The sequence below is a fragment of the Trachurus trachurus genome (assembly GCF_905171665.1).
Source record: "Trachurus trachurus genome assembly, chromosome: 17".
NCBI classification, from domain to species: domain Eukaryota; kingdom Metazoa; phylum Chordata; class Actinopteri; order Carangiformes; family Carangidae; genus Trachurus; species Trachurus trachurus.
In genome coordinates, this window is record NC_139900.1 from 27,767,799 (window position 1) to 27,911,977 (window position 144,179).

Consider the following 144,179-nt stretch of genomic DNA (forward strand, 5'->3'; position numbering starts at 1 on the left):
CTCTGCTGCTTTCTGCTTCTGCTTCACCACATTTATCTGCCAGCTGCAGCTACTGCTTACTTTACAGAGTGAGATAGAGTTATATTAAATCAGTGTGGACTTAGTCTCGTGTTCATGTCTCAAGTGCTTATTCCACCAAAGAGATTTTCTCTTCTCTGTACACTCGTCATGTGGTTTCAGAGGTGAGGCAAACGAAAAAACAAATGTTAAGGGAGAGCCGATAGGATCACTGATAGTGGCACATTTTGCATTGACAACAATGAAGACCTCTCATGATGACAGTAGGCTGTATGGTGGCCTGCTGTTGCCCCAAATGTGCCTGAATGGGAGTATAATGTATGATAGTCCAAATGGGTTCATTATGTCTGTGTTCTAAATGTTCAGCATACCTTCACTGCTCTAGCTATATGTCTTGTATATAAGAACCTACTTTAACTATTTAATGTATGATGTATCTAGCATGTGCACATGTGGTGCTCTGGGAACATCTGTAAACTGTAGCAGATACCTGGTAGTCTGCATCTGGGGGATTGGTTCTTCTTCAATGGGCTTCTCTGCCACGGGACTTTCAGGGTCGAGTATCCCAACAGTGTGGTTTGATGAACTCCTTCAATTGTTTTTATTATTACATCACAAAATAGAAAAATGAATAGCTTTTCTTTGGTTTCTGTTTTTTTGTCATGTTCGTTTCTGCTGTCTATAAACCAAACTAATCTGATTCTGAAAGACAATGAAAAAAATGATCAAAAAATAAATAGAGAAATTCAGAGAAATGTTTACAAAAAAGAAAATAAATTTGTGTAACATAACTTTTCTCTTCTTTCATCTCCCTTTAATCATCATACAACAGCTCAGGTCTAACCCTTTGTTTGGGAACCGCTGGACTAAACTGCCTTTCATGTTGTTGCATTAGTACTGACTCACTAATAGTATATCATTTTCTATCAGTCACTGATGTTTCTGCAGTGCAATCAGGATTTTGAATACAGTGTTTGTATTCCATGTCTTTTACACTGCTGGGTAGTTTTCTTCAGTGAAGGATGTGAGTACTTATCTTCTACCATACCACACACCACTGCGTTAACTAAGCACCACTAAAGCGTCCACCACTTTCCTGGTTTAAATGCGTTCATGACCTTCAGCTTTAGTGGAGCTGTGTCTGTGCCTAAACTTTTAATGCCCAGTGGGACATTTTTTTGCAGTCACATAAATTATACTTAGAGAAATAATGATTACATAAAGAGTAATTTAATGTGAGAAAACAAAGATCTATTTTATGCTCAGTACATTTATTTGCATTTTAGCTTCACATTTGCATTTTTGGAGATTCATATCCATGCGAGCTCACTGTGAGCAAATATCCATGGGTCGGAAAGTGCACAGAGAGGGGAATTATAGGGAAGGCAAATGAGGAAACTGAGGGAAAGGGATTATTAGTATGCATCATATGGGTAATAGCAAAACGCTAAGACATTGTTTGAGCGCAAAATAGATTCTAGTTTATTCAAATTTGAGTGATTACTGAGTGACAATAAAAACATAACTTTAATGTGCTGACAAAAAGAAGATGTGTCAGATTTTAAGTCCAACTTAGATTCATAGAGTTCAGGTAACTACAACACCTGATAGAGAAACTAATCCACAGAGCAGCTTACTGCAGGGATGAGATCTTATTCTTCTTTGATATTCTAGTGTTTCTTGGAATATCCTCCTGATATACTGGGGATTACATTCAGCACGGAGAGATTTCCTTTGAGTCTACTGCTGCACTGTAGCTTCCATACACAACAGATCATCAATCATCTTTACTTCATTTGGTATTGGCGATCTGGAACACACAGTCATACGCAGCCGCATTTGCTACCATTACCTTAAACTCATTCAAACTGCGTTAGTGGTTATTTTAATTTGGCTACGCACTCCTGCAGGCCTCTTTATGTGCAATCTCTCAAGTCTGATGGAAAACATTTAATTCTCCTGCTGTGTTAGAAATGCAATACACCATCAACATCTCCGTTCTTTCATTCTTTCTTAATTAGGCACCTCAGAAGTGAAAGTCAGTTGAGTACACTGGGATAATTAAGCATAATGGGAGGATGCTAATCTCACCCAGCGTCTGTTCCCAAATCTGAGTTGAATATCTGCTCTTTCTTTTGTCTCTACATTTGTTATTCAGGCAAAGCTAAACAATTTGGCCCTGGAAATCAAGTCAAAATCACATTGCTCTCTTCTCCTCAGTTTATTGTATCTTTGTAATAACGCGACCTTGTCTCACCTTTTGTTTTTCGTGCATATGAATCCAAGATTTGTGCGAATACTGAAATGCATAAATCTGAATTTGATTTGCATAGTTGCACAGTATCATAGATATTAAAAAAAGAATTGAAACAGTAACTTATATAACTTATATTTAAATCTTTTACTTCTGCTTAACTTTTAACTTGTCGAGTTCTTTTCAGTAGCATCTAACATTCAGCTGCTACGGTATGAGTTGGTAAAATGATTTAAACTTGAAACTTTGTTTGTTTTTAATACAACAATGACATGACACTATGGCTATTACATGGGTAGACTATATAAATCTCAGTTAATATATTTTGGTAGAAAAAAGTAATTTATATTCAACAAAGGTCAACTGGAAAGAGGGTATGACATTATAAATCCATGTCATATAAATATTTTCCTGCAGTAAAATGTTGTTCACCCCCAGCCAACCTTAAATAGCCCTATAGTCACCATTAGTCTGTTAATCCAGTAGATCTAATGTTAGAGATCTACATTTACAACTACCACTGTCTCTTTCACTCTATGACGGCAGTCTTAACCTTGCTCTCCATCTGTCTTAGTTCCTGTCCAAAGGGACTCAGGCCAGGGACGACATTGCTACGGAGGCCTACGAGGAGGAGCTGGACATGGGAAGATCTGGCTCTTACCTCAACAACAGCATCACCTCAGCCTGGAGCGAACACAGCTTGGACCCTGAGGACATTCGGGTGAAGTAGCATCTACAATCATTGCAAATGATTAAATGAGGTTTAGTCCTGCTGTTCCCTGCTATTTGTACAAAGACAGCGTCACAGGGCGCCACAGCATTTTGAGCAGCAGCATGTAATTATGTTTCATGAGGATGTGGTAAATGAAAATGAAAATGTCTCACTTTTGTATTAAAGCTGAAAAGAAAATGATTTGACTCCAAAAAAAAAGCAGCTAAATGTCCCCTACCTCTGTGAAGGATTGTCATGAGTTGAGTCTTGATGCCATTGTGAACTGCTGTAAATTGCCGGGGCTGCCAGTTGCCATACCTGATTCAGAAATGAAGGTTTGAGTAACTATTTATACCGCTGTATGAACATGTGAGATATTCATACCAGAACATTGACAGCTCCGTGTGAATCAAACAGTTAAATAGCAGCATCATAATTACTGAAAAGCTGCTCAGCATTTATAGTCCCATTGCTTTTCCAGGACGAGCTGAAGAAGCTGTATGCGCAGCTGGAAGTCTACAAACGTAAGAAGATGCTCGCAAATAACCCTCACCTCCAAAAGAAGCGCAACTCCAAGAAAGGCCTGGGCCGCTCCCTGATGAAACGGATCACAGAGATCCCAGAGACCATGCACATCCACCGCCAGTGCAGCCGCGAGGACGGCAGCGAGCACGGCAGCAACCGCAGCACCCTGAAGAGGAACCCGTTTGAACCCAGCCATCACGGTAAGCTCCCGGTTCCACACGTTTAATTCAGGCAGGGTGATAACGGCAGCGTGGAAATTAAAAGAACCTATCACTGAGTTTCACCTTTGAAATGAAGAACATGACTGAGCTGTGAGATGACTCTGAGCCCCAAGGGTTTGAACCGTCTGCATCTTTGAAAAACGGCCTCAATATTTTTAAACTGTTGATATTGCTCATCTGCAAACATACTTTGTGCTCCAGATGTAATGTTTGTGACTGTTGTGTCAGGATTTACTGCATCAAACGTTAAAATGGAGAAGTAAGATGTGGGAACTTTTGCAACACGCATAAAATCTCAGAGCCTGGACCAGATCATGTGGTAACTGTGGGTGTGGATGAAATGTTTGTGCTAATCCATTATAGCAGAGACACAACTGGTTTAAATTATAGGTTATAGGTAACCTTTCCACTGTAAAATGTATGAGAATTTTTTACGTGTTATGGAGTTGTGTTCTTACACTATCCCAAATATTTCCAGGAATATTCCTTCCAAACCACGAGATATGATTTTCCTCACAGTATCAGTCTTTTTTATTTTGTTGACAGTAGCATCATGTCCTCAATGTGTGTTGATATTATGGTAGCCACATACACTTTTTTTAAACTTTATTTTTCCCAATCAATAAAAACAGATACATAAATACAAAAACACAAGGGGGATAAACACTACTTTGTCACATAACGGCGCCATTTTGTCCATCTCACAGCGTACAGCTCTGTTTTGATTCGAAGACTGTAGGTCATTTGTTCCATTGATCAAATTTCTTCTACAATGTCCAGCCAGTGGTTCAGTCCAACACCTTGTAATGGCTTTCTTAGCTGCAAGTGATAGGATCTTGAACAGGTATATGTCTTCTTTACCTATTACATCGTCTGGTATCAGTCCTAGATATACTGTACATACCGAGGATCATTAGGAATATTATATTCAAAAATTTCAACCATGGCTCTTAAAGCCCCCTCCCAAAATGATTGTATTTTCATACATGACCAAAATATATGAGAATGATTGGCATTCAGTTGCCCACAATTTATCCAACAATATTGTTGTTGGCCTAATTGTTTATTTTTGATTTTTGGTGTAATGAAAAAACGTGTTAAATTGTTCCAACCAAACTCCCTCCATTTTATAGGGCTTGTTGCTGTATGTTGGGTCTTAAATATGGACTGCCAATCACTCCCAGACAAGTCAATATTAGATTATTTTTCCCATTTCACTTTTATATACACTGTATTTCCTCCCTGTTGCTTCAATAAACCTTTGTCCAGTTTAGAGACAATTCTTGAAGTTGTTTGCTTGAACGCACCTGTCAACACCTCAATCACATCATTCCCTTCCAATGAGATTTCCTTCTTAATTTCTGTCTCATAAAAGTGTCTTAATTGAAGGTATCTGTATAAATCTCCATTTTCCAGTCCAAACTCATTTTTAATTTGTCTAAATGATTTAAAATGTTGCTTATCTACCAGTGTAGATGTTATTCCTTTGTCTCTCCACTTTTCAAAGGTCTTATCTAACGTTGGTCTGAACCTGGAGGAGTGAGAAGGCCAGATCAACAGCTTACAGTCTCTTGTTAACTTGTACTTTTTAACCACATCATACCATATTTCAAATGTTTCTCTCATGATCGAGTTTTCACCCTTAAGATCCATATGCTCTTTTCCACTTAACCTTGACAGTGGAGGGGCCTGACCCAGGCTCATCTCTGTCCTTCAATCTGGCTTGATAACCCGGGGAGCCACATACACTTTTTACATGGTGGGACTAAGTTGTAATAAAAGAAAGAAAGAGCTCAGCTCCCAGCCACTGTGAGCTGCCCTATGTTGCTAAATTAAGAGCAATGTGGCTGAATTTACTCTACTTCGTTCAGTCTGTTGATTCCTCTTCCCTCAGGAAAACCTCGGGACGACTCCCTGAAGAACAAAGTCATGGGTTTGAAGAAGTCACTCAGCTATGACCACGTTTGTGACCAGGATGAGGAAACCGGAAGCCAAACTGGTTCGACCGCAGGAGACAAAATGACTCCTGTTGGGAACGGCGGAGAAGGATCTCTCCTGGGTTCCCTCATCGGTCGGAGACACGGCAAGAAGCAGCTGGAACCGGCTGCGACCCCGCCCAGACTGGAGCCGGCCGAGTCCACCGAGTCCGTTCCTCTGTTCTGGAAATCGGCCAGCGCCCACAACTTAACACACGAGAAGAAACCCGTCCACCTGCGGACCTCCATCATGCAGAAGTCTCTGAGCGTGATCGCCAGCGCCAAGGAGAAGATGCCGGGACTCACCAACAAGACGCAGAGCGTGGAGGACGCCAGCAAGAAGGGTCTGAAGGGACAGGACGGGAGGATGCTGTCCGGAGTGGATGAGACGCCCGAACATTATCCAAAAATGATCATCAGCCAGTCAGTGGAGTATTCCAAGACTCCCATGAAGATGGGCATCATGAAACAACAGGTGATTTCTACACATTCATTTCTTATATAAAATAACTGTTGCATCTTTGTGGTTTTTAGCTCCAGAGCCAAAATATTTGGTAGGCTAGATGAACAAGAACATGCAGCATATTCTATCTTAAAGGGATAGTTCAACATTTTGGCAAATTGGCCCATTGCCATAACTCCTATAGTTTTAGGAGTACGTTTGTTACCTTTAATTGTCGGTGCAAGCTATTTTTAGAACGGTGGAGCAGAGCCGTGAGCTGCTCAGAGCTACGTTATGGAGGCTAATGGGATTTCTTGGTTTCCCTCATCAAACTCATCAAATACACAATCCAACAACTCCAAAACGCTCTGGTGGACAAGTTGTGACCTGCACATTCACCACGCTATGAGATAATAACAGAACGTTACCAGACAGAGTTGTTTTAGAGGTAAATACAGAGACTGCTTGCTGAAAAACTGCCCCTGAAGGCAACGCGCATCAGTGGTTTTGCATGAATTTCCCTCTAAAACAACTCTGTCTGGTAACGTTCTGTTATTATCTCATAGCGTGGTGAATGTGCAGGTCACAACTTGTCCACCAGAGCGTTGAGGAGTTGTTGGATTGTGTATTTGATGAGGGAAACCAAGAAATCCCAATAGCCTCCGTAGCGTAGCTCTGAGCAGCTCACGGCTCCGCTCCGCCGTTCTAAAAATAGCTTGCACCGACAATTGAAGGTAACAAACCTACTGCTAAGACTATAGGGATTATGGCAACGGGCCAATTTGCCAAAATGTTGAACTATCCCTTTAATACACTTCTCTTTTCCAACAGGTGAGCGGCAGCCAGCCGTCCATTTGCTCTGAGACGGGGAAGAACCTTTACGACGTGTCTGAGGTTTGTCCCTGGGAACTGGAGGAGCCTCAGACTCCCTCTGAAACAAAAACCCAGAAACACGTTTCCATCGCCCCCGGAGAAACCACCGGCAGTCGGAGAGGCAGCAGCAGCTCGGGAATCACCAAAGGCAGCCGCTCCCAGCAGAGGCAGAAAACAGGGCAGTCCCCTTCCAACAGACGCCGCTCCAAAGACAAAGGAGGAGAGAGAGACGAAGGCAGGGAATCACGCAAATCTCGCCCACCCAGGTCACCGCTGCCTCTTAAGCCGGACGTGTGCCCCTGGGAGTTTGATGAGCAGCCCATGCTGGGAGGAGATTCAGATTCCATCTCCCCAGACAGGATCAGGCGTAAGAAAAGCGTCACGCCCACCGATGGGAAACCCAAGGGGCTCCACTCAGACCACTCCAAGTCCACGGGGAGCCTTTTACAGCCTCCCTCCCTGATGGTGGAGATCTGCCCCTGGGATTACAGCAGCCCACCTTCACCCAAACAGGAGAAGAGCTGCAACAGCCCCACCACGCACAAGAGGAAACGAAAAGGCTCCTGCTCGTCCAACCACAAGGCCGAGAAGGAGAAAGGGCGTGAGAAAGGCAAAGAGAGGCGGAGCTCCTCCAGCAAGCCGCCCTCGGAGAGGAGACGGGTCAGCCAGTCGTCCGAGTGCAGCGGGCCGCCCTCTGACCGGCGGAGGAGCTCCACCAGAGACCCAGAGGTGACGGAGATTAGGAGGCCGGAGGTTATCTCCCAGGAGACGGAGCCCTCTCACACCAGCTTTGCTCAGAAAACTAAACTCTCGCCGGAGAGGAAGAGAGAGAGCTCATTGAGTAGCGGTTACAAACCGACGGTCGTCAGTGCGCCAAAAATGGCCGACGTTTGCCCGTGGGACTTTGAGGAGAAAGACTCTGGCGAGAGGGCATGATAAGGGTGCAACGACTGTTTACTTTTTTTTTGTACTCACAGACCGACAGCACAGAGGACAAAGCAAAGAAAGATAAAGATCCAACATTGTATTTGATATGAAAGCCTTTCTCTGCTGCCCATTGATGCAATCCAAACATGACCTTCCTGTTGTTACATTGCAGTGAATGCAACCTTGAAGTCACTTTAAAGGAAGTTTTAGTCCGCACTTTTGCTTGCCCATTTGTCAGTTACATTGTACGTACGTTTTTTTCCACACGGACTACATCGAGACGATTTGTAAATGAATCATTTTACCAGCAGATCAGACAATCATTTCTTCCCCCCACACAAGCACAGTCAATGCTTCACCCAAGCTTATTGAACAGTGAACGTTTGTTTACGATGATGCTCTGCGTTTAGCAAGGAAAGAAGCAGAGACTTCATGCATCAGACACTGATGATGAAAAAAAAAACAAGCAGGGAAAAAGACCTTAGGAAAGATAGCGTGTTAGCTTAGAGAAGCGGGACCAAAGCCCCAGACACGATGCCTTACCTTTAGGCCAAATCCATAATTCATGGCATGAAGATGATCTGTTTGATTAGAGAAATGTGGGATTTGAGTACAGCCAAATGAGGAAAACTGTATGTTTCAGTAAAAGTTCTCCATATACAGTATGTATTTTTCTAAAGCAAAAAACAAAACAAAAAAAAGTCATTGCATGTGGCAAATTGCTGTATCAAGCATCCAATAACCAAATGTTTATTGGTTAACTTGTACTCAAATATGACAGTGGAACGTTTTGATGTTGTTGCCTTTGGTATTTGTCTCCTTATGTACCACATGATGCTTCTGAGATGATGTGCATTGCTATCAATAATGTACGCACATATTTCAAATGGCTTGCAGTTACAGTTGAGCAGTACTAAAATACCTACGAGGCTCTCCCCTCCGTCGACATTCATTTACTGTCTGCTCAATAGTTTCGCCCTGGACGTTCCATCTGAAACAGGAAAAAACAAAGATGAGAAAAGAAAAATGAAAAAAACACATGCACTCTTGTATCCGAGGCTGCAGCATCTACACACACAGAAAATGTGAAGTCTTTCGAGGACCAAAAACCAAGCCTGACTGGGGTGGTTGATGTGAATAATGCATTTTTTTTCTGACTTACTTCCCCCCATCTTACATCTGCTTGAATGCACCTTCCTCCAAACGTTTGCACATACTCAACTGCTATTTCCACGACTATGCATGACCAAAGCTTTTCTTTTGCCACTTTCTCGCAGACAGAGAACGAAGCAATTTTCCATTTAGAACATCACCTCCGACAACGACAACAACAACAACAAGACTCCGTCTTTCTGTCCTGCTATCAGCCATCCACCACTGACACCCGGTGCAATGCAGTCACACACGGTAGTCCAGCTTCATTACGGTTGTGTATGCATGACAGTGAAAATACACGGGGCCATGATACACTTGAATTCACCAGAAGGCATAAAAAAATTATTGCATATGCTATGAAATACTAAGGGAGGACTTAAGAGCACATGGGAATTTTCAAATATAGATGTCAATTGTTGTCATGTATTTATCAGGCGTTTCAGTGAAGAGCTTCCTGTGTAAGATCAAGATGTGTTTAGCTTCTTCTCATTAGGCATTCAGGAGCGGCGTGTGTAACGTGAAGGGCCTGATAAACAAACATGACCCACCAATCGAACTCTCACTAGCTTTTTTTTCCTTTTTTCTATCAGATGGTTTTAAAGGCTGTTTGAAAAAGGAATATTGCAACTTGTCCACTAAATGTATTTTATGCTTGTTATACTGTAAAGTGTTGCTCCAAAAAGTTACAAACTGTTGTAGCATCCACATGGGAGTATTTATATTGTACATTCATATTGTGTTGCATGTACATACAGTAAATACCTTGTTCTCAACTCTGAATTAAATATTTCTATGAAACCCCTGTTGTCTCTGTTTTGGTTTCAGTTTGCTTCAGGAGTTTGAGGTTTACAGTAATGATTCATTTTTTGTAGGTTAATCACTGCAGACAGAAAATATACATATGCACCTTTAGAAATTTGAGCTAATCCTCAAGGGGGGGAAAATGGGGGGGAAAAAAATCATTTTTTCAATTTTCAAAATGAGACAATTAGTCCATGGGCCAGACCAGATTTTGGTACCACTCAGAGTGGCAAAGTCTAGTAACATTTTTTGAAAAGGTACATGTCCATAGATGATATTTTGGTATGATAACCCATCCTAAGTGGTAGCTTTTTGACAGTTATCAGCTCATAAAGTTATCAACCCCCTGCAAAAAATAGGCCTCTAAACGCAGGGGGCATATCTTGTTTTGTGCTCATTTTCAGACCTTTACTCATATGTTATGAGGGCATGTTTGGTAGCATTTTAAAGTGTACAATCCCAGCTTTCATTTAGACCTAGTTTTGGGCCTATCTACAAAATATAAAGGTCACATGGTCAAAGGTCAATCTGTCTCAACAACTATTTTTCCACTATTTTCGCCTAAACTGTAGTCTTTCTTTTAACACTGTGAAATGTAGGAACAGCACTGACACAAATAACAAAAACTGAAATACTCACAGGACTGTAACAATTCAGGAAATGCATAATCTTCCCATAATTTCCTACTATGAGAGATGATTATGGGTCTTAAAGTGGAACATGGGCCCAGGCGAGAATTGTCAATAACTGCTTATTCCTCTGTATTTCTCAAAGAGTTTTTATGTTTTCTATACATCTTTGTCCTAGTTATAATCATCATCATCATTATAGTCCAGAGTGAAGGCAACTTCTTCATCCTCCTCCACCCTCTGATTTGTTCATTTGTTCATTTCTGTACACTCGAGATTGTTGGTGAGGACAGGGGCATGTCCAGAGTATTTTCTGGTGGGGGGCACATGGGGTAGCAACAGTGAATCCGGGGGCGTGGGGGGGTGGGCACCCAAGTAACACCCAAGTAACACCCAAGTAACAAAAATGAAGGCTACCACTGATCGCTCTCTTCAATATTTATATTGTACAGTTACACACTATTTATAGTATGTCTTGCAGCATTAATGCCTATGCCTACGATGCCTATGACCTTTTCATTTTCCGTTGGCAGTGTCAACATTAAGATTATAATCAATCAATTACTAATCAACTCTATGTTATTAAAGGTGTACAGAAATGGCCGTTTGTCCTGTTTGTCGCGCCGAGTTGTCACAAGCTGCAACACGAGTTTACCCGAGTAAGGAAAACGAATTTGATTGGTCGTTATGGAGCGGACGGGATATTCAAAGCTTGGGGCGAGACCGAGCTCCGTGTGTGTATGTGTCAGACGTTTGACTGATGATGGATCCAATATCAGTGTCTGATGAATCGTGTAGACGCTGACGTATAATCCGTGCGCCTGAATTATCCAATGCGGAAAAAAATATCACACTTTCATCCTGGATTTACTCAAAAATAGAATTTTGCACAAAGTTTGGCCTCCATCGTCTGATAGATGAGTTCTTACACTAATTTTATGACCCAGAGTGGGCTCAAATTCAATTTTCTTTTCTGTACACCTTTAACAAAAAGCTGAATAAGCAACATAAATTCTCAGTGAACAATATCTTATACTCTTACCCAGTAGTTAGAGCTCAGCTCTGGAGAATAAACATCTCAGTGTTTTGTGTAACAGTCAACATACAGAATAACCAGAACAAGTATTTCTCAAATATTGAAATTGACAACAATAACAATCTTACACCATTTTCTTTATTTAGTAGACAGAACACTGGGAAGTTTGCTGTATAGCCTACAACATGTATTAGCGGCCTTAGGGCCGAATCTACTAAGATCCCAGATAAGGGGCGCTAAATTGCATGCTCGTAGTACAATTTTGCGTGTTTGGTTAGCGCAAGCAAAATAGGCGATCTACTAAGAGTAACCCGCTAAATGACGACACGCACAAACCGCAGTATTTAAATGGGGGTTTCCATGGAGAGTGTGGACAGAGATCTGGATGGCCACAAACGCAGAATGAAAATTTGATCTGTTGGATTAATAGAGGGACAAATAAACATATTGTCGAGCTGCAGCAGAAGAAACAAGGGAGATTATATGTGATTGGTAAAACAAGAAGAGAACAGATGAAGTACAGAGAAGATGAAGAGAAAGGCCTATAAGGCAAAGAACAAAAGAAAAATGTGGTTCATCATAAAACCTCTGCAAACGAGGAAGAACTGCTGTGATCAGTGTTGGGCAGCAGGTGTCAACTCGGGTCTAAACGCCCTGACCAGAGGGATGCGTGTGCTAGATAAATCTATTTGCATCTACTCCTCCCAATATTTTGCACATTTTGGCAGAAACGCCCATATTTGCATATTCATTGAGGCAAACACGCTAAATGGATTGCACGTGCAATTTTGACCATTTGAGAGATGCAATCCTCGGTGCGCCCGCTTAGTAGATCAGCTCCAGCATGTGTTTGCGTGTGCAATCAAGTTTGTGGTTTTATACACACAAACCTTTAGTAGATCTGGCCCTATGGTCAGAAATGAGTGGGTCTGTACACTGAACATAGGAGTGGTTAAGAGCGTTTCACAGTGATTGACCACGAGTCATTGACCATTTATGGGCACCTGACCCCCACTCCATGCCACCATGGCAGACCCGCCCCTGGGTGAGGCAGGAGAAGTCTGGAAGCCTACAGGTCTTTGTATGTGGTTGAAGGGTCTGACGGTGCTGAGTCCAGGCCAAATTTACCCCCAGGGGACAGTAATAAAGTATATATCTACAGTATCTAACTATCTATCTATCAACCGGGAGTTGTTGTGGGTGTGGTTGTGTTGGTCACTGTAGCATGTACAGCAACTCCAAAGCTGATCCCACAAGAGTTCAATTGGGTTGAGGTCTGGACGCCAATCAGGTACCAGTCATACACCTGTGACTGACACACACATGGCAGCACTTGGAGCTCAGTACAAGACTGAATAGGCTACCCACGGGAGGATATTGCAGGGGATTTTGGCGTTTTTGGGAGGCACTACCCACTCATCCTGGCATCCCAGCTCTTCTTAAAGAATTAACTTCAACCTGTGTGCTTGATCCCATTCCATCTAGCTTCATCAATAACTGTCTCTCCATCATCACTCCTCTCATCACTTCAATTATCAACACCTCCCTCACCTCGGGTTTTGTCCCTAATGAAGCTGTTGTCACCCCCATCCTGAAGAAACCTAGTCTCAGTCCCAACATCATGAACAATTTCTGGTCAATTTCAAACCTTCCATTTTTCTCTAAAATACGTGAACGTGTCATTTATGCCCAACTGAAAGCCCATCTCAGCTAAGAACCTATTTGGACCATTTCAATTTGGATTCCATAGACAATACAGACAGCTCTTTAAAAGCACCAATGACATCCTCCTCGCCTCAGACTCCGACCACCTCACCATCCTCATCCTTCTCGACCTCACCGCAGCCTTCAACAGTCGCTCCATCCTCCTCTCCTGTCTTTCCTCCACCCTAAACATCACTGGAACTGCACTCTCTTGAATTCAGTCATATCTGCTCCTCCACTGTCCCCCTGTCCCAAGGTGTCGCCCAAAGTTCGGGGCTTGGTCCCCTCCTCTTCATCCTGTACTAACATCATCCATCGTCAAGGTCTCCAGTTTCACTGTTGCGTCAATGACATCCAGCTTTACATTTCTACAAAATCCATCACTACTACCAGCCACACCACTCTCATCTCCTGCCTCAATAATATTAAATCATGAATGCAACACAACTTTCTGAAACTTAACTATGACAAATCAGATATTCTTCATTGATCCCAAATCTCTCACTAAATCTACAGACAACTTCACCCTTTCCATTGACAACATCTCCCTAACTCCCTTCCTCCCACATCCATAACGTTGGAATTTCCTTTGACAGCACCCTCTCCTATGATCGTTACATCGCTCAGATAGCCCGGACTGCCTTCTTTCACTTATTGCCTGATTTCGTCCCTCCCTTCGTCCTAACCCTCTCTGCTGCTGAAACCTTTATACGCCTTCGTCACCACCAGACTTGACTACTGCAACAGCATCTTTTATGGTCTCTCATCCAGAACCCTCAATAAACTCCAGTATATCCAGAATTCTGCTGCCTACACAGCAAAAACTGGAGTGTTGAAATTTCAGGGTTAAACATGTCAGAGTTGATTTCAACTCTCAAAGTGTCATTTTAACACATTCTGATTAAAATGGTGTTCAGTGTTGGAGTTATTTAACAGAGTTATTCAAACCTAAGCAAATCAACTCTGTAGAGATGTAAAGTGCATCTCGGCCGAGTTAACTTGCTTGATAGGCCCCTGGGCTTCAGTCCAGGTAAACCCGTGTGTTATGCCCCTGGGCTTTCAGCAGGGTGAACCCGTGCATCAATCAATAGTCTCCTGTGCGTGGCGTGGTCAACCGTCGTTTATTTCGCTGCTGGAATCAGGAATGGATGCGGAGTTGGAGTTTTACACGAGAGGTAAGCTACAAAATCAAACTTGTAGGAACAATAACATTGAATTAAACATCTGCTGAGAATATTTATATAACTTTGCTAAGCATTTTTTGTGGTTGGCACTGGACAGCGAACGTTTGGATTTTTTTTTAATGCAATGTTAACTTCACCACTACCACTTGCTAAAAAATAAACATTAACAATAAAAAAAACGGTTTCCTATGTTATCCGTTGCATTTTACCAAGTCTCACGCGTGCTTGAGAGGTTGTAAAAACAAGGCTTCATATTTAAGTTAACTGTCGAATATAGTTTGGGGCTAACGTTAGCACAGGTTAACAAGCTAACTTGAAGTTCATGGCGGGTGCGTGGCATCAGTCCGACTGCCCAATACTCCCTCTTCCCATTTCTCCGACCATACACTTGTTAATTCCTCCAACGCGAAGTGAGGAGTTAATTCATGCAATAAACCCCTCACTTTGCGTAGGAGCCACGGCTAGAGTGAAATAATTAGCCTAAACAATTGCAGTTGGGTGCCTGTGTGGCAGACTCCCTGTGCCACTGCACCGAGACCAGAGTGTCCGAGGCTCTGATCATACAGGTGTGGTTAATAACTCTGATTAATGGGTAGTAGTGGGCAGTCAGACTAAAAAGGGTCAACTTTACTGGTGCTGTGTTGTGTTTGTTTGGTCGCTGAAAACCAGCTTTTAACAGAGGGGAATGTTTTAATAAATCAGTTTTGCCTCAAATGTACATGTTAATTACGGTAGCATGTGCTGCAGTCACTACAGCTAGTCGCTGCCACGTTCATCAATGAGAGCGTTTCCACTGGGCCTGCTGTGGCATGTTTTAACAGCCTCCCAGCAGCTGCTGAATGTGGTTTAATCTTAGACATGCAGTGAAATTAATAATGAAACAATTTCTTGCATGATACACAACATTTATGTGAGTGTTAAATAATTATTTCTTGCATGTTAAGTGTTTACTGACATTTGTTTGTTGTTGCATGTCTCAGAAAAATGCTGATCCAGGTTCGGTATTGCCAACAGCAGAAGTATGTGAAGTTGGATGAGGTTGACGGATGTTTTGATTTTGTGCAGTTCCATGACAAAGGTTTGTTTTTGTTTTACTTATGCTTGGTTTGATATAAAGGGCAGAACAACGCCCCTTTCTTTTAAGATTTGGACTGAAAAGGGAATGTATTTTATGCAGGGGATTATCTCTGAATTTGTTTACAGTGGTGGATTAAATTATTGAATGTGAAATGAGGCAAGATCAGTGCTAGCTTAAAGGTCCACTCAGATGTATCTTGTCTTTTCCAGTCATCGAGAGATTTTGCCTGCCACCTGACGCAAAATTAGTGTACAAAGATGCAACAGGGACAGAAGTTGATGAGGACATTTTCAGTGACCTTGTCAGCCAAGGCAATGTGACTCTATCAGTTTTCTCAAATGACGGTGAGAAATGTAAAGGGGTAAATTACATAATGCAATGTGCAAAACACTAATGCAAATGTATAAGTACAGAAATACAGTAAACAATTTCAATTTAATGTTTTCAGAATTAAGTCATTTAATACACTTAAAGGTGGATCAAATATTCAATATCAATCTTTGTGGTTACACAACAGGGACATTCAGCCTGACTTTTATTAAATGGTTTAAATGTCATTTTAACTGACATAAATCCAACATGAATAGCCTACCAAATGTATTTTTGATTAATCTAATTCATGCCTTTAAAACAATTTCTGACAATATTTCTGAATTGCCTATCAAGACTGAGAATCAATTGATTAAATGAGTTGAGTCTATGGTGTGCCGTTGGCTTGGTTAGATCAAAAATCTTCTATGACTTTTTGTATACTGCAAATAAACACCCCACCCCCTTTTTTTTTTTTTTTTTTTTTTTTTTTTTTTTTTTTTAGAATTTTCCGATTGCTCCTTGTCCTCTCCATCCGATTATTCTGATTCAAGCTTCAGTTCATGTGCAAGTACATCAACTATACTCCTAGATGATGTTCCTAGGAAGAAACCAAGACTTGAGGGCCCACTTACTGCAGCATCTGCTAGAAAGGTTGTGCTAAGTACTCACAGGTTTCTTAAAATCAACATTTGTCATCCTTAAGCTCTAGAAAGGCAGTTTATCACATTTGTTTTTTTGCTTCTTTTTCAAAGTTGATTGAAGATGTCCTTGGTACCAGCTCAGGTGGTGAAGAGGTCCTCCAAGAGTATCGCACAACACAAACTCTAACAGATGCTACCAGAAGAAAGTTGGTCAATATAATAGTGGCACACATGATTGATAAACACGGGTATGTGTGTTCTATTTGTCTGTACTATCCTTTTTTTATTAACAAGTTAACTACTTGGCCCTTGTATTAATGCTAATTTGATCTTTTCTCAGGCAACTCCCCAGCAAAGCTGTTCGAGAAGAGTACGCTCTTGGGATAGTGACAGTGTTCCCGTCCCTCAAAGACCCATACTCCAAGAAAGGCTATGTATAGTCATTATTATTGTACTCTCTGTTTACATAATTTTCATGTTTTGTCTACATTACAGTAACATTTAGATTCTGAAATTTCACAGTAGCTTATGAGGTTGACATCACATTAATTTTGAATGTATTTCCATTTTAGGAACATTTCTATGATGCTGCAAGCAGCACCGGATACATTTCTTGGCGTCTGAAAACGATTCAGAGAAAGATTCGAAGAGGACATGCATCTACAAGTAGCCCCACTGGCTTTTCCCCAGGAGGAGGTCAGTCTATCTATCTATCTATCTATCTATCTATCTATCTATCTATCTATGGCACTATCTATCTCTACGCAACTGTCTTTCTTTCTCTAAGTACCCCTCATTTTTCTTTCTTTCTTACAACTTCATCTAGGGTGTTTCTTGTTTTTTTTCTTGAAAGAATTGTGTGCTTTTTTTCAGGAGGCCCAAATGTGCGCAGGTCCATTGTTGTTGACCAGCAGCTTGATGGGGATGCATACCAGGAAGCCATCTCCTTGCTCAACCATACAACAGACAGTTCCGTAATTTTTCTGAAGATGAGAGAGACCTTTCAGAATCGCAAAAAACTCATCTACGACTCAGACAAAACTCAAGATATCTTCTCCATCTTCCCAAGATTCCTGGATACAAAGGGATTGGTAAGTATGAAATGGGATTTTTAGAATGCCTTGAAATGTGCTGAATGTGGTAGTAGTACATTTGCTTTCTTATAGATGAATCAAGACTTCACACTCCTGTTTGAAGAGGAGGTTTCCAACCTGCTGCTCCAGAAATGGGATCCGTTCTTCAGAGATAACGTCATCAAAGAGGCCAAGCGGCTCACCCCAACACCTGAGCTGCGCCGAATGCTGCAGGCCGCAGAGTCTCCAGGAAGTGAACTTGACGAGGCACCAAGTGAGTTTTGTTCGATAGAATTAGTTATAAGCAATTACAGTTCAATAGTCTTGTGATTAATAAAGACCGATTGATTTTATGTTACTGGACTTCAATTGTTCGTTCATTCTGTGTATTTCTTTTTCTTTTAAAAAAAAACAAACAATTTCTTTAGCTGTCAGTTTACAGTTTATTGAAGCACATTTCAACTCTGTTTTTCACTGTTACATTTAAACAGCAGGATTTAAAGTTTTTTTCAGTCTTTTTAACATTTCCACTGCGTTTAGCCCTTTACAAAAGCCATTCCATTCTCAGCTCACAGGAAATGCTGGTTCTAGTTCTCATTAAAACGTCAACAATAACTTGTAAAATATTTGCAGTTAATTCATTCTTGTTACTCTCCATCCATAGCCTATGACCAAGAGATGTCCGCCCTGTTGCTGTTGTTGTACCTTCTTCCACCACCACCAGGGGGACCGAGGTTTCCAAAAATCAGCGCCTCTGATGCAGTCGAGAGACTGGTAGTCTTTCATAAGGTAATTGTTCCTCTCTTTGTTTAAACTTATTATTACTCCATCCACTAACAGTCTGACAGCTGAGTGTGGCCACTTCCCTCCCTTCCTCTCATTGACATTCAAAAGCAGGCACTGATCTGAGAAAAGCAGAAATAGATTCTGTTTCTAACTCGCAATATCAAACAAAGTATTTGCCTTACAAACATTTAATACATATCACCATGTTCAGTAAGGTCATCTGACCCAATTAATCTTCACCACAGTTTGATAAGAGGTATGGTCCTCTTTTTGTCGGCTGTTGTTTGGGAGCTGGGTTGAGCTCAAATCTTCATGCTCTGCTCCTGCTCTGTGCCTTTGGCCAGCTCATTATCAACATCTAGGTACAGGTGCAGCCTGGTGCTTGTTAAGCTGTGTATAAACAGCCCCACACACAGCTAAATCAGACTGATATACACAGCTTTTAACATGTCAAGTCTGTCTGTCTGTCCCCACTGTCCATCTTTTGTTTTTCTTTCTTCTTTCTCTCCCTTTTCCTTCCCCTCTTTCTATCACCCCCTCTCTCTTTTCTTGTCTTCTACCACCTTTCTTTCTTTCTTTCTTTCTTTCTTTACCCCCTGTCTTTTTCTGTCTTCTGACCTCTCTCTATCATCCCCTCTCTTTTTATTCTGTCTTCTACCCCCTGTCTTTTTCTTTCTTTTTTTTCCTCAATCTAACCCCTCTGTCCTTTTTCTTTATCTACCCCCTCTGTCTCTTTCTTCCTTTCTTTTTTTGTTTCCCAACAACATCTTAAACTAATTTACATGCATTTCCTTCTGGAAATGCTTTTTCTAGTTATGACTAATTCATAGTTTTCATGATGATTTCTCATCTCACCCTGATTTGTAGGATGTTTGAATAATGACTTCTGTAACTCTATTTTCTCTGACTTGCCCTGACTCTGTCCAATGTCCTTGTGTCAACCCCAGTCTTGCTGCAGCTTGGAGGAGCATCTCCAGAGTCAGCAGAACCAGCAGCCATATCTCCTGGCGGTTGGGCGGCAGAAGAGGAAGATCGACAACTTCTACGTCTCCATCGACAAGCATCTCATCCCCTGCCAGGCCACCCGCTCCATTGGGGCATTTGATGAGCTTTTTAAAGCTCATTTTGTCTTCAATGTCTCCTATGATGGTGCACTTGTGAATTTCTACACCTTTCTGCAGACAACTGTCTATAACATTGATATGGGAAAAATGAAGGAGTCACCAAGAGTTCGCGACTTGAGAGCCAAACTCCTTAACCAGGAAGTAGTTGTCACAATCTGAGTAAAAGGCAGGGCAGTTGTGAGCTAAATGCTAACATGTTTTATGTGCAAGAGTGTTTATCCCAGCAGTCAAGAGTTGATTTCACATTTAAGAGGTGAACATGGTTATTATCCTGGACCTAAGTTTAAACTGTTTTGTTGTCAGCCGAGCTGCAGACTTCAGTTCCAAACTTACGCTGGCTTCAGAAAGCACCTCAATAGTGTTCACAGCAATGTTCAGCAAATTGCTTCAGATGTTGCTTGCTCTTCTTGTGACCCAGTTTCAGATGCTTTGGAGGACCAATTTCACTCAAATCTTCCTCAAAGTTCTTCCAGTGTTCTTCCAGTGTCTAGTTCTTCCAGTGTTCCAGAGACCAGTGATTCAGGACTTACCAGAGACTTATCCAAAGAAATGTGTGCATCCATCGTGGCCAAACTGCAGGGTAGTGGCATTTCTAACAGTTTGGTATCCTCGCTTGTAGGAGATTTGGAGGAATTAACAAGTGAGCTTCGCTCAGAAGCGAAGCAGGCCGTTATTTCTGCTTTACCCACAACTGACCCCAACATACCTGTCATAAATGAATGTTTTGAAAAATTTGAAAACCCCTTCACTGATCTGAATACAGAATGGAAACGAAATAAATACTTCAACCAAAAATGGGGAGTTGTAGAGCCTAGAGAAATGACACTTGGAGTAAGATATGACACCAGGCACAATCAGAAATCCGGTACATATGATCAAGTACCTGTGAAGGATACTTTCATATATGTTCCTATTTTGGAATCATTGAAGTTCATGTGTAGAAATCCAGAGATTTGTGATTTTCTAAAGACAGAGTGTAGCTCAGAGCCTGATACTTACCATGACTTTTGTGACGGAAGTTACTTTAAAGCTCATCCCTTGTTTTCAGCCAAAAGACTTGCATTACAAATTCAGGTATACTATGATGATTTCGAAACGGCCAATCCGCTTGGCTCAAAACGCGGAATCCACAAGATTGGCTGCATTTATTTTGTTTTAAGAAACCTGCCTCCAAAATTGAACTCGATTTTGATGAACATTCATTTAGTATCACTTTTCCATACGCCAGATCTGAAAAAGTATGGTTTTGATGCAATACTGGAACCACTGCTAAATGATGTGAAACAACTGGAAAGCCAAGGGCTAAGTCTTCCATTTTCTGTTGAGCAGGTACATGGTACAATCTCACAGATCACTGGAGATAATCTGGGAATGCACTCTATTCTTGGTTTTAACGAGTCATTCAGTAGCCGTCATTTCTGTCGCCTATGTTTGCTTGATAAAGATGATTGTCAGACAGTGTACAGTGAGGATGATCCTAAAGTGATCCTTCGTGGGAAAGATATGTTTGACATGCATTGCCAGTCTCTAAAGGAAAATCTTCAGCTGAAATCATTGTATGGTTTGAAAAGAAATTCTGCACTAAATTCATTGCAGTATTTCCATGTTTGCCATAACTACTCGTTTGATATCATGCATGATCTGCTCGAGGGTGTAGCTCAGTATGAGATCAAATTGCTTTTTGAGTATCTCACCCACCACTTCATATCACAACAGAACTTGCTTTCAAGGATTTATGGTTTTGATTACGGATTTCTAGAACGAAAGAACCGCCCCACGAAAATCGTATTGGACAGTGCTGGCAATGGCATCGGCTTGAACTCTATCCAGACATTGTGTCTTGTGAAAAACATTCCACTCCTGTTTGGTGACATTGTTCCTGCAGAGAACAGACACTGGAGTTTGTTACTGTTACTGTTACAAATTATGAACATAGTCTTTTCACCTTCTCTCACTCTGGGCATGACTGTATATTTAAAAAATTTGATCCTTGACCACCACAAATTATTCAAGTGCTTGTATCCACACAGAAACCTCATACCCAAGCATCACTTTATGATCCATTACCCCTCTTCTATTAGGAAAATTGGCCCTTTGTTGTACGTTTGGTGTATGAGGTACGAAGCAAAACACAAGATGTTTAAAGATTACTTCAAAAATTTCAAAAACATAACCAAATCACTAGCTAAAAGGCATCAAATGGCCATTGCTTATCACTGGGAAACCTTCACCCTTAAACAGAAGGAATATGGGCCAATGAAATCATTTTCTTTAAGAGATGAAAATGTGGTCAACAGTGAAATGTGTGAAATGCTGTTGTCCAAAGATGTTTTCTCAACAAGTTGGGTTAAAGTCGATGGTGTTGAGTACAAAGGTGGACTTGTTGTTTGCAGTTCCATGGAGGAAGACATGCCAGTCTTTTGTCAAATAGATGATGTACTTCTGGTTGAAGATGACGTTTATTTTTTGACAAAAAAGCTATTTACAGAGATGTTTGTTGAACACCACCATGCCTTCAAAGTTTTACCAACTGAAGAGAGGTGTGTCATGAAAATGACTGAACTCAAATGTCACACACCATTTGATATTCAAAGCTCATATGGTAAAGCAGATGAAAGTTTGTACATTATACCCTCGTTTATTATGTTTTAACTGACTGCATTGGGGGAAAGTTCTTAAAATAAATGGTAAGCAGATGGAAGTTTGTACATTATACCTTCATGTTTTAACTGACTGCATTGGGGGAAAAGTTAAAATAAATTGTGTTTTTGAAAATGCATTTTTCTTGGAATTGTCATTTTAATGGTTGTATTGTACTGGGTTTTTTTTTTTTTTAACTATGTAGTGTCAATTTAACCCAATTTAGGAAGTTAAAAAGGAGCTCTGATATAATGTAAATCGATAAAGTGTTAATTTAACCCAGTTTAGAGAGTTAAAAAGGAACTCTGATATAGTGTTAATGTAACTCGATATAGTGTTAATTTAACCCAGTTTAGAGAGTTAAAAAGGAACTCTGATATAGTGTTAATGTAACTCGATATAGTGTTAATTTAACCCAGTTTAGGGAGTTAAAAAGTAACTCTGATATAGTGTTAATGTAACTCGATATAGTGTTAATTTAACACAGTTTAGGGAGTTAAAAAGTAACTCTGATATAGTGTTAATGTAACTCGATATAGTGTTAATTTAACACAGTTTAGGGAGTTAAAAAGGAACTCTGATATAGTGTTAATGTAACTCGATATAGTGTTAATTTAACACAGTTTAGGGAGTTAAAAAGTAACTCTAGGTACAGTGTTAAATAATTAACTATTTTGAAAGTGTTAATTTAACTCTGTAGAGTGTGGAGCTATATAAACCCGCAAAAAGTGTTAAAATTGACTCTGTGGGGGTTGATTCAACACTCCAGTTTTTGCTGTGTACCTGCTCACTTATACTTGTCCCCATGACCACATCACCCCCATCCTCCAAAACCTTCACTGGCATCCTGTTTCTTACCGTATACAGTTTCGATGCCAACCTCCTGTACTACCCCCCATGACCAAGCATTGGACCTGGGGTGACAGAGCCTTCAGCATTGCTGCCCCCTCCCTCTGGAACTCTCTCCCCAAATCCATTTGCAACTGTACCGACCTGTCCACCTTTGAGACCCTTATCAAAGTCTTCAAAATAAAATGTATTATTAATATTAGCTATTTAGCTGTGATACTCAATCCTAGTCCAACCTTGTCATAAAGGTGACTAATCAGGCTTTCCAACAATAATTGCTTGAATTTATATATCGCTTTTTGGCACTCAAAGCACTTTTACACAGTAATGGTGGTGGTAAGCTACAATTGTAGCCACAGCTGTCCTGGGGCAGACTGACTGCCAATGTGCACCAAACAGCCCCCCTGACCACCACCAAACATGCATACACATCACACGAGGCAAGGTGGATAAGATATCTACGTTACGACAGCGACTGGGATGGGGCGGGATTCGAATCTCTGGTTATTGGACGACCCACTCCACCTCCTTAGCCACTGTCATCCCAATATAAAATACAACACTAACTGTATGTGAAATGATTGACTGAAATAACTTTTTCAAATTTTCTTGGGAGTTGTTTATATTTAGACATGCTTGTGTCAGAAACTTTGGTCTTGTTTTTGTACTGTGCGTACTGCGTAGCTATATGTTATTAATTGAAAACCCTGATAAAAAGACTATGAAGGGGAATGTGAGAGCCAAGAAAGAGTTATAGAGAGTTTATGTTCTATTCTGTTACATTGTAATAAGGCTTTTCTCAAGTTATAATGTCTCTAAATTATTTTGTGGTGCTGAAAAGATGAAGCAGCAGCTGTAGGGTGGACACAGAGCATTCCATGCCAGTAAACACTGGCGGCCATTTTTTTAAATGGCTACCACAGTCATCAGAATTAAAATTTGCAGTGGCCCAATATCCAGATTCATTCAGCAAATATACCAAATGTGATGCTTTTATCACAAAATGAACAATTGTCTAACTATGCCGTCCCACTATAAGGTTAATTGAGCCACCTAGAAAGTATGAACAAAGTTAGCTAAGCAAATAAATTACATCATACTGTATCTGATGGTGGCAATCCCAATATGTATTAAAAACAGATATGTCTAGAAAAGGCTATTTATAACTAATCTATCAATTATTATTTAAAGAGCTAGGACGCTCAAACCTACAAAGCTACATACTTTGGACTGGTGATGATGATGATTAGGGTAAAGATGTAGAGAGTAAAAAGTGCACGAAAATGTGCAAACTGCAAACATGCACAAATCAGAGGGTGGAGGAGGATGAAGAAGTTGCCTTCACTCTGGACTATAATGATGATGATGATTATAACTAGGACAAAGATGTATAGAAAACATAAAAACTCTTTGAGAAATACAGAGGAATTAGCAGTTATTGACAATTCTCGCCTGGGCCCATGTTCCACTTTAAGACCCATAATCATCTCTCATAGTAGGAAATTATGGGAAGATTATGCATTTCCTGAATTGTTACAGTCCTGTGAGTATTTCAGTTTTTGTTATTTGTGTCAGTGCTGTTCCTACATTTCACAGTGTTAAAAGAAAGACTACAGTTTAGGCGAAAATAGTGGAAAAATAGTTGTTGAGACAGATTGACCTTTGACCATGTGACCTTTATATTTTGTAGATAGGCCCAAAACTAGGTCTAAATGAAAGCTGGGATTGTACACTTTAAAATGCTACCAAACATGCCCTCATAACATATGAGTAAAGGTCTGAAAATGAGCACAAAACAAGATATGCCCCCTGCGTTTAGAGGCCTATTTTTTGCAGGGGGTTGATAACTTTATGAGCTGATAACTGTCAAAAAGCTACCACTTAGGATGGGTTATCATACCAAAATATCATCTATGGACATGTACCTTTTCAAAAAATGTTACTAGACTTTGCCACTCTGAGTGGTACCAAAAAGTCAAATTTTGGCCTCTGGCCCATGGACTAAATAAACTCTGTATTTTTACAACAACCGCAAAAATTGTGTCCACCACAGTGTTGAAGCAGCAGGTGCTTGATGTTGAAGCAGTCTGTACAACACTGCCACCATGTGGAGGAAGAGGATCACAACTGTCTGAGGGACACAGACCAGATCCTGTCTCTGAATGTAAAACTAAATCTCTGGCTGACCTCTTCATTTCAGACAGTAGTGGAATATAACTACTAAAATAATTTATACATAATCAGTTATTTCCTCAATGGTTTTTACATGTCAAAGTTATATATTGATGCTTACAGTAACATTGATGTTGTAGCTTTAAATAGATATAGATACATCTATATATCTACAAAAGATGTTGAATGTAGGACTTCTAATGAGGTTTTTCAAGATATTCAGAGCAGACAGTAAAGTGACTGTTCATGTTGCACTGTATGGCAGTGGTGCACAAAGTACCGTATTTTCCGGACTATAAGTCGCGTTTTTTTTCTAGTTTGGCTGGCCATGCGACCTATATTCAGAAGCGACTTATATATTTTAAAAAAAAACCTACGCTATGACCACAAGAGGGAACCACGGCTTTTATTTCTAAATCCCTCCTCATTCAGTGGCTCATCTTCATCTTCCTCATGTGCTGTTCTCCTCGCTGCGCTGTCTGACCTGTCTCCGTTGCGCCGTAGCGCTTCACTCCGTCAATTCAGAGTATTTTCACAGCGTATTCTGCGGTCAGTCTTCGGTCTCTTCTCCGGTCCCGACTGGGCTCCGGACACGGAGCAGAGAGCCAGGTCCGACAGTGCAAGCCGGAGAGGTCGGCTTCACTCCCGTCCGTCTTCACAGACAGTCCACAAAGAGTTTCTGATCACAGGGTTTCCAGCGCTGCCGCCTAAACTAACGTGTAAAAAAAAAAAAAAAAAAAAGGAGCGATATTCCCCCCCCCCCCCCCCCCCCCCCCCCCCCCCCTCCCCCTTGGGACGATCGCCTTCATTCATCTCCGCATCCTCACACACACATAGGTTACACACCACAGAGAAACGCGCATGCATAACAGCAGCGCGCGCTATAGGTGCCGGCCTTTAAACAAAGCCTGGTCATTATATGACACCCGGCTATTAATTAAATGTTTGAAAAATAAATGCGACTTATAAACCGGTGCGACTTATATATGTTTTTTTCCTCTTCATGACATATTTTTAGGCAGATGCGACTAATACTCAGGTGCGACATATAGTCCGGAAAATACGGTAACTGTATTCAAGCTCACTGTTTCTCGCAAGCAGTGGTTGCAACTTGTAGCACCACAGTTTATATACTAGATATGTACCCATTATCAATACAAGTCTTGCTGTCATAATTTCATTTGAATAGAAGGATTTGAGGTATAGTATTTTAAAGGTGTAGCATCAAAAGTAAACAATTTACTGGGGATTATTATTATTATTAAAGAGGTGTATGGAGCAGTGTCTCCTAGAGCTGTTTATCTTTCTGCTGCTCTGTGGTTAGATCGAATGTGCATATTAACTGCTCAGTTTGATTATCCAAGTGATTGAAATCTTATTATATCTGTGTAAATGTAATACAAAACAACAACTTGTGTTTGATTTGAAATGTGGTGGGGTAGATAAACATAAAGTAGATCAGATTAAAAAATAATAATAATAATAACCATGAAGTTCTTGACTTATTGAAATACTTTCATCACTGATCTTTTTAAATCCATCATTAAAACGAGTCTAGCGGACAGTAAGTGTTGCTGTTACATCCTCCACCTCCGGCAGCAGCAGCACCAGCTCCGTCCTGCTACACTAATGAGCGGCGGTGACGTCACCCCTGCAGCACCGGGACCGGACAGGGCTGAGTCTCTGCAGAAACAACCGACCAGACCTGACACGCGTCACTGACAACTACAGACCAGCACGGCACAGCAGCATAGCTCAGCACATCACATCACGACAAAAACAAAACTCACAGTTTCCACTTTTCACCTTCTACCTTAAAACAGCAGAGGGAATATCATGGGCAACGTACAGGTAAGAAAACTTGATTTTATTTATTTACTCTGACAACTTCTACAGCTAAAATAACAAACTCCCCGGGAGAAGTGCGGTGGGGGGGAGGGGGGGGGGGTTACTTATCCGATAGTTTTAGGTTGAATAGGTCACACACAAGACTGAAGCAATATGAGAACAGTCAGGGAAAGCTATGATCAAAAAGATCATTAAAGTCAACACAGAGTAACCTGCGCCACAGACAGGCGGCGTCAAAACAGTGTTAAAGCTTTATTACTCACTGCAGGAGATGGAGTCAATACTTTTTAGGGCAAACAGTCTGTAAACAGTCGGTGTTGGGGAGCTCAACCTGCGCAGTTCACTTGAGCTAAGGGAGGAGGAATTTCTCAGACATGCTGATCAATAAGGCCGCATTGTATTAAAGTGGGGGTGGGCGAGGAGAAGAGGCTGCACAGTGCTGCTGCTGCTGCTGCTGCTGCCTCCCCGTGACTCAGCAGCTCACTGGCTGCACCCTTTTCCTGCGGGAGAGAAGGCTCTGGATGGATTTCCCCATAATGAACCCTCCTCACAGTCACATGCTCTCATCTGTTTTAGGTGGAGACTTTATTGTACTTAAAAAAAAAATGCAGAGCCTACGTTAGTTTTATTCTGCATTATACAGTAGCCTAGTACTTTATAAGATTTTGATGCTTTAGTGTGTGTTAGGACTATATCATTTTAGGTATAGTTTTTACATACAGTATTTTCTTTGATTTTATGAATGATGCATGTATTTTCACTTTTAACTCCGCAGCCCACCCTAGTCCCATATGAGGACTTTGATGTCACAGCTGATATCAAGGCTATCAGAAAAGCATGTAAAGGTTTAGGTAAGTATGTGTGACGCTTTGAACGGTGCTGCTTTTCTTCATTCACTCTTTTCTTTATCCAGTCACTTGTTAGAAAAACATCCAGATAGATACGTAGATTGACTGATGGATTGATGGATATATTGATAGATAGATATCTTATCTTTACTCTAGGGTAAAATTCAATTGTATTACGTAACAGTTAAAGGGATAGTTCACCCAAAATTCAAATTTCACTCATTATCTACTCACCCTCATGTCGACTAAGGGCTGGGAGAAGTTTCAGAGTCCTCCGTGCCTTCTCGGAGTTACAGCGGGGCTCCGTGCAGCACTGCATGTCCATATGACGGTTGCGAACGGAGCTCACTTTTCTTCGTCCAAAAAGACACACCAAAAACCATCCAAATACCTCCACACAGCTCGTCTGTAATGTCCCTCTTGTATTGAAGCCCCAACATGAGAAATTGTTCCGAAAAAAATTAAATAAGTCAATGTTTTAAGCTTGTTTGTAGCGGAAGCTCCCAGCGTCTCGGTTCACTGCTTTGTCTGCAAATCGTGAGAGATTCCGGCAGAGCAACACTGGGAGCTTCCGCTACAAACAAGCTTAAAACATTGACTTATTTAATTTTTTTCGGAACAATTTCTCATGTTGGGGCTTCAATACAAGAGGGACATTACAGACGAGCACTATGGAGGTATTTGGATGGTTTTTGGTGTGTCTTTTTGGACGAAGAAAAGTGAGCGCCATTCGCAACCGTCATATGAACATGCAGTGCTGCACGGAGCCTCGCTGTAACTCAGAGAAGGCACGGAGGACTCTGAAACTTCTCCCAGCCCTTAGTCGACAGGAGGGTGAGTAGATAATGAGAAATTTGAATTTTGAGTGAACTATCCCTTTAAAGCTCAATAGTCCAGGTCATGAGCCACAGCCTTTGTCTGAGGTGTTGTACAGAGAGATGGCATCTCCTGAACCTCTGAGACGCTGCACAGTGAGATAAGAATGTCTTATTCCTCTAAAGAAGTGATACATTTATACATTATGTAAACATGTTCATTTGTTAAGACTTCATTAAGTAAAAAATCCTTTTCAGAACTCAACTTTGTTTGAATAGAGGATGAAACTCTCCTGTGTTGTATCAGACAACATGCAGAGTATAAAGAAAGTGATCTGTCATCATTATAATGTCATAAAGCTTCCTCATATCACAACCATTTGACTTACAGCTTTCAGTGTGGCTTCTAGCCTCCTGTACGTCACAGAGGAAACACTTTAAAAGACTATTTACCAATTTAAAGTGAAAGCTAATACGTTTGCCAGCAGATTTAAAAAAGCAATAAGTTGTGTTAAACTTAAGATAGTATATAAAGGAACTGACTGCTGCAGTCACCAGGAGGTCCTGAGACCGTCTTGAGTGAGACAGACAGAGGTTTAAATCGCAGGGAGGACCCAACGCGTTTCAACACTATTCTTCATCACACCCCTGATGAAGACATAGTGTCGAAATGCTGCAACCCAACTAAGGTTGCAAAATTCCGGGAATTTTCAAAGTTGGAAACTTTCCATGGGAATTAACGGGTATATATGGGAATTAACAGGAATAAATGGGAATAAATCCGAAATTTACAAAATTGAAGGTTGGCCCTTAACAGGGAACTTAAATATAGTCGGGGAAATATACCGTAGCATAATCTTGGCTAAAACAACCAGATTTAATGCAAGTACACTTGAATATCTACAGTACAGTATATGCTATTCCTCACACAGTGCACTGCTTACTGTAGGGCTGTTGAGGCCACGCCCCCTACATACACTGTGCATTCCTCCATCACATGCACAGATGATATGTTTGTTTACAGTTTGTTTAAATGACCCCCAATTTCCAATTAATTCCCATAAATTCCCATAATTCCTTTAGCCTTTTGGAGCACTCACCCCACCCCATCTTTTTTGTACAATACATATTAATCCCTACATATTAATGTCTGTAGCGCTTTTATATTCAGTGTGGCTTATTCAGTGTCTGTGTTACAGCTATTTTACCCATTTTATGGTGGAAACTTGTGGCGGCCATTTTAATAAACGGGTCCCTAGGCGCAGTCCTTCAGATATCTATCAGTGTGATATAATATAGCTATGTTCCTATATTTGAAGGATATTGAAGTCAGCCCTTTATATGTGCACTGTTGTTTACTCTCCAGGCACTGATGAAGAGACCATCACTCAAATCCTGGCCAATCGTTGTGCAGCTCAGCGTGTAGAGATCAAGCAGGCCTACTTTGAGAAGTATGACGATGTAAGTAACCACGGTGGCGCCTACTCCTTCTGTCTCTTATGTACAGTCATGACAACCTGCGCCACATTACCTCTGCATTATCTGTCTGTTGGCTCAGGAGCTGGAGGAGGTCCTGAAGAAAGAGCTGACAGGCAGTTTTGAGAAAGCCGTCATCGCCATGTTGGACCCTCCTTCTGTTTACTTTGCCAAAGAGCTGAGGAAGGCCATGAAGGGGGCGGGGACAGACGAAGCTGTGCTGGTGGAGATCCTGTGCACAGCCACCAATCAGGTCTGTCAGCATATGATACTGTTTTCACTCGTTCTCCATCTTAAAGGGATTTTTCAACATTTTGGCAAATTGGCCCATTGCCATAATCCCTATAGTCATTGCAGTAGGTTCGTTACCTTTAATTGTCAGTGCAAGCTATTTTTAGAAAAGCAGAGCAGAGCCGCGAGCTGCTCAGAGCTATGCTACGGAGGCTAATGAAATTTCTTGGTTTCCCTCATCAAACTCATCAAATACACAATCCAACAATTTCGAGGTAAATTCATGCAAAACCGCTGATGTGCGTTTCCATCGGTGGCAGTTTTTCAGCAAGAAGTCTCTGCATTTGCCTCAAAAACAACTCCATCTTGTGACGTTCCGTTATTATCTCATAGCGTGGTGAATGTGCAGCTCACAACTTGTCCACCAGAGCGTTGTGGAGTTGTTGGATTGTGTATTTGATGAGTTTGATGAGGGAAACCAAGAAATCCCATGAGCCTCCGTAGCGTAGCTCTGAGCAGCTCACGGCTCTGCTCTGCCGTTCTAAAACCAACTTACGAGTATTAAAGGTAACAAACCTACTCCTAAAACCAAAATGTTGAACTATCCCTTTAAGTTTAACTTTAATAGACTCATTCTGAACACACATAGCCTCCCTCTCACAGGTGGTAAACAGATGTCAAACTTGCATTTACTGATTTGTTGTTTTGTTTTATTGGCCACTTAGTTCCATCAGGATCAAGCTCTAAACGCAACAATATACTATCACCTCATAAATGTGATCGAGTTAAAGCAAACATGTTGATCTACACATTTAGGAGAAATGGAACAACATGAGCATTCATGTCTTTGGCCTCCTTGTTAATATAACAATATAAATATCTGCTCCAACGCCTGAGGGTAAGAAACATTCAGCTCTTTAGCTGCTCCGGTGTTTCACTATAAACCGGGTGGCTAATCTGCTGGTCAGAGAGCCTGTGGTGGGTTAATAGAGCTTTTTCCCTGAAAAACAGTGACGCAAATTCAGTGAGGCTGAACCCAAACAGCTAAATTGTGGGTTGTAAAACCAAAACAAAGAACTAAAAGGTGGTAAAACACTCAATAGATAATTCAATTGCCAAGAAATAGTTGACTTGAAAGATTTAAAAAACCACCAGTGGAGACAAAGTAGATGCGGAGACTGGAGCAGACCTATACAGTACAATAGCAAGTCTACAACTGAAAATGGACCCTTTACAAAAATGGACATACAGTACTAAGATGTTAGACGGGGTTGCTATAACTGATAGTGTTATGCTGCAGATGCCTCCCTTTGTGTCTGAAGGTATGATGTCCTGTGTCAGGCAAAGTATTGTTCTGTAGAATAAAAAAATATAATACAATCTTAAATTAAATGCATTAAAAAGTAGATTTGTCTCCATTTAACATAATTTAATGTGCATTGTGTATATAGATTATCTTAAATGTTGGTAGCTGTCTCAATCTCATTTTCTTTTCCCCAACAGGACATTGTGACATACAAGGAGGCATACGTTCAGGGTGAGTGTTCCTCCAGGCTGAGTCATGCTCGAAAAGCTTTCAGTCTGATGTTCCTCTCATGCTGGAAACTGTGGTCATTTAACCAGCCCAGCTTAGTGCTGTTATATTTGTCTGAAGGCTTTGGGTGTATCAGCTTTGAGAATGACTCACGGCTAAGTGAGCCATGTTTTTCCTCACTTCCTGGCCACAAACACTGAGTTCAGCCTTCTCAGGGTCAAGTTTCACTCTGTGGATGTTTAACTGTGGCTCTGCCCTGCAGTGCATGAACGAGACCTGGAGTTAGACATTGAAGACGATACCAGCGGGGATGTGAGGAACCTGCTGATATCACTGCTGCAGGTAAACTCTCACTGCATTTGTATAAAGGCTGTTATTTTGAAGTTTTGCCTGTAGCCCCTCCCTCCTGTGCAAAGTGACGCAATTACCCCGAGGCCACAGCCTGCAGCCGAGCTAAAGGCCTTTTTACTCCAAGTGTCAAAGGAGTCGTATTATGCCCCTTTTCCACAATTTAAAATAGTTCCCAGGTCTGTGACATGCTTCGATCAAAATACCTCAAGGATCAAACATCACAGCTGTTCAGGACAGCTGCAGTGCCTGTCTGCTCACCCTGCCCCACCCCTCTTACTGGTACCGGTACTCACAGGTAGGGGTGGTATTATGCAGATTCAGAAACTAATGACATCATTGTATGACAACTGAGGGAACAGCTCATAAAACCACATGGATTTCAACCTAGGGAGTCTGCAAATCACAGATTTTTTTTTGTCAATTGTCAAGCCAAAGAGCCTTCAAAAAGTGATATTTCAATAATATGTCCCCTTTAAGTGGATGAAAAAAACCCTGTTACAACACTGGGTGTCCACAATAAAGCTCCACAGCCATTGCTGAGACATCCTCTCCCTGTCGTTCTTCCTGTGTTCTGACATCTCATCTTGTTTCCTGCAACAATTGCAAATGAATTAGCGTTAACCCTTACCTCATTAACAGTATTAGATTCATTTAAACAAAGAGACATTTGTCCAGCAAGTCTCTGGGTCCCTTCAAGGGGACAGTTGTAACCATTAGTCCAGACTGTCTCAAAGCCATTCTAAGAAGATGAATTGTACTTTTCATCATTTCATAGCGCTTTTCATAATTGTTCTCCAAGCTGGGATTCGCCCACCGGGACATTGGACACACATCACATCATTGTTTGGCATGATGTGGCCCCTCTGCCATCCAGCGCCCCCACCCGTCTCTGCTTCCACTCTCTTTTCCTTCCTGCACAAAGAAAAGACAAACAACAGCGTGACTCACGTTGTGCAGCGCCGTCTATCCAAGAGCTGCCACTTCAACGGCCTTCAAACATTTCCCATTCATGTGGAGCAGATGATGGTTATCCTGTTTAACACCTGAGATCATTTTTTGTAATCTATCTCTCTGACCTTTCCTTCACTCACTAAATCTCTTCCCTCACACTCTCTATACATGCATCACCTCATGTGTATCCATCCTCTTAAACCTCCTCCATCTCTCTCTCCTGCATCCCCCTTTCTTCCACAGGCGAGCAGGGATGAAGGCTACGAGGTGGATGAGGGTTTAGCCGAACAGGACGCCACGTCTTTGTTTGAGGTAGGTTCTCAAATTAAATCTGCGTCGGCTTCAAATCGGAGCCTTTATTCATCGTTTCCTCTTTAAATCACGCTGATGTTTGCAGGGTAACGTGATCCTAGATTTAGATGCTTGTCCCTGTGAGCCCACAGTGACTTGTAAAATCTCACAAGCACAGAGTTTATTAAATCAAGGCTTGTTCTTGTGGTACCATGGCTTATATTACGGTCCAGGCCTGAGGAATGTGTGCAAAAAAAAAATCACAACTGAGGTTTGAAGCCACACAGCACAGTTGTGCAAATACAAATGTGTGCAGAGAAAGTCACGGTACAAAGCTTCTCTGTAAGTGAATTCTCTCATTATTAATGTTTGCCAGTGTTTAAGGTCTGCTGGTGCAGTCGTGCGGCGCCGGGAACAGCAATGTTAGTCTGTTTATTGGTCAGCCTGCTATTTTCCTCCAGAGTAGACTATCTCTGCAACTGTGGATGAATTGCCATGTTCAGCACAACATTTTGTGCTGAAAACCATTTCCTACTGAATCAATTTGGAACTTCCTCAAACTTCCTTAACCTCATCTACTGCCAACATCAGGTCAAGATTTAAATTGGGTTATTATCCATCCATCCATTGATTGTCTATTCTGCTTATCCATGCAGGGTTGTGAGGATTATGACATACTTACTGTATAGTATAACTTAAGATATCCATTAGCCTCAGCTGTACATTGTGTTTTGTGCTAATTAGCGATTGCTAATGGTGTTAACATGGCTGTAGTGGTTTCTCCATCACATAAGTACAGCAGTAGTAAAGTACAGTAGTTAGAATTCAATCTTGTTTGCTTTACATTGTAATTTCTATTTTTTGTGCTGCTAGATCTCAGATCTTAAATGCAGTTATCATAACTACAGTAATGACTAAAAGACTGAAAGACGTGAGGACCAAGAGGGGAGAAATGATACGATCTTAATGAATGACTGCACTTGTTTTTTCAAAACATTATTGTTTCTACTGCTTAATGTTGAGTACAAAATGTTCCCAGATACTGGCACATAATTTCCTCTTTGTGTACCTGTCAGGCAGGAGAAGGAAGGTTTGGCACAGACGAGTCGACATTCACCTACGTCCTGACACACAGGAACTACATGCAGCTTCAGGCCACCTTTAAAATTTATGAATCTGTAAGTATTGAACTTAGAGGATTGGCATTTTTTAAAATAAATAATTTTTTGTGCGTTTTCAAAAATGTGTTTCTGTGATCTCAGCTTTCAGGGACAGACATCCTGGACACCATCGACAACGAGGCCACAGGAACCCTCAAGGACTGCTACATCACTCTGGGTGAGATGAAACGAGCCGATGAAGTGGAAGTGGACATACAGTATCAGTTATCAGCTCCCGTCCTAACACAGTCTGCCTCTGTGTGTATTTTACAGTAAGGTGTGCCAAGAACCCACAGCTGTATTTTGCCCGGCGCCTCAATGCTGCCATGAAGGGACTGGGCACTGATGAGGACACGCTCGTTCGCATCATTGTCGGCCGTTCTGAGGCAAGTGTGTGCAGCTGCTGCACAGTGGTCATGATGTTTCATGACATGATTACCAAGACTAAAATTTGGTCTTAAAAATATAGCTAAAGCTACAATCCTCCTGTTTGAATCCCAAATCCGGTGGCCCTTTGCTGCACGTGATTCCCCATCTTTCTGACTCTCCCTTTCCTGTCTCTCTCAACTATCCTGTCAATTAAAGGCAAAAAAGCCCCCAAAAAATATATATACAAAAAAAAGAAAAGCCCAAATCGTGCAAACACAAAAATAGACAAAATGTATGTTGTGGTGACATCAGTGTTATGTTGTTAACCCCACAGATCGACCTGGAGACAGTAAAGGACATGTACCTGGAGAAGTACGATGTTACCCTGAAAGAAGCCCTGGATTCAGAGTGTGGTGGAGATTTCAAACGCCTCCTCATTGAGATCCTTCATTAAACTGTTCTCAATTTCCTCTGAAAGGTCTTTATTTAACCTCTGCACCTCCTCATTCTTTCTCCTCTATCCTCCCTTTACTACTTTTAACATTTTCACACATTCACCTCGAGGACTTTTCTGTCTTTATACATTCATCCATTCTCATCCCTCTCTTTACTCTTGGAGACAGTCAGCTGTCTTTGCAGCATGGACCAAAAACAACTGGTTATTGTGTTACACAGTGTTTGATACAGTTTTCCAAGAACACTGCACACAGTGGGAATTTCTTTACAGTTACAGTTATCTGTTTGTGCTATTTACATGGAACTTGTGCAGCTGAGCTTTATGCTAAAGTATATATCCAACAACAAGTAGTCTCTCATTCACATTCAGCAGCTTTCTATTTACACTCTTTGTATGTCAAATATCAGTGCACCATTTCTAGCTTATTCCAAAGCTCCCATCTCATCGAATCTCTCTCATCCATCATTCCTGTCAACTCTACTCCTATTTGCCCCAAAGATGCCTTTCATAGAATTATAGCAATGCAATTTCCTTTCTGCTGCAACACTAAACACATAAGTGCCGAACTATCACATTTGAGCTCTGATATTTGAATGCACCTGAGGACTGACTCCACGGGAGGATGTTATTACCCCGCTATCAAAGCATTAAGGCTTTACGTAAACAGTATGAAGTTTTTGTAATCACGTCCCAAAGATGCAATGTGGGATTTTAACTGTTCAAAGTTATTTTTAATCACAGCTCACAAACTGCCTTGTTCTCACATTTCTACACCTTCTGAGACAGAAGCCTTTGTTGAGCCTGCTAGAAAAGGGTTGTTGTCAGCCAGCCTTTAAATTTACTACATTTCAAGATTTCAGTCATATAAACTCTTATGAGGTGATATAAGATCATATAAGTGCATAGAAGATCATCAGATGAGGGTAATGATATTGAACAAGGTATGAACTGTGCTCTATAACCCCTGAAGTAAAATCACTTATAATGGTCAAACTGTCTGTATTTTTGTGCGCCATTGTATCTGAACTAATTTAATTTAAAACCAAGATTACCATAATATACAAATGACTATGATACACTGTTGTGTTATCCAATTGCAAAAACAAGGCATTAACGTGTATGAAGGAAGTTATTGTGATCATATTTTAATGGCATAAAATTATGTATATACTGTATGTACTGTGTGTAGTAATAATAAATTCTAACTCGACCAGAAGTTAATGTTTAATTCTCTTTATTTCGTGTAGAGGGCAGTATCGCACCACCAGATAAACAACAGCACCTACAGTACTGTATAGGGAAGACGGGCCATTGATGAAATTATTATATAAATGTATATAGTTTGATTAGATATTTGCTACCCCTTGACATAAGAAGATTTCTTAGAATACAACACAATAAACACAGTGACATTTCTTCTTCACAACTTTCTCCTCAGGTATTGAATATGAAGACTTACTGGGTTAGCTATTATTTCATAATGTCTGTCTTAGTGACATTATGCTCCAAAACTGTACAAAAGTTAAGTTTCCTCAACTACAACGTACAATGAAGCACAAGCCGACCCTATGGGATGCCTCTGGGTGAGTTAAAAGCAGATAGAGGAAAAGTTCAAAACAAGTGAGAACTGCTTCCAGATGCACGAACACCGGAGAAGCGGATTCTCACTTTGCTCCCCACTGTTAAGTTTCTCTCCCACAGCTTTCTTGTTTTTCTGCCCATCTTCCCTCCGTGTCTTTCTTTCTGCCGTACGCATCCATATCAGGGGCAAAGTTGGAACGACACCTGCTTTCTACACATTCTTGCTACCTGTATATCCACAGCCTGTGCACCATATGTACTGTAGCCCAGGGCACCATCTGTCTCATGCTACAGCTCCGTCCACTTCTCTGTTATTATTTAGTTGGAGTGTCCACTTCCACGCAGTGTGAGGACACAAGCATGAAGCACAAGACACATGTAAGAGAGACTTGTCTTGTTGTATTTGAACCTGTGGTGTCTGACCTTTTAGGGACTGTGTTGAGGAGGGGTTTGAACCATATGTTTCTATATCTCTCTTACATAACCAAAGCCCCCCACTCCCAAAGCACTATTATTATTTGCATCCTGCCCTTTACTTAGATATTAATTTGCAATACCTTTACCCTTTAAATATCATAATTACCAGTGTTATGTGTTTTATAGGCAGTGTAACTCAGAATATCAAACCAGGGGACATGTGGGACTAACATGTTGTTACTCCACTTGCGAACACAAACACCGCCCAGATACACACTCATACCAACTTGACACACTCATACGCTTGTCTTTCCCTCCATCTGTACTCTATTATTCAGAGTGCTAATGTGTTAGGCGCACTACGCCTGCCTGATAGAGCTCCACCCTCTGTACTGTGGGGCTCTGACCTTTTTCCTTAAACATTTATTATCCTCAGACCACCATAACTCACCCAGCCAGCTGCCCGTCAGCCTGGGGGTGGTTTCAATTTTCCCCAAAATATGTACTCGTTCTCTTCTGTAGTCTGCTCCGGTCTGGTTAGTGTCTTTGGTCTTCTCATCTAGTTTCTGACAAAGGTCATGCTCAAGATTTAGGCTTAGTGCATAAACTGTGCTGCACATGCTTTATTCATGTGACAGTCCGGTCAAGTAACCTTGAACTTGGAAGAATTAGACGATTGAAGTGGGAAGCGGTCGGGAGACGGCACTCTTTTGATAAATCCTGAGACTCCTGCAGGCACCTCGAGACACAAACCTGCATGGTAATGGCACTTAATCCCCAAGAAGTCCTGATTTATTGAATAGGCTATAGCATAGACCAACCTGGAGGTCATGACTTCAAAGGCCAAAATAATAATATCAAGTGCTCTACTGGTTTTGATAGAACATGTGCCCAGGATCGTAATATGCTTTTTGATCTTCTGCCAACACAGTGCAGCACTCTGAGAATGAGGGGGCTGTTGGTGGAAGTGCGTAGGAAGGCCATTAGGAGGTTAACTACCCAGCTAATATAATTTCGACTGTTTAAATTCATGATAAAGGAACTGTGTTCTTTGATGTGTAATAGGAAACACCTGGCAGCTTCTGCCAAGAGCAAACACACACAATTCAGTCTCCACATCCGTGAGCGAGGCGACGTGCAGGGAAAGGCCATGGATAAGATTCATATATGCAAGAAGACCCGACTCTATATTCTCTGTGGTGGATAATTATAACTAGTAGCCATGTCCCAATAAATGCTAACACATGCTAACACTACATGCTACGTAAACTATTAGTTTATTATCATAGGATTACAGAAAATAAATCCAGCTAGTTTGGAGTGTACTGACTTGAAATGACTGAAAATAAAAGTTAGTGTGCTGGTAATGCCAGCTCAAGTGTACTTAAATTAACAATGCAGTGTTTTATTACTTAATAGTGCAAGTTTTTATATATATATAGTTTTTATATATATATAAGTAAAGTTAGTCTCCTTTGAAATGGCCACATCAAACTGAGTTCTTACACAGAGGCATCAAAAACAGTAGTAAAACTAAATAATTTTATTGGTTTTATTATAAAACATCAAATATACACTTTGTTACAGCTGAGTTAGAGTAACTATATCTTAAGGTGTGAATATTATAATATTATACCATGGTGTCTCTCCAGGACAGTTGATTGTCAGTAATGGCCTAAGTGAGAAACGTGACTCCCTTTAAGTCCATAATATGCAGAAAGTGGTTACTAAACAAGGCATGCAGTAGATAGGCTATTCACATTAGAAAATGGCGGCTAACATGAAACACATGCACCTAAAAAACACACTACTGACTGAAACCAGCACCAGAAAACCACATTTGTTGACAGCAGAAAATGCTGTACAGTGAGAATGATCTGAAGCTCCTTTGGCATCAATGGACTAAGTGAATTATATAAATAAGAGACAGACAAAAACAGCACACAAACTCCTGAACATATAAAAGATCAAAACAGCATGAAAGGACTCAAAACTGTGTCCAGTATTATCATGTGCTAAGAGCCATCATTTGTACTTCTGTAGAAATCATTACACAGTACTAATACTTGCATTAGGCTATATAAATAGTACAGTTATTGATGCATAATGCTACATTTCTTTATATAAATAAAGGTTGTTATTTGAGCTTATCTTATCTTTTAATGTAAAATGATTTTAATAGAAAGAAAAATGTTGCTACTTAGTACGCAATTAGATTAAAGGGGTAGTAGGCTATGGAGTTTGGGAAATAAAAAGTTAGCTGAGAAGACCTGATCTTAGCTGTGCACTGAATATGAAGCTACTGTAAAAGGTAGCCTTGCGAGCCTGGTGTCTGTTAACTCCAAATTTTTCTAGCGGATCCAGAAATCACCAAATTCACCAAAGTAAAAGTGTTCACCAACATGAAACTTATAAAATAGACATTAACTTGTAATACAATAAAAGCAAAAGGTTAACTTAATGGCTCGGGGACTTTCTTGTAAATTCTATTCCTTAAATTAAAGAGTTTCACCGCATTTTATTAGCTTGGTGCTTTTATTTTGACGGAAAGGCCTGTTTCTTTCGCCCTGGATCCGGTTCCTTACCAAAACAGCGGCCCCAGACTATATGTAAAAGGAGGAAACAGTTAGCTCACTTTTTTTTTTTTTTTTGCAAAGACTGGAAAAACCTACAAATATAGCTAACCTGATGTAAAACCCCAAATAGTTACTTTTCAATGTTGCACTAAAGAAACTAATGAAATATGATATGTTTGTTAGCATTGTTGGAGTTTGCTAGTAGCTATGTGTTTCCAAGGAAAACTAAGCTAGCTGGCTGCTAGCTTCATATTTTTATGAGAGCAGTGTAAATCTTCTTTTCTCACTTCTTACAAGACAGCGGGTAAAACAAGTGTATTATTTTCTATGTGAGTGAATGATTACTTTAAAAAAAACAAGCCAATGAAAGTCCATCATATAAATGGGTTAACATCTGGTCGATCTGGAATCCATTTGAAGAAACAACAGAGAGAAGTTGTGTTTATTATGCTGCCACCCACAGGATTGATACTCCACTTCCTGTGTGGTGACTGATCTGGTTGACTCGTCCACGTACGCAGTCCAGTGTGAAGTACACCGCTGTACCGTTATGAACCTGGAAGGAGGCTCGCAGGCTCACGCTGGCCCACTGGCTCCCTTCTGGCATCTGACCCCCCACCTGCTGGGCCAGAGGGACCGGCCGAGCCCCCTCCGCCTCCCGGCCTCCTCCTGACGCCTCCGGATCACTTCGCTTGAGCAGAGTCACCTTGACCAAGTTGCAGGAGTGAATGAGTTTGAGATCCAGAGCCAGGCTGGCCGTGCCGCTCTCCCTGAAGACGAAATCTCGTCTCTGGTCCGCGGACCCCCTTCCCAGCAGGCCTATCTGGGACACGGGAGAGCTGGTCTGGCGGAAGAACAGAGGCTTGTTCCGGACTGCTCCTGAGGGAAGGCCGGTGTGAGCCACGGCGGCGGACAGTGAGGAGGAGATGGCAGCGGGGACCCAGACCAGACTGAGGAGGCTGATGCCGGTCTCGTCTGCAAAGAAGCGAACGTTGCACTGAGCGGGAGAGAGGATCTCAAAGGCCAGCGTGTCCCCGGAACCTACTTTAGCCGCTCCGGACAGAGATATGGACGTGTCCCGGTAGTGGACGCCTGGTTTGAAGGTGCGGCACAGCTCCATGCCGGTTCCGTTGCGGCTGAGGTACGCCAACAGCTGGAAGCCTTCGCTCACACAGGCCTGGCCCATGGAGTACAGAGCCTGCTGGAACACAAAGCGCACCGTGCCGCTCTCGGCGAAGCGGATCCCACGGCCGTCGTGAGTCAGCCCCACTACGTAAGGGTCCGAGGTGGTGGTGGTGCGGAAGACCGGCCGGTAGTTGGTGTGGTAGTGCGTGGACACCATCGCCTGGGCCGTCATGGCAACGGCCCCGGTGTCGTGGGAGAGCCACAGGAGGCTGAGCGGAGCCGCCGAGGGCTCGTACAGCTGCAGACCCTCGCCGGTCTGGTTGCAGTGGTGGCTGGCGCTCCGGAGGGAGAGGGCGACGATGTGACCCGGGGCGACCTCCGCCACCCCGCTGAGGCTGGCGCTCTGGAGCGACCGTCCCTCCTGCTGCTCCACCCGGACGCCGCTCAGGTCTCGACCTTCAGAGCCGTCGGTGTTGTTGATGCGAAGGCAGAACTGGACGAAGCTGCGACAGCCGTGCCTCACCGACAGATTCTCATCCAGCCACACCAGGCCGTGCTGCCTGAGCACCAGACGTCCGTCCTCCACAGACACCAGACTCGCGTCGCCTCTTCCCTGGACGTGAAGCTGCACGCTGGGGAAGGCGTGAGCCAGGACGTGGCCTTTCGTCCCGTGAAGACTCACGTCTCCAACCCAGGACAGAGAGAGGACACTCTCCCCGGTAGCGGGCCCAGAGCAGAGGGTGTCGGAGGTGAAGGTACAGGGTGAAGCCACAGGTTCTCCGTCACATTCGGCACAGGCCTGACACTCGTCCATGTCTGAGCTGTAGAAGTAGCTGTGGCCACACATTCCTGTGTTGGCATCTCGCTCTGTCATGCCCTGGCACCTGAATCCACCTGGAGATACGACAGAGAGAGAAAATATACATGTATGGGTCAGTGAAATGTCAGTTGTGTATCTACATACAGTATGTGTAATCAGGTGGTTGTTTAAAGGGATAGTTCAACATTTTGGCGAATTCGCATATTGCCATAATCCCTATAGCCATAGGGTTAGATTCATTACCTTTAAAGGGACAACGAGGAGTTTTGGAAAAGCGAAGCGTTTTCACACTACATTTATGAGCCTCTGCGCGCACCGTAAAATTCTTTGACCGGCGCAAGACGGACTCATGTTTTCATTCATCAAGAATTAAAGTCAGAGGTTCGGCATTTCAGCAGCATTATTCTCATGACTCGACACGAAACCGAAAGTAAAGAAACGCTGGTCAAGCCGACCAGCGTTTCCGCCACCACTAATAATAACAAAATAACGATAGAGACAAAACGATATATTTATCGAAAATGGACCCATTAACAAGTATGGGTAGCGTAGATTCATCCACATTAATATGAGACTTTTAAATAACCAAATAGAAACTCCTCGTTGTCCCTTTAATTATCGGTGCATGTTGTTTTGAGATCAGCGGGGAAGAGACGTGAGCTGCTCAGTGAACACAATGGAGGTGAATGGTACAGGTTCCCTGTCCCTCATCTAACTCATCAAATACACAATCCAGCAACTCCTAAATGCTCTCCTGGACAAGTTGTGACCTGCACATTCACCACGCTATGAGATAATCATGTATAATTATGTAACAATACTACACATGAAGCAAATACACAGAACTACTTGTGCTTTTGAAATCACTCCGCCCAGCAGCCGTGTCTGGAATGTAGTTCTGGCTGCTTTTGCCTCAAAAACAACTCTGTCTTGTGATGTTAGATTATTATTTCATAGCGTGGTGAAGATGGTAGAGATTTTTGGAGTAGTTGGATTGTGTATTTGATGAGTTTTAGAGGGACAGGGAACCTGTACCATTCACATCCATTGTGTTCGCTGAGCAGCTCACGTCTCTGCACCACGGATCTCAAAACAACATGCACCGATAATTAAAGATAATGAACCTACTCCTACGACTATAGGGATTATGGCAATAGGTGAATTTTCCACAATGTTGAACTATCCCTTTAACAACTGGTGGGAAGGGAAAATAAAGGAAAGTTGCCAAATTGCAGACAAAAAAAATATTTTTTTACCTGGTGTGTTGAGACACTTCTGTTGATCTCCACACAGATCAGAGATTTCAAGGCACTCGTCTCTGTCCTGTGATAAGAAATGAATCAACAATCAAATCAATACTTCACTACACAGAAGAAAACCAGTCGTTACAACTGTGGTGAGCTTTACAGAATGTGTAGTGTCTGTCAGCTCAAATAGTTGATTTTCTGTCTCTTTCCTGCAGTGAAGGGACGACAGGGCTAACCTGGCAGATTCTGTCGGCATGGACCGAACACTGGGCGACCAGGAAGAAGCCCGGGGGACAGACGGTGCACTTCTCACAGCGAGGACGTCCGCTGCTGAAGCCACAGTACTCCTCTGGGCCACAGCTGCCACAGGCCAGCAGAGAGCCACCCACCTGAGGGGAAGTGAGCACGGACATGTGATATCATGGTATCATATTGATTTCTTTAAAATTCCTGATTGATCCCGTAGCTCACCTCCATCACACTGGCCTCCATGTCCACCTTGTGCAAAGACAGAGCCTGCTGCGCTTGGTGGGTTCGAACCTGCCCGCCCATGGTCTCCATCTGAGTGTCCAGGTCCCCCTGGAGGTTCTGGAGAGATGTTTGTTTGATGCTGTCCAGCAACACGTTGTACTGGGCTTTCACCTGGAGAGAGATGGACAAAGACTTTAAAGGGATAGTTCACCCAAAATTCAAATTTCACTCATTATCTACTCACCCTCGTGTCGTCTAAGAGCTGTGAGAATTTTCAGGGTCCTCCGTGCCTTCTCTGAGTTACGGGGGGGTCCGTGCAGCAGTATTTGTCCATATAATGGTTGTCAATGGATACCAACTTTCTTCGTCCAAAAAGACACACCAAAAAACATCCAAATACCTCCATACTGCTCATCTGTAATGTCCCTCTGGTATTGAAGCCCCGACATGAGAAATTGTTCAGCAGTGAACTGAGACACTGGGAGCTTCCGCTACAAACAAGCTTAAAATATAGACTTATTTAATTTTTTTCAGAACAATTTCTCATGTCGGGGCTTCAATACAAGAGGGACATTACAGACGAGCAGTATGGAGGTATTTGGATGTTTTTTGGTGTGTCTTTTTGGACGAAGAAAGTTGGTATCCATTGACAACCATTATACTGTATGGACAAATACTGCTGCGCGGACCCCCCGTAACTCAGAGAAGGAACGGAGGACTCTGAAAATTCTCACAGCTCTTAGTTGACATGAGGGTGAGTAGATAATGAGTGAAATTTGAATTTTGGGTGAACTATCCCTTTAAATGTGATCATGGAAACATCACAATGAACGGCCTGAATACAAGTGTGTGACCATTTTGTGCTTTCTCTGACCCAACCAACCTGAGGCAGATCCAGTGGTTAGTGTCATAAAGCATCATTAAAAAAAAAAAAAGTAAGTCATCTGTTTTCTCTCCACCTCATCTGAATAAATGTTTACTGTTCTCTCTTCTATTTAATCACTGCTGCTCAACAAAACCACAGCTGTCAACACGTCCTCCATCACCCAGCCTTACTTGCTCCATGTGTTCGTACATCCTCCTCTGCTGATCCAGGATCTCTCTCTGCTGGTTGACCAGCGTCCCCTGCTGCTCAGTCAGGAGCCTCTGCAGCTCCCTCACCTCGTCCTGCTGGCCCCTAAGGGCCTCAACCAGCTTCTCCTGGCTCTTGGAAAGCTGCAGCTGCAACACCAGAGCATCCTCTGCTGGAACCTCGTTGTTTCCTGCAGCGAAGAGAGAAAATTACACCAGCGTTTATGTGATTATCATTTTCTCACTGTTTCTCAGGGGTTCACATGAGTTTAACTCACTTTTGTAATTTTTGGGGGGTAATCGCTCACAGGTTGATAACTCTGCCCTACAAAGGCAAAGTGCAGTATCTGCATTTAAATTTTATTTTATTTCAGTTATTGGGCTTTTTATTTTGCTGTACATCCAAAAAAAAGCACTGTGAAACCAAGGCAAAGTGAAGTATCTGCAAAGAGTACTGTACTCCCTACATTCTATAATTTACTCTATTCCATTGGAGTAAAACCAAGGCAAAGTGTTGTATCTGCCATAAAACGGTCAGATTGGTCAGAAAGACAAACTACAAAATACATTTAATTCAGTCCACCTTTATCTAATCAATTATAGACTTGGTAGTGATTCATAATTTGATGCTCAAATCTGACAATGAAAAACACAGAAAGCTGTTTTTCTCAGTTTGGCATGGGGCAGAACTGACCTGGTTTCATGTCGCACGACAGCTGTATCCATGCGCCACGTTCAGACCCGAAGTCAGGGAGCTCGTCCAGAAATTGAGCTGCTCTGTCCGTCACGTGAACCGGAGACGTGTTCCCTCTGCCGTCCTCTCCGTGCGAGCCGCAGCCGTCTCCGACGCAGGGCTTGGGCTTCTGGCGCATCCGGAGCGGCAGTTTACATCCGATCCCTTTGCACTCCCGCGTGGCGCCGCCGTCATCACTGGGCTGACGGTGAGACACGGTGGTGGGACAGGTCCCACCGGCGCAGCCAGGATGAAACACCTCCGCTGTGATGGTCCTCGGGTTCGTCCTCCTCGCGCCATCCGCAGCCGCCTGTTGCGCAGAGCCCGGCTGCTGCGGGTGGATGGTGTAGGGCGCTAGCGGCGCGCTCTGAGCCTGGTGCTGGCTGTAATGAGCGTCCTGCTGGAAACCCTGGTGGACTTGACCTTGTCTGGCCTGCGCCGAGTGATGGAACTGGCGCCTGGACGCTGCTGCTGGCTCCGCGCGCCCCGGGCAGCGCGCTCCGACGCACGGTCTGCTCCAGTCCTGGCCAGAGAAACAGTGCGCGCCGCGGCAGATCTCAGAGACGCTCCCTGCTCCGAATGCAGATGCGATACAGAATAAAAATACGATAGAAATACGTGCCATGTCGCAAGGCCGAACGCTAAAAACTAACTGGAAACTGGCTGCGTGTGAATGGTGGCACTTTTGCGCATTCGACCTTCAGTCCTGTAGATTCTGCTGGAGCATCTCCTCGAGAAGAAACAAACTCCTTTAGATCAGTGAGTGTCCTTGCACCTAACTGCCCTGTTGAACCCAAACAAGTGATTGCACAGACATTCAGCTTGTCTCCATCGCGCGCACCGCGGTTTCTGCCCGCTTTGCCCCTTCTGGAGACAGCTACGTCTAGCCCACATGTGGCGCTCACTGCTCCTAATTGGCAACAGGTTTTGCTCCTAGTCTTAAATTAACCCGTAGCTTTCCCGGACATACCACTCCACGGAGTCACTCCATTCCCGTTGAAGCTGCGCATGTGATATATATCTGGATTATTCCAGGGTTATTTTTATTCTCACACTCCCTGAGAGGTCAGTCATTAGGAGCTTATGGCATGTTCCACATTTTTGCAGTGGGATTTCAACTTTATGGAGTAGTTTTCTCCTTTTCTTCTTTCCATTCATGTTGTTGTCAAGATCAGACAGCCTGGCTGACTTTTAACAAGTCCTGTCAGAATTAAAAATCTCAGTTTTATAAGGCACCAAAGCTGTGATCTCCTCTCGATTACAGTGCAGTGGTGACTCTTTTAAAACTCTGACTCTGTAATAATGAAAATATTGGAGTCCAAACCACTTCTGTAAACTTGATTAGACTTTATCACCACTCTCATTTCCCCCTCTCTGACCCCAGGTGGCTCAGATTAAAGCTTCACCCCACATTAGAAACACTTAAACGTTTCCCTCTCTTCTCATTTTCATGGCATAATGGAAGTCAAACACACAAGTGCTTTGAACACATGCAAAAAGGTTCATAAATCCTCCAGCTCTCAGTTGTAGTTTGTTATAACTCATCCAATAAACGCTTATAAACAATCGCATAAAGAATATTTTCCTGGGATTTATGGATTTTCCTAAAGGCCTGCTGATGATGCTGAGGCACAGAGAGCGATAGCAGGGCCGCTCCCACAGTCTTTAATGAACTTACTTGTTTGAGACCACACTGACTGAGTGTAGCCCCCCTTCACAAACCATGTGTCTGACAAAAGCCTGAACTAACTGACAGTCCACAGCGACCACCGGATCATCAGTAATAGCTTCATGAATGTTTGACCCATAACACTTTGACAACACAACAGTGTGAGGCCACGATCACCAGTATCTGCCACCACATCAACTTCCCCCTGGTCTGTCAAGAGAAATACAAATCTATTTTTATCAGCTCATGCTAATACCAAACTCTGCTTCTGTCCAATAGACAAGTTGTAAAGACAAAGCTGTCAACAATATGGAAGCTCAAAGTTCTTTATAAGACAAGATATAAATGCTATTTCTTTCTCCCATGTTGAACTTCTTCTATGGCTTGGATTGTGTTTCATTTGTACGACACATTGATAGGACAGAAAACAATGTCATTGTAAAACTGAAACAAACAGGTTTAAACAGGATTCATATGAACAGAAAAAATACAATGCTGCTGCAGTGCAGGGAGAGATAGAGTACATGTCAATACATGTGCAATAAAGATGCCTTAAAACATAATGCTACTCTGTCCCGGATTACATTAGTCTGCAGCAAACTAATGTGGTCATGAACCATTCAGTGCTTTTTACTGTAACACAACAGCACTACCGGAAAAAAAAAAAACAATTGTGTGAAACAGGAAGCCGATGTGAGAACCAGAGAACACAGTAATGTCTGATGTGTGAGGTCTCACAGTCTGCTGCTCCTGTCTATGAACCTTCCTGAGGGGTTCAAGTCGGGTGCAAGCAGAGAGCTGCAGGGAATCTGCTTATTCATCCAAAGTCAATATATTGAATTTGAACTGTACAAATGCAGACAGATGATAAATGAAAGACCAACACAGAATTGTGGTCTATCATATGTTGGTGTTTGAAAGACAAAGGCCTACTCTAAATTATATGTAGCTAGGTATGGGACAGTGCACAATAAAACATGAACCTTGTATAAAACAGGGAGAGATGCAGTAAAACAGATTTTAGCAAAACTGCCATGTTCCACCTGTAGTCCCCCGAGCAGGTAAACTGGACAATAAATGAATGACAGAATTAAAGCCTTTGCGAGTCCAGAGCACTCCCCTTGTTGCCTAGCAACCGTGACAACCCCTAAACTTTTTCTTCACCAAAACCTGAGGTTTTAAGGTCGCTGGTTTTAACAGCTGTGCCATTAACTGTTTAACTGAGCTGAAACCCAATACTTAGGTTTAAAAGGTGTAATCCTCAGTGTTTGCTGCCGTCTTATTTTCATTACCGGTGTGCAGCTCGTCTTGGTTTAGGTCGGGCTATAAACAGATCCACCCACCAGAGACTAGTCTAGTGACACAGTGCAGCTTCTGAAGGATGTGGCCCTGAACCGGCACACTGATAACGTGTCACACTGAGGTCACGGAGCCAGAGCAGCTCCTTCTGTTGGTGGAACCTAAAAACCTTCCACAGGTGTGACAGTGAAGGCCACACTGTGGAACTCACACTCTTCTCATCCTCATGACACGATTCAGTAGCATGCTTCGCTTTGTCCTCTGTCTGCATCTCGCAACAGAGACAAAGTAATGTAAATCGCTTTAGTTGTCGCGGAGACGTCTAATCACACCGAGTAAAGTGGAACCACCTGTGCGGCTCCACCATGACGTGGTCAGTAGCTGCAATAAAGTTCCCTCTGCTTCACCACACAAACACTTCTTGACTTACTTCCTGATTAGACAGGAAGTTGAGCTGATCGCTGCAGAGGCAGTGCAGGCGAGGTCATGTGTGACAGGAGTTACTTATAGACTGACCCATGAGAACTGCAGTCACTCACACGTCATGTCGCTCCCGTGTGGGACCGAAGCAGAAAAGGTAAGACGACTGAAAGATTTAATGGTAACACTTTACAATAAGGGTCCCTTAATTAACATAAGTTAGTACATTATTAAGCATTAATATATAAACTAATGTGTTAATTAATGCTGAGTAATGCATACATAATGATAACTAATTACATTATTCAAATGTTAAATGTATTAACTAACTTTGAGTAATAAACATTAATTAACTGCTTACTAATAGGCTACATTAATGAATGTGTTTCCTAATCATAAGTAATAGGCCTACATAATAATGATTGTTAATATATTAATTAATGCTTAATAATGTACTAACTAACGTTAATTAAGGGACCCTTATTGTAAAGTGTTACCGATTTAATGATGCCGATATTTTTCTTTCTTTTTTCTTTACAGGAATTTATTATGAGTGACAGTAACTACACAAATACATCTCTCTCTGTCTCTGTCTCTTCTGCTAATCCCTTTAAGAGTTAAATAGTTGAACGGTCAGGTCAGCCTTGTTTAGGAAAAACACATGTCTTCTCATAGCAGCCAGTGGATCGTTGTGCAACTAATTAGAAAACGGTAAGAAGCTCTCGACCACAAGAAAAGAGAAAACATGTTGGTTTACTGTCAGCAGGCAGAGCTTTGTGATTCCTCTCATGCATATAAGTCTCAATAAATGGCTCTTTGTGCCCGGGCTTTGGCTCGTCCACCCTCTCGCCTGTCTGTCTGTCTGTCTCTCGCTGTGTTGATGTGTGAGACCACAGTGGGAGACAGCAGCAGCAATCTAACATGCCTGATGAGAGCATGGAATTCATACACAAATGCGGTTTGGTGACGAACACACGCCCGACGCTGCAGATGCAGCATCACTGACAAGTACCAGGAATCACAATAAGAAAACAGAACCAATGTGTGTGAGAGTTATGGTAACAGAAGTTAGGACTGACGCACACAAATGTGAGAAGCTGCAGTCTTGAGGGACCACAAAGGTGAAGTTCACTTTCTTGATCCACAAAATTTCACTTTCATATGGAAACAATACTGGGTTTACTACCATCCTCTCCACTCTTCCTCTTTTAGCTCATTACAGTTTAATGGATGGTCTGTTTACTGTTCAGCATAAACACACAATGAGACGGAGCAGCACAGGCAGGACTGTATACTGCATGTCTTTCTGTTTGCGTATATGAGCATTAGGCTACATGTGTGTGTACATATGTATATGAAGGTGTTTATGTAGAGGTGAAACGGAGCAGTAAAGAGCCGGACAGAGACCACATCTGTGGACGTCTCAAACACCACACAGCACTTACTGTTTACAGGTCACAACATGCACTTTACAAACCTGCATCTGCACCTTTAATGTAGAAAATATTTGAGTTTTAACTTAAACACAGGCCAACAGATGTTAGCTGTACTGCACATATTTAGACTCACACTACTTCACACTTCTAGGATGTTTATTCGCTCAGTCTCAGAAAATATCTACTGAACTATACCCTGATTTGGAAAATCAGTTATAAGACATCCATGAGGTAAAGATGATTTTAAAAGGTTGAAATTGCGTTAGAAAATATCACGAAAAATAAAATAAAATGCATGTCTTTATGTGTTATGTATGTACAGGGCCGTTGCTAGGAATTCTGGGCCCCCTGAAAGAATACTAAAGTGGGCCCCTACCCCCTGACTTTTCCCCTTTTTTCTTAGACTACGTATGTACTGTATTATCATTTGTTATTTACTTTGTTTTGATGCTAATGCAGCGTTACTATGAGTATTAATCAGGGTCATATGCAGAATAATTCAGTCATACAAAGATTAGACTACTGGGTTTTTTGTGGGCCCTACTGGGCGCTGGGCCCCTAGAATTATCATCACCTTTCTCTCCTATACAACAGCTCTGTGTATGTATTACATTGGAAAGCTTGCCTTGGTTCTCTCTTGCTGTTTCGTGCAGCAGCTATAGTTTTCCTGAAAAAAAACAACCCATAAAACACTTGAAGAGTGAGTGAGGTTTTTCCTTGGTCGAGACCAAACTCAGATGTAAGATAGAGTAAATGTTGGACTGACATTTACCATGCTCATGATACTCCGTGTCTACTGGATGTGTACACAACACAAGCCCTTTTGGTAACAAATGCTCTATTAAATCTAGAACAGTACATGTCATGTGCTGTTTTTATAAGTTGTTTGTGTTGCCCCACTGTGCCCAGAACGTTTAAAGCTGCTGTAATCTGCCTTCTCTTTTTGTTCATGTCAGATCGTGAAATAAATCCAGCCCACAACTTAAGCCACATGTTTGTTTTCTTCAGGCTCAGTATATAATTCCTGTTTTTATGACCCAAAACCAGTTCATATACGGCATGATTGTCAGATGCTACTGTCACATCTGGACCAATTTTTGGCACAAACACACAAGATCTGCCCAGATGTGGAAGAACATGGGTCAGACTTGGGCCAAGGACCCAGGCATATGTTGGGTTGAAAGTTTCAGTGTGAAACTGAAAGGTAACGCTTGACATGACAAACACTCATAGTGTAACTAACAAAGTGCTTTAGTGTCTTTTAGCTGATTGTTTTGGTCTTAACTTCACTGTGTTGGTTCACACCTACTGGTCTCATCCCATTATTTTACCACATTAACAGTTGTTTGAGTGCTGTTTTTTTTTTTTTTTTTTTTTTTTTTTTACAAAACAATACAAAAAAACACCAGCCCTAAACGAAACAGCTGACATACAGTGAGGAGAAACCTGGATGAACAGGATTTTTGCTAAAGCGACAGCTTGGAAGTTAAGGAGAATGGGTTGCCAGGTTGCAAGAAACACAAATCAAAATGAATAAAAATGACTGTTGGATGTAGCATGTGCATGCAAACAACCGTATCAACTTGCACAGTGATAAAATTTTATGTTTATATTCCACTGCCCTCAAGTAGACAAAACAAATCATATAAAAGGGGTTTCAAAAAGGAAGAAAGGAAGTGACATAAACCTTCACACAGCTGAGTGCTTGAACACAGATTTAAATGTATTATTATTGTTATTATTAAATGAGCGAAAATACATGAAGTACAACACAACAGTGCAAGTTACTGGCAAACAGAAAAGGAAAAAAAGAAAGCAAAGTCAATCTAAATATAACATATACATTTAAATGAGAAATAAAATCAGCACAGAGGTGAGAAAATATTGGTTTTAACAGACGCAGCATGTCATGACTGACACATTCACACACTGTTATATATAGACATGCAGCACAGACAGAAAATGCAAAACAGACATCAGTTGAATGTCAGTGATGGATGGATCAACATGGAGCATTTTAAGTGTTACAGTTGTTGTCAGTTTAGACGTGTTAGACCTGAGAAAACCTCTAAGATGTGAAGAGGTGAATTAACATGCAACAAGCAATGAACAAGTCACAGAAGAAAAAGCTGCACAGTTCAGATCTTACTACCCCCACCACCGCTGACTTTGTTGTTTCCTCTGTTTAGATGCATTGTGTCTGGTTTCTATGCATACTGCAAATAGATATCTATTGTTACCAATAGTCACACAGCAACTGACTCAGAGACTTGGCAAGAAACAGAGAGCTCATTTTTCAGTTTGCTCCTTAACCTGCACCACATGTAAGATGTTTTTTTTTTTTTTATCCTAAAGCTGGCGACAAGCCGCCTCCATATGGAAAAACCCAGATGCAAAAATGTTATAGGATGACTAAAGCCTCTGTGTTAACAATTACAGTTTACTCATTTAAACAATGCGCTTAATCTTAATTGGCTTAGTTTTTAGGAGAGACTTCACTCCTCTCCATCATTCATGCCAGCAAATTATGAGAAATTACCAGTAAATCACTTTTTTTGTGCACATTCATGGTCTATACAGCCTATCTCTTCAGGTGACATGGATAAAACCCAGACAGGTCACCAGTCTATCATAGGAAAGTGTGCATGTTTTTTGGACTGAGGGAGGAAGCCAGTGTAGCCACGGAGAACCCACACAGACACAGGGAGAACATGCAAACTCCACCCAGACGAAGGCCCCAGGCCCGGGAATCAAACCCAGAACCTTGCGGCTCAGTGCTGACCACCACCCGGCCCTAAAGTTGCAGCTCTTGTGAAATCACTTCTCCGTGGCAGAATGGATGAGCTGTAGAAGAAAAACACAAGAGGAGATCCTGTCTCCACTTCTTCCATCCACAGTGATTGAAGATGATGTTTCCTGGGTGGCGATCACAACAGCTTGTGTGTCACTCCGACCTGTCACCGTGGTATTGTGTATGTGGTGATGCCGGTGTTTTCCAGCGCTCGTGACTTTGAACACATTTAAAAACAGATCACATTTCTGGTTCTGTGGCTGATAGTGATTAAGGACAGGCTTTGTTTGTTGTTTATCTGTTTTTACAGTCATGACAGACACGTTCAAACAGCGTCTGCATGCATGTGTCCAGTTGTGTGTCCAAACCACAAGAATGTGGATGGTTATTTGGAGCTCTCCTCTCCGTACAGTCAGTTTCCCAACTTTTTCTCTCGCTGCGTGACAAACTGTTTGACCCGTGAGTGGAAACTGAATTTTCGACAGAACTGAGATTGTCAAAAGTTTTCGGTTCCTGATGCCACTACTGTGTTTTCCCACAACACTTCTTTATTTCCTGTGCTGCTGCCAAAGTCTGAATTTCTTGTTTTATTCCTCTCAGATGGACGACATAGACGCCATGTTCAGTGACCTGCTTGGAGAGATGGATCATCTCTCTCAGGTGAGTTACTACTTTAAAAACAAGGCACACTGTGAGCTATACATGTATGCTAATGTCAACAGCTTAACATACCCACAATGGTAACCTGCTACCATGCAGATGTTTAGCAGGTCTAACATTGACCAGATTCAGTCATATAAGCCTGCTAGCATGCTAACACATTATACAGCTGATAAGGTTGATAAGTTGATGTTATTAGTTTTGAAGGTTCGCCAACGCCAACATCACTTATCCTGAGTGGGATCAGAATGTATGGATGTTCTTTTTTAATTATTGTTTATTAGATACACTACCAGTCAAAAGTTTAGACATACCTTCTCATTCAATGTTTTTTCTTTATTTTTTTTATTACTTTCTACATTGTATATTCATGCTGAAGGCATCAAAACTAAAGAACACATACTGTAGGAGTTACTGTAAACACTAAAGTGTTATCTGTCACCTGAAATAAACCCAACTGAGATGGTTTTGGGATGTTTGGACCGCAGAGTGAAGGCAAAACAGCCAACAAGAGCTCAGCAGCTCTGGGGAAACCGGGCCAGGTGATGACCTCATGAAGCTGATGACAGAATGTCAAGAGTGTGCAAAGCTGCCGTTGAATCAAAATGTGGCTACTTCCAAAAATATAAAATATAAAACATATCCTGCTATCCCTTTTGTGTTTACTACATAACTCCATGTGTTTCTTCATAGTTTTGATATTTAGTATGGATCTACAATGTAGAACGTAATGAAAATAAAGAATAATCATTGAATGAGAAGGTGTGTCCAGCCGTTGACTGCAGTGTATTTCACTCAGAACAACAACACTACTGAGCCTCTCATGAGGGTCTCACCAAAGTCATTCAGATCCCTTATAGACAACTGATAAACATCTGTAACTAATTACATGACAATCCATCCGGAGGCATTTGACAGGAGAGCAGGTGAATGCTTCGGGCTCTCAAAAGACAATGGGACCCCCAACGGCCCCTCGTATTGGGACATTTTGCAATGACAACTACAAGCCTCCTATAAAGACACTATTACGTTCACTTCCATTGTCCCAAACCCAGTTGGGCCTTGATCATAGTCCAGTCTGCCAACAGTCTGCAGGGAGGAGGAGGGTTCTTCAATGGGGGTTGACGGGCTTCCCCAGGAAAACCACTAATTCCCTCCAACGCTTGATGTGATTCTTCAGCTTGGACCAAAATGAGGATAAGCTACAGCCACACCACTAATGTGGTTAAAAATACAATGGACGACTATCCCAAAATGCACTCATTTCATCAGGATTTGTGAAAAACACAACAGTGTGATACTGAACATCTTCGGGTCACATTCTTTCTAAAAACATGACCAGATGATGTGACTCTCACACTCTCCTGACTTCCCATCAGTGCTTTTGAAGCAAGAGCAAGTTACAAGAAGTGATTCAAACCAATCAGTTAATGTTTACCCACCAATTCTGGACATTATCTGATTACATGGCGGTCTTTGTTTTGAAACCGAGCATCACACAGAAAAATGTCGAGGCGACGATTAGATGTGAAGTCATCGCATCTGGATAGGGCCGCGGGCGATGCTGCAGATCCCCTTAAGCACACATAAGCTGCTCATCATATGACTGCGGCGCGCCAAGAAAAACATTACGTACACATAACTGATGCAACCTCAGCCCACGGCCCAATTCATTATGGTCCATTTCAAATCTCTCCATGCTAGCTGGACGAGCGCAGCCCTAAGAATGGGATCAATCTGCAACATTACATCAGACACACCAGAAAAAGGCTCTATATGTCACATTGGCACGCGTCCTCTTGGAAAGCTAGCACAATGACAAACACCACTGCGCAGACTATTACCAGAGTTTGTAAGAAAAGCATTTTGATTAAAGAAGTGATCCTCTCAGAGCCTGGGAAACAAAGGGACGTTAAGCAATTCTTCTTTTTTGCCTTGATTGGGTTCCTTCTCTCTGCTTTATTGCCTTGGAGCCAGAGGACAAAGACGAGCGTTTATTATCCCTGACTTAAGCTGCTTGGAGGTGTCATTTAAGCAGCAGCTCCAGCATGACGACATGTGTTTTCACAATCATTTTGTATATGGGCTGAGCCTGTGGAGACTTGTGTTAATGATTAAAATAATGCAATTTAGATATTTCCCTGTTGGGGGGTACAGGTTTATGAGGGATGTTTAATCCATAGAGGAATTAGTACCATCCCACTGGTTTGGAGGGTTCAACTTTTGACAAATGCCTTTTTCTCCCTGAGCTTATTTATATTTTATTGTCTGGTCACAAGCCAAGGGCAATGTGTTCTCTGGAATTTGTGCAGCTTGCAACCAGAGCATGATAAAGCGCATGGAAACAAAGTCAGTGATAAAAAACAGGCTCATGTAACATAACTGAACAACATTTTGGAGGAACTAAAGGACACATGTGGCTCGCTTTGATCTCCGGGCTGCTCTTTGATTAGCGTAATCAAAACTACAAACTGTCATTGCTATCAAAAGGATGACTTCTGTATGAAATGTATGTCAGATTAAATTATGTTTACCTCTGGTTTACTGGCATGTGCCAGACAGAGGGGGAAGCTTTGGGATAAGATGTAACTAATTAGCCATCACGTCTCCACAGAGTTTGTCGTCTGCAGCAGAGCCACCACAGGAGGATCCTGCTTCACACAGACAGAGCACCTTCTCCATCGGCTTCACAGACCTCAACGGTGGGTATCCATTCTCCTGAAGACACTCTCATACGAAGAAGAGGAGTAAGATCAGCAAAGCAGGTTCGAGCTGCCCTGAAAATAAGAGTGATACAGAAAGGATGAGCTCAAGGAAGACTTCACTGAAGCATTTTTACAGAAACCACAAAGCTTAGAAGTGGAGATAGGCTACTTCGGGTAAAACAAGGATGGTCAGGGCAATATGCCCAATAAGTAAAAAGTAAATTAAGTAGCTTGACAAACGCTTATCTTGGCCTAACAAACAAAGTCAGTCTCTAACTTGTGAGGGACTGGGGATCATTCCAGAATGATTACTGGCCTGCTCTCCCTGCCTCCCTCCCACCAGAAGCTGCCTTCAGCTCTTGTTAACATTTCTACTGTATGTTTTCCATATTCTGTGTTATAAACAGTTTTCTATACATACATACAACATCTATTGCAGCTCTGCCTGTCCTCATGGGTGAGGGATCCTTCCTCTGTTGCTCACACAGCATGAAAAGTGGGATTTACGTCCCCGTAATCGGAGATCTCCCTAATTTCCAGCAATTAATGACAATTTACAGTCTGCGAACGTTGCATTTGTGCGTGCCACATACTGACGGAAACAAACCAAGGTCGGAGGGGCTAATTAGCATATGCATAGAATATGAATATCACCCTGAGGTTTCTCCGATTTTTCCCTGTTAAAACGTTTTTCTATGGAGTTTTTCCTCAGTGGATGTGAGGGTCTTAGGACAGAGGATGTTGTTATGATGCCATGTAAAACCCTTTGAGACAAACTGTTTATAAAAACGGGCTATACAAATAAAATTGCCTTGTCTTGCCTTAAAAAAAACCTCTTTCTTATTAGAGAAGCTGCTAAATGTCCACCAAGTCTTTCTTACATTGATACCCAGCATGCATTGGATTTGGTTTGATATTTCCCATTGTTTTTGTCTAATTTGAAGATTATGAACCATTTGAACGGAAGTGAAGGAGATTATCCAAGTTATTTCATAGCTAAATGTTTGTCTAATGTGGAGACAGCAGGGGAAATGTAAAAAGTGAGGCTGATGTATATGAGAGACTTATCATAGAATGCATTTGTGTCAGGAATATGAGGATGAAGGATAAGAAATGTGAAATTTAAAACTGTGACAAAATCAACTAATTAATTAAAGTTAAGAAACTCCCTAATTCATAATTTAATTTGCATTTACTTGATATTTACAATGCAAACATATACACATTACAGTGCATGCTTTGACCTGGCAAATTGGAAAAATTCCTTATGTGCTGTGAATGCATCATGTCTCTTCTGTTTGCCTCTTTGTCTGTGTTTTTATTTATGCACCAGTAAAGTGTAACTGAGTTTTCAGTCTGATGTGTTTCTCTAACTTTGGCCTCCACTGCCCTCTACTCCACAGAGTCTCTTAATGAGCTGGAGGACAACGACCTGGACGCCCTGGTGGCTGACCTGGGATCAAAAGTGAACGCACAAGATCTCACCACTGATCAACACAACAGCAGAGCCGCACATAATCAAGAAGCACCATCTGCCATGAGTCAGGGCTGTGAGGCAACAGCTGCCCCTCCTCCACCACACAACGCTGCTCAACTACCTGGAAAGCTGCAGACGGTAACTCCAGAAGTTTACCACGGATCACAAAAATAGATTCATCATTTCATGAACATGCAAAAAAAAAAAAAAAAAGTAACCTGTCTTGACACTGTGTTGTGCTGCCTCCAGAGTGAACCCCAGACAAAGGCAGACAAAATAAAAATGGCTCTGGAGAAGCTGAAAGAAGCCAAAGTGAGGAAGGTAAAGTCAGCAGAGTGTGTGTGTGTGATTCTCTGTCTTCACCAGTGAAGTGGATGCAGTGACAGTGACCGAGCCGCCTGTGCCTCTTGCAGCTGATAGTGAAGGTGATGATGAGCGACGGCAGCTCCAAGACTCTGATGGTGGACGACAGACAGACGGTGCGGGAGGTTCTGGACAAACTGTTTGAGAAGACGCACTGCGACTGCAGCATCGACTGGAGCCTGTGTGAGACCAATCCTGAGCTGCTGATTGGTGAGATCGGTAACACACGGACACACACGCCGTACGTGCACTCAGATCGTCTGTGCCGTGCACGTTTATCACATGCATGCATTTGCACAGAGGCAGGAGACACTGCTGCACACATGTTTCAGGGATGAAGATTGATGCGCACAAATCCAGGGAGTCTCTGCTTATTGTTTCTCTTCTGTCTCACTCATCTGTCCAGAGAGAAGCTTTGAGGACCATGAGAGTTTAGTGGAGCTCCTGTCCTCGTGGACTCGCCACAGTGAAAACAAAATCCAGTTTGTGTCAAGACCTGAGAAGTATTTAATGTTCACAGAGCCACAGGTAAGTACTGTAGGAGAAAGAAACAGTGTGTGTGTGTGTGTGTGTGTGTGTGTGTGTGTGTGTGTTTTCTTCACACCAGTGTGTGACCACATGGTTTAACACTCTGAACCATGCTTTTCTCACTCTGAAGTTATTTTACATGTGGAAGAAGAAGAAATCAGATTTGAGTGGGGTTAACGAATTCGCCAAACAACTCTTAATCAAGGTTGGTTACCAAGGCCAGATTTTAAAAAAGTCGTTGTGTCATTTTCAAATAGATGAAATGACCGTTTTCTTTTCTCCTCTGACCCTGCAGGAGCATTTTGGGGGCTCTACTGTGATCGTTCCTCACCTTGAGGGCACACTGTACCTGAAGGAAGACGGAAAGAAGGTTTGGAAACCACGCTACTTCATGCTCAGGGCCTCAGGCATCTACTATGTGCCCAAAGGAAAGACAAAGGTACGACACATCTGACAGTATGGGAGAGATTCAACAGAGTTTATTTGAAATGCAAGCGTGGTAACGGCTGCTGAGGAAATTCCAGAAATTCTGCAGCATAACAGTGAAACTGTGGTTTTAAAGCTGCACGGTAACTGAAATTGTAGTAGTTATGAAGTGAACTTCGAGGATAAACATTTAAAGTCATAAGGTAGTTGTTGTAATTGTTACACTATTAAAGCTACCCTGTAATCTTAAACATGGCCAGAAGCTACAGTTTATTTACAGATTCACAGATGAACCTCATAAGGCAACATATTATCAGGTGTTTTGTTGTTCAACATTTTGGGAACTTCTTCTTTTCACACTGATTAGATAAATTGATACCGCACATCTCTGTAGATTATGTAGCTACAGCTAGAGGCCAATGAGCTTACATAAAAAACTGTGCAAAGGGGAAGCAGCTAGTTTCACTCTGTCCAAAGACAGACAGAAATCCACCTCTAAAGTTATCTGATGAACATCTTGTTTATTTAATTTCTTTTAAACTGACAGGTTGTGGGCCTTCACCCTGCTAGCTGCACCCAGACAAATACATTTGGAATATATTTGTGGCCGATATCGGCTACAACTGACATTTTGATGTGTGAGTTTTATATGAGCTGGTGCTGGGCAGCGTTTCTTTACATTTGGACTGAGCCAGGCCAGCTCAGGCTGTTTTCCATTGTTCTGATCTCTGCACTGAGCTAAGCTCTTGCTGCAGTAGTGGCCGACTCCAGCTGGACTCAGACATCTGAATTGTTCTGATGTTTTTCTTACTTAGCTCCAATAAAATAAGCAGATTTTCCAAATGTTGCAGTATGAAGGTGTCAGTTTAACACAACCGTCCACTCTGTGGTATATCTAGACAAAAAGTGAATGAAAAAACTGGGTAAGCCAATGTATTAGCAAGTGTTAACAGAGAGACAAGAGATCTTTTCCCGTGTGTAAAGATGTAAACTCTTCCATCTGAGTCCTCTTGCAGAGCTGAAGTAGAAAGTCAAGAATGAGAGGCAGAGAAATGAATATGGACAGTGAGAACGGCAACCCTGCCGCTATTAAAGAGAAACATGTCATTCTGTCAGAAACAGAGCAGAAAAACTCAGTCTATGCAAAATAACTCAAAAAAAAAAAAGAGGAGGAGAAATAGATGCAGGCGAAATAGTGCGAGGCAGATGTGCAAATTGCAAACATAAGAGACCTGCAGGAATCGTCTGAGGCCAAGAACTCATGGATGAAGCAGGAGGAGGATCTGGAAAGGATAGTTCACCAGGCAAAGAAAAAAAAAAAAGAGTTCAAAACGTAACGGCTCGTCCTGCAGGTTGAAAACACCCAACTGTAATTACAGCGCAGTAAGAGCAGCAGAGCAGTAAAGGTTATGAAGACATTAGGATAGCAGAGCTGATGGAGCAGGCGGAGCAGGCGGAGCGGGGGGAGCTGGGGGAGCTGGGGGAAAGGTCGGATCAAGAAGTAGTGTAACCACAAAGAGCAAAAAAAGAAAGAAAGAAATGAGAACAGTCTTCCTCTGTGGGTCACTTCTGCTTTGAGGAAGATACATTCTGCGATTTCTGGTGAACAACATGACTGTCAGTGCAGTTTGATGTGTAAATATGATATGCTTCTGCTTAAAGTCAAAAATGGAAAGAATGTTGAATGGGTTGAGAGTGAAAAACAAAGACCCCGCTACGGAGCCTGATTGTTGACTTTCTTTGAAAATTAAATGAAGACAAACGGCCTCGCCATTACTTTGTTTTCTTTGAAGTGTCTTCATTTCTAATATCTACCATACAGTAAGTCTGAGAAAATTTACTTCTCTACACAACATGCCAAAAAAAAAAAACCAACAACAACTGCCAAAGCATCAAGACGCAGTAATGAAGACTGTTCTAATGAATGTGTTAAATGATAAACTGCTGCTCTGGATTGGCTGCAGCTTCATATAATGATGTATGATCATGATGTGTTTAAAAACCTCCTGCCACCTATGGCAGCATCACATCCTAATGTGCCGTTTGTCTTTGCTCCTGCAGTCCTCCAGCGATCTGGCCTGTTTCATCCGCTTTGAAAAAGTCAACATCTACAAGACCAGAAACTACAAACAGAAATACAAAGCTCCCACCGACTGCTGCTTCATACTGAAGGTGAGCTCAACGATGACAATCAAACTCTTTCCACCGCGTTCATCTTGTGTGTACACAATGAGGCCGTTCAGCTCTGAGCTACTAAAGGGGGCTTCTGCAGGATAATGACACGCTGCACATGCCATTGATCTTAGATTAAAGATGCCTTTGCTGAGGGGGGAGGTGAACAAAAAGGAGAATATAAAGGTCAGTTGAACAGAATTTAACATTGTCATGTTAAATTCTGCTGAGGTGGTAGCCTTGTGGCGCCTGCTTATTATTTAGCAGATGTGTTAATTTAGTCAAGAGGCGGCCGGTCAGAGAGGGAACAGAGTGTGGGCTGCTGCTGCTGCTGCTGCTGCTGTGTGAGTGTTTGCTGTGCAGAATTGAACAACAACAGGGTCTGTGGGCTGAGCACTGTAGATGATGACTCTTATCCAGAAGCTTACCTCATCTCAAAAGTTGACATGTAAGTCTCAAAAAGTAGGTTTGAGTTGAGCTGCATGGTTGAAACCTTATCAAGAATAACACCTGAGAGTTAAAAGATAAACACATTGCACCGATAACACATGTAAGTCATGTGGTGGAGAAGTCGGACAGCAATGTGGCTTTTTGACACTGACAGTATTTCAAACAAACATCAAATCTGGACAGAACTAATACATTTGAGTAACCATTTCCTATCTCACAGAACTATAGACACATTTTGGATTTCCAGTTTTTGTTCCTTAATGAATTAATCCATTAAGAGACAGTCACATTTCCAATGAGTGTTTTACAGTTTACAATCGCTATGACCCGTTTGCCAGTACTTTAAACACTTTTTCAAAACTGTTAACGCACATCACACCTAAAACACACAATTCCCCAAACAGTTAATGTGTTGCTCAAAATCACACAGTGTAAACTAAAACATTAACACAGGTTGTCTTCCAACAGAAACATTTAGTCAGTCACAGCACAGTGTCATAAAGGAATAACACAAACTGAATCACTTTACATGTCAGATCTGCTGTTTTTACAGTTAACACAATATTGATCATAAATTGACTTTTGTGCTGTAGTTTCCTTTGAACCTCTCTATAATTTGCTTTTGTTGGGTTTAGTAAATGCAGGGATTTTGTTTCTTTTTTGCAAACACTACAAAAGGTGAACAACCTATCAAAGCAGCTTTGCAGAATAAACACTCCTACAAAAGAAGAGAAGAGGAGAAAAAAATGACTTTATGTTTACAGTAAAGCAACTGAAAATCACTGCAGAAAAAGACAAATCTGCATCATAGCTGCTGGTCATTCACAGATGTGTGAAAGTGCAAACGGGTCATAGAGATCATAAAAAACTGTAGCAGTATAGTGTTTTCCCTGCTTTGTGGGCTCATTGTATTACGTATAGGAGCAACTTAGTATATTGTGCCCCCTGCTGGACCAGAGGCAGTGTTAGTGCTTTGGGGGGAATTTAGTCAACTATGGACTGAGGAACAATACTTATTATAGCGAATAATATTTAATTATTTTCCACCAATGCCATTACACAGCTTTCATCATGCATTTATTTCAATATCATTCAGTGACTTAAAACTTGAGAATTCTTGAATGAATCCTGTATCAGTTTTGGTTAAAGGGATAGTTCACCCAAAATTCAAATTTCACTCATTATCTACTCACCCTCATGTAGACTAAGAGCTGTGAGAATTTTCAGAGTCCTCTGTTCCTTCTCTGAGTTACGGGGGGGTCCATGCAGCAGTATTTGTCCATATAATGGTTGTGAATGGTGCTCACTATTCTTCGTCCAAAAAGACACATCAAAAAACATCCAAATACCTCCATAGTGCTCGTCTGTAATGTCCCTCTTGTATTGAAGCCCCAACATGACAAATTGTTCTGGAAAAAATTAAATAAGTCTATATTTTAAGCTTGTTTGTAGCGGAAGCTCCCAGTGTCTCAGTTCACTGCTCTTCCTGTGTCAGTGCAAATTTCACGTGATTTGCACTGACCGGCGGGACAATTTCTCATGTCGGGGCTTCAATACAAGAGGGACATTACAGACGAGCACTATGGAGGTATTTGGATGTTTTTTGGTGTGTCTTTTTGGACAAAGAAAAGTGAGCACCATTCACAACCATTATATGGTCAAATACTGCTGCACGGACCCCCCCGTAACTCCGAGAAGGCACGGAGGACTCTGAAAATTCTCCCAGCCCTTAGTCGACATGAGGGTGAGTAGATAATGAGTGAAATTTGAAATTTGGGTGAACTATTCCTTTAATCAGGGGATGAGCCCCTCCCACTCACATCCATTATTTAAGTCCTGATAAGAGTTTCTAAGCTGGACCTTTGGAGACCACATATTTATAACAGAAAGCCTGTGTCACAAACTGAGGCCACAAAGACAGGGTTGTTTTATCATTAAGGTAGAAACAACCCAAAAACACTATTCAGTTGCATTATGGGAAGTGTATAGGATGCAGTGTTCAATTCTATGTGCAAATCATTGAACTGTCCCTTTTACACCACTGTTGTCTCTGCCTGTCCTGTTTTCCCAGCATCCCTGCATCCAGAAAGAGTCAGACTACATCAAGTTTCTGTGCTGCGACGATAAACACAAACTGCTGCTGTGGATGAACTCCATCAGAATAGCCAAGGTCAGACTCAGTGCTGCCAGTAACACACGCTCTGTTCTGTGAGCAGTAATGAGACTGAAATACAGCTGCAGTCACAAATCTCACTATGCTACAGGCAAAACTGCTTTTCTATTTGATTACTGTCAAAGGCTTCAACAGATGTGTCCTCTCTGTGTGTGTGTGTTCAGTATGGGACACTGCTGTATAACAACTACCAGGCTGCAATGAAGAGAGTGTCCACTCTGCAAACACTGCAAACTGGTGCACACAAAGGTAAACTGCTGTTTAAAGGGGTCCTCCAGTAGGATTTGGAAGCTTTGCTTTACGATTGCTATGACCCATTTTTCAATACTTTTAACACATTTTCAAAACTCCACAGTTAGCAAAACATCAGCTTGTGTGGGCTATACAATTAACACATTTCTTGTTCTTTTGACACAAAATACATACATTTGACGCATTTAGATTTTGTTTGGTTTTAATTTACACACAAGCTCAACTAAGACCAAAATAGTAGATGTCAACTGCTAAATTTTCAACTGCTTTCACAGAGTTTGTCAAAACAGAAAACCTTGTGCTCTACACCAAACCTAAAGGCTACGGTCGAGTGAACAGCAGCTCACTTTGTTGACGTAAACAAATTCATGATCTGTATTTTGTTTCATTGATTTAAAAAAAACGTATGCAAATACATCAATCACAGCTGATTCCTATACAGATGATCTGACACATGTAAAGTGATTCAGTTTCTGTTCTTCCATCAGCTGTTGTTGTGCTGTGACTGACAACAAGTGTTAAGTGTATTGGTAGATTTGGTGAATTGTGTTAGTGTAGGCTATTACTGTATTTTGAAAATGTGAGTCTGTGTTTAGTTGACACTGCGTGATTTTGAGCATGACATTAACTGTTTGGGGGAATTGTGTGTTTTAGGTGTGATTTGCGTTAGCAGCAGTTTAGAAAAAGTGTTTCCAGTAAAGTACTGAAATAGTCATAGTCATAGTGATTGTAAAAACTGTAAGCAAGCTGTAATTGCTGACTTCTGTCGACCCCTAGAGGAAGTCTATGTAATTACAAAAACACTGTCTGCTTCCTGGCACCATTGGTGAGTCAGTCAGACCTCCACTTATCTGGGGCCTGTTGTTCGAAAGTAGAATAAAGATATCCAGGATAAGTGGAAAAGCCAGGTTGGACAAAGTCTCATAAATCCATCCTGGCTTAATTGGTTGTTGGAACGCCGAGCCAGGCTGAGGAGGGGCGGCTTTGTCAAGCCAGGTGTAACTTATTCTCTCGTCAGTAGACCACAGAGATTGATCACAGATTCACTGATGAGAGGACAGGTGTGGCCACTTTCCTCCAATCAACAGGAACTTAATGCTGACGTCAGGTGACACACCTCTTTCAAAAAAAAAAAAAAAAAAAAAAAGCACCATCGCTGTCGTAAAGCTCAGAGAGAGCGCAGTGGACAAATTTAATAATCCAAATTCCTTTCACAAATTGACAGTTGGTGCACTTTGCCTTAATGATGAGCAGTGGAGGTTGATTCATTGCACAAATCTAAAGTACAGTTTACAGCACATGGCCAAAAGTGCAAAAGGTGAAAATTAATTAAATATTAGAACATTATGCGGTTTGGTGCTTCAATAAATTGCAGATAACAAAGATGAGGTCTATACATTATTTGGAAGGTGCTTACACTCACTCAATTTTATTCTTATTTTCTTACCTCAACCAATATTTAGACACATCTATTTTGTAACATATTTTATGAAAATAATTTTGAAGGCCTAATTATGAAAAAGGAGCCTAATAAATATTGTAAATGTTTCATGTTTTTTGATTATTGTAAATGTATTTTATAAATTTATAAATCAGGCCAATATGTACATAAGAACATGGAATAACTGTATGAAACACACTGATTTCTGATCAGAGTGACTGCTGACTTCACAGATAAAGACAACAGAATCAACTTAGCCTGGCTGTTAGCCTGGTCAGGAGCAGGCTAGCTGCAGAGAATAAATCACCATAGTAACTTGACCAGGATAAAGGTATCCAGCTTTCGAACAACCGACTTGAGGCTAAATTAGGCCAGGATAACCAACATATCCCGGCTTAATCCCTTATCTAGGTTTCGAACAACAGGCCCCAGGTTGGACAAAGTCTCATAAGTCCATCCTGGTTTAGTTGGTTGTTGGAACGCCGAGCCAGGCTGAGGAGGGGCGGCTTTGTCAAGCCAGGTGGAACTAATTCTCTCGTCAGTAGACCACAGAGATTGATCACAGATTCACCGATGAGAGGACAGGTGTGGCCACTTTCCTCCAATCAACAGCAGATCTTAATGCTGATGTCAGGGGACACACCTCTCTTAAAAAAAAAAAAAAAAAAAGCACCGCTGCTGTCGTAAAGCTCAGAGAGAGTGCGGCGGACAACTGCGGACTAATTTAATAATCCAAAATTATAATCACAACTCAAATTCCTTTCACAAAGTAACAGTTGTGCACTTTGCCTTAATGATGAGCAGTAGAAGATGATTAATTGCACAAATCTGAAGTAAAGTTTACAGCACATGGCCAAGTGTGCAACAGGTGAAAATCAATTAAATATTAGAACATTATGCTGTTTGGTGCTTCAATAAATTGCCGATAACAATGATGACGTGGTCTATAAATTATTTGGAAGGTGCTCACACTCACTCAATTTTATTCTTATTTTCTTACCTCAACCAATATTTAGGCCAATATAATCGTAACATATTTTATGAAAATAATTTTGAAGGCCTAATTATGAAAAAAAAAGCCTAATAAATATTGTAAATGTTTCATGTTTTTTGATTATTGTTAATGCATTTTATTTGTTAATAATTCAGGCCAATATGTAGGCTACATAAGAACATGTTTGAAACACGTTGATTTCTGATCAGAGTGGCTGCTGACTTCAGATAAAGACAACAGAATCAACTAAGCCTGGCTGTTAGCCTGGTCTGGAGCAGGCTAGCTGCAGAGAATAAATCGCCATAGTAACCTAACCAGGATAAAGGTATCCAGTTTTCGAACAACCGACTTGAGGCTAAATTAGGCCAGGATAACCAACATATCCCGGTTTAATCCCTTATCTAGGTTTCGAACAACAGGCCCCTGATCTTATCTTATTTATTTTATTTTGTATTTAACCAGATAAAAGCCCATTGAGATCAGGATCTCTGGGTGACCTGGCCAAAAAGGTTAGCAGCATGAGACATAGCAGCAGGACATGTCAACACAGATTACAAAGAGTAACAGAGGAACATCTTACTGGTCAGTCCCTCTGAAGTTCACCAGCTCCAACAGCTGGACCTGTTTGCCTGCTGCTCTGGTTCAGCTGAGGACGTAAACACAGCACATTATCAGGCGATGTTCTTCACAGATGTGATCCATTTTGTTGATGAAGGAGCAGACATTTGTTAGCAATGTGCAACATTAGGCACTGCTAGCTTGTGCAGATGAGCACGTAGCCCAGCGTAGACTAGTGGAGCCCAGCACACTCTCTGCAGGTGTCTGTGGTATAGCTATATATAAAAAAACGCTTTGTAATGGATCATGTCCAACTTGTTGCACATTCACACACTTTTCCACTTGTTCTACCTTGTCCACCTGTTGCTTAGAAACTCTCTTTTTTTAAACTTCAATCTTTATTGAAATTCATCGTCAATGAGAAACAAATAACATTGAATTGAACATGGGGTACATACATTCAATTCAATAAGAGGATTTAAAGGCTTTGTGGAAAAATTGAATAAATAAAGATGATAAATAAAAAAAATTAAAAAATCACAATGTAAAAAAAAAAAACATACAGAAACTCACTGCTGCTCCTCCTCCTCCTCATGACGTAAAACACATAATTTCCGGTGCACAGTGTGGGTATGTTGCTGCTGGTTGACAAGAAATTCAAAACAAGCCTACTTAAAAAAAAAAAAATGCCGCAAACGATTTGTGGATCTGATGGTTGGAGTTGTGTTATCTTATGTAGGATTGGTTTCAATGTAAAGGACAGTTAATGGACATGTAAAAGTAAAGCACTACAGCTTTAAAAACTAAATTAGATGACTCACTATTAAGTTTTATTTTGAAGATTTTACAGGTTTAACGGTAGTGGCCCTGGTCAATGAACTATGCTTAAAATAAAACATATTTATATTTTAAAAGTCTCATCTCTTCTCATCTGATTGTCTGTCCAGACAGATCCAGGAGCCCTGCTAATGGGAGCAGCCCACGTCCTGGTCCTGGTCCTGGTCCTGACCCCTCTCCACCCAAGGTCCCAGATGTTAAAGACTATTCTCATGAGGCTCCACCTGACTTCATCCCCCCACCTCCTCCTGGTCTTACACACATCTGAGACACATCCTCACATGCCTGGGTGTGTCATGGTTAACGTCAGCTGGGCTGGATTTAGCCACTTCATGCTCCATGTCTCTATATGCAAACATCTGCCTGTGAGGTTTCAGCAATGGGCAGTGATACTAATACTGTTACATGGCTATGATGCAAAATAGCATGTTCTTAAAGATATTTATTTTCAGATCTTTAACCATATTTATTTGTGTTTTGTTTTGCACAAATATGAGAATATGTTGAAAATGATCACAAACAATCGTGTTCATCATTTCAGTGAGCTGTTTATTACAAAAAGACTGTACATAAATTTCAATCAACACATCCTATGTACAAACTGAGAGGAGAAGACAAATATCAGATTCTGTTCCCATGAACATTTAAGTTACTGATCCTTAATTTTTTTTCCACGTTTGATCATAAGAAAACACACATCAAAGAAAGGCGCCTTGACCTGTGATGCCCTGAAATGCTCAACGTTAAGTGGTAAACATTACAAAGTTCTGCACGTCAGTGGTTGTCTCATGATTTCTCTATGAAAAAAGTATAAATAAATCCTTTACATACAAACTGCCAACGAACCTTCCTCAGCAGTCTCAGACATAAGAACAAGTCGAATGCAAAGCTAAAAATACATTAGGTAGAAAAAGTTGTTTTCTCACAAAAAATTACCTCATGATGGAAAAAATACAATCAAGATGGGATGTAATGGCAAATCATTCGCTGTAATGACGGTTAGATACTTTCATGCACAGAGGCTCAATGAATACTGTTTTTCTTTTCTAGTCCGTGTAGAAACATGAAAATGTTACCTCTAGATCCGTTTCAGAATAAAAGTTCATGTCCAACGCCCATTATTTCTAAAGTACATGTGATTATGTTCGTTTGTGATTTGTTAGAAACATATATTCTGAGATACGTATTAACTTCAATGATATTTGATAGTGAGTTTCACTTGCACCAACAATCACTTTATAAGAGCAGGCATCTTATTTTGCAGAAGTAGTACAAATCTTTAGAGTAAAGTCTTCATGTGAGCCCTCAGGATTGCATTTCATTCCCTCCCTGCAGACAGCAGGTGCCATTCATGTGTAGCAAAACCTCTAGAGAAAAAAGTTGCAGACTGATTCTAGCTGTAGTACATTACTGCTGAGTCACCTACATTCACTACAATGCAGAAGTGGTTGAAGATCAAAACAACCAATGTTCACTTCCTGGAACAAAATAAGGAGACTAACATCCTCGTGTTACATTTCTAAGTAGAGAAGTCTTGTCTTGAGGTTGTCTGGGTTGGTGATTATGGTTTTTGAGCACCAGTGTGAAGCACCACACCATCAACCACTGAACGAAATGACAGCAAACCCAAAGGTTAGTAGATACTGTTGCGTTGCAGTCGGAGCTATGAAGGAAAATCATAAAGTCATCACAGTCGCTGATAACTAAATCAGTGCAGCTATTCCCAACACAATGGAAAACAACAAGAAAACACGCAAGTCAGTCCTTCCTCTGCTTCACAGTTTGAAGCAGAAAACGTCTGGGAGCTCTGCTACAGTAGCTGGACAGCATCACCAAATATAGTGACAATGATCAAAGTGATACAGCTGTGACTTAACAGAAAAAAAACACACGTTTATACACGGCCACTTTAGCCCAGAGAAAGTTGAAATGGCACTGTGAGTGATGAATAAAATTAATATTCAAGTAAAAATAAACACAGAATTTAAAAATAATAATAATTCAAACAATATCTTGGCACCACCTCCACTGACGCTGATGGAAACTCACAGGTGAAACACACTAACTGACAAATGTACTGTACTGGCAGCTTCTCACATTACAGTTTATATACAGGTTAGAGAACAGAAAGAAATTCCACCAGAAACAAGAGCAGTTTCTCTTTTTTTTGTTATGCATTCTATACACTCACTCCACCCACTGTAACAGCATCCCCACTGACACAGAGCATAGTAAATACACAACTCCTGGTTGCTTGTTCCCCCTCCGTCTTTAACATCTCGTGATTTGGACATCGACAGCATGGGACATTCAGTCGTGTCCTAATGCACTTGTTGATGTTTGTCCTTGTTTTGTTTTTTTAATATGGTAAGATGGATGTTTTGGAAAGGAGGGAGGAGTCGGTCTGCTGGTCTACAGTGTAAATGAAGGGGGAGGAGCATCTGTGCAGCATTTTGACATTAAGACGCTACACTGCCTCAATGAAATCGTGCTAATACTTCACTGTCCGGACTGTAAATACTGGAACTGTTGGTTGCACATACACAAATTAACACTACCTCTATATTTGGATGGTATTCTTTCAAACCTTTTATTGTATGTAATGTAATATAATATGAGGCAAATGTGAGCTGGTTACTAAGAGCCACAGTTGCAACACCGGTAGAAGAAAAAAAAGGCGGGGGTTATCTCCTCCTTTTCATCCACAGTGTAAACTAACAGACCCCACCCCAGTCATCCAGAGCTTCAGCGCCCTCCTTCATTGTGCGACAATATTTTTTTTTAGAGCAGAATAAAACCGTGCAAGCACAAGCCCCTCCCCCCCATAAAGAGAAAACCATTTTAGTACACTCCAAAGACTTCACCATGGCACTTCATTCCAAACAGGGGCTGTAAAGAACTGCTATCGCTGCACTGCATACTTCTGTACATCTTCACGGTTTTACCTCTGTTCAAAACTGCAGTGTCGTGTTGGGATGGGTTTTTTTTTTCTTTTCTTTTTTTTTCTTCTTCTTTTTAGTCAGCATAGTGCATGATGGACTCGACGTAGTTTCCTGGGAAGAGTCCAGTAACACCATTACAGATGCCTTCATACCAGCCGTCGTCGTTCTTCTTGATTATGTAGATGATGGCCCCCTCCATGAAGGACAGCTCATCCTCCTTGTCCTTGGAGTAGTCGTAGATGGCCACAACTGAGGGAAAAACCCCCCCCACAAAATGCCAGTGAATATAAATACATACATCATTTTTTAGGGGAGGTGAACAAGAAAGGCTGAATCACTTGTTTTCTGTAGCACTGACCTTTCTCTAGATAAGCCTTGGGGGCCCAGTGGGGGTCTCCGTCAGCATAAGGATCACTGTAATGAACCACTGCTGCGTCCTCTTCCTCGTAGTCCACAGGTGGGGGAGGAGGAGGGGGAGAGGGCTCCTCAAACACACCCATGTCCTCGGGTGGGGGTGGAGGAGGTGGGGCAGGGCTGTCTGTTACTGCAGGAGGAAAAAATCACAGCCATGAGGTTAGGGGGGGGGGGGAAGAAGAAGGAAGAGCAGAGATAAGGCTTCTCTGATCTGATCTGGTGCTGCAGTAAATTTCAAGATCAGTCTCCTGCTGAAGCCCTTGAACCTTTTTCCATTTAATAATTCAACACTTCTTCCACCAGGTGTTGGCAAGACTAGGTCAAGGTGAAACATGGCAAAACTATCTCTGACAACATTGAATTCTTTAACAAATGTTTGTGTGGAGGAGCTGATCGGACAGAGGACACTGTTGACGATCTAAAGACAGTCAACATCTGGAAGGAATGATGACCGTCAACCTTGTTACGCTGAAGAACCTGCAGATGTTTCCGTTTTACATGAAATTTCACTAATAGTAGTAAATGTGCAATAATTTAATTGTGCACTAGAGGGCAGCTGAGGGTCTGTTTTAATTTTCAGTCAAGCCCCTGGTACTGTTCAACTTCCACCGCCCTCTTGCAAATGATTACCACCCAACATTCACTCCATCCACTATGTCCACTTCTAGTCTCTGTAAACGTCTTTTTCCAACCTTCAGGTCAAAATGCTGCTTCACCAATACCAGGAATGTAAATCTAGTGACCAAATATTATAATGTAAGTATGCTTTATTTTATTATCTGTCTTAAAATCTAAATATATGTAGTCTAAAATATTGATCTTATAAAATACCATGTGTCTGTCTCTTAAAACAGGCAGATGTACTGGATATCCCTCCAAATGTCTGCCAGTCAGTTCTGAGAGTCTTACTCAAAACCCTAGCCAACCCCAACCCTGCATCCATGAAAGTATGTGGTTAGCAAGAACTACATCCGCCTGAAATCTCTGTGTAATGATATTGAATTATGATTCAGACAGAAACAGAGATGAGCTGCATCAAAAAATAGCAAAAAACACCTGTGTGTGTCATTAATCCAATTTTCTACTATTAAGGTGGATGCCAGTGTTTTCCCTGCTGAGACCTGATTTGAACTGTGCCACTGTCTGTTGAGTCAGGGTGGGTACTGCTGCTCATACTAACTAAGCCAGTTCTTCTATTTACATACTAATCCCAGTTCCTGCTGCTGGAAACAAATGTGTCACTTCTTGTGAGCTAGAGGATTTCTGCAAATGACTTTCCAGACACGTACCGTCTAAGGAGAGAATGTAAAAACGTATCTTGTAAATAGTGTGGAAACATTTTCTTTAAAGAGATAGTTCACCCAAAATTCAAAGTTCACTCATTATCTACTCACCCCCATGTCGACTAAGGGCTGGGAGAAGTTTCAGAGTCCTCCGTGCCTTCTCGGAGTTACTGGGGGGTCCGCGCAGCAGCATTTGTCCATATAATGGTTGTGAATGGTGCTCACTATTCTTCGTCCAAAAAGACACACCAAAAAACATCCAAATACCTCCATACTGCTCGTCTGTAATGTCCCTCTTGTATTGAAGCCCCGACATGAGAAATTGTTCCGAAAAAAAATTAAATAAGTCTATATTTTCAGCTTGTTTGGAGCGGAAGCTCCCAGTGTCTCGGTTCACTGCTCTTCCTGTGTCAGTACTGACCGGCGGAACAATTTCTCATGTCGGGGCTTCAATATAATATATGATATTATTATATTATATTATAATATAATATAAGGTATTTGGATGTTTTTTGGTGTGTCTTTTTGGACAAAAAAAAGTGAGCACCATTCACAACCATTATATGGACAAATACTGCTGCATGGACCCCCCCGTAACTCAGAGAAGGAACAGAGGACTCTGAAAATTCTCACAGCTCTTAGTCGACATGAGGGTGAGTAGATAATGAGTGAAATTTGAATTTTGGGTGAACTATCCCTTTAACCAAAACTGATACAGGATTGGATGCTTTTATATAAAACTACTCATTTAAAGGGTTGTTGCAGAACAGAATACATGCGATATTAACATGATCTATTCTGGATTTGACTGTGACTCAGATCCAGCCGTGCACTTGAGTACAGAGCGATGGCAGACTGTATTAGCTCAGAGCAGACAGGTACAGAGAGGCCCACGTCTCTGCACAGCTGCATCTCTGCAGACAGGTGGGTGGTGGTGGTGAATCAGGACACGGCATCAGGTCACATTTTTCTCTCCTCGGTGGACAGGGAGCGCAGGACGCACTGCTTTCAGTGAACCATCCATCACCATGGCAACAGACAGACATCCGAGGGGATGGGGCTCGCCGTCAAACCCCACACGCGGCGCAGGAGGAGAGGGTGTGCTGAGTGCAGCAAGCCACGGAGCAGAGTGGAACTGTGAGGCAGTGGGTGGATGCTGAGACCATTTCAGAAGCCTCAAGAGATGTGAAGAAGGCATCTCCGTATATGTAAATGTTGTATATACAGCATGTGACCTAAATCTCTAGATAAACTAGTTTTATATAGATTTAAACTGACGATACTACGTGATTATATCATCTTTTTCACACATAGGTGCATCATTTCCTTGCTAATCAAGTTCCTTCTTTCTTGTATCATTACAGCATCAGCAATTAAAACTACTGATCAGTTGGTTGAACATCTGGTTATATATTTCATTTGCTGCTGTCAATTTATGATGTAGATAACACAGTATATTCTTCTTTTTGCACAACCTCACCTCCTGTCTAGTACAAATGTGTGGGTGTAAATGTGTCTGTGATCTTTTTGAGAGCATGATTTCTTCATGTGAGAATGAAGTGACTTCTTTGGAAATGAACAGATACAGCCTACAGGCATGACCTGTATATGATGTTTAGCTGTATATTGTACTGCATTTATGCTTATTCATCTTCTTAGATAAGTGTCTATCTACTGTATATGCTGAATGGGGGTGTACTTACTGCTCTCCTGCATTCTGGCCACAAAGCCGGTCAGAGGGATCTGTGGGGTCAGCTGGACCATGGGAGGAGGAGGCGGAGGAGCCACAGACACTGGAGCAGCAGCACCCAGAGAAGCAGCAGGAGCAGCAGAGAGACGGAGAGCGACGGAGGAGGTGAACAGGGAGAGGATGACAGAGCAAGGAAAGAACAAAAGACAGCACAGAGAAGAAAAAGTCCAAAAGTAGAACAGAGAAAGATGGAAAAGAAAAACAAAGACAAAAAGCTTGTGAGCGAGTGCAGAACTGTGCAGGAAGCATTGCTGAGCAACTCATTTACACATTTCCAGTCAGGATTCTTTTGTGCTTCCTTTTTTTCCCCAAGCTGGACTAAAGACACATTGGTTTCATCTCATTCTGAGAATCTACCTAATCAGCATCTGTTGGAAGTCAAAAGCAAAGGCTGTGAGCAGCGGTGGATTTTTGCCTTCAGAGGCGGTGGTACAAAGCACAGAAATATAACGGTGGCACGGTGACAGAGCATTTCCACGTAAAGCGGCAGCATCTCCATCTGATCTGACTCAGGATTTAATTGAATTGTCATTGGAGTGGTGTGCGTAGATAAAGAGCAACAGCCCCTGAATGAACTTGTGTCTGTATAATCTCTGTCTTTAGCCTCTATAAAGAAGCTTTTCTCTCCGCTGTCTTTAAAAGGGAGATAAATGGATGGATGACGAAGAGAAACGCAGCTGTCCTCACTCAAAGACATGATGTCACACGCACACAGGCCAGGTCTGACTCATAAATCACATGTAATGGAGGGGCGTCTGTAATCTCGCTGGGCAGTAATGTCTTATTATTCTACCCAGCTCTCAGCACAGAGCCCCATCCATCCACAGCTACACCCTGTAACACCAATGAGCTCCCTCGTGTAGCACAACTGGCTTTTTGTGCTCTAAAACTTCCACCGCAGCCGGCTGAAATCCATACACATATTTTACTTTAATTAAATTTCAATGACAGAGATGATATGATGTGCTGGTTTAAGTCGTTGCTTGATGCAGCTCGGCATCAATGTCTCTCTCGTTCCAGACAAGACAGGCAGCCTCCTCCTCCTCCTCCTCCTGTGTTTCGTGCCAAGCAAGATGCTTGTCCTCTGAGAGAGGAACCATTAGAGGAGAATGGCTCAGAGTGATGCCTGCCAAAATAAATTCTGCTCCTCTGACAGAAAATATGCATATGTCCTGTGTTTCCCCTTGTCTAGCAGCTGTTTATGTGTTCTCTGCCCTGAAAAGCCTCTCGCCTGTCTGTCCTGGACAAGAAACCCCCTCCAGCTGATTAAAGTGAAAATGTCATAACTCAATTAGAGGTGGTAATGAAACGCTCTGCACAGCAGCGCTGAGGTGGGACAGTTTCATCAACACTGGCTTCAGTAATCACGGTCCATCCCTCATTTTCATTCGCCCCTGGAAGTGTTTGTCCATTCATATCTCTTAGACCCAGAGGACAGTCTTCAGCGGAGGAGCAATAGCTTGAGGAGACCAAATTCTATATTGAGATTGTTTATTATATTTAGATAAGGCTTCACAGGAAATTTAAATTGTCAGTTCTTCCAGTTTTAATGAAATTTGATATCAAATTCCTTTCTAACATACTGAAAATCAACACTAAATGTGGTATGCAGCTATATTCCCTTACTTGATATTATATATAAAAACAAATTTTACTCACTATTTCTATACAACAACCTTCTAGAAAGCCACACAGTATATAACAGACATTTCTTTTAACATACAAACACATGAAATCTGAGTTACCTGGGTTCTGTGGGTAGGCGGGGCCCCCGTTGATGTGAGGCTGCTGGGAGGAGACGGAGGGTGCGCGGCGGTAGGTGCCAGTGGCCGACACCATGGAGGCCGAGGAGGTGGTGGAGGAGTTGTGACGGGAGATCTGGCGGGAGATGGTGCCGAACTGGGACATGGGGATGGGACCCAAGCCGGGGCCCTGGGGCACCGAGGCTGAGGAGGCCGCCACTGGAGGAGAGACACAGACACGCTGAATTCAACAACTCAGTCACTTTTAGTGGTGAATTTACATTTCTTTTTTCAGAATAGTAAGTGTTGATTTGCAGTACAGATCCATCAGCTGAAACATTTCCATGTTTCTCACATTCTCTGTTGTAAACTGTTTTCTTGTCTGTAACAACATCTATTGCTCTGTCCGTCCTGGGTGAGGGATCCCTCCTCTGTTGCTCACCCTGAGGTTTCTCAGATTTTTCCCTGTTAAAAGGGTTTTCTATGGAGTTTTTCCTCAGTGGATGTGAGGGTCTAAGGACAGAGGATGTTGTTATGATGGGATTAGGGCTGTCAGTTTAACGTGTTCATTAGATTAATTAATTACACTGCAACTTAACGCGTTATAAAAATTAACGCAATTAATTCTGAGATTCTGAGTGGCAATTCAATGCGCAAGCACTTTAAATTTGGCCCATTGAATGACCCGTAGACTACTTGGCAGTGGCATGTCACTGTAGCACCAGCACCGAGGAACTTGTCCGGATGTGTTGGTCACTTCCCACCTGCGTCGCTAGTCAAAGCCGGTGACAACAGACTGACCGACATGGACGCGACTCACAGCCCGGACACACTGCCCGTGGAAGCGGAGCGGGAGCAGCGCGTCCTCGCAGGCACTTGGCTCGCTGCGCAGGGAGCAGCTTCTCCTGCTCTCTCCGTGCCGGTCAAACACGACTCCAATCGCACAGGTCTGTCTCTAGCTCTTTATGAATGGATGTGTGTGTGTGTCTCGTGTGCAGACGCAACTGACAAATATTTATAGACGGACAAGCAACAACTTACTGTAATTCATCAGCATAATTATTTTATTTTGAAAATTGACCGGATTTTCTTGCCTTTTCTGTGCCCGACTTCCTGTCTGATACGATCTGGTCTATCCAGCTTGACAACAGCGCTCGCGGCTCACGTGAAAAATAGAACAGAAGCCGAACTGAAGTGCTGCAGCGCGCGAGCCTCCGTGGGCACGCCACCCCACAACGTGGGATGTGCGGCCAGTCAGATCGGGTCAGATAGGTTAATGGGCACCAATCAGAAACTGCCTCCGCTCCAGGGCGCTGTGGTGGATGTGCTTGACCAGTTTATTTTTTCTTTATTTCATTTATGAAACGCACTTTACCAATAAAAATGTGGATTTCAAATCTTCTCTCCTTAGTGTATTCAATTGATTAGTCATGCAATACAATTTTGTAATGTCCTAGAATTCAAATTCTTATTTGGCCTTTAGCAGATATGAGATTAAAATGTGATTAATTAATTAATTACAAATCCTGTAATTAATTAGATTAATTTTTTTAATCGCCTGACAGCCCTAGATGGGATGTAAAGCCCTTTGAGACAAACTGTTTGTAAAAACGTGCTATACAAATAAAATTGCCTTGCCTTGCCTTGTATCCAATGTAAGTAAAAATGATAAGCTGCTAATAAAACAAAAAAATTTAAATTCAGTTTTTAGTTGTCAGTCTACTTAAAGGGATAGTTCACCCAAAATTCAAATTTCACTCATTATCACTCATGTCGACTAAGAGCTGTGAGAATTTTCAGAGTCCTCCGTTCCTTCTCTGAGTTACGGGGGGGTCCACGCAGCAGTATTTGTCCATATAATGGTTGTCAATGGATACCAACTTTCTTCGTCCAAAAAGACACACCAAAAACATCCAAATACCTCCATAGTGCTCGCCTGTAATGTCCCTCTTGTATTGAAGCCCCGACATGAGAAATTGTTCCGCCGGTCACAGGAAGAGCAGTGAACTGAGACACTGGGAGCTTCCGCTACAAACAAGCTTAAAATATAGACTTATTTAATTTTTTTCAGAACAATTTCTCATGTCGGGGCTTCAATACCAGAGGGACATTACAGACGAGCAGTATGGAGGTATTTGGATGTTTTTTGGCGTGTCTTTTTGGACGAAGAAAGTTGGTATCCATTGACAACCATTATATGGACAAATACTGCTGCGCGTAACTCAGAGAAGGCACGGAGGACTCTGAAGATTCTCACAGCTCTTAGTCGACATGAGGGTGAGTAGATAATGAGTGAAATTTGAATTTTGGGTGAACTATCCCTTTAATCAATACTACATATCCATAGAGATAAATGTCTTTACGCTTTAATATTTATAGCTTCTCAGGCACTAGAATGAAGAAGTGCATAAATAATGCCAGGATTTATATCAATGTCTCAATTTACACTGATGTTTGAGTGAGGAAAAATGAGCCAGTGACCAAGAAACACACACAGTGATGGATAGATAGGACCTGACAATTGTCCACGAGCATGGACAGCAGTTAGTGGACACTGTGATGAGCAGCGAGGTGAGCAGAGCTTCTGAGTCTCACCTTGCCCCAGACTTGGAGGGGAGGGGGTGGGAACTGCTAGAGGGATGCCCACTCCACTGCTCCCACTGTTCTCCCTGCCGCCGCTGCCCCCACTGCTGCCACTGCACACAGAGAAGAGAGTCATCATTAGAGGATGTGAGACAAACTCAATTACACGGCAGCGGTTGACATCCTGTCATTACTCTCTCATACGTCACTCTGTCATAACAATATTGAAGCGTCACTGTGGCAACAGGTTCTGTGAACGTGCTGCATGCAGATTCCTGTCTGCCTCTCTGAGCACCAATCTGGGAGCACGCTGTCACATTTGCAGTCAGTGTCATAAAAACAACGTGAGAACCAGAGAGTTATAGTGTCAAATTTGAACACTGAATTATTTCTTTTAAAATACATTAAATATTATATTAGTTAATGAAGTTATTATTGCACTATAGACTTAAGGATGGTTATCACAACCACACAAGGGCACCCAAGAAATAATTAGAACAATAAAACTGAGATGTGATGTTATCATTAATGAGAGTAACTACCAACATTAAAACAGCAGCACAGTGACATTTTTTAGTTGTGTTTGCATTGTTCACCAAAATAGTGTGAATAATGCTCTGACTTTTGGCTTTAATTTAAATAAGCTTTGTCCTCTGTATTAGCCTAGTATAAAAAGTGGACAGCTGTAGCGCAGGGGCTCATCAACCAGGCTGCTGTTACATCCTCAGCTCTGAGAGGTAGGTGTGTGTGTGTGTGTGTGTGTGTGTGTGTGTGTGTGTGTGTGCGCGTGTGTGTCTGCGTGCGTGAAAGCAACGATTGAAATTAAAATGAGGTCATTACATCACAGTTAGGAAGTTCACACATCTCATTTCAGGGAAATGATCATCTCATGGCAATTCTAATTAACCTGGTGGATACTGAAATAATACACAGTAAGAATGTACAGTCTAGCCTTATACATTATTACAGTGGTAACGGAGTCACAGCATCAAACTGACTAGTCATAGCAGGAGTAGCACAGGGGGGTATTTCAGAAAGTGGGTTATGTGAAAACTCAGAGTAAGTGAACCCTGAGATGAGGGAAACTCTGAGTTTTCAGTTCCAGGAGGAAGAGAGGAAACTGAAACTCTGGGTCTGTTACTGTGGTAACTGACCCTGTGAACATAACCTGCTCTCTGGCAGGTTTACCTGAAGAAACCCTGAGTCTGGTGGAGCTGTCTGACGGGACGGTCCTTTCCTTCTCAGTCCCATCATGTTGAAGCAGAAATAATTCACATAGCTTTACAACAGGAGGAGAATTTAGATTCATTTAGACGAGCTCTCGTTCCCTGAGCCGAACAGTACCGCTTCTCCGGCCGCACATCGAATATCAGGCTACACGTCACCGCTGATGTGCTCTCAGATCCTCTTGGTATTATTATTTTTTTTTTTAATTTATCACTTTGCAGGTTAATCAATCACCTTCTATCAGCCAGAATAAAGAGAAATAAGTCACATTTCACTTGGTTTTCTTTATTTCCCACAGATAAAAGTAACCATACAGTAAGTAGGCATAGCCTATTTGATTTTTTCTAACAACGCAATTCCGTGTTTCTAATTGCCGCCGCATTTAAGATAAGATAAGTCAGTGATTCTCACTACGACCACAGCCGTGTTACTTTTTTCTTTTTTCTTTTTATCGTTTATAGCAGACACTCATTTCTACTAATTGTTATTCATCCCTTTCATTTGATTGGGTCTCGTAGCCTACATAGACATTTTTGCATACAATTTTTTCTATGTATTTTGTGTTGTGGCTGTATTTTTTGCATTTTTTTGGCACCACATTATGGTGGTGTCCATAAAATTTTCTATATATTTGTTATATTATTGTTAAAGAAAAGAAAAAAGGTGGCATACATTGTGATAATACGTGATGAGGTTACCCTGTTTATACTGATTTGTCTTGGCTCGATTGTGGATGGACACGCCCCCCTCGAGCCCCACACACCTGTACCTATTTATCCTCTCATCAGTGTTCTGTGCCAGTACACCCTGAGGAAGACCTATGTGAGGTCGAAACGTCGGTCCTTTTTAATAAATTATATATATTTTTTCTACATCAAGGCTATGAGTTGAGCGATTGCTTTTTTCTTCCTTCACTTTTTTCTTTTTAGAACATGTCTGCTTCCTGTTTTCTCCCCTGTTGCCATGGTGAATCAGAATATCGGAGCTCCATTGATGATGGCTTTTTACTAGTCGTCAGGCACGAGCTCAACGTACTCAGAGTCGACTTACCTACCTCAGTACCTAACTCAGATCAGCTGTTTTGGAACTAAAAACTCAGAGTTCAGGGATAGACTGAAAACCTCCTTTCTGGAATACCCCCAGGTGTTACTAATCACCAATAAGGAGCTCTCTCCTGGACCAGCAAGCACATGGAGCAGCTGAATCACTGAGATCATTGACTAATAGTTACACCTGTGACACGCTGACACAAAAGGGTGCACAGGTGTTTGATCTTCTTCTGCTAATGACAGGTTGTAGTTGAAGTTCCTTGAGGTCAACAGACTCCACACACACAACACAGGGCCAAGATGTATGCTGAACAGCTGCTCTGCCCTCATGGGTGAAACTAAACTAAGACATGAGAGAGAATAAGATGATTAAAAGTCATGGAGCCTGTTGACACCCACACTGTCCTGAGAGCAGCTCTAATCAGGCAGTAAGTGAAAACGGCAAAGCCTCACAGGCCAATGAGTTCTGATTTATTGTGCATCATTTCACTTGCTATCGTCGTGATAGAACAGTGTGCTGTCTGTCTACTTTCCAAACATGCTTCTTTGATCTTCACACCTCTTTTAAATTCTGGTTAGTTGTGGAAGCTTGACTGTGGTTTGCAGGGTGTGAACGAAGTTGCTGCAGAGTGCAGATGTGGTTAATGTGAACAGTTTTTCGGTTTATCGACACAAGTTGAGCACAAAGGTCTCTAGAAATAGATGAAACGTCACTTTGAGGATGAACTACCTGTGTGTCCTGGGCCTCTGGTTGAGCGAGGCTGTGCGTGCAGGGCTGTGCTGGCTGCCCAGGCGGGCCGGGCTGGTCATGTAGTCATTAGGCACCACAGGAGGCTTCACTGGCTCCAGTGTCTTGTAGGGTGTGTTACGTCTGGACAGGACACAGGTAAGGAAAACACAATGATCAATTCAAAGTGAGACAAAGTACAGACTTATAGGACGAATCTCCTTGTTGTTTACAACTACTTCCAGGTAGAAAACCAGCATGAGAACAACAGTGACAGACGAGAGTTTCGCTATATATATATAATTTTTCATGTTACTATATCGCCGTTTAGTCTATGAAACCAATGATTAGACAAACATTACTATTTATGTGTGCACATTTTTGTAATTAGTCATGGTTATCAGAGATTAGCTGGGCTAACGGTTACCTGTTTAACTTTAATAACTCAGTGACTCAATAAACGGTCCATGAAAAAATATTTTCTCCAGCGGATATCAGTTACAACATGACTGAGCTAACTGGAGTAGTTTCATGTCGTGTCCGACAACGGGAGGGTTTTAACAGCTGATGTCCAGATGTTAGCTTTGCTACCGCCGTTAGCTTAGCTACCACCGTCAGCTGTCCCTGTCAGCTGCAGCCACTGATGCTTTCTAGACACTGTGATTCCCCCAAACTGAATAAATACCACACATTGCAACACAAAACAGACACACACAGAAATAGTAATGTTTCTTCAATCATTTCAGATTTGTCTAAACGGTGATAGGGCGTGAACAATATGATATATATATAGCTAAACTCTCGTTCGTTACTATTGATCTCATTCAAATTACGTGCTGGTTTTCTACCCGGAAGTAGAATGTAAACAAAGCGATTCGGTCTATAAAGCCAGCTCGGGTGGTCCTGGTGTTAGAAACAACCACTGTGCGATATTTGAACGGTCTAAAGTAGTGTGGAAGTGTCTCTACCAAGGACATATTTCACTGAATGCCATAATTGCATTCTAAAAACTTTAAAAGCCAGTGCTGTGAGTTCTCACCCCAGGGTACCACGACCAGCCATAGGGGGACTCGGGGGTTTCTGTGTTGGTGGATTGGTCCTGGACAGCGTCCCACCACCTCGCCCTGCTGCGTTGTTCCCATGTTGCTGGAAGAGCAAATATGAGTTAAAAACGGTGCTTTTGTGCGATCTGAATAGCTGCCACCAGTGTTTCCCCTGCTGTTTGATTTTAAAGCTGGGGAGTCTGATAAGCAAAACTAGGATTATTTCTACAAAAGCTCATCTCATCTTTGGTTTTAACATATGTTTGTGGGGAAACACTGGCACAAAGGCCTTCCTGTCCACAGACAAATATAAAGACATGAAATAGGAGACAAGGAGAGATGTAAGGAAAAGGACACGGCAGCACTGAATTCATGACTGCTGCCTTATACTGAGAAGAGAAACGGGATACCACTCACTACTAGTCACGTGGATGACCAGATAGAGGACATAAGAGTATGTATTAACGAGTAAACATGAAATATGATGTTTCATATCCCCTGTAATAGGTACATGGATACCTTGACACTGTAGCTGAGTTGTATTATTACATGAGAAAAAGAGGAGAAGGACAACCGTCTCTTACCTTGGCTTTAAGCCACTGAGTGCAAGCAGGCAAAAAGAGAAAGACAGAAAACAAGACATGCTCATTGGTTAATGGTTAAAAAAGCAAGTAATATTATCATCATTATTATTATTGTTATTAATATTTTTATAGCAAGCGTGAAATATAAGCATTTTGTATGTACTATGTAATTACACATCCAATAGACACAGGAAAGAAAAGGAGTAGAAACAGGAGGGGCATAAAGGAGACTAATGTACAGTATATTCATAATAGTAAAACACTGTTTCCTATAAAGTTGGAATAATTTTGATTCTAGACACGTTCCTCTTTTTATTCCTATTTGCAGGTATACCAGGTGCAGTGATTCCCAGTTACCAGTTTTGAAACGATATACTGTACCCTCTATCACATCTATCAAGAATACATCACATTGTCACAATCATTTCATGAGAGGAGTAAAAGAGAAGAGTAAAAACATATTTTATTCCATCTTTATGGGCAACAGTGTATACATAATTTATTCTAATGTTAGATAAGTGTGTGTGCATGTGTGCTGCATACGAGTGTATGTGTAGACCCACAGGTGGTATCACACTGTGCAAAGGTGAGTAATGCTTTCTCTCTTTCAGTAACAAGGTTTAGGGCTGACGACGCAGACAATGGTTTTCCTTGTCAGCACAAAATTACATTTTCAACTCAATTTCGACTGATAAACTAATTGTTTTAGCATTCAACTCATTCTCAGCTCATCTTGAGTCAAATTTTATGAAAGGTTTATTGCAATATGTGGCAGCTTCTCTGTTGCAGTGAAGTGAAACTGATCATAAACCTGTGTGTGTGCGTGATAATACACTGTGTGAATCAGTGTCTAGACGTGTGTTACTGACTGTAATCAGAGTGAGAATCATTTAAGTTGAAATAATAAGCGGTGGCTTCACTGCTACACAGCTTTGCTGACGTTTTCAGTGTTGCTATGAGAAAAAAAAAACCCACTAAAGCACAGTGAGGTCATAAATAACCCGAGTGAGGTGTTCAGAGTGTCGGAGCGGCTGAAACTATGTCACCCTGGTAACTGCCAGTAATGCCAATAAAGGCTATTATGGTGGAGGGGTGAGCACAGTCACCCGTAAAAGTGTGAATGGGTCTTTCCGTGCTCCAGTCTGACTTCCCATCAACCCACGGGTGAGTTCCCCCGGCTGTGTGGAGGAAAGGCAGAGGGGTGGCAGTGATCACACCTCCAACGCTCCAGGGAATCCACCACAGCCAGGAGGAAACAGGCTGGAAGGGATGCAGCACTAATAAGCCTCTGTTTACTTTCCACACATCTCCCAGCACCAGCACAGAATGAACATGTATGAAAACATATTCACATGTACACAAACACAGCTACTCCTCTCACAATTCTCTTTCTGTCTGTGTGGCGGCTGGGCCAGCGGGGAGGATGAAATGATATCAATCCGTTCATATTCTGAATTATTCAAAGGCATGTGTGTGTGTTTGTGAGAGAGAGAGAGAGAGAGAGAGAGAGAGAGAGAGAGAGAGAGAGAGAGAGAGAGAGAGAGAGAGAGAGAGAGAGAGAGAGAGAGATGTGGAAAATATGGAATGTGATATGCATTCTACACTGAGCCAGACAAATGCACATCCATGACATCCACACACACACACACACAGAGCCAGACAGAGAAATCACAGAGAATTTAAAATGAATCAGCCAAGCAGTCTTCAGTCCCCTGAAGTTTTCTTGTCTTCTAAAATGATGAATCCAAACCTGATTAAAAACACCAACCCTGATTAAATTAGAAGGTGCTCTGCAGATGTAGAAATCCCAGGATAAGTCATCTTAAAGGGATAGTTCACCCAAAATTCAAATTTCACTCATTCACCCTCATGTTGACTAAGAGCTGTGAGAGTTTTCAGAGTCCTCCGTGCCTTCTCCGAGTTACGGGGGGGTCCGCGTAGCAGTATTTGTCCATATAATGGTTGTCAATGGATACCAACTTTCTTCGTCCAAAAAGACACACCAAAAAACATCCAAATACCTCCATACTGCTCGTCTGTAATGTCCCTCTTGTATTGAAGCCCCAACATGAGAAATTGTTCCGCCGGTGATTTGCACTGACACAGGAAGAGCAGTGAACCGAGACACTGGGAGCTTCCGCTACAAACAAGCTTAAAATATAGACTTATTTAATTTTTTCGGAACAATTTCTCATGTCGGGGCTTCAATACAAGAGGGACATTACAGACGAGCAGCATGGAGGTATTTGGATGTTTTTTGGTGTGTCTTTTTGGACGAAGAAAGTTGGTATCCATTGACAACCATTATATGGACAAATACTGCTGCACGGACCCCCCGTAACTCAGAGAAGGAACGGAGGATTCTGAAAATTCTCACAGCTCTTAGTCGACATGAGGGTGAGAAGATAATGAGTGAAATTTGAATTTTGGGTGAACTATCCCTTTAAGATGTCAGCCTACTGTTACATGTTGTCTCATGTAAGCTGAATTAAATTAAAAAGGAAACATAGCTGTACATTTTCTACCATCTACATGGATCTGTGTCCGATTCCTGCAGAGATCCGTCATTTGCAGCATCGGTGAATGATGCTTTATTTGCATAGTGAGCCGTGCCAGACGAGTCTCGGTGGGAGCCAGCTCTCTAAGGAGGAAACACCGGCTTCTGAATTTGAATGAGTTGGATGTTTGAAAATCAGCGGACAGCCGCTATCTCAACAGAGACAGACAGGGGGCAGAGGGATGAGAGAGGGTGACTCAAACACGCCGTGGAAATGTAGTAGAACCGAGAATCGATGCACACATGGGCACGACACACACAACAAACAAGAGTGCTTTATGAAACGGGAAAAGAAGAAGAGGGGAGAGGAAGGAGCGGATGGATCATGGGGAGAGAGGATAAAAAACTGAAGAAAGAGCCGGAAAGCGGTTTGAAAGAATATTTTCCCATGATTCAAAAGGGGGATGTGATGGCGTGAGTAACACTTGGCCAAGATGTCTCTTCCCTTGCTCACACTCTGGGCTGCACACACACAAACACCCACACTCTTAATAACTTCCAGCTTAGGAGGCCCGTTACTCAGCAATGAGCAAGATCTTGGACAGGAGAAGCTTTTCAGTCAGCGACCAACTTCACATCTCATTCTTGGACGAGTCTTTCTTACATTTCAAGGCGTTTCTGTAGTTAATTAACTAAAAGGCCTGCGTATTGATCGGCCTGCGCCGCGGGTGTGAGTGGATGTGTGTAAGTAGATCATGGAAGCAGGCACTCAGCTTGTTCACCAGGTGTGAACTTGACTAAGTGTGTGTCTTCCTGTCTTGCAAAACCGACGCTGCAAATCAAGATAGCATGTGAAGAAATAACTTAAGAGATTTAGCTGCAACTTGTGGTGAAGCTGAGAGCTGGCTGTTCATGTCTCTTGTCATCTTTCTTTAAAAACCAACAGTGACAAGAGCTGCAATGTAGCTAAGAAATAAAGACTGATATTAATAGACCTTTTAAAGGTCCAGTGTGTAATATTTGTCAAGGTTTATTGGCAAAATCTGAAAAACTACCAAAATATTTATTTTATAATATAAAATAAAATCTGTTTGGTTTTCATAGTCTTATAATTTTTTTTGTATATACACATATATATTTATGTATTTTATACATATAGCATTTTACACACTGGACCTTTAAAGCAGAACTATGCAAGTCGGCCGGAAATAGCTCGCTCCTTCACTGGTTTCTCTTTTTTTCCCTCTCCGGAGCTCCCCCACAGTTCTGGGAGGCACATGTCACTGTCATAAAAAAAAAAAAAAAAAACTCGCCCCCACCTCCTCCACCTCCTCCACCCCCTCCACCCCCTACACGTGCTTGTGTTTACATTGGAAGCTGCTGAAGGTAGAGAGCGGTGTTTGCTAAGCCCTGCTAACACGGAGCTAATGCTAACACGGAGCTAACGCTAACACGGCCACACACAGACACAAATACATACACACAATAGGTTCCAAAACGCGAAGGGGTGTGTGTGTGTCATGATGTATTACATTATCTTATAAAAGATCCATGGTGTGTGTGTGTCTGTGTTAGCATTAGCTCCGTGTTAGCATTAGCTCCGTGTAGCCACAAGTCGAACTTCATCAGTAGGCTACAAACATTCCGTGTCTCCATGGTCAAACCAATCACGATTCGTGACATGCATGACGTCATCTGGGGGGGGGGGGGGGGGGGGGGGGGTGAGCGCATTGGCCTAGACCCCATTCACCTCATAATAGGTCACTCAACCATCACAGTGTCTCTGAGCCACAATAATTACAGCCGAAATCCTGCATAGTTCTGCTTTAAGTCTGAACAACAACAAAAAAACAAAAAGAATCTTACTTTGACGCCGTGTCCCACATCATCCAGCAGCGTGTAGTCGATTGGCTTTCGAATGTAGCGCACTGGCCGCTCCATGTTGCCCGGGGCGATGATCTTATGGGTGCGAGAGGTGTTTTTGTTTGTGGTCAGGATGCCGATCTCCCGACGGGCCACCTTCTCTTTATGAATGTCCACCGTCTGCAGGACAGAGAGAGGACAGTGAGCAGTGGGATCCAAGACACACTCTGGTTTTAACTTTGCATATTGTGAAGTCTCCACATGCGTTCACTCAACTCAAGTTGCCCGTTTAATATAAAGGCCTCCCTGTTGCCCGTTACAGTGATTTACTTTTAATGTAAACTCAACACTTCCTCCATCTGTTTCACATTAAAAACCTCCCAGGAACTCAGGGGCTGTAATCACCTCACTCCCTTTCTCTGGACAGATTTAATACTCAATTTATTTATCTTGCATAAAAAAGGGTTCAAGTGGCTGCAGCAGGAACAACATGACCATGTATTTAATAACACCTTTTTTATTCAAGCGTATTTACATGAGATCTAGTGATGAGCCAATGTTGGGACTCAGCCCAGTCAAAATGGAGGACAAGACCACATGGCTTCTTTGTCTCCCAGACAAAGGAAAACCATTGAACTCAGCCTCCCAGCGTCCTTCACCTTTTCACCTAGGTGTGGAACCTCCTCTACTGACCCCCCATTGGTCAGGTATGGCCCCAGGACCCGTGAGGTCACAGGCCATATAAAAGGAGAAGTGCCCTTCTCTCTCTCTCTTCGCTCTCCCTCTCTTCTTGGTGATTCTCAGAATGAGCTGCCGCTCCTCTCAGCTCCTCACCTGGAGCTACTGCTACAGCTCTCCAACCTCCATGAGGCCTGCACAAGGCAGACACCTCCACTGGTAGCGCCGCGAGTGCCTACCAACTGACTCAAGAAAAGGAACCAGCTAGCACGACGCAAGGTCTGCTAGTTTAACTGTTTCAAAATGTTGAACTATCCCTTTAAAGCAGAAGTAAGCGATCTGGTCGTTTTGGCTAACTTCTTGTCAGCCGATGGAGTTGGCAGTCCCCGCCCTCGTCCCTACGTCACCACATTCACGCGCATCCCTTGGCTGCACACACAGAGAGGACCGCCCCTTTATGCCGTTCTCTCTCCTCATTGGATAAAGGTTGTAGGATACAAGGAAAGTTTTCTCCTCGGCTTACAGCAGAGCAGAGTGACTGACAGACCCGTGTTTCAGACCAAACACTCCATATAAGTGATTGCTGTCGGAAGATAGAACTATTTAAGACTTACATTAACACAAATATTCCTAATATACTTCTGCTTTAACAACAGCTTTGATTACAGTAAGGCATTTCACAACTCCACCAGTTTAGCCCATATTGTGTGTGTGATATCAAACACCAAAATTAACATGTGTTTATATGAAAAAGAATCTCATCCACTTCATTCCTCTGTGGGCTTTTAAAGCCCACGGCCTCCCACTGCTTGGACACACACTCCGAGTGCATCCGTCTCAACTCCCATTGACCCACTATTCTGCTCCATCGGCCTACACCCTAGGGCCCTTCAGACGAAGCTCGCCTTTAACCCCTCGCTGCAGGACCAATTGAAAACACCAATGACCTCCATCTCTTCAGCGATTAGAGTCATCATCGCTCACAGCACCTACTCACAGCGGGCGTCTGCAGGGACCGGCCTTCAATTTATGAATGATAGATGAAACTGGAGCAAGTGAAGGATGAGGAGGAGGGGGGGGGGGGGGGGGGGGGGGTACTGAATGAAGAGGATGGAGGGCTTCATCTGTAGAATGAGGTCACGCTTTGGAAAAGAGTACGCACTTCATGTATTCTTAAATAAACCTGTAGTACATTAGATGACAACAGTGACATTTGTGTGTGAGACTCTGTAATTTTGTGTGTGTGTGTGTGTGTGTACCCCACATAGCAACAAGGTCACACATCAATCACCATTCAGTGGACGTGACAGTTCCACTGCTGCAGCCGCCTGCGCGTGGCGGCTGGAGATGAAAAATTCAGTTTCAGAGATTGAGAGTCTGATAGGTATTGTGAAGTTGACCTGCAGCTGCCACTCCCTCGTGCTGTGTGCAACCCTCTGTGTGTCTGTTGCATGTGATCGACAGCCAGTATAGACATATACTGCATATATTTTTAGAGAGAGAGAGAGAGAGAGAGAGAGAGAGAGAGAGAGAGAGAGAGAGAGAGAGAGAGAGAGAGAGAGAGAGAGAGAGAGAGCATGCTCGGCTCTTTTTTTAGGAGAGGAAACTGAGGCGACACGCCCAGCTTCAGCTGGGAAGTAAGAAAAGCCGCCTACTTCCTGCCAGTGATAGGCGAGTGGAGGTAGACTGCAAACTGAGAACAACAAAACTCACAAGCACACAGAGAGATGAAGACTGAAGATAGAGATGGAACATGAGTAAACTGAGAAGCTTTTGATAGGCCGCCATGATCAAAAAGACAAGAAGATGAACAAAATAACAAACTTTGTAGTCTCCAGATTTAGGAGACCAGACTACATTACTTAAAATGAACACACACTGAACAGCAGACAACAGATGCTGTACCACCTTGTGTTTATAGGCATTAGCACTCAACACTACCATGAATCATGACAATGGGGAAGCATTAAAACATCATGATGGTAGACATCCGCAGGTGATGGCTGGATCCTCTCAGCTCTGCTGTTGGATGAAAAAGTGAGCTAATCTTTATGAAACATCTAGACATAATGACTGTTACCTAATCGCCGTCTGTCCTTCCTGCACTCTCTCTCTCTCAATCTCATTTTCTTTTGTAATCCTTTTACACTAATAAACATCTGGCTGTCTGCTAAACCTGCGGCGAGTGTCTGAGAGCGCACACACAGCTGTAGTTTTTTCACTGTCGGATCCGTGCGGCAGGTTCAACCTAGTAAATCTGTGCTTCAGCAGAAATTCTCCACAGCTCAGTGCTGTTGCTGTAGACATTTGCTTTTGTTTAAGAGTTATTGGCAGGAGGGAAATATGATGTAGTCTGAAGTGAGATTAGAGGGCACGTAAACAGATGTGTGATTTCATACATCAATGATCTCATGTATGGCTCGGTAACAAGTCCACAAATCAGACATTTCTACTCCCGACGCTAATATTGTAGAGTTTTTGGACCAAAGCTAACAACTGTCTGGATTTGTGTCATTACCATTTTTTCATTTGCATTCACATATAATTCAAGGTGCTTTCTGCACTTGAGAGGACTTGACCAATTGAAATCGAGCTGCAAGAGACACAAGTGGGTCATTGAGTTGATGAATGACAATTTTTTTTTAGAGGAAAAGGGAAGAGATGAATCAGAAAAGCAAAACGGCAGACAGGGCTTAAAGGGGGATGGAAAAGGTCCTGCATTTCTTTCCATGGCAGTAGAATCAAAAAAGAAGCTTTTCTATTTTGTTTACTGTGGCACTGGCTCGGGTTCAGATACTATAACAGAAGGCGCACACAACAGCCATTCAATTTAAGCTGATGCACAATGAGGAGGAACAGAGTGCCACCGCTCTGCTTTGATTGAACACGCTGTTGGTTTGCATTTAGTTAGTAGTATCTCTTGGATAATTATGCGACAGCCCACTCTGTCTATGGGCTTGCAAATCCTACAGAGTTGGGACTTGGGATTTTGGCAGCGACGCTTGGCTACCGTCCTCCTCCTAATCCCATTTAACTCTTTCAAGTCAGGACAATTTCCACAACCTAAACTGGAGAAATACTTGGCACCACTGAGCAAGTTGTAATTTAATTTCTTGGGACGTCACTGCGAGGATAATGAATGTATGCTGTGGAGAGGATGGATGGATGGATGGATGAGATGAGATGCATGTATAAATTAATTTACTTTTCTCTTGATTCATGCAATCTGGGGCGCTTCCAACCAATTCACACTCGGAGATATCGACTTTGACAGAGCAACATGGATCTCCGTATGACGGAGCCTTTTATATTTTCTAGCATGTCAAGTGGATTGGCCTTCATAAAGCCTACACAGCCTACATGTTAACGTTGCATCATGTGTGTTGATTGTAGGGATGAACAATTAATTCAAATGCAATCTCCAAATTTCAGGAGGTGTAGTTTCTCAGATTAATGTTATACAGTAAGGTGTAACATAGGCAAGGCAAGGCAAGGCATCTTTATTTATATAGCGCATTTCATACCAAGGCAACTCAATGTGCTTTACATAAAGACAAAACATTAAAAAAGAAGCATAAGACAGTATAAAAACAAACAAAACACTAAAAACAGAGTTAAAAGCAAGAGCAAATAAAAGTAAAATAAAAGAAAATAGATAAAGTTTTAAGTTCTCAGCTATAAGCACGTGAAAAGAGAAATGTTTTTAACCTGGATTTAAACGTGCTTACAGTTGGGGCTGATTTCAGTTCTGTCATAGTACATACAGTACCATGAATGAAGCTTTGTGTACAGAGATGCCTCAGACTATCAATCATAATTCTAAACCGAAGTGAGGACACCTGTTGTTGGTACAAGACCAAACAAAAATCATATCATCATTTCTTAATTTTGTAAAAGTAAGTTACAAAAAAACCCACATCTCGCTAAGTCATTCCTTTGTTTTTCTTGTGATAGACCAATAAGTGTCATTTTGAAACTCTATTGTATCTACATGGTGGTGCACTGTCCGACTATGCTGTATCCCTATACTGATATAAAGTGTTGTTTGTATATAACACAAATTTGATGGTGATCCAAAATCACATCTTGATGAAATAATTCACATTACTATGGTTTCATTCATTTTTCTTGTTGGCGCTTTAAAGCTATGGTAAGTCAGAATGGCTGCAATGAAAAAGTTGTATATTGAACAGACTGGAGCTGATGTTAGTCTCATTCATACTTTGGATCCCACATACAGATAAGTGACCACACTGACTCAGCTGTTTCTGCGACAGTTGTACTGCCCGCTGTTCACGTCAATGTCTGAGGCCACAGAATGCTAATACATCTGAAGAGGAGACATCAAAGAGCAGTAGATAAACCACCGCCGGCCATCTCTTCAGGATCAATAAAAGGCTCTCGTTGTTTCATTGCCACTAAACTCCACTCCATCCAGCAGCAGCAGCAGCAGCACTGTGGAGCGAAGTGGGAGCTGGAAACGCTAACCAGGCGAGAGTGCTGGCGTCAGGATTTCATTTCATCCCTGACAGGCTTAATGAAGCACACAGGGAGAGGACGGGGGGACGCTGGCTGACACTGGCTGACGGGCAGGGTGGCCGCACCGAGCGAGCGGACAGAGAGGGGAAGCGTTTGATAGAGAGAGGACTGCTGATGAAGCAGGAGGGAGTGCAGAGGGGCTGTGGAGGGTTGGCAGCTCCGCCGTGATCCCTGCCCTCTGACATATCTGTCAGTCCCCATCATGTGTGAGTGTGTGACTGGGCACTTTGATGTGATGACAGAATAATATCAGCCGGTGTGAATTTTATTGTTCTGGAATAAGTTTCCTCTATACAACATTAAATCACAGCCATACATCCATTCATCAATATTCCTGAGAAGGCTATAGAAGGGGCAGGGCTTGCTCATGTTTTTTTTTCTCTTGCTTTTAATTGTATGTTTAAAGCAGAAGTAAGCGGAATGTTTGTGTTAACTCATTGAGTGCCAACCACGTAATTTCTCGTTTTTCGTTTACCTTTATCCAATGAGGAGAGAGAACGGCATAAAGGGGCAGTCCTCTCTGTGTTTGCAGCCAAGGGATGCACGTGAATGTGGTGACGTAGGGACGAGGGCGGGGACTGCTAACTCCATCGGCTGACAAGAAGTTAGCCAAAACGACCGGATCGCTTACTTCTGCTTTAATGTTTACAATTTTGGGGGGTTTTATTTAAATTTTTAAAAATTGGATTATGTTTTTTTTTCCCCCCATTTTTCCAATTCCTACTGTTAAATGTTTTGTTTTTATGTAAAGCACATTGAGTTCCCCCTTGGTATGAAATGCCAATATAAATAAAGCTGTCTTGCCTAACATAATGTGACACTAGTTCTTAAATAAATACTATTATAAACACTATTGATTATTTACTAATCAATGTCAGCTGATTTTTAAAATCAGTTAGGCTATCATCAGTGACACTAAACACTTCCTGCACCTGTTTTACTCTAAAAAGAGAGATGAGAAACACAAGTATGCCTTTGAAATGTTCTTAACTTTCACACTTTCATTAACTTAACGAGCTTTCGCATTTTCACAAATGAAGAACACGTTCATTCTGGTGTATACCTGGGAGATGTGGTTGATGGAGGACTCCATGCGTCGTAGTTGCGAGGCCTGGATGTCCAGCAGCTGCAGCACGTTGTTTGCTAAGGCATTGATCTGGTAGGCCACGCTGGCCAGAGACTGGGTGGTGTAGGCCTTGGTTTCCTCCAGGGCCTTCTTCTTGTCTTGAGCCTGGCAGCGAGAGGCAAAGGGGGGACAGACAGGAAGAGAGATCATAAGTCACAAAAACCCAGTGGAAGGATTTGTGGGTGGAGGAAAAGGAGAAGCAGGCAAAGGGAAGTAAGGTAGAAGGTCCAAAAAAAAAAAAAAAAAAAGTCAAGAGGAAATGTTGCACTCTTCACTCTCATTGTTACTCCCCTATCAGATGAGTGAGTGGGCAGTTTTTCTACTGGGAACACCGTTTGGCAGGACTATTCATTCTCTACTGCTGAAGCTGCAGTGCTCTGTTAAAATCTGAGAGGGAAGTGCATGAGAGTTGTTATGATCCACTGTGAGAGAACGACTATTGTGGAATGCAAAGCGGCCCCGCGATCGGACGACAATAACTTCCGAATGCCTCGGTTGAACAACGTGGGACAGGTGCATGGTGGGAGGAGCGCCCAGTGAGCAGGAATGCCAAGACATTTCCTAGGATCCCAAATCTCAACCCAGCTGCACAAATCTGTTTCTGGACGCCTTTAAATAGCAACAGGACTGAATGGACGTATTTATAGTTTGGGAAGCAAAACAGGGATAAAAGAGGGCCACACAGAGTGACAACCACTCAGGGAGGTGGGAATACAACTGACAGCCATGTACAGTTATGTATTGGCTGTTTTCCCATTAATCAATTCCTCATGTGTTATAAAAAAGGCTTGTTTTACCAACCCAAAGGTGTTTCATTTATTATTTCCTACTTGAAATCCTATGACTAAATATTTAGCATTTTCCTACACTGCAATTTTACAACACCTTGGACATATATCCAACAATCAGATTAGTTTCTCTCACTCATTCAAATGACTAATCACTTCAGCTGCTGCCCTCTGAACAGAACTGGTCTCTGACTCTGTTTTTAAAAATATGCTAAATCACCAACAATCTTATTTTCAAAGACATAGTTAAAGCAGAAGTAAGTGATATATTTGTGTTAATATAAGTCTTAAATAGTTATATCTTCCGACAGCAATCACTTACATAGAGTGTTTGGTCTGAATCACGGGTCTGTCAGTCACTCTGCTCTGCTCTGAGTCGAGGAGAAAACATTTCTCGTATCCTACAGTTTTTATCCAATGAGGAGAGAGAACGGCATGCAGGGCTGTGTGTGCAGCCAAGGGACGCCGTGAATGTGGTGACGTAGGGACGAGGACTGTTATGGTGCGTTCAAGGCAGCCCGTAACTCGTGTTTTTCCGACCTGTGAAGTTGTACCAGTTCGATCTGGTACGAGTTCACGGGTCGGAAGTTACGAGTGGCCGTTATAGTGACTTTCACCGGTAAAACAGGTCGGAAAAACACGAGTGGGTTGCCTGGAACGCTACAAAGTCGTAAGTTGTGACTTGAAGCTGTAATTTACGTTTTCAAAAGCCTGCCTGGAACGCAGCATTAGCCAAAACGACCGGATCGCTTACTTCTGCTTTAGATATTTTGGGAAGCGTATTTATCTTAACTGTCTCCTATATATATATATTTTACACTGTGTGCATACAAGATGACAATCTGGATCTAGCTTGCATATTGTTTAAAAAAAAAAAAAAAAAAAAAAGTTGAACTCTTCCTTTAAAAGGCTTCCACCAGCTGAGTTTGATGTGTAACTGCGAGGTCACTGTGATGACTCTGTGCATGCTGTTAAAGCTCTAATCGACTGTTCCCTTAAAATGCAGCTTGAGACAAAAGCTGTGATTTACCTGCTGTTACCAGACAACAATTTGTTAAGTGCGTGCAGCAGCGGCAGCATCATCATCATCATGACACCACTTCTTACAACATGGCCACCTGCCCACCTGCTACTTTGCAAACCACCTGCAGCAACAATATCTTTTACAAATGTGTGCGGGGATGGGCCAGTTTGTAAGGCAGCAGAGGAAACGTCTTCACGCAGCCGCAGCAGCAGCAGCAGCAGCACTGTCCCAGAGGCTGCAGCCTGTCCTCACGCCTGAGCTTGGAAAATGCCAAAGTAAGTGTGTATCTTCAGTGACATTTTCAGGCTGCTGAAACACCTTGCACGCCACACTCACATTTTACTATACTCTCATGACTCACCCACACACTACAGCTACCAGCACAGTGCTGAGATGGTTACACTCACTCATAAACAGTAAAAACACAACGACACACTGTTATCTTTAACGCAGTGCGCTGCGTCCAGCAGGGAGGAGCAGGGGAGCTGTCAGGGGTTTAAAGAGAGGTTCAAACTTCCAGTAGACTAAACTAATTAAAACAGTCTGAAAATATCTTGCTTAGAAAAACCCACTGGAAACATCACAGCCTGAGCCTACATCTCCCTATTGTACACACTGTTCATCATAGATCTCTCTCTCCCTCTCTTACTCTGTCTCTCTCTTTCATTACTCACTCTCTCCCCTGCTTTGAGATATTGTGTTTCATATTAAGCTTACAAAAGACCTTTTGTAGGAAATCCACTTGGAATTCCTTTAGACTCAACAATGTGAAAAATAAAGCAATTTCTGAGTGTCACATCACAGTTAGCGCAATGTCAGATTGATACAGGAATATTCTGAACCTCATGAGTCATGAAAGAAAAAGCCATGATGAGTCAGAGAGGGGCAACAGGAGCTGCAGTGGGGATTTGGGGGGGGGGGGGGGGGTTCAACGGGAGGGGAAATGTTAAGTAAAACCATCTTCCAACTTCAACCTTGACTGTGTTCTCCACACATCTTCTTATAGGAAAAAGAAATTCAATTGCTCTTAAAGGGATACTTCACCCAAAATCGATAATTCACCTATTTTCTACTCACCGTCATGCCGAGGAAGGGTTTGGAGAGTTATTAAAACGCTTTTGGAGTTCCGCGGGGGGGGGGGTGGGTCCGGCTGGCAACGAGTTATCATATAATGGCGGCGGATAGTGTCCGTCCCTTCTGTGTTTACATCATACATCCAATGGTTTACAACAGTATTTGGATGTTTCATAGTGTGTGTTTTGGACGATTCAAAAGTGAGCACTATCCGCCTCCATTATATGTAAATCCGTTGCCATGCAGACCCCCCCTGGAACTCCTAAAGCGTTTTGATGAGTTCTCCAAACCCTTCCTTGGCATGACGGTGAGTAGAAAATTGGTGAATTATCGATTTTGGGTGAAGTAGCCTATCCCTTTAAGTAAAACCATCTTCCAACTTCCACCTTGACTGTGTTCTCCACACATCTTCTTATAGAGGAAAAATTGATTAAATTGCTCTTAAACCTGGTAAAATAACTGATACTGATAGCTATTGGTACGTTTAGAAAAAACATGGCAGTTAAACATATTCCCTGGTGCTTTGTGGTTTATATATGCAAACTATATACTAAGGGAGAAGAAGTCACTTTATATATTTCCTACCATGTGTGTTTTGTTTTTCAGACCAGGTCAGAATACTGGAAAAACAACATGCAAAAGGGTGTTACTTTTAAGATTTTTTAAACCGAAATGTTAAGATCCATCTGCAAACCAATTAGGGGTGGGACGATATGGGTAACTCACGATTCGATACTGTGGCGATATTTGGCCCACGATAATGATAATATCACGATACACGATATCTGCGATATTCGATATATTGCAAGAAATTTCATCAACGATATATCACGATATATGTGACTGAAAAAAAAAAAACATAAAAAGGAAAAAGTCTCATGCATTTATTCCAAAACTTTGTACAATGTACAAATTAATAAACACTGTACAGCTGGAGACATTAAAGTGCATGAACATTAATAACATGTCTTATGTAAACCAGGACAGTGCTTTATGATACTGAAAAGTCAGTAGCAACTTGTTTTATGTAGTTTCTTATGCTTTCCATTCATGGTATTTAAAAAACCAGCTGTCAGAGAGAGAGAGCAGCCTCTTTGGTGATAAGAAGAACAAGTTCTCTAGTGTAGGACATGAGGAGAAAAAACATGCAGGTTTTCTGTAACAGTACTGTATAAGACAGCGCCAACCCCCGCAACCCCCCACTCCGTCCTCCCTCACCAGGCTGATTGAACGGGCGATTGGGGGGAAAAAGAAAAAACTCGCTAGTCGAAGCGGCAGCTCGACGTCGCGCACAATCGCAACAACGGCAACAACAGCAACAACAGCAACTACAACTTCCTCCTACAAATGTACGACCGTCGGTGTGACGTGCAGACGCAGTGGGACGACTCCTCAGTCCATGAGTTTCATGTCTCAGACCGGATCATGTAAATCAAGCTGCAGAAATATCCGGGGGACGGGAGCGTCGCGGTAACCGTAGTAACTCACACACACAGAGAGACCATAGACTGTAGAGAGAGACACATACGCCTGTCTGTGTGGTTGCTGTATATTTTACCTTCGCAAAACAGTTCTTGCAGATTATATTCTTTATCCAGTGTTCTCCTGTCATCTGTTTCGTAAAAGCCAAAGTGGGTTCACACTTTAGAGTGGAAACTTGCGGGTGGGTCTTCTTCTTCTGCCGCTACTCACGCCTACTTTACCCTCATTTACGGGATTAGCGCCCCCACAAAAAGGACAGGAGAGATTAAGTACTGACGGTGAAAAAAAAAAAGTACTGACTGTGACAACGGGGTAAATGTGTGTTGTAACAAAATATCGATATTTGCCGTGAGTGTATCGATTATTTATTGCGACAGAGAGCACAACAATATATTGCAATATCGATTTTTTTTCCCACCCCTAAAACCAATAGAGGCGGACAGACGCCCATCTGTGTCCCAAAAAACAGCACGATTTCATTCTTCTTTACTTCAAAGAGTTGCTATTCTAGTATCCAAATGGTCTGAAGAAAGCTACTGACAAAGCTGAGTTCTGCTTTCATGCCACCAAAAAAATGTTGCAGGTGACACTGTCAGCTTTTCAAATGGCCCATTTTAAAAAATTTCTCATCTAAGAATAAAACTCCAGCATCACATATTATGACGTGCATTGTCAGAGGATTATGCAGATCTAGCCTAGAAAGAAAAGCAGGTATTATTTTATACATCTATGACAACAACAGTATGTGACAGAGACAACTTGGAAGAAGAAAGCTCAATTTAGGACGTTATCCAGAATACAGAAACATATCACATGTATCCCTCTGCACACAATCTGAGCATAAACTATAATGGCATGCAAAGCCTCCTTACTCTACATTCACCGTTGTGTCTGTCAAGTGTGTTTATACACACACAGGAATGCAGCTAATGTTTTTAATGTCCCTGAAGAAATCATTATACATGAGGAGCCACAAGCAAATATGTTCATATTCCAGGCCACGACAATCTTGCTGTAAATCAACACAATACTCTAAATATTGCAGTAGAAAGTGACACGACAATAGGTGGCTGTGAAAACCAGCAGTAAAGGAGAATGGAAATCATCTTGCACATCCACATCACATAAAAGAACTGAGAAGGAGCGGAAGCATCTGTGCTGCTGACTGAAACACTTAATTCTACCTTTGTAATTAGATGTTTAAACAAGACAATGACTAAAATGACAGTTTAAATCTCTCGGCCCATTGTGCGTTAAAACAGCTACTCATCACTGTCTCCGTCTCATCCAACTACACATTTTAACTGCATGAGTGCATTAGTTACATCAACTGACTCAGACATTTCACAACATCTTGGGTTACAGAAAGAGGCCACATGATGCAAACACGCCGTTTACGTCAAACTGTTACCTCCTCTGTGCTTCTCTCCATCCTTGCTTCATGCAGAGTGACACAACAAAATTTCCAAATCACGTGTCAGAGATGCTTTTTTTTTTTCTTAATCAACCGACAAGCGAAAGATCCATCAGTCACACACATCATATCTGGATTTAAGAGTGTCTGTTGTAAATCTGCAACAGCTCACGAATATGATTAGTTGCCAATTATGAATTTCACTGCAACAAAGCCTGTAGCAAACTAATAATATGAGCATCATCAATCAGCAGAAGCAGAAGAAATTGGATTTGGATGCAGGAGGCAGGATTCCTATTCACGGCTCCACGCACGATGTTCTGTGAGCGAAACCACAGAAAGCTCTACTGGTGGTGACACAGCAGGGTCAAGCTCTCAACCTGCTGCTCCTGGCACTGCTCCATTTCCTCACTGCAATCCAAACGACTGGAATTATAACATTCCCAATCATGGGAACATGAATAAATAAATACGTTAGCCACCTGGTTCCCAGACTGAAGCAATGCAAATTCACCTCTCACCTGCTGTTGCTAATTGAAGATAAGCTCAGGTACAACATTTTCCCTCAAACTGCCCACCTTAGCAGCTAAATTGGCCGCTGAGGGAGATGTAAAGTGGTGTCCTACAGTCTCAGACCATTTTCCCATTCAAGTAAATAGGAAATCAGATCCCTCTGGCCTATGGCTTTTTAAATTAAATGTGGAAATTGTGCAACGTTTGAGTAAAAATTAAAAACCCTCAGGTTGGCTAGCTCTCTGCATATTTATATTGGGATGCACATATTGAAAAAAACAAAGCTGTGTTTGCTTGTCAGTATCTCTTCAGTGCATTCAAGCAGTGTAACCTACATTGCTTTTCTTATGACAACCACAGCAAAGTGATCTGACGTGTTGTTACGGCATAATGGCTGGTTTTTCTCGGCACCACAGTCAAAAAATTACCATGCTGGAACACAGTGGGGTTTCTGGTTTTTGCCCGTCTGTCTGTCAGCGGACACTGCTGTTCATACCAGACCAATTCAGCCTACTGATAGTCGACAGTGTCAGTTCACACTCACACACCCACATTTACAGGGCACATTCTCACCATGGCAGAGAGACAGGGTGTGGAGGTTTACAACGTGTAACTCTTCAGCGCTTCATATGCACAAGCATTTTATTGAAAAAGATTGTGTCCACTTAAAGCTAGGCTATATGAACCCTAAGGTAATCAAGTCACTGGATTACCTTCAACAAAAATGTCAAAGACATGTCACAAAGAACCCCAAGGCTTCAAATGTTAAAAGAAATCTTAAAAAAAATATGAATAAAAAGGATCATAAAAGTAAAGTTTGAGGTGCTTCATTGAAGCCCCACTGCCCAACAGTATAGAACGGATTCATCCTATTGAAACTGATTTAACCATCAGTCCTGATAGTATGCAAAACAAAACAAAAAAATAAAAAAGATAGCAGGTACACCTTTCATTAACCTACACTGTACATTTGATTACAGCCAAATAATCCATTATGGAGGGTTTTCACAGCTGTAGTAGACACATGATGTTGGCATCCTACACACCTAGGACTAACCCTTTAACGACCTGGCCTACATACTGTAATGATGCCCACTGTGAAACAACCTCACACATGACGCATGGAGCCTGTGTTTAAGTCCATTGGGAGAGAATATCAAATGAAAATCTTAGTTAGTAGGTTGTCTTCACTCAACATGGTACAGCTATAGTGAGTTTGCAGTGACTAGGCGATTAATAGTGTTTTTATAGCTATTTCTGATGTGGAAACAATCATTAATACACGACAAAATAGCCTACTTTTTTATTCGATTAGTTTTTGTATTTTACGAGTAAATTGTCTCTTGATAGTTCTCACTCGTTAATGTTTTCCATAGAGGAGCATTATGTGGCCTAAACGTTTGACGCCCGTTAGGTTTGAGTCAAGTAAAATTGATAGATAGTAATATATTATATAGGCTATATATAACTGTGGGCCGAGACTGTGTCCAGTCACAGGTACCTATGAGGATTCAGTCAATGACAAACCACTTGGTCATAACAACGACACACCCTCTGAAAACCCCCAGCAGCTCCTCGAGCTCAGCCGTTAACGGAGAGCTGCGCTCCGGTGCACGGGGCCGAGCAGCCTCAACGAGAAAACCGCCGAGCACCGCCACACACATTCACCGAGCAGCGGCTGATAAGCCGGGAGGAAAAGGCCACTCGGTTTAGCTAGCGGTTTGTGGATCCCTTTCGTTGCGACCAGCATTTCCTGTCCCTGTGGTTTCACTCACTTCTAGCGACGGTTCGGCGCCGCAGACACGACGGAGATTAGAGATAAACTCCGCGGACCTAACGGCCGCTAGCCAGCTCTTACCTGAACATAATTGTTCTCACAGTATTCCGCAACCCGGGACAGGTTCTGGTAGCTTTCCACAAGCGCTCTTTTGCCGGCAGGGATTTCCTCCTCTAATAGCATTTGTAGCTCTGCCATCTTACATCCCTTTGCATTTCTCTCCTCTCTGTCCTTTCTCAGTGAGGCGCGGCGGTGATGCTGTGGTGGTGTGCTGCTGAGAAAGGGGCTCCCCCGCCTGGCATTGTGGGGCTGCTGGCCTCCGATTCACAACGGTCCGTGACTAATCGCAGCTACGCTGTAAACGAAGAGCTCTGATTGGCCGAAAGGCCCACAGAGAAGAGCAGCTGACCAATGAAACTTCACTGCGATGGTATAGCAGTTAATGGCGATATAAGTATAATATACGACCCATGATAGTTTAAAATATTAATGTGTGATGTTTTTATAATAATTCTTTGTTCTACCTCTTCTCATTGTAATTACCATTCTTGTTATTATTACTATTATTAACAATATTTGCATTAGCTACTGTCATAAACTAATGCATATCATTTTATTTAATGTAATTAGCTTATTGTAGTAATAGTTCCTATTCATGTTTTACTTATTCCTATTACCTTTCATAGTTTGAAATCCCATTCTAATAATCGTCTACATGCATGTGTGTATAGCTTACACAAAAATGCATAAATAAAATATAACATCTTACATTCATATATAAAATATGACCGGGGAAAATGAGACTATAAAAATAAAGGGTCTCGACTTTATTATTATTCATATTGCACAAGTAATTGGTCACTTTTCATCTTACCATCCTAAATTTTAGAGCAGCAACCTTAACACTCACATAGCCTAAATAGAATAGTTCATCTGAACATGATTGAATTAAAGACATTCCTCCACATTTTAGCCGATTTAGTAAAACAATTTCATGTCTCATCAAAATCTTAGCTGTACTTATATGAGTGTTAACAACTGATTTAACATAAGCCACTGCCTTTAAATTAAAGACAACAAATTACAACAAACTAACTCACTGACAAAGAATACATTATAAAAATGATTTCATGTTTAAAATGATGCACAACACATTTTATTCCATCTGAGAAAATAAAAGACTCATGGAAAACATTCTATCCTAGTATAGTTTTAGATATTCCACATTAAAAACAAAATGCATTAACCCTGCACTTCGGTGTGTACGGTGTTATTGTGATAAATCAGTGATAAATAGACGAAAAACCTAATGACACTACATTTCCCATAAACCACCGCTGCTTAAATCCCCACTCAGAGGGGCTTCTGGGACATGGAGGATTAAAGCCTTCGTTGTTGAGTCACGAGTCGCTGACTTCTGCTGAATAAAAACTACATTTCCCAGGTACATTCGTGGCTCGTCGTTTAGCTGTTTGGCTCATCCTTGACCGAGTCTAGATTGGCTTTCTGCTGCATATTGCAGCCAGACACCGGGGCTAATGAACTAATTATTGCACCGGCGGATATGAACTTTATGGTGAGTCTCTAATAGATCAACCATAGAGGAAACATTGCTGATAAAGAGTGTAGTGTGTAACCGCTGAATCGACGAGGGCTGATGAAAATGAGACCTATTTTATTTAATATCCCCTAGATTGAACAGTCTACCTCCATAGAGGAGCAGGTGACAGCTAGCTGCAGTGATGATCATGCTATGTTGAAGTGTCCCTCGATGAGCGCTTTCTGAAAAATGCCTTTTATTTTTTATCGGCCTTAAATGATGAAGATGTGAGGACCCTTCATGTCATCCTCACCGGGGCTCAGCATGGCGCAGGAGGACAGACACAGCCTGGAGGCGAAATTCGCCGCTGCAGTTAAAGTGATGCGGAGTTTGCCTGAAGAAGGTGAGAAGTTCCTCCTCTCCTCTGTCCCACACTAAGGATGAAAGAGCCTGAAGTGAAATCTTCACAATGTGCCGCACAGTGGGATGTCTGTGTGTGTGTGTAAACAGTCAGTGTGATTGACCTATATAGGGGCTGTCAGTCACTGCTGGCTGACCCTGCACTGATAAGTCTGCTGTGAGGATGACAGCTGATTCAGTCAATCAGTTATTTCTCAGATCTGGTAACAACAGTTGGAGCTCACATGTGTTTTGGTTTAACAATTCGTGATGTTACTGCATTCTCAAGCTGCCTTCCACATGTGGACTGTGTTTTGTAGAAAGATGAAACAAAATGTGACACAAAACCTTTTCTAATCAACCGTCTTCATCTCTCAGGTCCTTTCCAGCCATCTGATGACATGATGCTGATGTTTTATAGTTACTTTAAGCAGGCCACCTTGGGGCCGTGCAACATCCCCAGACCCAGTGGCTTCTGGGACACTCGTGGAAAAGCTAAATGGTGAGTGTGTATTGTGTGTTATCTTCTTGTGTAATTGTGTTATTCCACATCTAAATTCAGAGTCATGACCAATGTCTGTCAATACTAGGGGCAAGACAACTGGTGCTTCGTTTCACATTGTATTGAAAAGAAAATCTATATTATCCATACAATAGTTACTGAATGCCTCTATAGCCTACAGTTAAAGTCCTAATTTATTTTATATACACCCAGATGTGACTGCACACTATATGCATAATCCTGAAGTAGGGTGATATTCCTGCCTCATTTCATATCTCTATAACTGCGTGTTTTCAGTTATTCACTGTTCACTTTCTGCTCAGTCTTCAAGTGTTGAACTCTGACTTTGTGTTGCCAGGGATGCATGGAGCTCTTTAGGAAATATGACAAAGGAGGAAGCCATGAAAAATTATGTTGAAGACATCCAGCTGGTGAGTCTGAATAGAGGAAGCATGCATAATGATAAACACACAGGCATCCCTCTTCACATGAATGTTTTCTGGCATAGTGATAAAAGTATGTGTCCAAAACAATCACATTCCCATCAGCCTCAGCTGCATCATGTGTTTAGTGTTAATAAAAAAAAATGTTAGCATGCTAACTTGGCCTGCTACCCATCAACAACAACATTTATGTATTAGTACAGGCTCACAGATCTGTAGTCTTTTTAATAATAATGGGTTTGTGTTGTTTAACCAGGGACTGCTTTTGCAGTCTTCAAATACCTTTGCTCATTTTTCACCTAAAAGCATCAATGTGGCATTCACTTGCTCCACTTAGCTGGTCCAACCAATTAAAAGTCACCCATGTCAAATGAATGTATAATCCTATCCAATTATTGATATAATTTCATTTTGCCACAGCTAATTATACAAAATGTCACGTTCACATAGTAAATCCCTTTCAGCTTAAACTTTATTATTTATGGTTAGATTTTGGAGACCATCCCGGTCTCAGATGAGGTGTCAGACCTGGTGGAGAAGCTCGGCAGCTTCTACACAGTAGTGGACGGAGAAGAGGAAGCTGATGAAGGTGAACTGGAGAAGAGGCCCTTCACCAGGCCTTTTGCAAAACATTCAGGTAATGTGCATGATCAGAGATGCCAATAATAACTCCACACTCAGAGGCATATCAAAGGAGGGAGAAAAACCCTCTCCACAGAGGCCTCTGCTGCTCATGTGGGGCGTGGTGCTGCTGTGAATGTCTCTTTCTCAGTCACAGAGATTTATTTTTCTGAGCCTAAGCCTGTCTTACATGTCTTTTTATCACTAGATGAGCTGGTCAGAGCATTAAAGAAGCCAACAATGGAAGGCAAGTCTCGTGGTTTTCACTGTAGCTTTAGAGTTGATAGATTGAGTATGCTTATTTTGATATAACTGAGTTGCTTTCATTAGTGTTTCGTTTGACTGATCAAGGGCATCGTTCTAGGCCCAATTTAGAGTAATGCAAATAGACTGCAGGAACTGTGCTGGGTGAATGTTTCCTGTACAGTGTCATATGTGCTGTGAGGCTTGTTCAGTGGTTAGTCAGTGTGTTAGTTGGCTATTAATATAATATCATTATTTGCTTTTTGTGGTATAGAAGTGGTGTGAATTGTGAAATGTCATGTCAAGTGTGAGTGTGTTTTTGCTTCACATGGTGCAGCGTTGCTTAAGAAGACTTAATCAAGAGTGTTTCCCTCACTGTTCAGGCTATGGGGATCTGTGGGATGATATACAAAACCCTCAAGAAAATGACAGAGTTCATGCCGTAGGTGTCAGTAGTGAAGAGGAAGAGGGAGGTAAAGAAAATAGTGAAATCGAGAGCAAAGAGGAAAATAGTGATTGGAGGAGAAGTGAGGACGAGGAGAATTGGCACGAAGAAGATAAAGCTGAAGATGAAGACATGGAGGAGGAGGAGGAGGGGGAAGAAAAAGGTACCATCAGTAGTTGTAGTTAGCTGTTGCTGTTTGTTTTAATGCTGTGAAGTTGTGTGTTGTGCGGTAGAGGTTACACACTGAAACCAACAGAGGGCTGACGTCACTACTGTAATCACAACAAAAACAAGAACAGTTACTGTATGACGGTTAAAAGAATCAACATGTATTATTGTTTCACATCAACTTAGGGAGCAAACAGACAATGAGTGAAATTAAAGCAGTGTTGGCTAATTGGCTCTAGTAATGTCATTATTGGACTTATCTGTGTATTTTGCCGATAAGATCAGCCAACATTGGACCAATAAATATCTGTACCGATAAATAGTCATTAGTGTACTAAATGTGTATCAATCAAATTCAAACCAGCCTCAGTGGTAGTTCCTGCTGCAGTGGATGTTTTCAGCACCACCTTCCTATTACTCCTGTGTCAGACTTGTTTAAGGCTTTTTTTTTTTTTCTAAAAAATGATTTGCTTTTATGCAGCACAGATGAATTATTTATACACTCTCTCATTTCTGTGCATTATTGTTATGTCTACACCATTTTTTACACATTTTTTCATCTGTTTATTTTTAGTTTAAAAGGGAAGGAGAGCTGCTACGTGTGTATTAGTAGTAGATGAGGAATGAAAGGAAAGTCAGCACACATTTGCCTTCTTGATGCATCAAATTTTCACTATTTTCTGACAGAGTTCATTGGAAGGTATCAGGACGTGCACAGATTTCAGTCAAAGTCAATTTACTGATGTGGTTTCTCTCTGAATACATTCATATAAATGAGAACAATGTGAGAAAGAAAAAAGTCATTTGCTCCAGTGAGATATGGACAGACACAGAGCACATGAAATAGGACGGCCTTCTTTTGTAATCCGTTGTCATTCTCTCTTGACACTGTCTTGTCTTGCCTTGACTCAGCCTGGAGTCCTGATCCGAGGCTGCTGATGGTGGAGGACAAGAGGTGGAGGTCCGACACCCGAGGGTCCGGCAGCAGCGTGGAACCCAGCATGTCCTCCTTCACCAATGGGACACACAGCTCCCTCAACAGCGAGGTGGAGGAGGAGGAACTGGCCTGTTCCACTGGGTCCAGTGTGCAGTACAACCCATACATGCACTTTAATGGACACCTGAGTGGTAAGAGAATGCAGAAAATGTGTATTTAATGATCATAATGCAGATTCTGTTAAATCCTATATGTGTAGGAATGATCTGAACTGTAAAATATACATGTTGAAAGTATTTAATGTTATTGCATCAAACAAAAAAGACTAGAAAAAAGAAAGTGAAATGAGCAGTAAACTGAGAAATGTGCATGTTACTGTACTATATAGCCCTCGGGGTAAAGCATATAGCTATAAAGGAACAATCTCTGTAGACCTATTTCAAGGGTTAGGGTTAGGGTTACCGGCTTACTGTAGACCTATGGCATACTGCCAATAAATGATGGAGAGCTGTGTTTTGCACCTTTCAGATCACAGGGATGCGATGCCTGAGAGGAACCACCGATCCACAGACTCGGATAACGAGGAATTCTGTGACTCAATGGAGCATCTAGCCATGGAAGAGGTCTGGAGTCCCTCCTCCACAACATTCATCAACATGATAGAAAGAAATTCACGAAGAGAATTTCAGTCATTTCTGACCCTGATCTATGGTACATGACTGGAGTCCGTATGACACACCACTGAACTCATATAGTGTACAGTATAAACAGTATAAACTTTGTGTTTTTGCATGTAGCCACTCACCTCAGACAACCGAACTCTGAAACATCCTGGAAAGACATTACTATCCGATCGCAGAGCGCCTGCTCTCCCCGACACAGAAACAAACACTTTTTCCTTGTTGTGATGATTTCTTTACAAAAATAAAGGTGGAGCAGTGCAGTGGTAATGCCCAAAATATCTCTGACCGTTTATTTTAGTAAAGAAATCATCACAACAAGGAAAAAGTGTTTGTTTCTGTGGCGGGGAGAGCAGGCGCTCTGCGATCGGATAGTAATGTCTTTCCAGGATGTTTCAGAGTTAAGGCCTTTGCACACTGGGTCCGTTTTTTTCGTCCGAAATTGCCACACCTCATGTTGTGTCGTTCATGTTTACACACCGAGTCCGAAACTTTCGTCCGTCATAAAAGTTTTCGGAACAGGTTCGATTTAATGCGTTTTCGCATCCGTGAAAGGCCTTTTTGACCAATCACATCAGCGTTTTGAGGCTGGAGAGAGAGAGAGGGGGGGGGTCACCGCTGAGTGAGTATGTGTGTGTGCATGCGTGCGCCAGCCGCTGTTCACCTCTGTTTGTGTGTGTCTGTGCGTGCGCCAGCCGCTGTTCAGAATCATGGAAATTGTCCGTCTTCTGTTTAATGTGTGAGCTAATCAACATCTATCAAACCGGACCACTGACATCCTAAAATAATCTGTTGAAGTGATCATGGTAGTTCCGCTGCTCATTTACAAGCAGGCAGATTGGCTCCTCTCAGGATGGACGCAATATTTTAATTTTTCTCTTTAATTTCTCAACAAGTGAGAGAACCACAAAGTGCATCACTGCTTGACGATTATTGTCTCCCTCTCCGAAATTTGGAAAAACGCAACGCACCCAGTGTGCAAGGAGCCTGTGCGTAACGTTTTTTGTCGGATGACTGATACGAAAAAGGCATGCGAAAAAAACGGACTCAGTGTCCTTTAGGCTGTCTGAGGTGAGTGACTACATGCAAAAACACAAAGTTTATACTGTTTATACTGTACACTATATGAGTTCAGTGGTGTGTCATAAGGATTCCAGTCATGTACCATAGATATTTTATTGTTTTTTGAGTGTTTGTTGTGGTTGAAAGAATTGCCCCCATAGGTTAGCGTTGTCGCTATCCCTAGCACCGTCTAGCCATGGTGTAACTCTGGAATTCGCCTTTAAACTTGAATTTTAATGTCTTCTGCCTAATTAATTGCTTTTAAATTTGTTGCTGACTACTGTTTTTCTCCCACCAGCGGGTGTCTACATCAAAGGCGCAGTCACCTGGAACAGGATCTGCTTCCATGAAGCAAAAAGATCTTTGGTTTGAGAGCAGCACTACCCTGAATGGTGAAGAGGATCAAGTCCTAACAAGAGAGTCCTACTTTAAAGACGGGATTAGTACGAGTCAACACAACAGCTCGTTATCAAGAAGAGGGAGAGGTGAGCTTACACTGTGTTGTGCCTTATGTTTCTCCAAAGATGTGCTCTCAGTTCCCTTTCCTCAGTAGCAGACAATAGATGAACTGTATTAAAGGGTCAGTTCACCTAAGATTCAAATTTCACTCATTATCTACTCACCCTCATGTCGACTAAGAGCTGTGAGAAGTTTCAGAGTCCTCCGTCCCTTCTCTGAGTTACGGGGGGGTCCGCGCAGCAGTATCTGTCCATATAATGGTTGTCAATGGATACCAACTTTCTTCGTCCAAAAAGACACACCAAAAAACATCCAAATACCTCCATGCTGCTCGTCTATAATGTCCCTCTTGTATTGAAGCCCCGACATGAGAAATTGTTCCGCCAGTCAGTGCAAATCACGAGAGATTTGCACTGACACAGGAAGAGCAGTGAACTGAGACACTGGGAGCTTCCGCTACAAACAAGCTTAAAAAACTTTTTTTTTTTTTTCGGAACAATTTCTCATGTCGGGGCTTCAATACAAGAGGGACATTACAGACGAGCAATATAGAGGTATTTGGATGTTTTTTGGTGTGTCTTTTTGGACGAAGAAAGTTGGTATCCATTGACAACCATTATATGGACAAATACTGCTGCGCGGACCCCCCCGTAACTCAGAGAAGGAACGGAGGACTCTGAAAATTCTCACAGCTCTTAGTTGACACGAGGGTGAGTAGATAATGAGTGAAATTTGAATTTTGGGTGAACTATCCCTTTAATCTGTCACAATCTGACTCCAGTTTCAGGTTGCCAGTCCCCACGTGTTACCTGTAGCTCTCAGTGGTGTGTCAGCGCTGATGCTTCCAGCTGCTGCGTGTCCCAGAGCAGACATTCTCTCAGCGCCTCCAGGGGACACATCAACGAGCAGATAGCTACGGCTCTGCTGAGGCTGCAGCGCGACATGGCCAATGTGCTGCACCGGCTGCACACTCTGGAGATGTACAACATATCGCAGGTGAAAGTCCTGCGGGCTTGACTGATGGTGATTGAGATGTCAACCAGCTGTTTATCTATCTAAGAAATGTTTTCATACTGCTCTTATTCTGGTTAGCGTACATTGAATTGTTTTGTATTATTGATGACACTCATTATTAGTTATTTATCAATGGATTTCTATATTTTCAGTCAAGGTCACCTTCCCCAAGGCAGGAGGGCTCCTTACCTGTAATACGAAAGGTCTTTAAGAGATATTTGATTTGATTTTTACACATTTTTCTGACCAGTTGGTATCTAAGCAGGAAACAAACTGTCCTTTTAATACGAGTGCTCTGTTGTTGTTTTTTTATAGATCCTGAGACCGTCCTGGTGGCCTTTTGACTGTTCTCCACTCACTGTGGTGTTGACTGCACTCTGGCCACTGATTGCTCATTGGCTTGTCCGACTATACTTGCAGTGGAAGAGAAGGTTAAAGAATCCTCATGAAAAAATAATATCCCATGTTTGTTGTAACTGATTTTTTCCAATTAATCCGATTATATTATTGATTTAATTATTGAAACTCTGTTTCACCTTTTCTCCTCATAGGAGAATTCCCTGAGTTGTCCGACAACCTTCAGCATCGCTCAGAGAACATGAACCTGGGATGAAGTTGCTGCTTGTTTTGTTGCTTTGTGACTTTTCGAGTCACCAACACAGACAATTAATGAGACTCCAGTAGCAATGGGAAGTCGACTATAGTTAAATGAATGGTCAGACAGGTGTTCAAAGGGAGACTCTGCAGTATAGCGTAGCATTTTGACTTCATGGACACTGTCTAGGGTTTTAAGTCAAGGAACACTGATGCATTATGAATGCAGACACATTTTCATTGTTATAGTTAGCTTAGCATTAGGTGGTCTTATTTATGACATGTCTCAAAGATCACTACACCAGCTCAATATACACATGATACACATAACTGAGTTAGCTTTTAGTGGAAATAAGCTCATAATCACATAGTAGGCCTAGCTGTTGATCTTACGTGATAAAAGTGTTTATTTGTTGTATGTTACATTATTTATTTAGGTTTCTTTTCATGTTTTTTCAATCTTTTCATGTTTTTTTGTCAATATTTTTTCCTGATAAACATGTACATCAGCCTTTTATATTAATGGTCTGACATGTAGGAGTATTTCCTCCCAGACCAAATTTACCACTAAGTTGAAAGATAAGGTTGTTTATGTGTAAAGGTGAATGTTTATTGTATAGCTTGAGTGCAATAGCAACAAAGAAAGGAGTTTTTCAAAACAACATCAAACAAATGAGGGGAGAAAGTTACGTACAAGTACAGACAATCCATATATAGATATATATATAATCATTCTTGTGTCTTGTCAGCTGTTAAGTGCAATAAGAACGCATTGCAATGCTTTGAAATATACAGTTGTAAAACATCAGTATATTATAAAGCGAATTTGACATGCAATAAATACATTCTTGGAACAAACACATTCATTATTTGATCTTTGATTTCTGATGCTCAGAACAGAATGAATGACTCAAACTGAAAAACTTCAAGTGTTTGTGTAAAGGGATGGTGACTGTTAAATAATACACTGCTGAAAAAAACACCAGAATACACTGACTATAAAATGTCAGTGTAAAAAAAAAGTGGCATTTATGTACAGGTGATGTTGTGTTTAATAGATTTTAGTGTTTAGTTCAGTCATGACATGTCACCTCATTGTACAATAGAAATTACATCACACATAAATACAGCAGATAGACCAAACAAAAAAGTAACAAAACAGAAAGTACACAAATCAAAGTAAACGATAAGTAAATGAAGTGATGTAATTCATCAAAGTAATATCACCATTAATTAACAGTGACCTAAATAAATGGAACCAGTCAGTAAAGAAAGGGGGAGCAGATTTGAATGGGAGTCGGGGTACACATTTTGTGACACTAACTTAGAGGTCGTATCCATATTTCTTCTTCTTCTCTGTGTGAGTGGAGAAGTATTAATTAAAAGTTGCCAGACAACGCTACCCTGGGAGTTTCACCCAGGGAAATTGAAGTGAACCAACTCGGAAGGAGAAGGCACTCAGGTTCGCCACAAAGTGAGGCAGAGACAGCAGTTCGAAGGTACAAAAATATGTTTTTATTTTAACAATGGTTTCCTTAAAAATCTACATTAAAAGAACAGATCGGGTAGCGTCGCAAATCGGGTAGTGACAAGGTCTATCAACCATTAAAATCGCCATAACTCACCGAATATTCAACCGATTTTCAAGCCGTTTGGTTTATTATAAATGTCAGACATATAGGCGGGTGCATATATGAAAAAAAAAACACCTAACCCTAAAAAAATTCTAACAAAAGGTTTCTCAGCTGTTTTTTATAGTAGGCCTATTAGATGTCCTTAATAATATACTAAAAGTTTACCAAAATTTGGCCACTAGAAAGGTGTTATTTTCAAGATGGCGTCCAAGATGGATAGGAAGCCTGAGGAGACACCACAGGTGAATAGGGTAAAATTTTTAACTAACAGATATCACCATGAAACTTCCCAAGTTTATCACTTACATTAAAGGAGCATTATCGCAAATACAGCAGTAATAGCATAAAATAAGCTGACATATGTAAAAGATGGGTCGGGGGGAGCCATAACTAAATTTACAAAAAAAATCGCCAACAGTATAGTGTCCGTGGGGCAAATGCAGCATTTGTCTTTGTTATGATCCAAGCCGGCCCGGCGCTTGCTGCGTTAAAATGCACTCGGAACTCGCAAATCAGACCTCCGAACCGGACAAATATGCAACAGTAAGTAATGTAGCAGTGTTAAGGTGCTCACAGTCACTGAATCGCTGGTAGAACACTTTGTCTCCAAGTCCCTGTGTCTTTCTTCAGCTGTCCTCTCAGCGTTATTAAGGAGGAGGACGTTTCAGTTGTTGTTGTCGTTGTTGTGGTTGTGCGCGACGTAGAGCTGCCGCTTCCACTAGCGAGTTTTCTTTTTCCCGCGATTGCACGTTCATTCAGCCTGGCGAGGGAGGAGGAGGGGGGAGGGAGAAGGAGGGGGGGCGGGGGGGGACTAAACGAGGCTGCTCTCTCTCTCTGACAGCTGCCCACTTGTTTATATCTGATAAGCTCCGCCTGGCTCCATCTAGTGGCCGAATTTTGCGATAATACTCCTTTAAGACAAATATTTTTTGTATTACAAGTTTTGTCAAATTGTATGTTTAAATATGTAAATTAGGCAATATCTCATTAAATATGCACTAATTTGCATACATTTCCAGAACCGAAATCTGAACAATGGATAAAAGCCACTTTCAAAATTCTTGTTTTATTTTGTTGACATACTAGAGTCAGAAGTTTTTACAGAGGGGATTTTGGATATCTCTCTTTATCACTCTGTAAATGAGAAAATACTAGCAGCCCTAAAAATTCAAATATCGTCGTGTTTTTAGGAGTAAAATGTTGTATAACAGCCCGAAATCTCCACTTCAGCAGCACTTACAGACACCAAACCTTCCAGTTTGATCCATTTCTATATTCTGAAGGTTTTTACAGAGGGGATTGTTGATATATCATTCATAGCCTTGATTTATACAACATTTTACTCCTAAAAACACGACCAACTTGAATTTTTAGGGCTGGTGACAGTATTTTCTCATTTACAGAGTGATAAAGAGAGATATCCAAAATCCCCTCTGTAAAAACTTCTGACTCTAGTATGTCAACAAAATAAAACAAGAATTTTGAAAGTGGCTTTTATCCATTTCGGTTCTGGAAATGTATGCAAATTAGCGCATATTTAATGAGATATTGCCTCATTTACATATTTAAACATACAATTTGACAAAACTTGTAATACAAAAAATATTTGTCTTAATGTAAGTGATAAACTTGGGAAGTTTCATGGTGATATCTGTTAGTTAAAAATTTTACCCTATTCACCTGTGGTGTCTCCTCAGGCTTCCTATCCATCTTGGACGCCATCTTGAAAATAACACCTTTCTAGTGGTCAAATTTTGGTAAACTTTTAGTATGTTATTAAGGACATCTAATACTATAAAAAACAAACTGAGAAACCTTTTGTTAGAATTTTTTGGGGGTCAAGTCATATTTGCACCTGACTAATATATTTATGATACAACAACAACAACAAAAATTAGAAAATGTATATATATATTAATATTTATATTTTATTTTTATGTATTATACACTTAGATACTCAGACACACACCCACATGCATAAATAAACTGAAATGTGTTCTACAAGGGTCCGACCGGGTCTGACTTCTTGTCAGACGTATATTATGTCTATGGTCAGAACCCCGGACCAAGATGGCGGCCGTGTTGACGTACGCTGAGAAGCAGAACGCGGCATCTAGTCCCTCGGGCGACATGAATCGTCGCTGATTGGACAAAAGAACTGGTCCGTGCTTTGAACTGGAAAGACAACACCGCAAGCGGGACTAGCACTGAGGTCGCTATATGGAGCTTAGCGAAAGTTCAGACAGGAAGACTATCTCTTAAGCACAGCTCCTCCCGAGCTCACCCTCTATCTTCTCGCTCCGCCCTCTTCACCTAATTCATCCAATCACAGGCTATCATCTCCTCTCTCTCCTACCAATCAGCCTCTAGCGTCAAATTTAAAAGTGTTCCCTTTCTCTGCTGTCATCCCGCTGTCATCCAGCAAAACTCTCAGCCCACCTCCACCCCTTCTCCACCTCCATCTGATGGCGACCATCTTCATCGGGATCTCCGACCAGGAGTCTACCACCACCAGTGTCTAGGCCCGGGGGGGATCATCATCTTCAGATGCAAGCTATCACCCATAGATCAGTACTCCACGATGATCTACTCCCCGGCGTCTAAGCGCCAAAGCCTATTTGTATTCACAATAAATGCAATTTCACTTTTCAGTCTGACTCCCTTTTCCTTATTAGTCTGTCCTGATTGAAGTATTGCCCAAAATGTTTTGCTTTTGTGTTTTCTGATTTGCCGTTGTTTAGTAATTTGTCGTTGTGTTTTCTGTTTTGTTGTTGTGTTTTCTGATTTGCCGTTGTGTTTTCTCTTTGTGTTGTGTTTTCTCTTTTTGTGTTATGTTTTCTCTTTTGCCGTTGTTTAGTAATTTGTCGTTGTGTTTTCTCTTTTTGTGTTGTGTTTTCTCTTTTGCTGTTGTGTTTTCTCTTTTGCCGTTGTGTTTTCTCTTTTTGTGTTGTGTTTTCTCTTTTTGTGTTGTGTTTTCTCTTTTGCCGTTGTGTTTTCTCTTTTTGTGTTGTGTTTTCTCTTTTGCCGTTGTGTTTTCTCTTTTTGTGTTGTGTTTTCTGATTTGCCGTTGTGTTTTCTCTTTTTGTGTTGTGTTTTCTCTTTTGCCGTTGTTGTCTGATTTGCCGTTGTGTTTTGCACTTCAGGGCCACCGTAGGAGACCAGGGGCCTGTTGTTCGAAAGTAGAATAAAGATATCCAGGATAAGTGGAAAAGCCAGGTTGGACAAAGTCTCCTAAGTCCATCCTGGTTTAGTTGGTTGTTGGAACGCCGAGCCAGGCTGAGGAGGAGCGGCTTTGTCAAGCCAGGTGTAACTAATTCTCTCGTCAGTAGACCACAGAGATTGATCACAGATTCACTGATGAGAGGACAGGTGTGGCTACTTTCCTCCAATCAACAGCGGATCTTGACGCAAGGTGACACACCTCTTAAAAAAAAAAAAAAAAAAAGCACCGCCGCTGTCGTAAAGCTCAGAGAGCGCATGGACAACTGCGGACTGATTGAATGTGGAAGTAATCCAAAATTATAATCACAATTTTTGCACTTTGCCTTAATGATGAGCAGTGGAAGTTGATACATTGCACAAATCTCTTCATCATCTAAAGTAAAGTTCATACAGCACAAATAAGTAGCCAAAAGTGCAACAGGTGAAAATTAATTAAATATAAGAACATCATGCAGTCTGGTGCTTCAACAAATTGCCGATAACAATGTTTGAATGAGGTGTATAAATGATTTGGAAGGTGCCTGCTCAAACAATTTTATTCTTGTTTTCTTCCCTCAACCAATATTTAGGCCAATATATTTTGTAACATATTTTATAAAAATAAAAAATAAATCTATTGCTATTTTTGCACCATTGCTTTTTATGAGAAGCCATGTAGTACTAGTGGTCATAGAAAATATCATAGATGGGTCACAGACAGCGGAAATAGTGAGTATTGACTGAAGAACAGTGTGCACAATTCTGTGCTAATGTGTTTTACAGATTTCACAAACCATCAGACATCTGTAGCCCTGCATCTGAAGAAGCAGATGCAAAGATTCAGTGTGAGAACCACATGAATAAGAAGAAATAAGAAGAAAAATAGCCTAATAAATATTGTAAATGTTTAATGTTTTTTGATGATTGTAAATGTATTTTGTTTGTTTAGAAATCAGGCCAATATGTAGGGTACATAAGAACATAACTGTATGAAACACACTGATTTCTGATCAGAGTGACTGCTGACTTCACAGATAAAGACAACAGAATCAACTTAGCCTGGCTGTTAGCCTGGTCTGGAGCAGGCTAGCTGCAGAGAATAAATCACCATAGTAACTTGACCAGGATAAAGGTATCCAGCTTTCGAACAACCGACTTGAGGCTAAATTAGGCCAGGGGCCTGTTGTTCGAAACCTAGATAAGGGATTAAGCCGAGATATGTTGGTTATCCTGGCCTAATTTAGCCTCAAGTCGGTTGTTCGAAAGCTGGATACCTTTATCCTGGTCAAGTTACTATGGTGATTTATTCTCTGCAGCTAGCCTGCTCCAGACCAGGCTAACAGCCAGGCTTAGTTGATTCTGTTGTCTTTATCTGTGAAGTCAGCAGTCACTCTGATCAGAAATCAACGTGTTTCATACATGTTCTTATGTACATATTGGCCTGAATTATAAAGAAATAAAATGCATTAACAATAATCAAAAAACATGAAACATTTACAATATTTATTAGGGTTTTTTTTTTTTCATAATTAGGCCTTCAAAATTATTTTCATAAAATATGTTACGATTATATTGGCCTAAATATTGGTTGAGGTAAGAAAATAAGAATAAAATTGAGTGAGTGTGAGCACCTTCCAAATAATTTATAGAGCTCGTCATCATTGTTATCGGCAATTTATTGAAGCACCAGACTGCATGATGTTCTAATATTTAATTCATTTTCACCTGTTGCACATTTGGCCATGTGCTGTAAACTTTACTTCAGATTTGTGTAATTAATCAACTTCTACTGCTCATCATTAAGGCAAAGTGCACAACTGTTGGTTTGTGAAAGGAACTTGAGTTGTGATTATAGTTTTGGATTATTAAATTAGTCCGCAGTTGTCCGCTGCACTCTCTCTGAGCTTTACGACAGCAGCGGTGCTTTTTTTAAAATTTTTTTTAAGAGAGGTGTGTCCCCTGACATCAGCATTAAGTTCCTGTTGATTGGAGGAAAGTGGCCACACCTGTCCTCTCATCAGTGAATCTGTGATCGATCTCTGTGGTCTACTGACGAGAGAATTAGTTACACCTGGCTTGACAAAGCTGCTCCTCCTCAGCCTGAATCAGCGTTCCAACAACCAATTAAACCAGGATGGACTTATGAGACTTTGTCCAACCTGGCTTTTCCACTTATCCTGGATATCTTTATTCTACTTTCGAACAACAGGCCCCAGGATAACCAACATATCCCGGCTTAATCCCTTATCTAGGTTTCGAACAACGGGCCCCAGAGAGAGAGAGAACAGGTTAGGGAAAACAATAACAAAAAGGAAAGAAAAATAATAATAAACATACACCATAAAACACACAAAATAACAAAGAAACAACAATAAGCAAATTCCCACACTGTTCTCTCACACACACGCACACATTTAAGACGTGGCTGAATAACAAAGGGACAGCGTTGCCGAGCTGCAGGTACGCCCAGGCAGCAACGGGCAGCACCGGAGACACCCAGCAAGCCAAACAGTCAAAGCCAGGCAGGGCAAACACGGGCCGAATCGGCCGTGGCGGCGATGGGAGCTCAAGCAAAGCAGTAGGAAGCAAGCAGTCAATCAGCAGCAAGCAGTGTCTGAACGCCACGGAGCTCCAGAGAGGCACGGTAGCTCCAGCAAGGCAAAGCAGCAGTGGTTTAGCAGTGGTTAGCCGGCGCTGGGCCGCTACATGGACATCTTTACCCTACAATAATAAACAAAGTGGCTGGAGGAGGGAGCTACTGTCATTGTACAACCTACCGGCCAGGCAGTCCTGGCCAACATGGCGTGGAGGAGAAGGTCGGCGCTGTACACGAGCGACCTGTAAACAAACCACACAGGTCGCCACATGTGCAACGCCAAAGAGGAAGACACGTGAGAAGAAAGCTCACTTACCGGCAGCGAGCAGCGAGCGGCGCACGGAGCGGTAGAAGCAGTGAGCAGCATGAGCAGCGTGCAGCCAGCAGCAACACCCAAACAAGCCTCTATATACAAAATGGACAACGTGGAGAGAAGTGCAGCTGCAGCCGACAGCCCACCTGCTACCAGAGGGGCGGAAGTGACGTGGCCTGGCCTCCGGCAAGCAAGAGGAAGACAGGTACTAAAAAAGATTTAATCAGTGGCTTTTACATGACTTGTCTTTAAGAGGTTGAATACTCCTTTCAAAAGCCGAGGGTATATCAAGGTTAACATATGCTGCCTTATCACTAGGAGTTGAAAGTCGTGTGTGTAAATCTATAGACAAGATTTTATTTGACTTTGTTTGGAAAAACCGGACTCACTATGTTAGAAAATCTGTGTTAATGAATGAATATAGTAAAGGCGGCCTTAGGCCCCGTCCAGACGGATCAGTTTTTTTCGAATCCGGATAAATACTTTATCGGATCGGCCTCGCGTCCACACGGATCCGGCGTTTTCAGGGGGTGAAAACGGTATTTTTTGAAAACGGGTCCCAGAGTGGGAAAATTTAAAAACGCCGCCCCAGCGTTTTCGTCTGGACGGCCAAAACGGGTTTTTTCTAAAACGATGATGTCATGCCCCCCGCCGCTCTACCTGTAACCTGAGACACACACACACACACACACACATACACACACACACCGCTGCAGCAGCAGCTGCACACTGAAGTCTGGACGTTCGGCCGACTGCCGTCGCGTCGCTAGACGCTGCGGCTGAATCGCGTCTGTTTAATCATCACTGATCATCATATTTACTCTGACACGACTCCCTGTCAACATTTAATCCCATGTTTGAGTTTGAAGACAGCGGGGGGACTTCTTCTTCTATTGAATTTCAGCGGGGACTTCCCGTCTTCTTCAGCTGTTTTTTAGCTGTGTTTATGTGTGGCAGCACCACACACGCTCCACACACACCTGCAGTATGTAGGTACTACAGCGTTTTGGGTCATTTTCAGGTGATCGTGTGGACGCAGATATTTCTGAAAACGATGCCGTGTTTACGGACATTTTTTTCAAAACGATTAAGAAAAAGATCGGATTCGGTGAAGCCGCGTATTCGTCTGGACGGGGCCTTAATCTCTTGGACTTCACTTCCCTAAATTACACCTTCAAAATTAATTGGGTTAAGCGTTACCTCAAGTTTCCAACCTCTTTATGGAACTTTATTCCCCATTATGTTTTTTCTTCAGTCGGCGGGCTCCAGTTCTTGTTGCTCTGCACTTACAATGCTGACAAACTTCCTCTCAAACTTTCCTCATTCCACAAACAAATGCTGCTAGCATGGTGTTTAATTTACAAGCATAACTTTACTCGGCATTGGTTCTTTATCTGGAACAATAGATATCTTTTGTACAAAAACAAATCTATTTTCCTCCAACAATGGTTTGATAACAATATACTTTTACTGAGTCAGTTGTTTGACCGACATGGGCGTCTTTACAGTTATGTTGAATTTATGCAACGGTACGGAATCCCTGTTACACCCAAGGATTTTTCTATTGTTTTTGATGCTGTGCCTTCGGGTATTATTTCCCTCTTTAAAAATCTTAATGTAAACAACAACTTGCCCATATCTTTAAACATTACTGAAACAGTAATGGGGAAAGCTTGTTTCACAGGTAATAATACAAATAAAAATAAGTTTATTCGTCAACTATTTCAACAAGATATTGTAAGTTCACCCTCTGCTTTATCCTACTGGTCTACATTTGTTGGAAATATTAATTGGGAAAAAGTCTGGCTACTGCCTAATACGTTTTTTGTAACCAACAAGGTCAAAGAGATTTCATTTAAAATGCTTCATAGATTTTACCCAACTAATCATTAAGGCTTAATATAATATATATATTAATATAAGAAGGACATTGATGTGAACTGTACCTACTGTGTCTCTGTCAATGAAACCTTGGTTCATTTATTTTGGTCTTGCCCACACACCAGACAACTTTGGAGCAGACTGGCACGCTTTATCAGTGATCGTATTTATCCCCAGTTTAATTTATGCTGGAAAAATGTTTTGTTTGGCTACACTGAATATGATAAAATACTAAATTCTCAGTTTTATATGATTAATTTGTTAATTATTTTATCCAAATTTTATATACATAAGTCTAAATTTTCTGGTAAGAAGCCAAACTTCTTGGAACTGTCTGCATATGTTGGTCAATATATCTCCTCCCTCTGTGATTGTGAGAATAAAAAAGCTGTTAAAACGTATGATCTCTGTAAGCTTTACAAAATATTTATTTAAGTTTATGTTTTTTCTGTCTTGCTGTCATCCCCTGGCGTATTTATGATGGTTTGGTTGTGTATTAATGTTGTATACACTTATTTCATCTAACTGTATTCAGTCCTGTGTATACTCTTGTTGTCAATAAAGTTGTTAAAAAAAGGTACTCTACACCATGGATATATTATATTAACGCTCTACACCCCCCCTTTATGCGGCATTCACCCACCGCAATTGACTGGGGCCGCCTCCCGAGTGACGTCACGGGACCAAAGACTGCGTCCTGCTACACTCTTCTTTGTCCTCTTTGCAATTAAAATGAAATCAAATAAAACATCCTTCATCCATATTTTTAACAACCAACAACATAACATTTCTCTTAAAGCAGATATCAGTGGAATGTTTTTGTTAATATAAGTCCTAAATAGTCCTGTTTTCCGTCAGCAATCACTTACATGAAGTATTTCAGCCTAAACACGAGTCTCTCCGTCACTCTGCTCTGCTGTAACCCGAGGAGAAAATTTTCCTTGTGGGATACAAGTGTTATCCAATGAGGAGAGAGAACGGCATGAAGGGCTGTGTGTGCAGCCAAGGGATGCGCGTGAATGTGGTGACGTAGCACGAGGACCAATTGATGCCTGACAAGGGCGGGGGCTGCTAACTCATGGTGCGTTCAAAGAAACTCGTACTTTGTGTTTTTCCTTCCTGTGAAGTCATACCAGTTCGATCTGGTACGAGTTCACGGGTCGGAAGTTACGAGTGGCCGTTATAGGGAACTTTCACAGACAACAGGATGGTAAAAACACGAGCTACGGGTTACCTGGAACGCTACCAAGTCGTAGTTGTGACTTGAAGCTGTAACTTACGGTTTCAAAAGCCTGCCTTGAACGCAGCATTAGCCGAAACGGCCGTGAAGCTGATATCTGCTTTAATTAGATGGCCGCAGTTCACATACTGCAGACAATATGTTTCTGTGAGTGAGCCTGGCTTATTCCTCCATACGCACAGTCAGCACCACACTACTCTCACTCTGCACAATAATGCACACTATGACAAAGCCACGGCCACCGTGCAGCACAAGGCACTGATTTGTGGGTGAGAGGAGCAGGGAGCCTGGGCTGGAGCTCGGACTGTGGAGCTCAGAGGAGCTGCGGTACCAGGACGGTGTTCCAGCACAGGAAAGTTACAGGTAGTTTTCTACGACTTCAATGAGTTCAGAAACATTATTATAAGATCGAAAAACTACAAAATGGGGCTTTTAATCAGAAACCAGTTGGGCCATAACACCGGAGGTATTGGTTGCAAGCGGTGGAGGATGATGGATTCTCCACCAGGTAAATGTAAACATCGCCCAACTCGAGCTTCGGCAGGGAACTGGTCATTTTAAACAGCTCGTATACAGCAGCTGGTGTTGAATATGGGTCACAAGTGCCCAAAACTTCAAAGCTGTTTTTATATCTTTCTTTCTCGGCTGCTGGCAGATGATTTAAGTCATTACTCTATAGAGAGTCTGTTGCGCTGCCATTTTGGAATGTTGCTTTTGACCGCCACTGGGAAGTCACGTGACTGAAAACTATCAATTGATAGCTTTCACTGACGTCACTTCCCAGGGCCCTGGCGGTCAAAAGCAACATTCCAAAGTGGCCCCGCAATGTACTTTCTATGGACAAACAACCGAGTAATGACTTAAAGGAGTATTATCGCAAAATTCGGCCACTAGATCGAGCCAGGCGGAGCTTATCAGATATAAACAAGTGGGCAGCTGTCAGAGAGAGAGAGCAGCCTCGTTTAGTCCCCCCCGCCCCCCCTCCTTCTCCTCACCAGACTGAATGAACGTGCAATCGCGGGGAAAAGGAAACTCGCTAGTGGAAGCGGCAGCTCTACGTCGCGCACAACCACAACAACGACAACAACAACTGAAACGTCCTCCTCCTTAACTCATTGAGTGCCATTGACGTCTATGGACGTCAATCAAAATCCAACGCTTGAGTGCCATTGACGTCCATAGACGTCAAATGCACTTTTCTGCGGCTGGTAAATGGGGACGCTCTCGCGCACACTGTGAGTAATTTTGGGGCTTCTGGGATGTGTAGAACGAAGAAGACTGTAGATCAGAGCAAGAAGTGAAGAAGGAGGAGAAGACGAGCGCGATCGGTACAGAGATAACAAAGTCGGAAAAAGTTTCTATTTCTAGAGAAAAACGACGGGCAGAGCCTGGAACAAGTGTAACGTGGAGCTGGAGGAAAGCTTAGCTACGGATGCTATTAGCATAGCTCCAGCATGAACGGAGGAGGCAGGAAAGGTAAACTCATCTAGATGATCAGCACCAAAATGCCGAAGCGAAAGCGGATCGCGGAGTTTCACCAGTTGACGACGAACCGAGAGATCAGCGCGGTGCGTCGCTGCCACGGCCGCATCCAGCAGAGAGGCTGAAGACGCCACGACGTCTCCCTCCCTACTTCAGAGACGAGGGGAAGCAGCAGGAGGAGAAGGAGGAGAGGAGAGGAGAGGGGAGGGGAGGGTGTGGAGGGGGGCGTAGGAGAGGCTGAGGGGGCAGCAACTGCCACACGAATGTTGTATTTTAGTTGTTGTTGTTTTGTCTTTTTTTTTTGTGTGTGTGTGGGGGGTGGGGGGTGAAAAAACATGTAAAATGAAATTTTCAGACGTCTTACATGTTTTTGAAGCCAAAATTAAAACGGATAAATCACTGTTTTTCTTGAGAGACTCTCTTTCACAAAAATGCATTTTTCTCAGCTTTCTAGAAAAAAAGTGGTCTTTTTGGTGCAAAGAGGCTCTATTCAACTTAAGATATATCAAGAATGGAACAAGGTACAAACAAATGTTTTTTTCCCTAGTTAAATAGAGAGTCTCCTCTTTCCTTTGAGCTGTTTGGTGTTTTCAGAGTCATAGTACAAAATATTCTCTGGGTCTTGACATATTACTCAAAATGCCCCAAAACGCTGGCACATGGCACTGACCATTTTATAAAAGGTCTGGCACTCAATGAGTTAATAACGCTGAGAGGACAGCTGAAGAAAGACACAGGGACTTGGAGACAAAGTGTTCTACCAGCGATTCAGTGACTGTGAGCACCCTAACACTGCTACATTACTTACTGTTGCATATTTGTCCGGTTCGGAGGTCGGATTTGCGAGTTCCGAGTGCATTTTAATGCAGCAAGCGCCGGGCCGGCTTGGATCATAACAAAGACAAATGCTGCATTTGCCCCACGGACACTATACTGTTGGCGATTTTTTTTGTAAATTTAGTTATGGCTCCCCCCGACCCATCTTTTGCATATTTCAGCTTATTTTATGCTATTACTGCTGTATTTGCGATAATGCTCCTTTAAATCATCTGTCAGCGGCCGAGAAAGAAAGATATAAAAACAACTTTGAAGTTTTGGGCACTTGTGACCCATATTCAACACCAGCTGCTGTATACGAGCTGTTTAAAATGACCAGTTCCCTGCCGAAGCTCCAGTTGGGCGATGTTTATTACCTGGTGGAGAATCCATCATCCTCCACCGCTTGCAACAAATACCTCCGGTGTTATGGCTCAACTGGTTTCTGATTAAAAGCCCCATTTTGTAGTTTTTTTTTAATCTTAAAATAATGTTTCTGAACTCATTGAAGTGGTAGAAATGTACCTGTAACTTTCCTGTACGGGAACACCGTCCTGGTACCGCAGCTCCGCTGAGCTCCACAGCTGAGCTCCAGCCCACTGAGCCCAGGCTCCCTGCGGCTGTGGCTCAGGTGGTAGAGCGGGTCGTTCACTAACTGGAAGGTCAGCGGTTCGATTCCCGGCTCCCCCTGTCTGCATGTCGAAGTGTCCTTGGGCAAGACACTGAACCCACACCTGCCCTGTGTGAATGTGTGTGAATGGTTATCTCCCAAAGCCTGTCTACGAACAGTGCTGTGTGAATGTGTGTGAAAGGGTGAATGCGACCATTACAGTGTAAAGCGCTTTGAGTGGTCCGAGTGACTAGAAAAGCGCTATATAAGTGCAAGTCCATTTACCATTTACCATTTCTCTCACCCACAAACCAGAGCCCTTAGCTGGGCTGCACGGTGACCAGCTGCCCCCCCTTTACCCCCCGGAGCTTTGCTACGCACCGCTACCGACGGCAGCGATGACGGCGGTCCGATAGCAGCAGGACCGGCGGCGGCGGCGATGGTAACCCAGCGGGACCGCCCGTCACCGGACACGGCAACAGCACCGCCCGCGGCGGCAGCGACACGGTAACGAGGGTCGGGACCGACCGCGGCGCGGCGAGGACGATGACCGGTGTTGTTTAGCGTATTTTCAGAGTGTTTTCCATTAGTTCGTAACTTTAACATGACAGGCTTTGTCATACTGTGCAGTATTGTGCAGAGTGAGAGTAGTGTGGCGCTGATGTCTGTAGATTGGCGGAACAGGTTCACTCACAGACGCATATTGGCTGCAGTAACATGTGAACTGCGGCTTTATTTGTGAATTTGTGACAAATCTGCGGACGGAAGTGCAGCACAGCTGTTGTTCGGTTCGGTAACCAGTTAAATCAGACACCAGTTGGGCCATAACACCGGTATTTTTGAAGCAGCAGGGAGCAGTGTGTGTTTTTCTGCCTTGTCCTAATCCGCGGACAGCGGGGAAGTGGATTGTTTTGACCGCCAGGGGGGCGTTCCATACGGACCGTGACGTCACATGAAAGCTAAGTCATTCAAATCAAAACATGGCTTCGGAGTCGGAACTGGATTCGTTTCATAATTTCAAAAAATGCCCAACCCTTCTCTCAGGTGAGAGGGAATGTAATGATGCATGTAGCCATGGTAACTAACTGTTATGGTGATTGTTATGGTGACTCAGACATATAAACTGAGATCATTTGATAATCAGTTTCTTCGTCAAGAGAGTTCCTGTTTCTCCAGACTTATTTTTTGGATTGACAACATTGTTTTTCAGCCCTGAAGTATGGCTTTACAGGGTAAGTTTTCTCTATTTGTATCTGCAGAAACTACTTTATTAGGACACTTATCTGTTCAGATTCCAGATTCAGCCTTAAATCAAGTCATGTCTCTGTCTATTTGACTATTCTAATGTCTATCTCTACTACTTGACACACATGCAGTATTTTTGATTACTTAACTATACATCTTTTGTTGTTGTTGTTTGTTGTTTTATACATTTTATGGACTATAATACATCTGTCTTTGAAAGTCAGACCTTTAATCCCTTTGATCTCTCTGCAATTGACACTTACAATTTAGATATAGACCCAGACCATAATTTTTTTTCATTATTTAATGTTTCAAACCTCTGTAGCTTTTATAATGAATCACAATTTAATGATTTAGCCTAAGTGTTTCTATGCCTTCTGATACATTTTCTACTTTCCACTTGAATATAAGAAGTCTTTCTAGCAATTATGATAAATTCGTTCATTATTTAGCCTATGTTTACTCAAACATGATTTTTCCATCATTGCCTTATCAGAAACCTGGCTTACAGAAGCCTCTAAAGACTTGTTTAAATTACCTAAATACAATGCAGTTCACTACGTAAGAGAAAATAGATCTGGTGGTGGTGTGCCTCTATTTATTCATGAAGACTATGCATTTAAAGTTAGAGATGACTTCTCTCTGAAGTTAGATGGGCCTGAGGTGGAACCTGTTTTTATAGAGCTCTCTGGTGTCCCTGGTGGAAAGAATATTATTGTTGGTGGTATATATCGCCCTCCTGACTCTGTTTTCAATGATTTTAATGATAGTTTGTCCAGTTTGCTTTACCTGATAAACAATGAAAATAAATTCTGCTATATTCTAGGAGATTTTAATATAAATCTCTTTAAAAATGAATCTCATACTCAAACTGGAGATTTTCTCAATACTCTTTAAATTACTTTTTCCCGCTTATTCATAAATCCACACGTGTAAAAGAAAAGTCAGCAACTTTGATCGATAATATTCTAACAAATTCGTTAAGTGAAGGAATGAAATCTGGTGTCTTGTACTCAGACTTGTCAGATCATTTCCCCATATTCCAGTATTCTTTAATTAAATTACATAGACCTAAACCTATTAAAAAAATAATGCAAAAAAGAATTATGAGTAAAGGAAATATTTCTAAATTCAAATAGCCTATATGCTTGCCAGAACCTCATGGAATGATCTTTATGAAGAAAATCATGCTGACTATGCATATCAACATTTTATTAAAGTTATTAATGGTTGTTTCAATGATTGTTTTCCAGTTGGTAATTTTACTAAGAAGAGTCAAGACTTTAACAAGCCTTGGTTTACAAATGATTTGCTGAAACTTTTAAGGAAAAAGAACAAACTGTACAGAAAATATGTTTCTAATCCTACTCCTCTTACCCATAGTGCTTACAAAGCCTATAGAAACAAATATGTTCAGTCCATTAGATTTGTAAAAAAGAAATACTACAGTGAAAAATTTAAGAACTGCTCAAATGATATTAAAACCACATGGAAAGTGATAAATCAGTTGTTGCAAAAAGAAAGAACTGTTCCAGAACTGCCTTCCGTCTTCCTAGATGGTGTAAATTCTCTTAACAGTCCATTTGAGATAGCTGAAAGATTTAATTAATTTTTTGTTAATATTGGTCATAAACTAGCTGACAAAATTCCACCTTGTCATGGTAATCCATTGGACTTTATTCCAGGAAATTTTCCTAGTTTCTCTGATTTTAAGCCTCCTGATATTCAAGAAATAAGTGACATAATTGATGAACTAAAAACATCTTCAGCTGGTCATGATAATATCTCTGCATGTCTTGTCAAACAGGTAAAACAGTCAATATTACAGCCACTTGTTCACATTTTTTCTGTGTCCTTGAAAACAGGCATTGTGCCAGAGGATCTAAAAGTTGCTAGAGTTATTCCTTTATTTAAAGCAGATGATCCATGTTGTTTTAGTAATTATAGACCTATATCTATTCTTTCATGTTTTTCAAAAATATTAGAGAAAATTATATACAAGAGGATGCTTTTGCATTTAGATTTCAACTCAATTATTTATAAACATCAGTATGGTTTTCGGAAAAATCATTCCACTTACATGCCGCTGATTCACCTGATTGACAAGATTACCTCTGCTCTTGATAAGAATGAATTCACTTGCTGTATTTTTCTTGATTTTTCAAAAGCATTTGATACTGTTAATCATCATATTTTACTGGAAAAATTGTACAAATATGGTTTTCATGATACTACATACAAATGGTTAAAAAATTATGTTTCCAATAGAAAACAGTTTGTTTGTTTCAAGGGTTGTTATTCCAGCAAAGCCACATTACTCTGTGGGGTCCCACAAGGGTCCATTCTTGGACCGTTATTATTTCTTATTTATATTAATGATTTGTTCAATGTTTTTCGTTCATCTTTCTCCGATAATGTATGCAGATGACACAACCCTGGTTCTCTCTCATTCAAACTTCAACTCATTGATTAAGAATGCAAATGCTGGCTTAACTGCCTGCACCACATGGTTTAGATTAAATAAACTATCTTTGAATATAAAAAAATCTAACTTTATTATTTTTAGTGGTAAAAAATCATACTTGAAGGATTTATCTAAAATTATAATAGAGTCTGTTGAGATGCCACAGGTGTCTAATACAAGATTCCTGGGAATTGTTGTTGACGAGAGTTTGAATTGGAGAGATCAGATTGATTGTGTTAATAGAAAGATAAACAAATCTATTGGTATTATAAGGAGGATTAGTCATCTTGTCACTAACTGTCTCCTTACTCTTTATTATAGTTTAATTTATCCTTATTTGTCCTACTGTAATATAGTTTGGGCAAGTACATTTCCTTCCACTCTTCACAAAACTTTGATCCTGCAGAAACGCTTTGTTAGGATTGCTACTCGATCAGAGTCGCATATTTCATCTGCTCCTTTATTTCAGAGACTTCAGATTCTAAGTATTTATGACATTAATATTTTTCAAATATGTGTTTTTCTTTATAAGATATTCTCAACTGAAGGAAATATTCCAGAACAATTCAAGACTTATGGTGCGTTCCAGGCAGGCTTTTTAACCCGTAAGTCACGACTTCAAGTCACCAGTTACGAGTTTGTAGCGTTCCAGGCAAGGTACGAGTTACGAACTGGGAACTGGGAGTAGATCGATCTAGTACGAGTTCACAGGTGGGAAGTTACGAGTTTGACTGTACGTTCTAACTGGTAACCATAGGAACAGGTCGGAAAAATACGAGTTACGGGTTGCCTGGAACGCACCATTATTTCAATGAAAATTCAAAGGTTCATTCTTACTCAACACGCCAATCTGCAAATCTTCATCTCCCTAAACTCCTCACTACCAGAGGTCAATTTACAATTAGATTTAGAGGTACTAAGTTATGGAACAGGGAAGTGTTCTTCTGTGAAATGTTTTAAAAAATGTTTAAAAGATCATTTAACTGCTGTTTTGTAATGTATTGTCTATGTTGGTATTTTGATATTGATTAAGCTATTATTCTCATTATCATTGTTGTTGTTGCTCATGAGGTCCTAATGGACACATGTACACACATGCACACACACACACACACACACACACACACATATTTTCTGTTGTTTTTTTATATTTATTATTGTTGTCAGTCATTATTCTATTTTTTCTTTTTTTTTGATTAATTTTTTTCATGTTATTTTGTGTTTTTCACATTAAACTGTAATATAAGGTGGAGGCTTAAAAATAAGCCCTTTGTGGCTTTTTGCCTCTCCCTGCACTGTCCTATTGTTACCTATCATGTTTTATGTTGTATTCTTTTAACTTGTGCAAAAAAAAAAAATTCAAAATTCAAAAATATTTCCTGTGGACCCAACAGGCATCTGTTATGCCCCATCTGCAACATGACCCCTCTATCCCTGGAGGAACATCTCGGCAGGGTCTGTATGAGGAGAAGTAGCCCAGAGGCCATTGTTAAAGCTGTGGACAAGGCAAAGAAAGAGGCTTCCGAGCAGCTTCTGGCATCTGGCAGGGTGATAAGCTACAACCTTCTTCGCCAGATGATGGATGATGCTGACCCACTTGGCAGGTTGGTGAAAAAACTTCTCACTCTTTTCTTTAACACTAGAACCGCCAAGACAGTCTCAGACAATATTTATGCCATGGTGTAACTCTGGTCGCGCGGCGTTTCTCTTCTTTTTCGCGCCGGGTCTATTTTATTTCCTCGTCGCGTGGCTACGCGGCCCTCCAACAGGTAGAAAACTAGAGAACTGTGTATAAAACGAATATATTACGTTTAAAAGTGATTAAAATAAATGTCTCATGTACCAGAGGCAAAGCCAGTAGCAGTGCAACATTATAGGGTTTGTTTTTTTTACATTGTGGATCCATGATCGTGTAGTTAAACAGTTAATTGATACCATTTAATATAGTCTGCACTTGCAAACCCTAAATAGTCAGCAAATTACCTGTGAAAAAGGTACTGTCAATCCATTTTAACAGGAGGGATGTAAAAATGTGTTGAGATGCATAAAGTGCACTCATTTACTGCAGGATTGACAAGTTGAAGCCGACAGCTGCAACAACAAACACAGTGAAGCCGTGTCGCGTCGCGTCCGTGCCTGGTGTAGCAGTTAAAAAACTCCGCTCCACCCCGCTTACGTATCGCGTCGCGGCCGTTTCCAGTGTATTCCTGGCGTAATGGTAACTATCCTGGAAATCCTGCTTTACATTGTTTTTAACATAGGTAAAAGGAAAAAAAAAGATTTTCTGGGATAAAGGGGCAGATTACATAAGATTATTCTTCTTTCTGCTTCCTTTTGTTGAGATTTGGGAGGTTTTTGTTTTTATTGCAGCTTATTAAAATGCAAGATCATTTTTCTGACTGATTTATTGCCCGATGGCATGTATCTCGCTTTCTTTCCCCCGCCCTCCGCCCGTTGTCTTCGTTGTCACCAGTGGCGGACTGGCACCAAAAAGAGGCCCTGGCAATTTTGACAGAGAGAGGCCACATTGCCTTCTCAGGTCACAATGGTTTGCACAGATAAGTCTTAAAATGTGTGCAACACCTTCTCATCACAATCCACGCCATCTAGGCTACAGTAGCCTACACAGATCAGCTGTTATTAAAATCCAACTCATCAACAACATGATCACGATATTAGACCACCACATTACACAACAAACAATTAATCCACACTCAAACCGAAGCAACAATAATGTTAACTGTACAACAATAATGTTAACTGTACTCTACAAGCTATTATTACAAGGTATATCCTACAACAGATATGACAGGCAACCTCGTGTGTGTGTGTGTGTGCGTGTGTGTGTGTGTGTGCATGTGCGTGTAGGAAAGAGAGGGGGAGAGAGAGAGAAAACTTTAAAACCTGCTAAGTTAGCTGTTAGCTACCGTAGCTTAGGCGTTGGTCTCCGTCAGGTAAAAGCTGCCGTTTATTCCTCAAATGCAGTTTAAAAAGTTGTTGAGCCTCCGGTACAGTTATCCATCACTGCAGTTGAAATACCCGCTAAACTGCTGGACGCAAAATCCGAGGGGGCGTCTGTTTGTTTACAATTCACGAAACGTAAACGTACGTGACGCTCACACTTGGAGTTACGCAATGAGGCAACGTCGCCTCCCTTAGCGTACAAGTCTGGGGGAACATACTGCGCATACACACCGTACGGGCAGGAGAGACAGAGCAGCTCTGTGCCTACATACAATGAGACGGCGAGTGGCTTCTACGGCCGCTGTCTGGCCGGAGGTAAACTCATGAGTCCCCTGACCGCACGTCCCTGCTTGAGAGCTGTGTGTGCGTGCGTGATTGAATGAGTGAGACAACCTACAGTAACCCCCCCTCTCCGCCCCTTAGAATACGTTTTAATGTTGAAACATGTTAAGAGTTAGTTTTGTGTTAGTCCATGGCATAATTTCCGGCCGCCTATTAACGCAGCCGCTCCGCTTTATTTATTTAGCCTATTCATTCATTTATTTATTTATTTATTTATTTGCGGCCGCCTATTGATGCAGCCCTTCCGCTCCACTTTATCTATTTGGTGGAGCCGCCTGCGGCCGCATCGCCAGGCAGCCGCAGTGGCATTTGCCCACATTGCCCAATGGCCAGTCCGTCCCTGGTTGTCACTTTGTCACTTTGTAGCCGCTCCACATAGCCACATGGCTAATTAATATGCACGACACGTGCTGACCATATATGGTTGTGTCTAGGCATTCCGGGGGCGGAATATGAGGTGTGTTCACTTGCGCACCATTCTTGGGTCCAGTTTGATTTATCAAAGAGAAATTGCGGAGAGTTGTGCACGCACAGTTTGCTAGATCTGAAAAAGGTGCAAATATTTTGGGTGTCTTTTCGCCGTAGGCCTAAGCAAAAAAAATTATAGCAGCAGTTTTACACTGCTTACTGCGTGGCAGCCATGATGCGCTCGCGTTCGCGTTGTTTACAGCAAGTATAACGAGGGCTTTAAAGCTTCATTAAACTTCTACCATAGTTAGTTTATACCATGAGGTTTATTTTCAGATCGGGAGGGAAGTCAGATTTGACCTCTGAGGCCCGGGAGAAGTCAAATCCAAGATGGCCGCCAATAATATTCAAAAATGCCTATCGCTAGAATCAAACAAAGTAGAAAAGCACTTAAAGCAAAAGTAAGCGGAATATTTGCGTTAATATAAGTCTTAAATAGTTACATCTTCCGACAGCAATCACTTGCATAGAGTGTTTGGTCCGAAACACGGGTCTGTCAGTCACTTTGCTCTGCTGTAAGCCGAGGAGAAAACTTCCCTCGTATCCTACAACCTTTATCCAATGAGGAGAGAGAACGGCATGAAGGGCTGTGTGTGCAGCCAAGGGATGCGCATGAATGTGGTGACGTAGGGACGAGGACCAATAGATCCATGACGAGGGCGGGGGCTGCTTACTCCATCTGCTGACAAGAAGTTGACCAAAACGACCGGATCACTTACTTCTGCTTTTAGGTGTCATTTCCCACTAACTTTTGGGTGCCCTTTCTGTTGGTGATACTTTTGAGACCAATAGAAATCAAGAAAATGCATTTAGGTCAATGTGGAGGACAAATTATGCAGACATAGGGAGGTGAACGGTGCAAAAAGGTAGTTTATTTCCAAATAATAGCCTAACAGTGATGATGATGTTAATAATGATGATGATAATGCCAATAATAATAATCATTATCACACAATTATGCACAAATGAAAATCAAAGTCGTCCAATGAACGGCAGTTGGCGGTTCTAGTGTTAAATGGGTAATTTAGGACCAAATCCAACTCCTCTGGCTCCACCTACAGCCTGTAATTGGCCAAAATCCACCGGGATGGGAGTGTGCAGTAGTAATGTCCAAAATATCACTGACTGTTTATTTTTGTAAAGAAATCATCACAAAAAGGAAAAGGTGTTTGTTTCTGTGGTGGGGAGAGCAGGTGCTCTGCGATCAGATGTAATGTCTTTCCAGGACGTTTCATAGTTAGGCTATCTGAGGTGAGTGATTACATGCAAAAACACAAAGTTTATACTGTTTTACTGTACACTATATGAGTTCAGTGGTCTCTCGTAAGGATTCCAGTCATGTACCATAGATATTTGATTGTTTTTCGAGTGTTTGTTGTGGTTGAAAAAATTGCCCCCATAGGTTAGCGTTGTCGCTGTCCCTAGCGCCGGGTAGCCATGGTGTAACTCTGGTTTGCCTGCATTAATTTTAGTCGCGGTTTCTCCCCCCCTCAACACTGGGTGACCTTCAGGAAAATGATGTAGGGGTCAAAAATGACCGGAATTCTCCTTTAAGCACCACTTGTTTTCTTTGTCTGCAACTTTTTAAACATTTTATCTGATGTTTTAGTTTAATAAAGGAGCTGCAGCGCCGCCGTGACTGACCTAGATGTCTCACCAGCTAATGACTCTGTCAGCATTGAAGAGGTCCCCCAAAGGTGAGCATCTCAGTGTTACAACATAGCTCATGATGTTTCTGATGGGTGGACACATGAAGCACAAATGTGCAGTATTTTAACTCATTGAGTGCCAACCACGTAATTTCTCGTTTTTCGTTCCCATGCGTTGAGTGCCAAAAACGAGATTTCTCTTTTTTTTAATTATTAAACTAGACACTTTAACACACCTTATGTGTAAATTTGGGGACTCTAAGACGAGCAGAACTGAAATAGATTACGATCATGACAGCTCATGATCTGGAAGTTTTTTATCATAACTCGGCTTTTGCAGACGGAGTTCTGCATGTGGATGCAGCGCAGCTGCTCCGCTCTCACCCGCGAGGCTCCAGCAGCTCGGAGCTGAAACGGGAAGCTCTCAGCCGACAGTCCCGCCCGGTCTTCATCTGGAGCAACACCGTGTCCTCCCCAAGGCCTTTTCTACAAAAAAAGCAGGGATTTTGGTGAAACCCAGCCATGTTTAGCTTGAGTTTTCTCAGGAACGGAGGCACGTAGAAACAAACGGTTTGTGGCCATTTGAAGCATAAAGTTTCACCTTTCAAATGAGCCACAGTATGTGTTGGTGGCAATAATATAGAATACACTATGGCTCTACAAAAATCGTCAAAAATGGTCTAAATTGCCGGTACACTTGACTAAAACTTTGGAAAGGAGTGCGGCACTCAATGAGTTAACAAAGCTCTTTTGCACATTACGGTAGCCCACAGGTGCAGTGGAAACTATGTAACAGAAGGAGAATGGCAGAGAAGGGCCTTTACAAAAAGCACTCACTAGACCATGCGCTGCTAAAGGACTTCGCTGTTCATTTGAAGAGAGACCTGGACAACAATAATTTCAAACAGGAGGTGAGTGGCACGATAAAGGCATTTTATATAGAGGGATTATACGTCTACGTCACTGACGTTCTACTGCGCATGTCGCCTGCAGAAAGACAGCAGCAAGAGCCGTGATCATGACTTTTTGATAGTTGCACTAACCGTTTTGATAAAACTAAAAAAACATGCAAATTTTACAGAATACCGTCAACTCTCACCCCTTTCAAGGCAAACGAGAGAGAAAATAGTACACTGGAGATTAATTTTGAGCAATATAACGTGTTAGACACGTTGGTTTGAATGGTGATGAAGCCAGATATGCCCACAGGCACAGCTGTATAACTGCAGAGAATGAGTTGTGAAATGTTTACTACGACAGTGACTGAAGACGAGGTCATATGCTAACGGACAGCAAGCTGAGATTAATTAACGTTAAACTATATTATTTTAAATGACATACTCAGCCATGCTGGTACAGTTCGGGTCAGGATGCAGTTGTTCCAGACTTTAGACATGTCCGTCCTCTTCCCCCGTCTCTGACCAGGCAGCAGCTCAGTCCTCACAGCCACTGAGTTTTGTAATCGTGAGTATTTTCCTGAACATGACTGTCTGTTACAGTAAATAGCAGTAGGTAACGGGGATGTACATTGTTGTTTTTACCGATGACCGATGCCATGCTGTGAGTGTCCGCGGCTTGTCCCGTGGCCAAGTTGCCGTTGCCGCGGTACAAACTCGATCCTCCATCCTGACGTTTTTTGTTTTTCCTGCCGTTATAAAACCTACAGTCTACGTATAGAACACACACTACATCAGTAGGTGATAAACTAGTAGTACGCTGACAACATTGCTAGCTAGATCCATGGAGGTAACCATGACAACCGGTTCTTTCTGCAGTCAGGTTGCGCACGCATCCTGACTTGTTGGTAAACATATAATCCCCCTATTCATCCAGCTGAACAATCCAAAGTGTTGGCTCGCAAAGTCTCAATGATTACAAAGAAATTTCACTTTTTCTTCCCTGCAGGTTGAAAATGTTGCCCGGCTCCTTTACTACATGGACCCACAGGCCCCCTCCCTGGAATTTGTCTGGAATAGGGACAGAACGCTGAGGTACCTGCGTGAGCTGGCTGAGGCCAAGCTTACAAAGCAGACCCAGCTTAATTATCTCAAGAGCCTGAAAAGGTTGAGAGCATTTGTAGCATTTTTTCCACATCATTTTCAGTTTGTTTGGTCAGATGTGAACACAACAATCACGCTCGATGCGGAACAAAACAAGCGAGCCGAGATCGCTTGGGACAGGTGGTCTCGGCTCGTTTCCATCCGAGCCCTGGAGCGGTTCTTTTTTAGTGAGAACGTAATCGACACATGTATCGGAACAAATTGACTGGTTACCTGGCAATATACTGTCCGACCGAGCACTCATAACCCCCCTCTTTCATGCGCTCACTAATCATTTTATAGACATCACAGTTTTTATGTGTGGTGTCCAAAAGTTGTGATATTGCCTCGTCTGCTCAAATATTGATAACATATTTAAAGGGATACTTCACCCAAAATTCAAATTTCACTCATTATCTACTCACCCTCATGTCAACTAAGAGCTGTGAGAATTTTCAGAGTCCTCCGTGCCTTCTCTGAGTTACGGGGGGGTCCGCGCAGCAGTATTTGTCCATATAATGGTTGTCAATGGATACCAACTTTCTTCGTCCAAAAAGACACACTAAAAAACATCCAAATACCTCCACACAGCTCGTCTGCAATGTCCCTCTTGTATTGAAGCCCCGACATGAGAAATTGTTCCGAACAAAATTAAATAAGTCTATATTTTAAGCTTGTTTGTAGTGGAAGCTCCCAGTGTCTCGGTTCACTGCTCTTCCTGTGTCAGTGCAAATCTCTCGTGATTTGCACTGACCAGCGGAACAATTTGTCATGTCGGGGCTTCAATACAAGAGGGACATTACAGACGAGCAGTATGGAGGTATTTTGATGTTTTTTGGTGTGTCTTTTTGGATTTAGAAAGTTGGTATCCATTGACAACCATTATATGGACAAATACTGCTGCGTGGACCCCCCCGTAACTCAGAGAAGGCACGGAGGACTCTGAAAATTCTCACAGCTCTTAGTCGACATGAGGGTGAGTAGATAATGAGTGAAATTTGAATTTTTAGCAAGGAAATTATCAAAAAAAGGTGATCTATATTATTTGTACTCATGTCACTATTACACAGCATCTACTACCAACTATCTTTTAATAAACCTGGCAAGCAATATTGTGATTTGTTGATTAATCCTATCTCTTTTTGTATAGATATGACAGGTTGCTGGAGAAGAAAAATCTCACACCACACGGCTCTTTGGCAGTACTCAGGGCTGCGGAGAAGTCTTGGGTAAGCTTCACCCGAAGAGGACTGGAGACCAGGGCCCTCATTTATCAACCGTGCGTACGCACAGATCTGTGCGTAATGAGTGCGTAAGAACATTCCCACGCAAAGTATGGAATTTATCAACTTGTACTTGTGCTTAGGAACGTGCGTAAATTTAAGCACAACTCTGACCATGCGTACACACAAAATCTAGTGGTAGAACAGTGAAACTACAAATAGAACCCAGTGGAGGAGTCACAGTGTTCAGCAATCTCAAACTTCACACATGTTCCCTGTTTCCTAATTTTAAAAAATTCTCAATTAGTAATTTAGCAGACATGTTGAATGATTGGTGTGACAAGCTATAAAAGTACTCAGGTAAATTTGTGTCTTTATTATTCAATCAAAAAAAAAAAGGTTGCTTCAATCAAAAAATATATTTTCAATAATAAAAAAAAAAATTCTTTGATTGAAAAAGTTTTTTTTTGATTGAAGTGAAGGTTTTTTTTTATTGAAAATATATTTTTTTATTGAAGAATAAAGACACAAATCTACCTTCATATAAAAGACAGCTTTTTTATTTCACAGTGATCTTTCCTCTGACCCAACAGAATTAACAGCAGTTGTTACTTTCTCCATACGCAGCATTTTTTCTTTTGTTGGTCACACCTGCATTTAGTGTTCCAAACAGTATTTTTTGGTTTGATTCAACTTCTCCTACAAGTACCTCAATCTCGGTATCAGAGAAACTCCTCTTCTCCGCCCTCTTTGCCATGATTTTGGCGTGGGGGAAAAAATCACGCATTATTAAAGGGATTGTTGCTACCATATATGGTCAATTGGAGGCGTTTCTAAATGCAAATGACCCTAACCATGGTAGTTAGGAACAGGTGGGATTTATCATCACTGATTACTTACTAGTGTGCGTATGACTGGTGTCTGCACATTTGATAAATACAGATTTTTTTGTACTTACACACATTCTAAATTTCATTCCTACGACAGAATTTAGAACCTTTTCTACGCACTGTTGATAAATGAGGCCCCTGGACGTTAAAGATGGCAGGTTGTGGTCATATTAAAACACCTCCAAAGGCCTGGAGTGGTGGAACACCTGACTGTGAGAAGTTGTCACCTTCATTGTTGGTCAATTTCTCCTGGGGTCTCTCATCATCCTTATCAATTGAACTGTTATCCGTATCATGTGCAGGTGCAGGAGTGGGTTGCCTGACGGCAAGATGAGCAGGGATACGCTGCAGTAGCAGTAAAACAGCACAAAACAGCTTCGCAGCAAGTGGCCACATTTGCTCTTACACAAGAGGAAGAGTTGGTGAGTTGAAATTCTAATTTTGAATGGGTCTTCATGTGTTGTTGTATTTGATCTTCATCCCTCTTCTTTGTCTGCCAACAGTGGTTCACTATGTATTTTAGCCTGGTGAGGCCACAATTCCTGGCCAAAAAGACACAAAGGAGTGATGAAGAAGAAGAAGAAGAGCAACCTCGATTTTTCATCTCCAGCACAGGGAGGCCGATATACTATAACCCCTCCAATGACCTGAGACGGCTGCAGTCAAAGTAAGTTATCTGTCGCAACCCATTCCTTCTCCAATAGACTTTTCTTATTATGTGTGTCGGCTCTCGTATTTAAACGTTGTTTAAACGTGTATTTCAGGTACAAAGTACTGGAGGTGTCAAGTCAGTTGGCGCGCAGAGTGTTTGAGACGGCCACAAAAAGTATATGGAAAAGTCTATGGTGGCTGACTACCTCACTCATTCAACTGTGAGAGCTGAAAAACACTACCGAATGAAGCTGCCGGAGAATGTGGTTGAGGCAAGTCGACTGCTGGCCAAGCTGGCTACAGACTCAAAGTAGGTATATTTCCTATTGGCTATTAAACTTAATGCAATCAGTGTTTTGTTAATGGAATCAAAGCCTCTGTAAATGGTATCTATTAACTCATTGAGTGCCAACCACGTAATTTCTAGTTTTTCGTTCCCATGCGTTGAGTGCCAAAAACGAGATTTCTCGTGTTTTGCTTTTTTTTTTTAAATTATGAAACTAGACACTTTAACACACCTTATGTGTAAATTTGGGGACTCTACGACGAGCAGAACTTAAATAGATGACGATCAAAAACTCATGACAGCTCATGATCTGGAAGTTTTTATCATAACTCGGCTTTTGCAGACGGAGTTCTGCATGTGGATGCAGCGCAGCTGCTCCGCTCTCACCCGCGAGGCTCCAGCAGCTCGGAGCTGAAACGGGAAGCTCTCAGCCGACAGTCCCGCCCGGTCTTCATCTGGAGCAACACCGTGTCCTCCCCAAGGTCCTCCCGCGGTAAAATGTGATGATCCCTCGGTCAAAGCAAGCTGCCGGCACCGACCCGTACCACAGAAGGACCGCGACCACCGGTGGGACCGGTGTTCCCGACCTGCTTTTGGCCGAGAGACCATCACATTCCGTGGCGAGAGGCTGTGCCACGGCACGGTGCGTCTGTGTTATTGTCGTTAGTGGCGCCCCCCCCAACCCCGATGGTGGATTTGTGAATAGAACAACAATTGTTATATATTTATCTTACACAAGCCCTTTGATCCAGAAATGCGAGTGTCAGAAGAGCGACAGGCACAAACAGAGCACCTTTCATAAAAGACGCTGAATCTCCTTTTCTAGAAAAAAAGCAGGGATTTTGATGAAACCCAGCCATCGAGTTTTCTCAGGAACGGAGGCACGTAGAAACAAACGGTTTGTGGCCATTTGAAGCATAAAGTTTCACCTTTCAAATGAGCCATAGTATGTGTTGGTGGCAACACTGTGGCTCTACAAAAATCGTCAAAAATGGTCTAAATTGCCGGTACACTTGACTAAAACTTTGGAAAGGAGCGCGGCACTCAGGAGTTAAGTACATCCAAATGCTATGTATTTAATAGATAGCGTTTACAGAGGCTAATTGTAATTTTACTCTTGTTCTTTATAAAACTTAGTGTTGACTCAGCTGAGGAGGGTTCAAGTCATGCTGAACAAGGTGCCTCTCACAATGCTGAAAATGGCCAGACAAATGTCCAAAACATGTATGCGAAGCTTCTGAAGACACACCCAGTGACTCTAAATGGAGACGTGCCAGACTGGACTCAGCGCTCACTGGTGTCACCAGAGTTTCAGAGGCAGTTGTATGAGGGCTGGCTGAAGGCGCAGATGAAGCTACGTGAGCAGCATCTTCTCTGTGAGTGTTTTATGTTAATGACATTTTTAGCTCCGAAGTTCTGTGTACATGATTTCAAGCTGTTCATTGTACAACAACAGAACTAAAAAATAATTTCCCTTTTCCCTGTGAAATTTGAATTTTGGGTGAACTATCCCTTTAACCTCCTCACTGCTCCAGAGAGGGACCCGTATGCAGGGACAAGAGCGTCACCATTGTCAGCTGATCCATACCGGAAGTCACGACCGGAAGTTGTTTTTCTTCGTGTATATTATTTCTTTCTTTTATTATCCCCTCTCTCTCTCTCTGGCCTGTGTAGCCTCTACCTGGTCTTTTTACTAAACTTAACCAACACCTTTCTTCATTGCCTAAACCTAACCGAAGCACCCACCAAAGACATTTCATTTCTTTTTTCTCTCTCTCTCTCCCCCGGTCTGCTGTCAGCAGGAGCGGCGCTAGCTGTTAGCCGTTAGCCGCTAGCCGCTCGGCACTAGCCGTTAGCCGCGTTTTTTAATAACTCAATAACTTAATAAACGATCCATGCAAAAAAATATTTAGTTAGCTCAATCATGTTGTAACTAAGATATCCGCTGGAAAACAATATTTTATCATGGACCATTTGAGTTACTGAGTTCTTTTTTTTATCTACATAGAAATGATACACGAAGAAGAGCAACTTCCGGTCGTGACTTCCGGTATGGATCAGCTGACAATGGCGGCGCTCTTGTCCCTGCATACGGGTACTCTTGCTGCTCCAAGTCAGCCTGCAGTTCATTGTTGCCATTGCTGCTCAGCTGTTATGGGCCGTTGCTATGGCACTGTTCCACAGTGCAAAGCGCTGTACCGCTTTAGAATCATGCAATGTGAACACAAACGGCCCAGAAAAAAGAACGCAACAGTTGTATCGGTTCAGTTGCTGAATCGGAACAACTGCAGGTGTGAATGCGCCCTAACACTTATATGTAAATAATGAAATACATGTCCCCCCCCCCCACAGATTTCTTCACTATCACACAGTTGTCACAAACCTGAGCTTCACAGACAAGAGACTCCACGCTGCCTGCAAGACTTTCATTGATTTCATTGGATTCCTGCAGAAAAAAAACAAACAAGTTAGCAAGGAAATTGTCAAAAAAAGGTGAGCTACATTATTTGTACTCATGTCACTATTACACAGCATCTACTACATACCAACTATCTTTTAGTAACCTGGCAAGCAATATTGTGATTTGTTGATTAATCCTATCTCTTTTTGTATAGATATGACAGGTTGCTGGAGAAGAAAAATCTCACACCACACGGCTCTTTGGCAGTACTCAGGGCTGCGAAGAAAGACTTCTCCGCAGCCTTGGGTAAGCTTCACCTGAAGAGGACTGAAGACCTGGACGTTAAAGATGGCAGGTTGTGGTCATATTAAAACACCTCCAAAGAAGAAGAAGAAGAAGAAGAAGAAGAAGAGCAACCTCGATTTTTCATCTCCAGCACAGGGAGGCCGATATATAACCCCTCCAATGACCTGAGACGGCTGCAGTCAAAGTAAGTTATCTGTCGCAACCCATTCCTTCTCCAATAGACTTTTCTTATTATGTGTGTCGGCTCTCGTATTTAAACATTGTTTAAACGTGTATTTCAGGTACAAAGTACTGGAGGTGTCAAGTCAGTTGGCGCGCAGAGTGTTTGAGACGGCCACAAAAAGTATATGGAAAGGTCTATGGTGGCTGACTACCTCACTCATTCAACTGTGAGAGCTGAAAAACACTACCGAATGAAGCTGCCGGAGAATGTGGTTGAGGCAAGTCGACTGCTGGCCAAGCTGGCTACAGACTCAAAGTAGGTATATTTCCTATTGGCTATTAAACTTAATGCAATCAGTGTTTTGTTAATGGAATCAAAGCCTCTGTAAATGGTATCTATTAACTCATTGAGTGCCAACCACGTAATTTCTAGTTTTTCGTTCCCATGCGTTGAGTGCCAAAAACGAGATTTCTCGTTTTTTGCTTTTTTTTTTAAATTAGGAAACTAGACACTTTAACACACCTTATGTGTAAATTTGGGGACTCTACGACGAGCAGAACTGAAATAGATGACGATCAAAAACTCATGACAGCTCATGATCTGGAAGTTTTTATCATAACTCGGCTTTTGCAGACGGAGTTCTGCATGTGGATGCAGCGCAGCTGCTCCGCTCTCACCCGCGAGGCTCCAGCAGCTCGGAGCCGAAACAGGAAGCTCTCAGCCGACAGTCTCGCCCGGTCTTCATCTGGAGCAACACCGTGTCCTCCCCAAGGTCCTCCCGCGGTAAAATGTGATGATCCCTCGGTCAAAGCAAGCTGCCGGCACCGACCCGTACCACAGAAGGACCGCGACCACCGGCGGGACCGGTGTTCCCGACCTGCTTTTGGCCGAGAGACCATCACATTCCGTGGCGAGAGGCTGTGCCACGGCACGGTGCGTCTGTGTTATTGTCGTTTAGTGGCGCCCCCCCCCGCCCCCGATGGTGGATTTGTGAATAGAACAACAATTGTTGTATATATTTATCTTACAAGAGCCCTTTGATCCAGAAATGCGAGTGTCAGAAGAGCGACAGGCACAAACAGAGCACCTTTCATAAAAGACGCTCTATCTCCTTTTCTAGAAAAAAAGCAGGGATTTTGATGAAACCCAGCCATTGAGTTTTCTCAGGAACGGAGGCACGTAGAAACAAACGGTTCGTGGCCATTTGAAGCATAAAGTTTCACCTTTCAAATGAGCCATAGTATGTGTTGGTGGCAATAATATAGAATACACTATGGCTCTACAAAAATCGTCAAAAATGGTCTAAATTGCCGGTACACTTGACTAAAACTTTGGAAAGGAGCGCGGCACTCAATGAGTTAACAAAGCTCTTCTGCACATTACGGTAGCCCACAGGTGCAGTGGAAACTATGTAACAGAAGGAGAATGGCAGAGAAGGGCCTTTACAAAAAGCACTCACTAGACCATGCGCTGCTAAAGGACTTTGCTGTTCATTTGAAGAGAGACCTGGACAACAATCATTTCAAACAGGAGGTGAGTGGCACGATAAAGGTATTTTATATAGAGGGATTATACGTCTACGTCACTGACGTTCTACTGCGCATGTCGCCTGCAGAAAGACAGCAGCAAGAGCCGTGATCATGTCTTTTTGTTAGTTGCACTAACCGTTTTGATAAAACTAAAAAAACATGCAAATTTTACAGAATACCGTCAACTCTCACCCCTTTCAAGGCAAACGAGAGAGAAAATAGTACACTGGAGATTCATTTCGAGCAATATAACGTGTTAGACACGTTGGTTTGAATGGTGATGAAGCCAGATATGCCCACAGGCACAGCTGTATAACTGCAGAGAATGAGTTGTGAAATGTTTACTACAACAGTGACTGAAGACGAGGTCATATGCTAACGGACAGCAAGCTGAGATTAATTAAC

The 144,179-nt window shown here is 42.0% G+C and overlaps 5 protein-coding genes across 5 annotated transcripts in view; 4 read left to right on the forward strand and 1 right to left on the reverse strand.

Moving 5' to 3' along the window:
• gpr158b (G protein-coupled receptor 158b) overlaps positions 1 to 7,957 on the forward strand; it is a gene marked incomplete at both ends in the record, with an annotated part of 79,768 nt that extends 71,811 nt beyond the window's left edge. Inside the window, 4 exons of the mRNA XM_083992154.1 lie at positions 2,847 to 2,993; positions 3,466 to 3,709; positions 5,625 to 6,181; positions 6,980 to 7,957. Coding sequence (XP_083848280.1) covers positions 2,847 to 2,993; positions 3,466 to 3,709; positions 5,625 to 6,181; positions 6,980 to 7,957 — 1,926 coding nt within the window. The remainder of the gene's footprint in view (positions 1 to 2,846; positions 2,994 to 3,465; positions 3,710 to 5,624; positions 6,182 to 6,979) is intronic.
• Positions 7,958 to 26,821: 18,864 nt separating this feature from the next.
• Positions 26,822 to 36,555, forward strand: LOC311000351 (annexin A13-like). Its single transcript, XM_083991031.1, has 11 exons — positions 26,822 to 26,983; positions 27,756 to 27,831; positions 30,010 to 30,104; positions 30,202 to 30,372; positions 31,854 to 31,887; positions 32,147 to 32,226; positions 33,430 to 33,498; positions 34,554 to 34,655; positions 34,740 to 34,815; positions 34,911 to 35,023; positions 35,341 to 36,555. The coding sequence occupies exons 1-11, from the start codon at positions 26,969 to 26,971 to the stop codon at positions 35,458 to 35,460; spliced, it is 951 nt and encodes a 316-aa protein (XP_083847157.1). The 5' UTR covers positions 26,822 to 26,968; the 3' UTR covers positions 35,461 to 36,555.
• Positions 36,556 to 48,997: 12,442 nt separating this feature from the next.
• LOC311000773 (amyloid beta A4 precursor protein-binding family B member 1-interacting protein-like) lies at positions 48,998 to 68,713 on the forward strand. The gene is made up of 13 exons (XM_083991605.1): positions 48,998 to 49,049; positions 53,720 to 53,779; positions 56,394 to 56,481; positions 57,888 to 58,099; positions 58,211 to 58,282; positions 58,375 to 58,534; positions 58,731 to 58,852; positions 58,983 to 59,057; positions 59,148 to 59,291; positions 61,340 to 61,450; positions 63,972 to 64,070; positions 64,238 to 64,322; positions 68,266 to 68,713. The coding sequence occupies exons 1-13, from the start codon at positions 49,017 to 49,019 to the stop codon at positions 68,421 to 68,423; spliced, it is 1,419 nt and encodes a 472-aa protein (XP_083847731.1). The 5' UTR covers positions 48,998 to 49,016; the 3' UTR covers positions 68,424 to 68,713.
• Positions 68,714 to 68,718: 5 nt separating this feature from the next.
• Positions 68,719 to 102,493, reverse strand: LOC311000774 (abl interactor 1-like). The gene is made up of 9 exons (XM_083991606.1): positions 102,356 to 102,493; positions 94,140 to 94,307; positions 87,863 to 88,039; positions 82,912 to 83,018; positions 81,876 to 82,016; positions 78,882 to 78,982; positions 76,290 to 76,505; positions 71,456 to 71,641; positions 68,719 to 71,346 (listed from the first exon to the last, which is right to left on the reverse strand). Exons 1-9 carry the CDS (start codon positions 102,470 to 102,472, stop codon positions 71,171 to 71,173), a joined length of 1,389 nt encoding a protein of 462 aa, XP_083847732.1. The 5' UTR covers positions 102,473 to 102,493; the 3' UTR covers positions 68,719 to 71,170.
• Positions 102,494 to 104,114: 1,621 nt separating this feature from the next.
• On the forward strand, positions 104,115 to 117,090 carry LOC311000622 (acyl-CoA-binding domain-containing protein 5-B-like; the record flags this gene model as incomplete). Its single annotated transcript, XM_083991362.1, has 14 exons — positions 104,115 to 104,217; positions 104,592 to 104,715; positions 105,074 to 105,146; positions 105,648 to 105,795; positions 105,988 to 106,035; positions 106,406 to 106,630; positions 107,548 to 107,763; positions 108,101 to 108,195; positions 109,613 to 109,799; positions 110,555 to 110,769; positions 110,940 to 110,990; positions 111,103 to 111,252; positions 115,438 to 115,586; positions 117,000 to 117,090. The coding sequence occupies 14 exons, from the start codon at positions 104,115 to 104,117 to the stop codon at positions 117,088 to 117,090; spliced, it is 1,875 nt and encodes a 624-aa protein (XP_083847488.1).
• Positions 117,091 to 144,179: the final 27,089 nt, after the last annotated feature.

Coding starts and splice junctions, on each gene's coding strand:
- LOC311000351 (XM_083991031.1), top strand. Junction 31,888..32,146: donor CAAGGAGGCATACGTTCAGG/GTGAGTGTTCCT, acceptor TCTGCCCTGCAG/TGCATGAACGAGACCTGGAG. Junction 34,816..34,910: donor GGACTGCTACATCACTCTGG/GTGAGATGAAAC, acceptor TGTATTTTACAG/TAAGGTGTGCCAAGAACCCA.
- LOC311000773 (XM_083991605.1), top strand. CDS start 49,017: ATGTCGCTCCCGTGTGGGACCGAAGCAGAAAAG. Junction 64,071..64,237: donor ACTCCATCAGAATAGCCAAG/GTCAGACTCAGT, acceptor GTGTGTGTTCAG/TATGGGACACTGCTGTATAA. Junction 64,323..68,265: donor GCAAACTGGTGCACACAAAG/GTAAACTGCTGT, acceptor TTGTCTGTCCAG/ACAGATCCAGGAGCCCTGCT.
- LOC311000774 (XM_083991606.1), bottom strand. CDS start 102,472: ATGGCAGAGCTACAAATGCTATTAGAGGAGGAAATCCCTGCCGGCAAA. Junction 94,308..102,355: donor GTGAGAACAATTATGTTCAG/GTAAGAGCTGGC, acceptor TCTCGCTGCCAG/GCTCAAGACAAGAAGAAGGC. Junction 82,017..82,911: donor GCTGGTCGTGGTACCCTGGG/GTGAGAACTCAC, acceptor TGTCCTGTCCAG/ACGTAACACACCCTACAAGA.